This window comes from Corvus moneduloides, chromosome 3 (assembly GCF_009650955.1).
Source record: "Corvus moneduloides isolate bCorMon1 chromosome 3, bCorMon1.pri, whole genome shotgun sequence".
NCBI classification, from domain to species: domain Eukaryota; kingdom Metazoa; phylum Chordata; class Aves; order Passeriformes; family Corvidae; genus Corvus; species Corvus moneduloides.
The window spans coordinates 56,406,764-56,523,338 of NC_045478.1; the positions used below are offsets into that span (position 1 = coordinate 56,406,764).

Below are 116,575 nucleotides of genomic sequence, written 5' to 3' on the forward strand. Positions count from 1 at the left end.
AGGGATTTTGATTATCGAGAGCGGTTCTGGTTCCCCATCTCAAACCAGGCATGGGGGAAAGGGGTAAGGTTCAGAGAAGGGTGGCCAGGGCCTGAAGTGTCTCTGCTTAAGGAATGATGAGGTATGGTAGGAGTCTTCAGACAGGAAACAGGGTGACTGAGGAGAATGTAATGCAAGTCCCTACAGTTGTTAGTAAGGAAGGTAAACAAGTGTAAAAGGTTCACTGTTTCTCACAACCTCTTCCCACTCAAGTAGTGCAGAGATGCAAACATGAAGGAAAGAAACAAGCAGGTGATGGCTTCCAAAAACCCAGAAAACTGTCCTTGTGGTTAAGCTATTCAACTCCCTGACACAGAGTGTTGTAAGTATAAGGGTCTATGTGAGTTTAAGTGATTGAAGAAAGTAATGGGAAAAAAAATTAATTTGAGACAGAGGAAAAATATGCTCAAAACCCACCTCTCCTCTGACTATTTTTTTGATCTGGGAGATGGTCTGGGAGAGGTATTAGTATGTGTTTTTGCATTCTCTTCCATCATCTACTATTGACCACAGTAAGACACCTATCAGTAAGCTAAAATATCTTTGATCTGGCTCTGTATGACAATTCTTATCCTGTTCGTATCACCCTCTAGCTTTGTCTCTCTCTCTTTTCCATCTTCTTTTGTTTTCTTAATTTCTATTTCATTCTTCAGCCTTAGATTTATTTTTGTGCAGAGCATTGGCAACCTGCTGCACCCTGGTAGAGCATACCTATGACTTTTTCATGACTTTTTTGCCTTCAATAGCTAAAAGTGTTTTGACTCAAATTAGAGCTGTGAATACCTTGTTTTCTAGTCCCCATTATTCCTTGCTCATGTGGAGACACTTTTTGTGTTGAGCCTACAACTGCATTAAGTTGTATGAAGTTATGCAAGAGATGAAAGTAGAGGAAGAGAAAGGAGAGGAAGAATTTCTCCTCCAAGCAGAGTTTCAGTTTAAGTCATGTAAGTTTCTTTTCCTAAGTTAAGAAGAGAATCCCTTTACATAGCACTTTAAAAGTGTGACCGAAGCATGACCTCCTAGCTTTCAGCAGAGAATACTTTAATAACAGATTTCAGAAGTGGCTTGGAGAGGATGCTTTTCCAGGAGAATGCCTGGGTGGCTCGCAATTGCTGTACTTTCACCACCTGCTTACTCACCTCCTCTGCCCTCTTGGGAATATGCTGGGTTATGCTGGCGCAGAAAGAGAAGCTTCTGGAGCATGCTGTGCTAATTCATGGTGCTGGCACTGCCCCAGCTGGCAGAGGCTGCAGTTTATCTCCCCGCCCAGGAGGATGTGCTGGACACAACTAATTATATCCCAGTCCAGGGCCCATTTTCTCTGTCCATAAAAAAACCAGGTAAGTTTGAGACTTTCATTTACGAATTTCTAATATGTTGAGTAAGCACCCCATGAGGTAATTTGAGAACAAACAATGAAGACATTACAACAGTTCTCTTTTCTTATTTACTTGGAAATGGAAAAGCTTTCCAGATGTACTGCATAGCAGAATTGTACAGCTCCAAATCATCATATTTCAAAAAGAAGAAACCTTGATGTTAGGTAGGAATAAAACTTGGCTGAAAGAACAAAAATAAACCCCAAATATTTCAAGTTCATACAATTCAATAGAACAGAAATAACAGCACCAAATAATTTGTTAAAAGAGGCATAGTTTGGCATACACGTTTAGCCAGATCATTATATAAAAACTTGGTGGTCTGATTGCCATTTTTTGCCTCCTTTTTCTTCCTCCTTAACAGCTGCTTCTCAGCCAGAGACAGCTATAGCACAGCACATTGAGGCTGCACCTTCTGTTCATCAACAGGCCCTAACTACCAAGGGGACAGGATGCCCCACCAAAGGTACAGCAATGCCATCTGCACCCTCCCTGGCAGTTCATCTCAATGGGAGAAGTAGGTCATGTTGCTTTTGCTCCTATGTAAAGGAAGCAGCTTCAGCTTTCTTATTCAAGGGATCACCTAGATCCCTGTTCAGGAAGCCAGGATCTCATGCACTGTGTCATACCTCTCTTGGTTTAACCCTTAGCTTCTAACACCTCACTGGATTCTCAGACTCACAAGATTGTAAGAAGGCACAAAAAAATTGAATTTGTAATGAAAATTAGAGGGATCTTTGGTTCCTCCAGTGGAAAATAAAACTAGATTAAATTAGGTCTGTTGCTTTTAATAACTAAATTCTTTTAAAATAAAGGCTTAGTTCTAATTTTGCTATCACAAATTTCATTCAGCCTTTACAAAGGCTTCAGGAAGTTTCATAATCCTGGTTTTTATTCCTACAGCAATGAATTGTACTTATTGTTCAGAGATAATGACAGAACTGAACATGCCTTGAAACAGGCCAGTGCTGCTCAACCATTTCTAATGATAAAAAAATTTCTGTCTCTGTGTCTCCTGTAATTGCTATGCCTTATATTGCTAGAAGGAGTAAAAAAAAATTATATCAATTTTGAACTTAAGACACTGAAAAAGGTCTCTGTATTGCCGTGTTTGCTGCCACTCTACTTTCTCATACTCTCTTCAGAGGATACGATTACACCAAACTTGCATAAATCCTATCATGCATGCATATATCTGCATAGTCTATATATTGCATTAGTACCTAAACCTCATTGATTACTTAATGAGGCTAATGGTAGAGGAACAGTAGAGAAAATTTTATTGCTAAGACTGTGTGAATGAAAGCCAAAATATGGAATTCCTCTAGATTAATCAATCTTGTACCCTGTCTCATAGCAGTTTATATAGTATACTCACTGGCTGCTGAAGGTAAACAATATTTCTTTGGACACTATAATACAGTACCAGTACATTCAAACAGCCTTTTCCAGGAAGAGATTCCAAATATAAAATATTTTTATTGCAGGTGATCTCAGAATTGAAATGGATGGTCTTAAAAGAAATTTGTCATGAGCAGGCTGTACTCTGGGGTCTGCCTGCTTCCTCCTGACAGGGAGGTTGTGCCACAACCTGTGCATCACACCAAGAGGTGGCCCACAACCAAGGTGAAGGTCTTATTGTCTATCCTAATCTTTAAAGTCCTCATTGTGACTTTCTTGAGCAGACTTCAGAGCTGCTTACCCCATCGTGCTCCACGACAGCTTAAAGCAAGTGGAAACAGTGGTTCTAGCATCCTAGGGAGCTTGCAGATGCCTTCCTCTGTGCCTAAAGAGAGTCTGGGAGAAGCAGGCTCATCCCAGTCTCATACATCTGGTGACTAACAAAATGCAGTACTTTTTAGGGGTCTCTACAGTAGGTGATGTTTCTTCATTTATCTGTGGCACTAGAATGCCCAATTCCTTTTGAATGCTAGGGGGCTTAGGTCCTTATTGTGGAAAGGCAGGGAGGAAACAGGTGAATAAACAGTCTGCATTTTGTTAGCTGAGAGGCTTGAGAGTGTTTTATGTTTTTATTCATTCCTCATTTAATGTTAATTAAATTTTTATTTCCTCCCTGTTAATTTGGGATGCTTGTTTTGATAACTTATGGATGTGTATAATTGTTTAGGCTGGGACTGTATCTTTCTTCTCTGACTTCTAGGTGGCCTCACATTACCATACACAAAATCTTCCAGATGCAAAATTCAACCTAGATTTTCCAAGATCTGATGTTAGATAACTAGTTGCTTCTCCACATGTGATACCTCCTGAATCACTCTCTGCCTTTTTGTCCTCTTCTTATGGATAATCTCTCTTTTTATTTTGCCTTTAGTTTCTCTGTTAATTTTTCACTCTAACTTGCATTTCAGGATCAGTGGATTTTTGTACATATCATTTGTGAGCTTAATGCAATTTTCAGAGATACTCTTGGACTAGGAACTTTTGAAAATGTTGCCAAATTTATCTTGTTCCTTTTTTCTCTTAAACACCTGTGAGACAACATAAGTAATTCTGAAAATAAGTTTTTTCATTTCTGTGTCTTAATGGATTTTGTGTATGATGACCAGACATTTTATTTGTTGATTTACACTTACAAATCCTACGGAGAAATCACTGTATTTAGGCAAGTCGCAAATTAAAAAATCAACAGTGAATCAGATCCTTTCTTCAACAATTTGCTGGGCTTCTTATCAGGCCTGTTATGCTGTTATCTGCACCCTGGATCATATCCAATCTTCTTACATAATGCCCTGGTACTTTCGGAGAAATTAGAGGACTCTGGCACACATCAAAACAATAAAATTGGGATATCATGTTTTCCAGCTGGTGCATGTGCACAGAAAAAGCTCTGTAGGTGTATTGAGAAGTACACATGACAGGTTTGTTGCAAGGCTTTCGACTCAGGGACCGAATTTTGATTCAGATTTAAAGAGCAAGCAAGAAAATTATTTTCTCCAAATCTCCTCCCCTGTGTATGCTGACATTGCTTTACATGGTTTTAAATGCCAGACAGCGTCGATCAGCTGTGGCTGAACCTGCAGCAGCTTCTGTGCTCTCTCCGGGCTGCGGGAGAGCCGCTCGCTGTGTGAATGAGGCCAGAGTCCCTGTTTCTATGGTGACTTTACCTGCAGTTACCCCATCAAGCAGCCCCTCTTCAATTCCATGGAGCTGGTGCAGGGGAGGGAGAGGGTGTGGAGGCAAGGAAGGAGTATTTCCAAGGAGGAGCCTGGGAAATCGGTATTGGTGTGTTGTAGTGTCAGACTGTTGGGGAATGGACAGAGGAGAGACCTCAATCCTGGAGGGCAAGCTCCAGGGAGATGCTGGGCTCCTCCACCCTTACCCCTTTCTGCACTCCTTGCATCTCACAGAAAGCACGGCAGAGACAAAGTGCTGGTAGCCTGATCTTGTTTGGAGTCCCCACAGAATACTGTTTTTCAGCACAGCACATCTACCCTGGTGTAATTCTATTATGAGAAAAACAACAATCAAGCTTTGTGGAGAAAGGACAGGGCCAGTGACACTGGAGTCCTGCAACAAGGCTTTAGGTCACATTGCCATAGCAATACGTAAACCCTGGACAGCTGATGCTGCCCACAGAGAATCAGGATGTTTCAGGACAGATCTGAGATAATCCTTCATTGATCTGAGGTGCAAGAGACCATAATTGAAGCATAATTGACCCTTAAGCTTAAGGTAATGGCTTTGTGTTGAAAAGGGTGCTGCAGAGTGAGTCTTTCTTCTCCCTCTGTTCTGAGTCTGTATGTGAGGTTAACTTGGTATCTATCCCAGCAAAGTCAGCAATAAATCCAAATGTTTCTGTTTGGCCTAGTTAATCAGTTATTAACGAGACATATATACAGGACAGGAAGCCCCACAGGTTTCATTCATTATTGAGGGAGGAAGTCCAAGGAAGGCACATAAACTTACCCTGTCATATAGCCATACTTGCTCAAAAGAGCTGTGATCCATTCTTTCCGAACTCAGCCTCTTTTCCCACAATCTAAGTTGTCTTCTAGTTGTAGAAGAGGCATGTGTAGGAAGCAACAAATCCTCATTATACAGAGATATTCCTTTAAATCTTCTGGGACTAAATCTTGGCTCCAGTAAGGTCAATAGCTAATTTCACATTGTCATCAAAATGACCATCCCCAAATGTTGGGATTCCTTGGACATTTTGCTCATTGTCTCCTCTAAGCTGGAACAGGATTCTTCACACTGATTTGAGAACTGACAGATTTAATATAGAAGCTTTACTAAACCAACTGCTGTATGTAAACATATATTTTCAAATCACTGATTATTTCTGCCATGACTAGAAAAAACCAGTGTTCTGTTCACTGAAAATACTTCATATAACCTGAGAACTTCTGTGAATCATAATAATGAATTGTAGTAATGGACTATATTAAAACAACAATTGTCTTTGCATTTACAAAATTTTTGTATTACTTAAAAAATATAAGGAAAATAAAAATCATTTAATGCAGCAAAGCAGATGTTCCCAGTTTTACAATGAAGCCTTTCTTTCAAGAGGAAATTTGTAGTTACTGGAAAGGCTTTCTCTGCTGAGGTGGAGCTGCTGATGCTTGGGCACAGAGCCAAGCAGTGCATACCATCTCCTGTTTGATGCTGGCCATGTACCTTATGACTTCCAGTTACAGTCTTCTAAAGTCATGACAATATTTGCTGCCATGTCTTCCTCCCCTACCCTTCAGATCTAGTTCTGGAATGAGATATGAGTAACAGACTGACTCAGGGAGGTTAAGTCCTTTCTCTCAAAGATGACTGGGTTAATTTTTTTAAGGAAAAATCCTAAAACATTTTTACCTACTTTTCATTTCCATTTACTTTCCACTAATCCATCATAATTTTAAAGATGCTTAACTGAGCTGAAGCAAAATTTCAGCTTTCATTTTGTTTACCATACTTTTAATAGCTTGAATACCAAAAACTCCAGTTCCAAAGGCTTCACTACCATTAAAGCCCACAAAAAGACTCATTTGAAAGCTGTTCTTGACCCCTCTTTTAAGAATAAGTGTCTTCTTCAAGGACTGCTGTGGTGACACTCTCATTGCAGGATGTGAGCCATTGGGAATCTGAGTGCATCTTTTAATTACTATCAAAGCTTTGGCAAAGGATCAAACTATTTCTTGAAGCAGGTTTAAAGTGTAACTCAAGCCCATGTGCTCTCATCAGCTACCCTTTCAAACAGTCTGATTCAAGGCACTGAGATAATGGTGACCTGCACCACTGATGTGAAATGACCACAGCACAGTTATTTCCAAGGCTGCCCGGTGAGCATGGGCACTGTGCCCTGATCAAGGAGTTCTGGAACCTGCATAGATCAATACCTTCCTGGGCCAAGAGCAGCTGCTAGTCCACTTCCCAGACAGCAACACTTGAGATTCTTCCCTTCAATATTTCTGCAAATTATGAAAGACTCACCATATCTGAACAGGGACTTGTTTGTATCTGTAACTATATCCACCCTGAGATATGGATTCACCACTTGGTTAGTGTTTGAACGGTGTCGTAAGGACATCATACACACAAGGGTCATCGAGATCAGAGGAGATATTTCTTACAGGAAAACCAGAAGTCAGAACGACTCCAAAGCTTTTTCTCTGAGCCAAAGGCTTTTTTTGTACACTACCACATTAGCTGGTAGCACAAGTTTCATCTGGACCAAAACCAAGCTAACTTAGTCCGAGTACAGCATGTGATGTTTATGCCAGTTTAAGGAATGATCCTGACTGCAGCAAAAGAGGTCCAGAGTAAAAACTGCTGGGCAAAGCTTTTCTTTTGCCATTTTTTTGGCAAAGCATTTGGAAAGAGTCATTACTATTAAACATTTGTTTAAAACCATTCTGTAGCACATTGCCACAATGTCTGGCACAAGGAGCCCTAAAATCAAATGTACCCTCTCTTTGCATCTGTCAGTTGAGATGGAGACAGCTGACTGGGAGAGAAATGTAGATTTATTACTTCAGTGATATGATTTGGCATATGTGCATACTTGCCAGTGTATTGAAAACATGTTCTAGTCCAGTCTTTTGATTTTATTTAATTTCTATTTCAGTTATATGTGAAAGTTAACAGGGAGATTGAAAAGTTATATAGCATCATCTAGTGTTCATCTACAAATCTACAGGAGCCTGCAGTTTCACCACCCTCACTTATTCAGATTAGCCAGCACCAGCGTTGACTCCAGAGGAAAATGTGAGGTAAATTCCTTATTTCCAGCTGTTGGCCTCTGGACTCTAAGGAAGAAAAAAAAGGGAAAGAGCTGTGTTATACCCATGCTGTTAGCATTCGCAGGAGTGGAACAAGAATATTAAGTATTTTCTTGCAAGTATTTTTGCAGATAAGGCTAAGCCAAAGAATTTTGGTGTGTGATTTAAGTATAAGCATGGTAAAAGCCCAGGATCAGAGCCTGCTGTACGCTGATTTGACAAAATAAATTATAGTGCTATAGTACTATAGTATATATAGTACTATAGTACTATAGTACTTTTAAGTACTTGTTCAAAGAAAGAGAATCAGAACAGGAATCCAAATTTTCCGTGTCCAAGGCTAAGCATTTTAAATTAAATTCCATGGAAGGAAATGCAATAGAAATTCAGGAGGACATCACAGAGTTCAGAAACCTGCCTTCTATAAACCGTGTCTGCTTATATTCACTGTTCTAGAGGGGGTTTGTCTTCTCCTTCTTAAAAGCTTAAGATTTCAAGATTTTAAGATTGGTTTTGCTTAACTGTGGACTGTGTTTGTGTGTGTAGAATAGCCGGCAGAGAGGTTTGTGCTACTGCAGAAAAAGAGGAGAAAAAACACAACCCCTGGTCTTTCATTTAAATCTAAGCTACAGTGTAAGACTTCCTGGTATCTATGTTGATGACACTCCTAAGCATCTCCAACAAGTCTCACCACTCTGGAAAGGGCAACCTCTGTTCCTAGGGAGCACAGCAGCTCCCTTCACCACCCAAACAGCAGAAGAAAGGTGGATCACATTTCCCCAGGCTCTTCTGCTGGATGGTTTCCCATGGTATGCCATCCCCCATAAGTAAGGATCATATTGTGGCTCCCTGCAAAGACCACAGAACATGACCCAAGTGACAGTGCAGGCAGGGAGGAGACAAAGACAGATTATACTGGAAAACAGTGTGAGAGCAGGACAGACAACCAGATGGGAGGCTGAGGGAGGCATACCTTTTTATCGATAAAAACTATTCTTGTCCTCTTGATGAGAGTCAAATGAGACAATTACATAAGACTCAAGATGAGTAAGGTCATGTGACACTCATTTGAGGAAACAGCACTTCAGAGCAGGCCAGGAATATTTGGGAAGCTGGACTTTTTTTCTAGTGAAATCAATGAATCCTCAGAGGTTCTTGTTTGATAGGAATACCTAGGAGCTAAATGAATTCCTTTCAAACCTATTTAAAACTAAACATGTATTTCTCTTGCACCCTTTTGATAATCCAAGGCACAATTTTTTGATGACTTGGGACAATGGACTAGAAATCCCTGTCTTGAAATTGCTGCCCAGTTGTGTGCCTCAGGGATTTTTTTATGGTCCCAAATTTGGTGACCTTTACGACACTTTTATTTATAAATCATATATATGTCATATTTATATTTATAAATCATATATAAGTCATATTTATGTTTGCTGTATATCAGCAGGTGGCTGTCAGATACAGGAAATGTATTTCACATGAATCTATGCATTGGACACTTGCATTATGGAATTGATATGTATGAAATCATGTCATGTGCAAAATCTCAGAAGCAGAGTCCTCAGGAGCACCCAGGTATTGGAGTTTGGGGTGTGGTCTGAAAAGAAATAAAAGTTAAGAGAAAGAAAAGCATGAGAAACTGAGCAATGAAATATTTATCATGTTTCCCAGAAAAAATGTTCTGCTAGAAAAAATGTTTGTTTTCTGTCAGGTCTCAACTTGGTGATGTGACAACTCTCCATATACTATCATTACGTCTCATTTCAATGTTAGCTTTGTTGTGCAAACATCTGTGAATACCCAGTCATTTTCATCTTTTAATACCTATCCATGCACATGTTTGCTCCTTACCCACCTTTTCTAGGTTTATAGTACCATAATTATGTTTCAGAAATGACTGATTTGGTTTAGGAATTATATGTTGAATATACATCTTAGTTTAATCAAACAGGTTTGGAATTTGTTTTTCATGAGTTATTCAGACTTCTCTAAATGAGACTGAAATCTGTTTTTCTTGAAAAATCACTCTTATTTTCTCTCTCATTGCAAATGAAACAGCAGAACCAAAATACGGTGTTGTATACCAACACAGAATATCAATTAGGAACAACAAGAGTGTTATTCTTTTCCATGACAGAAGTAAAATTAGGCAAGAAATGTGAGGCTAATACCTCATGTTTTATTTTATAACATTTCTTTCCAGTTGTCTTGTACTAAAATTTATTTTTCCTGCTGAACACTAATTTTTTTCTTTGAGAAATATTTCTGTTAGCTCTCCTTTCCTTTCTTGCAAGAAAGCTTCTCCCCTCCCCCTCCCTTTTATTTTTCAGCCTAAGGAAAATGGCTGCAGCTGGAAGATGGTTCACAGTCTTCTGAAAATTTTCTCTGCAGTCTCTAAATTTCAAGAGCTTATTTTAATTCCTGAATTAATTGTTTACTCCTTCCAAATGGCAAAAAAAAATCTGTTTTGGTCCAAGTTTCTAATTGATGCAGTCATTTTGCATACTTCAGTAAATCTGGGCACTAACATCTAGCTACAGATTTACTGTTTTGGATATTTGTGCCTTTCTTTTAATGACTCTTTTCCATTATGCTGATTTTTTCTAATTAGTTATCCCCACTTATTTTCATCTAATTAAAATGTCATGCTAAAAATATAAGTGAAGATTCAATTTATTTTTCTTATAAATGAATGCATAATTAATGACAGATTGAAAAATAAACCCAACTCACAATGTGATATTACTAATTTTTGCTGCAGCTTACTCTTTCCCTGGTGATGTATAAACAAGCAGCCAAAAGACTTCCTTGGCTTCATAAGCAATCTCTGGCTGTATTTGATTAACAATTTCTGAGAAAAAAAAGAGATATTATATTAAAAATTTACTATCATCTTTCTCCATTTGACAGGTGTTTACAACTTAGATGTTCTCAGGAATATATCTCTCTATTTTGATTATATCAACTTTTCAAATATGTGTTTCAGTGAGTGGAGGATTTTTGTGTTCTGACTCAAGGGAATGAATTCCATCACATTATGAAAATAAGGCTGAAGTCTTTTGTGGTAGATGTTGAAGAGGCGATGCTGAAGACCATAGATCTGTAGGTGCTAAATTCTACAGGTACCTGACTCCGTGATCAGCCTCACCTTCACCTTCAAAGCTTAAGATAACAAAAAGATGTGAAGGTTATGGTATCATCTGAACAAACCTCTAAGGTAAATATATTTCCATAATACCATTATGAAAATAAAAATTAAAGGTTAATTCAAATTTTCCTGGTTTGGGTCTGATAAGTGTTTTTTTTTATTGGCTGGTTGGTTGCTTTCATATGTGTGTGTATATATATATATATATATATGTATATATATATAAGTGCACATCTTAACATTGGTCTTGCATGCAGGCCTGTTCAGGAAATTTGAGTATGGTCTCGACTCCTCTGAAGCACTGTGATCTGGAAAGTACACCTAGGACACCACCACAGGTACTCATTACACATCTTGTGTGTAGCTTGCTCCTCAATCCATATTTTTATCTTGCTGGTAATTAATCTTCTTTTACTATTATGAACTGGAACTCTGGAAATGTTGGATTTACACTTGCCTTTGTGGCCACTTGTCCAGCCAGACTTCCACCCAGCCAGCCTCATGGAAAGAATGCTGCTTCATCTCGGAAACAAAAACTGTATATGGTAAAATCCCACCACATACATGAATCTGGTATTTCCTACCATTCGTTTTTGTTTGCTTCTTTGTTTGGTTGGGGGGTTGGTTCTACTGTGTGTGCCCTGTTCAGTAGGTTGCTTCAACTTAAAAAAAAGAAGAGAGAAGCAAAGTGAATATATTATTATAAGCATCCTTCACCAACAGGATTAATCAGCACAATTTAGTCTGAATTATCAGGATCTGCAGCACAGGTTACTCTTTTTGGTAAGGCAAGATCAGAAGGGAACACAGGAAGGCTTTTGCAGAGGGGAGAAAGGGATTAATAGACAACACGAGAATGATGTCTTCCAAAGAAGGAGAAATGTTAGGTCCAAGGATGTATGAAGGAGCCAGGATAGGATGATGCAGCACCTCCTGCTAGATCCACTACACACACAGTATAATTTCCTCTCAGATGTCTGATGCTCTTACCACAACCTGTCTTGCTGCATTAGTGGTTGGGTCCACTCATGTGACCACAGGGTTTGTCTGATGACCTTTACTCACAGCAACACCAGTAGCAATTTATAAACCTTTTTATAGCCCTGTTAAGGGGTTTTACTGGAGCATACTGAAGCTGGAGAGATCATCTCTGCCAAATATTAAAGGCCTGTGATAAATAAAAAGTCTGTTCAAGACAATACCTGTGGACAGTAACAACAGAGATTAGTAAGAAACCTAAATATATCCACTGCTTTAAGTTTATTCAGTGAAATACATGAAGAATAATTTTAGCTATACTGTAGTCTTTTTTCCCTGAAATAGATCACCATCAAGGGGCACCCACAATTACTGGTGGAAGCGTCAGGGCACGAGAAAAATTCCATGTGATAGGGAGGCTTGTACCAATATCCCATCTAAATGAAAACTCATTGTTCTTCCTCTTAGGACTGCTACCTTAAAATGAAGTGGGCGAACCCTTCCTCTCAGTGCTATTTTATGTGACTGAAAGACAGTGACATCCCCAGTTTACCTAAAGGTTTCTCACCTGCAAAACTCTATGTCAGTTCTGAATTAATTCCATTGGCAGTACTGCTGCTTTTTCCTCACTGGCTTTCCAGTTCCTCCCTCAGTGTATCCCATCAGGACTAATGAACTTCATGTTTTGATAGTTTGGGGGCTTAGGCCTGCCATTTCTTCTTGTAGTCACCTCAGCTAATCTAATTGATGCTTATCAGCTTTCCTGCATTTACCTTGAAGTAAAATCTGTAGCCCACGTGAAAAATACAGCATTCTCCCTTGATACTTGACAACAATTACATATCAGACCTGAAATTACCACCTATGTTATTCTTTTCCAGCACGTGAATTTTAATAGCTATTGCTCAGCAAGGTAAGGGTGTTTCCTTCACTCAGTATTTCTTTTTCAAATTGATATCTCTTTTCCAGCACGTGATTCTGCTGCAATGTCTGTATGAGCACATCCTTACTGAGTACCTGGTAGGGTACTTGCTAACAGAGGGGTGAATAGTAGTGTTGATGTTACTAACAGTTCCTTAATCTTCCCCTTGCTTAAAATGCTGGCATCCATGGAGCAGTGCTATGACTCAACACCCAACATAAACACCACTCAAGTCCAATTGCCATCGCATGTATCCTCCCCTCTCCCCCCCTCAGGACAGCACAACCAACTGGACTGGATTCCAAACTGGAAATACCAGCTCAGATATTTCTCAAAGGAGAACTCGTGTCCATAAAGTCTTACAGAAACTTCAGCAACTTGTTTGCACACACAGATAAGTGCAAAAATGCAGTAAGATCTGTAAATTCTATTATAATATTTTTCAGTATGAATTTTTTATTATTAATAAAAAAAGTATTGTTGACTCTTTAAAGATTAATTGGGTTATTGAAGTCCTTTTATTACCATAATGAGACAAGAGGCTGAAACTTCTAAAACTGAAGGAACTAAGTGGTCTAAGTAGATGTACTCTTGTTTTGTAATTTGCCATTTAGTATATAACACAAATTTCTTTCTATAAAATAGCTCAAAATTTGATATGTCAAGAATTATGTCATTAATTTATCTCAATTCTGTATTGTAAGTCTTTTGAAAAAGTGTGGTTTTGCATTTACACTAGTAATTAATATTTTCACGCCTGCCCAGATCAGTGTTAGTAGGATTTGCCTTTCTAGATGGCAGAGCAGGAGAACAGTTTTTCATGCACAAAAAAGTTCCACACAAACATAGAACCAGTAGTTCACTACCAAATAATCTGCCATGAGGATGTAAATATAAGGTAATTCTTAAAAAAAAAAAAGTTTAAACCTCTCTTTACCTTAGGTACTTTAAGAGAAATCACTCATAATACCAAAAAATTATGTGATCATTGAAAAATTCTGCTATTTACCAGAAAGTCTTATTAATAAATAGAGTAAATGGGAAAATTTTGAATCAAAGTGATACATTTCTTTTGAATTTACTATCAGAAGTTTGCAGCCAGTTTTGACTTGCTCCCATCCACGGTTTAAGGTACTTTAGGCACACAAAGCCCAACCGAAACTCACAGAATTACTTCAAAGAAAAGCAGCATTTGCAATTTTTCTCATGCAAACAAAACACTACAGAGATAACAAACCACGTGTTTGTTTGCTGAGTGTTCTTTTGCAACCATTGGTTATCTGAGAAAAAGCAGCTGAAGATTATAAAGTCCTAGAATTCCTAGAAGTAAGTGAGATGAAGGCAGCTGGACAGTTTCACTTTTGTTGGAGTGTAACTTGGACACCAATTTTATCACTGGAGGCATGGCCTCTGTGTTCCCTTTGGAGTCTACAGGATTGTGGAGGTTTAATAGGAGACCTTAGGACTTTATAATGCTGACCATCTCCATGCAAGACAAACCAGTACTAAAAGTACAGGTATCCAGGTGCTACATGGCCTGAAGACAGGCTGATCTGGCTGCTTCCAACACGCATGACCTGAAGGCTGCAGGCAGTTGTCCCAAGGCCAAAAGACAAAGGTGACAATGGCAGCATCAGCAGTATGTCACTGCTGCTTTTTGGTCAGCACCTGGAGCCCTCCTCAGAATACCTCAGCCAGAGCCTAACCCTGACTGTGCATGTGCTGAGATGAGATCTATAGCGCTGCTGTCCCTTCTTTACCAGAAGGAACTGGGCTGGGAAAGGGAAGCTGACAGCAAGTGAAAAACAGAAAATTTGATAGCGCAACTATACAGTCCGGATTTTAGCACCTCAACTATTTGGAAATGTGTGTATGTGTCATGGGCAGCATGGATTTGGACATTTTCTGATTAGATTGATTCCTCTTAAAGGTCTGCTGGTGCTCTCTAGATCCCACAAAGAGGACAGACCATTGCTCACAGTTGTTAATCTGGCAACTCCACATCAGGGTCACTACTGGGAAGATGGAAGGGAGACAAAGACTTTTCCATCTGAGTCACCCTTTTTGCCCAGCCCTCACCTTTCCCGATAAAAGCCCTGCAGCCACAATCACCTGGGTCACAAACCTTCACAATGTGGTCCTGCTTTGGCATACTCGCTCTTCTTGTAGTGACTGTCACCCTGAGTCCTGTGACTGCCGCGGCACCGAGTGAAAACCACGTCACTGAAGAAGATGCCTATCCCCCTCTGTGGGACCTGGCCCCTGAAAACCTCCTGGATTTCCCAGTAAAAGACAACAAAATTGTCATCAATGCTTGGAACTATCAAGAGCGCCTGGGAGTGTATAAGAGCTTGCTAAATGCTTCAGCCAAATATTTTGGTGCCTTTGGACCCCAAAACAGTGGAAATATTCTCTGGGGATTACCACTGCAGCATGGGTGGCAATTTCGTACAGGTATGGATTATTTCCTTATGGATTAGCGAAGTGTTTACCAGACCTGCTTAGAGGCCTCCTTTCCACAGTTTCTGCCTCACAAGCCCAGTATAGCCTCAGACTCTGTACAGCCTTTTAGCCTGTAAACTTTGACAGAGATATCAATTTGAAAAAGAAATGCTGAGTGAGGGAAACACCCTTACCTTGCTGAGCAATAGCTATTAAAATTCCTAATAGGAAGAGGTCAGAATCAAGATTTGTGGTGTAGATAGGCAATATTTCAGCTAACTGAAAATCTTCGAAAAGGTATTCCCAGTTGCTTCAGTTTATACAGACAGATTTCAGGGCATGCATTCTACAGTGCTGTTCTTAAATTGTTAACTAATAGGCTTTTATTTTTGTTAATGTTACAATCTTCTATAGGTGGTTTGAGTTTAATTTCTAAGACAGATATTTGAAAGTCCACGTTTCCCTCTGAGAACTTATTTCCATTTATTCTTCATGATCAGTTTAGAAGTAGCCTCCTTATTTTCTAAATGTTTTTTACAAAAAGTTTTTTCTGTTTGTTGGGGTTTTTGGGGTTTTTTTGCGCTTGTTTGTGGGTTTTGTTTGGTTACTTGATTTTGTTTTGTTTTAAATTATGTCCAGATTCTAAGAGTTTATCCCCTAAAAGCTGGTTGTTGTCTAGGGTAGTCATTCTCGTTTGCTTGTTGTCCCTGCCAGGGGAGCAGATGCAGAAACACATGTGGAAGGTTCTTTAAGGCTAAAGCTGCAATATCTTACCAGGGGCTTTATCAGAGAACGCATTCACTCACAGACTACTTCACATACAGCAGTCTGTAAAGTTTTCCATTCAAAGCCAGAGTTGACTTGCTTTGTTCTAACAACCAGAAAAGGGGGGAAGAAGGAAATAAGAGACAATGATGTTTTCAGGAACTTGTGCCTGGTCATAACGAGGTGTAAACAAATGCATCTGTCTGCCTGTTATTTTGGATGTAACCTGTAGTTACATGTGGTGGTGGTTTGGGTGACACTGTAGGTTTGAGAGAAGACAGAGGTCCTGCAGCTGGTGATGAAGGAAGGCTGCCAGCATTTAGTCACACCGAATGGAAAACTTATCCCTAAGTCAAAATGAGGAAAACAAGATAGTAAGCAAAATACAAGAAGGAAACTAGCTGGAAAACAGATAACAAAAATAAGAATTTGGCTGGAGTTTAGGCAAGCTTTTTCCTCTTTCCCTTCTTTATGTATACAAAAAGAAGAGAAGATGAAGAGGATGGCTGGTACAGCAGGAGAACTGACCCTATGTGTGGCAGAGGCAAAGATGACTGTATACAGCAGCTACGGTTGGGTGAGGACCTGCTGGAAAGGAGGAGTTATGAGGTATGGCCTCATCCACAAAGTGAGGATGTGCCTTGTTGCAGTGACAATTTCCAAGCAAAGATGAGGAACACAGATTGTGAGGGGAAGATTTCCCCCTGGTTGCATAGACAGGTAAAGATGTAGTGTCACTGCTGAAGAGTCATAGGACTGGCACTTAGACAAAAGAGATATATTTTTGCATTTACATGACCAGAAGGTTAAAAAAATACTAAAAGGAGAAATATCACACAGCTGGAAAGAGTTTTACAGAAAAAAAATATGAGAAGTTGAAGAATAAATGGATAAGGGGCAAAGAACGACATGATTCTGCTACATACACTAGTGAGGTTAGCAAAGGGCTAAACCTAACCCAGATAGGCGGTGGGATGGATTAGTGAGGAATGACTGAAGCACTTGTATATCGACATAAGAAGCTTGGGCAAGCAAAAGCAGGATTTGCGTTCATGGTGCAAGACAACAGAACTTTGAAAATATTACAAAAATTATTGAATTAACAGTTCTGTCTGGTCTTGAAATTGTGTTACTGAGAGAATACTTTTATGGGTATGGTTCTGTATAAACCATAAAGAGCAAGTGAAGCTGTTAATAAGAGTGGTACAAAGATTTGCGATAATCCATTCAAGGACATAAAATGAAATCAGTTATTCGCCTAAATTTACAGCAGAGACAAGGATCTTGAGACAGCATGGCTGTTAGGAAAGAGATTGTGGAGGCAGAAACTGTCCTTTGGAAGGTGAAGCTAAACTGAGAGTTCTACCTACAGAAACTGAGGAAACAGGATAGTCTCTACCCCCACTTCACATACAGAAGTACAAATCCAGGAGCAAGAACTTTAAGAAAGATTCATGTGGTATTGTATATCTGAAAAGTAGGAAAGTTTATGCCTATATTTAAGAAGAAGTAAAAATGAGATGAGAACACAAATACATTTATTTGTCTTATACCCGCAGTAGACAAGATATTAGAATAAGTACAGAGGGAAGAATATTTAATTACATGGAACAAGATAGAAAAGGGATAAAGCACAGCTTATGTGAATCCAAGGTAGATTGTGTCAGGCTAACTTGATATCTTTCTTCATGATGTAACTGTTGTTTTATCAAAGTCCAGAAATGCATTTACTCCCTTTGTAAAAGCAAAGCTTAGAATGAAAATTTTTAATGTTACATTACAAGATAAGGGAACCGCAAATCTGGTGAAGGAACACTTGAAGGAGAATTTAGTGATAACTGTTGCTAAAAGAAGTCTAAAGCTAAGTGGAGAATGTGCTCGGAGTTCTTCATCAACAACATGAGAATAACTACATTTAGCATTCTCAGTAACAACCTTTCCACAAAAAATGGTGGAGAAATCTTGCTGATGAGGTTGCACATAATTGCTGAAAACACAGCTGGGAGGCACTGTCAATACAGATTAGCTTGGGTAGACCTGAAGACTGAAATAAAAATCATGTTAAGCACAGGAAATAGGAGGGAGCAGAACCAACAAAAATGTTGTGGAGACCTGTAAGTGCAGTTAAGGCTTCCAGCTCTAACTTCTACGTATCTTATAATTATCACTGATACTGCCTGGGAACCCTTCATTTTCCCAAAACACCCAGGCTAACAATACTTGATAAACCTCATGTACAATTTTTTGCAACATTTTGTCTTCTTTTACTTCTTAGCCTTTATCCTTCCCATTCATCCCCTTTGCGCACCAGTGATCTATTGCTGACTATTTTTTTGCAGTCTCTTTTGAAGTAAAATCTTGAAAAATGGAATCTTTCTGTAAATATTAAAAAAAGATGCTCATAATTAAAAAAAAAAAAAAAAAAAGGGGTCGAACTGCAATCCTTATCACTGCAAGTTCATGGTCTCAGTGCTTGGCTACTGAAAGATACAGGTTTGAGTATCTAGCATGCCCCAAAGCACAGGCTCTGCCCAGTCAGCTAGGGAGAATAATTAGGATAATTTGTATGCACATTGTTCATGATCGTCTCTTTTTCTTCAGTAAAAGGATCAGAAAATTTGGTTTGGTAATGAGGTTTAGGGCTAATCTGACAGAAATGACACTGTCATTATTCAGCTGACTTGTCGGAGAGCAAATGCACTGCAGGGCAGAGTTTGAGCAATTTTTTTCTCAAGTCATTGCACAAGGCCATGGTAATTGCATGTCATGCACTTAAAGCAGACTTCCTGACACTCTGCATGACAACACTTAATGTACATGCATGGTATTCTCTTAGGACTTAGGCTATTTCTTCGTGCCACGTGCTTAAAGTACAATATTTAAAGTAGAATATTCTGTCACGAATAATTGTGAAATGTCTTGCATGTTTTCTACATACAGCACAGATGCTTGCAAACCTTCTTAATTAGTTACAACAACGTTTGCATGCTTAGCTTCACAGTAAGGCCACATTTGTCTGCATGATTAAACTGGAAGTGATTCTGTATCACACGACCCAATTAGGTGAGACAATTGGTAGCACATTTAGTTTGTGCTGTTCTGCTCATTAGGCAGCTCTCCTGAACCAGCAGCCCTACATCTATTAGAAATGATGCCTCCACCTATGCACGTGCTTATGTCTGTATGTGAATGTATATTTACATTTCTGTAAAAATACGCTGATGTCCCAGTTTCAAACAGTTCCATAAATTCACAGAATGCATTTACTGTGAGGGATAATGCAAACTGTAAAACACAATCAAATTACTATGCACTGAGAAACTCAACTACTCTAGGAACAGTAGTTTATGAAGCAAAACAACAGTAATTGTTTTGCTTCTTTGACCAAAAGTCACGCATGCTTTACTCCTATATATTTTTTAAATCTCATTTGGATTTCTTGTGTGAAAGTTTGAAAAGTATTTGTTTTATTATTTCATTTGATTCATTCAGGTAGGTTAGCAGATCCTTCTGGTGTGACTTCCTGTGGCTATGAAAATGGAGAACACCTGTGTCAATCTGTAAGAAGCTGGTGGTCCTGTAAGTATATGCTATTACACTGTTCTTCTCCAAAATAAATTAGTGTCCTAGAAGGTCATTTCAAAATACTTCTTTCCCTTAGACTTCTCTATTACAATATAATTTCAATAATTCTCCATCACAAACTTGCATCAAGACACCTAAGTGTGAGTAAATGAAAGTTAATTGATTTTGAATACTTATTTGAGGAAGGAGGGAAAAAATTCAAATTTGCAGCCCTAAAAATGTTTACATTATAAAAATTTATGAAAAAATATGTGGTAAAGACCATGACAGGTATCTGTATTTGTAGATATTTGCAGTTTTCGATTACTCCAGAGCAGATTTGTTCAGTTTTGATGCTCACATTAAAACTCAAACTTTGTGAGAGAATGTCAAGCAGGAATCGTTGTGGTTCTTGTAATACCCTTGGTTCTTTTTCCGATAGCATATTTTCCCTCCATCACTTCTGTCCCTTGCTCCCTCAGCTTCCCTGATGTCCTGTTGTAAGTTCCCCTTTCCCCAGACCTGTCGGCAGGTTTCAGCAAGCAGCTCTGTCCCTTCCCTGCCACAGGAATTTTTTCCTGCAGTGGCCCTTTGGATGAAACTTCAGGCTGTGAGTTAGTGGTTAAATGTGTATATCTTCAAGTGAACAAAGACATAAGCATAGATAAAGTTTAAAATGTAAATCTAGGGTAAAATCTGACTGTGATACTCATTCCAGCTTTGGTTTTCCATCTCTGTGTTTGGATAGCACTAGGTGCTCTGTGGGACGCTGTCCCTTGCAGTGACAAGTAACAAGGGTCACTGCACAGCCCTGTGCAAGCAGGGGACTTTCCTGGAATAGAAACCACCACCTTTACTTTCTCAGTGTTTAAATTCCTGCTCTTCATTTACTTCTAAATATTGCATGTTTGCTTGATATCCATTTTGTTGCCTCCAGAAAATGTATAAACTCATCCTTGATTTACCCTATTGCAGCAAAGTTTTTGAGATTTCATGGGAATGTCTTTTAGTGTTCTGAGGGTATGAATGCTTTTAGCTGGCCTTCAGAGCAGCCCTCTCTGGCACAAGTAGTCACATGAAACCAGGAATGAGTTTAAACCAAAACTCACATTTAATATATCCCAGGTGTTTGAAGTACTAACTGCTTAAGAACATCAGTCTTTTTTGACTAGAGTAATATTCAATATAGTCCTCTCCTGCATTGTTTTCTGCCCTCTAAGACACTCAAGCAGGTGCAAATATATAATATAGGCAAGCACACTTAAAAGATTATAAGCACTTTGTGAGATCAAGGTTTCAACACCTCTCATGAAAACTGTGAACAAGAAGAATGACCCAGTTTAGCAATGAGTCTCAGTGACACACTCTCTTCTCATCACTTGAGAGCCTTTCTTTTCTCTTCTGACTGGCCATACATTTCCATCTGAATTCCCAACCAGGTCCACACTCAGGATATGTGTCACATGAGAAGAGGGGTTTCCTTGAACCCTTTATTTGTATTCAGTCAGCACCCCAAGGGAAGTTGAGACTCTTGTGCCTAACCAGCCCATCAGTGCCCCATTACAGGGACCCCGCTGAACAACTCACTCTGTCAGAGTGTGTGTGGGATATGCCCAGCCACTGCCCTGGAGGGATGTCTGCTGAGATAAAAGATTTTGCAATCGCCCAGCAAGACTCCCTGGAAAGGTGACTACTTTTGGGTCATGGCGAGGAAAGGTAGATCCACAATCCTTTGGGAGACCCTATGCAGATCGTTCTGTAACCCATTGGTCTATCCCAGACCCTCTGTAATCCATTGGTCCCCTTGCTGATCCCCTGTATCCCTATAAAGGCAAGCTCCCTCGAGCCCCTTGAGAGAGAGCTCGTCCCTGGCTTCCCTTCGCCGGAGGGGTCCCACAATAAAGCTCCCTTCGTGCGGAACCAGCCACACGGGCCTTCTCGTCTCTCTCTCTGGTCTGGCTTGGCCTGGAGGCTGCCCTGCAGAGCTGAGCTGGAATCGCGAGCTGATATCACTAAAGAGCTGACAGCTTCTGCAAGGGCTCCTCTGCCAGCAGCTGAGAGGAAGACACCGGGCCTCGGGCAGGCGATTCCTTTCAGGACCATCTCCCCGGACCGGTCATCTCTTCCTGGGTCACAGCCTCAGACCCCACCACCAGCTGTAATAAGTGTGGTTTGACCAACCTGTTTAGGGTCACACACCAGCAGTGTTCCCACTTGGAGTTGGTAGATATTTCCAGTTTTGTCAAGTATGTTATCCACTGCTGGCCACTCCTCTCCCAATGCCCTTGAAGGACTCACACTAAACTCTCTGCAGAATAACACACTTTATTAGCAAACATGCTGATAGTCAAACACTGTGAGGGGTTAAATTTCAGAGATTGCTGTTGATAGTAACTGATTGCAAAAATGAATTTGAAGCAATATACTGATTAATTCTAATCAGTATATTGCTTCAAATCTCTAGCTAGGGATAACAATTTAGCTTACATAGAATGAGGTTCTTACCCAATAATCATCCCTCTGGGGGAGAAGACAGGTTCAGCCTGTTGACAGATCCCAGAAGTTATGGCAGAGTCTTCTCTGACCTCCCTCCCCACTTAAGCTATGTTTATATTACTTCCTTTGAGGGAAAAGGTAAAGTTACAGCTGGCGACATATCATGTTGATGTGCTGCTTGAGTCATTAGCATATGTAGAGTGTGAAAAGCAAGATATATTTTCTAGCTAATGAAGCTTTTTGTTACCATCTGGTTTATTCCTTTGGCTTAGTTCCTGCTAGCTGCATGTTTTCAGTGGAGCACAATCACAACACCACTGTGTTGCTCCATCCTTTGCTTCATATCTGCATCGATTTTGACAGAGCATGACCACAGCACCTCCATTCTGCTCCATCCTTTTTTCATCTCACCCTTAGAGCAATACACCGAGCTCCTTCAGTAGTCCTGCTCCTAAGGTATGCAGACACAGTCCCTGCTGAGCTATAGACAACACACACACTCCTTCTAGCTGAACTTTGTTCTTTGGTCTTCTCCCCACGAGATGAAGCAAAGGCTTCCTGTTAGGAGGACAGGGATACATGGTAGATGTTCTGGTTTGGATGATTTTGGTCCTCACTGCTGGGATTTCATACAAAATATCAGTGCAGTCTGTGGCCTGAGACCAAGTAGGAGCAAATGAATTCACAGCATAACAGCTCAGAGGCACCTGCCCAAGAGGGAGAACTGGTCCTCAGGCTTTCTTCACTGAAAGCTATTAAACTTCATATCTACAAAGGAGACACAATGAAGAGGGACAACTTAAAATCCTCCTTTCAAGAGAGGAATATCAAATAGCCTTATGGGCACTCTCACTGGGGACAAGATTTGGCGCAGGTGAGAACTGAGTTTCCTACAGCCTGGATCTGACTGCTCCAACTTACGGATCAGACAAAAGCAAGCCATCATCATAAAATAGATCTGAACAGATAAACTGTAATTTTGGAGCAATTTTCAGTACGTGAAATATTTTTAGAAGCAAAAATATTATTTTCCAATCAAATATCACCTTTTCTTTTCTCATAGGTCTAGGATACATAGAAGAGGGGTTTTTAATGAAAACAACACCTGTGGAATACCCCTCAGTCTTTCTATACTTAGTTTGCAAGTAATATATGAGAGACTTTTAATGTCCTGTCCATGACATTGTAAAGATCCAACTTTTTTCCATTAGTTTTTTCCTTTCCTGCAAAGTAATGCACAGTGTAAGGTTGCAAAGTTCTGAAAGGATGATACATAAATGAACATTACGAATCATATCTAAATCAATACAAGTGTCATCATTACTACATTTCAGTACATATATTCCACTGCTGAATACAGTTGTATTAGTTTGCAATTTGAAACCATTTCATTTGGTGTGGAAGAGAGTTCATTTTCTTATGTGGGAATTTTTCATTCACTTGTGATTAACACCTCCTGCCTTTTAATTATTGTTACAGGTATGAATTACTACCTGGCTATCATACCCTTTCTGGGGGCAGTGGAGGCTAGCCTCTTTGGGCAGCTGCCGTACGAGATAGAAATATTGCCACCAGAGGAGCAAAAAGATGATTTCTGTTACAGTGTTAAAGACTGCTGGTCTCGCATGCCCAAGCTCATGGATGACTGGAAGGCCTTTTTTGAAGTAAATAAGTTTTTTCAATATTTTTAGAAATTATGCCAAAATATTAGCTTTAAAAACTATCACTACTGTAATTTTTAAGATTCAGAGAGCTTAGTTTGCTTTCAATAACAACTTCATATGAAAAAAACGAGAAAAAATGAAAAGCATACTATATAGTGAGTCAGAGATAAGTAGGACAGGATTTTTTACAAGTTAAAGCATTTTTTTTTCTTCCTTTGAGATAGTTCTGTATTTTGGCCTCTGTCCCAAGACATTGCTTTGTATACAATTATATTTGTATTCTTCCAATACTGCTTATGTTCGTAATGAAAAATAAGCCTGTGAGATGGAACACTGCCCTTAAGAAGTGGCCTTGGGTTGGTTTTATAGGGTTCATTTATTCCTTTAAACATCTGAAAACTTGAAAACGCTGAAACATTATTCAGAAGGACACCTATTTATGCAAGTAGATATTCTATTTCCTCTTCACTCAGCTGTTCTCTAATCCCAAAGATGACAATATTTATTACTGCATGGATTTAATAACTATTTTTTATAGCTAGACTATTGCAGTCAACATTTTTTATTAGTAGTCAATTGATAATGATCAGAAAGCTTAAACTGTAAGTCCCTCTTGTGAGCGAAGGTAGATAGTTTAAGAGCAAGACTGGATTTGTCTTCATAAGATCATTTTTCCTCTGCAGCAAGTTTCAGAAATTATTGTAAAATATCTACTCCTCAAATAACCATAATGATAATAATTAAGGATAATTTTCTTATTTTTCTGAAAATCTTCAGAAAGTTGTGGCCAAAAGAATATAGACAAGTTTTCAAGGAATCCAGTATTTCAGTGCTGAATCTTCCATGGCACTCAGATACAAGAGTCCATTGAACAAAATCCCAAAATTATTTAGATAAAACCCTGTTTATGTTGAAGTCAAAAAACAGCAACTACCATTAACTGTTCAAATGCAATTTCCTTTAGCTATCAAACCTATTATTTTGTGAAGTATGTGCATAAATTTAAAAAAAAGAAGAAGGTTTAAACCTCCCCTCTTATTCTCTGCCCTTTTTGCTCCTGTTGCTGCAGTATCTGTTATCTACAGAAGAAAAAGCTATGAGCTCTGCAACCTTCTCCTCCTTCAAACTGGATGATGCCCTTGGTCTCATGTGGAAGGCACACACAACCTCCATTGCTTATGGACTCCCCAAATTCCAGGACAGGTAAGAGGATGAGAGAGGTGGCTAAGGAGGATCTTTCCATCTCCACGCCTCTTTGGAAGGATAGTTGTTGCTGTGGGGGTGGTCACACACAGACAGTGCCTCAGACAAAGGGCCAAAAAGCCATTTATTAAACAAAGCAGCCTCTTTTATACACCTTTTATATGTTATCATACGTGTTACAGACTCACTGGCTGCTAAACTACTACAGGAGACTCATCGGCTGTTATTAACTTCAATATACTACCATTGGCTACCTATAGCACAAGCATTCAAGCACTCAGAAAAATAACAAGTGCAGCTATATTGCTGTTCTCTCCTTCTGTTGTTTAACTTTCATGCTTCTGTTGATACTACATTCCACAGGTAATAACTAATTGCGTTTCTTCTCACGGACTTCTCTCACAGTCGTCCTCTAGCTGAAGTAACGTGCCTGAACCATAATTTTACAAAGGCAACAAGGCCTTCATTTTACAAGGTTTTACTTAAATGCCACAGATAGTAACCCAACAAAGTCTGCATGAGGTTTTGTACTTCAGGTGTCTACTCTTTAGGCTCTGCTCTTCCTTCTTCTCTCTCAGAGTGTGGGATGACCGGGGAGAGATGGCTGCCCAAACTACAATGACCAGTCTGACTGGGCTTAAAATGCGATGCTGGTTCCCCTCTGGGAGCCAGGGCCTGATTCAGGAGTTGTGTTTAGTCTGGGCAGAGGCAGTGTTGCCAGGAGAAATTAGGTGCAAAGTACTGAAGGAGGTTTTAAGCCACTGTGGCACTGAGACCCCTCAGGGTTTTATACTGAACAAAAACTTTTGGATAAATGATTGAGTAGTGTGTTCTACAGCAGAGTTCAATTATCTGCCACATTTTTAATTCTTTTCTCTTTCAGCTTGAAATATCTCTCTGATCCAGAAGCAAAATTTGGCAGAGACTGGGCTAATGCTGTAGATTTCATTGCTGCCACACACTTCTGTACAGATTTACCGACCACAAACAACTTCCAGGCTTTCCTGCCCCAGAGGATGCTTGTTGAAAGCGATGTCCTGCCCTCCATTAGTGACTTCAGTCCACAGCAAAATAAGGTCCTGGTATCACTGAGAGCTCTTTACAAAGCAAATAAATTAACAGGTAAGAGCCCAACCTAACAATGTCTGTAGTCCATAGATATTTTATATCTTGTTCTCTCTACATACCTTTCTCCATACCAATACAGTGAATTTGTGATATAAAGTAGTATAAACACATCTTAGGGACTAACGGTAAATCAGTTAAAAATACAACCATAAGCAAACAACACACCAGACAGCAAATGCTGGTGTGATAACACCGACAATATGAGGAATTTCAGTGAGAAAAAAGCATTTTTGGAGCAGATGATCTTACTCTTTTTTTCCCAGTTTTCACAGGAACTTTAAAAACACAGGCATTTTGTATTTCACCAGTTGAATCTGAAACCATTAAAGCTGTAAATGAAATTATTAGACCAGTTGAACAAAAAAAAAGAGGTAAATTTTCATGAGCAACAATTTCTGTGTCCACAAGTGTTCTGGATTCAGTTTTTCATTTTGTCTCAGTCTTTGTTTTAACAGAGATCTGTCCCAGTAAAACTGCATCCTCCAACAATGCTGCCTTCATTGTACTCACCAAAATTAGTCGTGCATCACCATCCAGTGGTGCAACACAGAATTACATGCTCCTGAGGATTCGGTTCTTTCATAGATACTGCTGGGTTGGCTATTTTTGTTTGACCTTTATGAAGCAAAGTTATTTTGAATCTTTAAATGAAAATAGAATGCAAAAACACACTGAAAAACTAACATGCCTAGCTGTGGCATTTGTGATCCTCTTCTTCCATCTGTACCTTTCACTGAAAATTCTCTCACCAGTTGTATTTAAAGCTGAAAGAGATGTGAAATAAAGTTATTCAGTGCTACAAAAGAGCATCCTCCTATCACAGAGCGCTTCCCTCACATTTTTCACATGGCATTATCCTTTGGAATCTGAATAAGGGTCTTAACAGATCTGTCTCCTGTGCCTGGCAGTCTATGGCACAATTCAGGGTTTCTTGACATACCTCCAGGAAGGGAGAGAGGCACAGCAAGGAAAAGCATAGCCAGAAGGACAGCAAGGAGGGAGGAGAGCACCAGGGTAGCACATCAGGTGAGGACAGCACTGCAGGGAGAGAGGAAAGGATGGATGCTGAACACCATAGATGGAAGGAAAGGGAGAGATTAAATTTCATGCAGGTGCAGCCATAATGAATTCCATAGCTGAAATCCCTTGCTTTGCAGGGGAGAGATTTCTCTGACTTTGCTGTAAGGGATGAGCTTTGAATTCAACTGAGAATTAAATGCCAGTTAATTCAGCCTGGTAACTGATTTGCAGATCAGAAAAAGGAGCTTTAAAATAAATTTGACTGCATCTGGATCCACAGCCTCAGCAGGGATCTGGAAGACCCTACCTCAGTGCTACAAAACACAGGTGACAAAATGTACTGTTTCTGCAGAGTCAGCTTCCTCAAACTTTTAAATACATCCTGTGAGATACAGGGTTCTCTACTGGTACTGCAGACTTCAACAGCAGATGTAGGGTCTTAGTACCTCCCAGTACGGGACCCTGTCCAACCCAGAGTGAGGCTTGATTTCCTGATTCAGTGTTTGATCACTCTTTATTTTTGTGTAGTTGCCCCTGCTATTCCAGCAGGAGCTGTATCGAGAGAGTACTGTGCTGCTTCTAAAGTTTCTCTGCTCATGGACTGTCAGATCCAGTTTTTATGCTCTGCCGCTCACTGATACCCAAAGGCAGGAGGAGAATAAACTCTTCTTGGTTTTCCACTAGACTTTTTTTATCCTCAGATTTCCCCTCTACCCACTATGAAGATGAGCACTGAGTGGAGTGAGGAGCAAGCAATGATTATCCTGCGAACTGGTGCTAATGCTAGGCTGGGTTGGCCAGGCACACTTCCTAGAGAGCCACTGCTTACCGCCTGGACAAAAGTATTAGGGTAATTTGCTTCTTTAGCTTGAGGTCTTAGCTGGCAGAAAGTTCTTTATTTCAGAGTGAAAATGGAGACAGTGCTGATTATAACTCCCAGGCTACTGCTCCATAAACCACGAAGCTATGTGCGAGGGCAGACCAAGACCTTTCCCTAAGTCTTCAATCATTTCGACCTGCAACACTGGTGACAAGGGAACAAGCCCCGTTGTCTGTCAGTACAAAGGACTCTGAGCTGAATGAATGGTCTCTGTCTCCCTACACATTTGTAGGCAATTATCACCCCATCGGCAAGTTCCAGCTTTGTCTCCATTTCACTGTCCCCAGGAGAGTGGCGAGTGCTTGCTGCCAGACGTGCACTTCATCCCTGGTACGCCGCGAGCTGCATGCGCTCCATGCTAATTTGACACTGTCATGTTGTGTTTCTTTCCAAGGAGGATTGTTGCTGAAGCTCTGGCAAAAGGCAATGTCTACCGAAGCAGGAAGAGAAATGGGCCGAAAACTGATTGAAGGCTTGACTTCGAGCCAGAAGCTCGAACTACTTGACCTAGCTGGAATTTAGAATTATTTGGAAGGAGGTGGTTTGAAAGCTCCCAGTTTCTTGAGAAAGAGCAGTTCCAACTTGGATTCATTTAATCTTTTAGCAGACATGTGTCTGGTAATCTGGCTTTGGTAATTTCTTACAGCAGGATTTCCTGAGTAGCCATGTGTGTCTCCATCTCATATGGAATCAATATTTTTATCCTTAATTTTCCTAATTATCTCATTTGTTTAACTCAATTCCTTATAAATAAAAAGACGCACAGAAAAATCTTACTTTACTACTTTTTGTGACTTTATAAATAATGTATCGTTATTTGAGACAAAATTAAATACAGGCAAAATATATTCTGTTTCAGACTGGGTTTTTTCCCCCTGTAGGTGGGGATTCCACTAGATATGTAATTACTCAGGTCCTTGATGTTCTAACAAATGATCATGAGAAACTTTTCTTTGAAGTTCTGATCCAAAAGTAATGCCTCGAGTGTTTCCCACCGAAGCTGTTATTTTGCAGAGCAGCTGCAATCAAATTGGAACCTTTTAGGCTTTTCAGGTGAAATACTTGAGCACAGATAGATTCCCTTGCTATGCTGCTTTGCCACAAGTAAATGCCTCACGTGTAGAGCGGAGCCAGTCCAGAGCAGTCCTGAAGCAAATTAACTTACTCTGTACCAGCTTTTACATGACAACAGAGATTTCTCGTATTTCATTCACTTCACTACCTTCAAAAAAAATTTGATCTATATATCGATTTATGTGATAACATTCCCTGTATTTGATCTATATATCGATTTAAGTGATAATGTTCCAACCACAGGTTGCTTTTCCATTCCCCCTTGTCTAATTTACTTGCTGCACTGTGTCACATGTTGGATTTGATTACTGAGGAAGAGATGTGTTTGCGGTGTTTGTACTCACAGTGCCTGGCACACTCAGACCCAAGTGTTGATCTCAGTCTTTGGGGTGATAACACCTATTTGGAATCAGTTATAACTTGGCAACAGAAGTTGTAGAGAAGTGGGACAGGAGTCCTGCACGCAGACAGGGCTTGAAGTTTCTTGGGAAAGAAGGAAATGAATGAAATATTTCCTTGCCCACAGCAGTAGGCTTGGAACTAGATGACCTTTAAGGTCCATTCCAATCAAAACCCTTCTTCAATTCTATGAAAAGAAAATTATTTCTTTCCATTCTATTTGCCCAGTTCGATTTGTCCTTTCTTCCCAAACTTGCACAATATTTGCACTGTAAATTAATAAATAATTATCATCACATTGAGCAGCCATTTTGTCCTTTAATGTCCCAGGACAAAGGTGTTAATTATTCATTGTCATTTAATGGATAAACTCTTAATGTACCATCATTAGCTAACAATTTTCAAAGGAAATACATTAATGAGGTATGAGAAAATGTGGAAGTTTTTACCTTAATTACCTGGTTCATAGACCAGAGTAATTAGATTCCAGTAGACTTTAGATATAATCCAAAAATAATCTCCACAGCTGCCAGCTGCTAAAATATTAAATTCCTTGTGCTCCAGAAAAGTTTGAAAAAAATTTTTGACCTTTTCTGTGGTTAACTTAGATTTAACTTAAGATTTGCTTTGAGAAAACGAAAAGAGCCGTTAATACAAACTTTTAAACTGAAAAGTGCTGCACTTGAGGGAGTATTTGTAAAATACATTTTTAAAAAGCAAGCAACTCCTTGCCTGAATTTATAACAACATTAGGAAGTACTTCAGAATTTTATAGAAGAGTTATCTTTCTTAATACAGAATCAAGCACGTATGTATTTCATACACTTTGTCCTAATCCAACAGGACAACCAGTCAGGTAAAGACTTTAGAAATTGGCCAGTGATTGTTCTTTCAAAGCTGAAGAATGTATAAAAGTTTAGACAAAATATGGGATGGGAGATTCTTACAAGTAGAGCAGAGCCAGTTATCTTGAAATAGAATAGATGCATTCTTGCAGGAAAACATCTGAGTATCAGAAACTAAACAGAGAGAAAAACATCAAGAGAAAGCTGTAGAGGTGTGGTAGGATGTCTCTGGAGAGGAATGGCAGAGCATTGAAGGAGCCTGCTTGCTGGTAAGAGCTAGCAAAAGGTGACAGCTACCTAAGCAGGGATTTGCCCAGCAAGAAGGACTCCCGAAGCATAAGGGTTCTTCCTATTAGGCATTAGTCTGGTGTTTGCTGCTCTGTTCTCATGACTTTTACACATATGGTCTCTTTACTGAGGAATGCCTGGCATTAAACAGGGCTAGCCTCTGTTTGACAGAGGTGCTATTAAAAAAATCAAACCACAGCTGGCTCCGGAAAGCCAGGGAGTTAAACTTATGTACACACTTGCAAATAGCAAGCCTGAGGGGATTGGAACAAACAACATTTGGGAGTGAAGAAGGGAAGTTTAGAAATGAAATGTAATACATGAAAAAGGGAGAACTTGGGAGAATGAAAACCCACCAGAAAAGAGCCTGTCCATCCTCAAAATTGGACAATAGTTCCGAATACTGTGCAGTCCCCCCTCCACAGCTCATTTTAGGCAGGTCAGTTCCTTGTTTCTGAGAGCTGTGCAGTTTTCAGTGCCTTTGCTATGGGAGTGATCACATTTCTGAGGAATGGTCAGAAGTGAGGTTCTTCTCCTTGTCTACGTATTTGCAACTGGACATACAGCTGCTCTTGCAAAATGGACCTGTGCCTTACCAAATACTGTCCTAAACTTACATCACAGAAATATGTAAGGGCTGACCTCTCCACCTTTTCTTCCGTAAGTGGAATGGCAACCTTGTCCTTCTCTAGGAAAGGTACCTGTGTCTTCACAGAACTGCTAACAGATGTCAGCAGGGACTTCTTTAGCTTTCTTAGACATCAAGACATGGAGATTACGGGGCCAATACCCAAAGAAGTAATTAGCAAAGATGCTAAAAGGCTCTTTTATCTTTCAAGCAGGAATTGGACTTCTACATTTTCCCTTCCCTTTAATCCCTAATCTGTACAGAATTAGGCATTCTTTTCCAACCTATGCTCTCTAATGAATAACAAAGTGCTTTTTTTTCTGGTGGGAAAAAGCACACCTGCCAGGTGTGGAGGGAAGAGCAAAAACCTTCTTGCCCAGGGCAGCCTCTAATGTGGCAGATAGGAGGTTTTGTTGGGAAGCAGAAGATGTAGATTTGGACTCTGACAGATACTGACGTAATGTAAATTCTCTAAGTGTTGTGTACAACATTAAAAACACCCTGCATTTCCCAAACATAAACTGTTCAGTTACTTTTCCTGACCAAGGCATTTTGCCTGACTCTCTCTGCAGGGTGTTGGAAGCTGTGGACCTTCAGTTCCTGCTACCAAATGCAGTGAGATTCAAGATGATTGAGACCTGTTATAACATTTCCCTCACCCTAACCTCAGTGACTCCAGGAGGAGCACGTTGCCTCTCTGGTTTTGATATAATTTAAGAAAATGAATATGCTTGTAGATCTGAGTCTTATGCTCAGTTTATATTTAATTCTCTTTTCTACAATGAGACACAATGGGCCATGAGGTGTTTTAAGAACAACGTGTGTGGCATGAATTGCTGTGCTGCCCCAGGCAGAGGCTGCCAAGGATCCCTAGGAGGGTGTAGGAGAGCCTGGGGCTGCAGACCTGCCTAACTGCACCAGCTAGAAAGGGCTGCTCTGTTGGGAAGCATTGACAGTCACTCAAAATGGGGTTCAGAGGATGAGGAATGGAGGCAGAATCACGTAAAGATTTGTTAAAAGGCATTTATACCCACTTAAAATATGACTAGAAAAACATGATAATTTAAAAATGGTTTTTAACTGATTCATGCCTAACTCTCCAGGACAGAAAGAGCAATAAAATAAAATCCTTAATGTCTCTCACTTCCTTCTGCAAACTGTTTGTAGCTGTGGGAAAATTTGCATGAACTGTTTGTGTGTGTGTTTGCAGGAAATGGCTGCAGCAGGTATGGTGGACAGATAGTGGCAGTATAAATAAGTCTCCTGGATTAGTAAAGTCATTTCAGAAAGAAAGGCTCTTTCTACCTCTTCTTTTGTGTGACATTAGGTCCCAGAATATGAACAGATGTGATCACCGAACCTAGGAGAGCAGGCAACTGAAATAAGAGGGAAAAAGGAAAACAGTCTTTTTGCTGGCAAAGTAGCTGCAGTGCCCCAAGTGGGGCAATCCTGAGCCCCTCTCAGACCCTTCCTCTGCACCATGAGGACCAGAGGAATTACAAAGGAGTGGTGTATTTGCAAGAAAGGAAGATTATAACATCTGAGGCTGCCCTGGGAAGACTTATTGTTTTCTGAGGTTTGCCTGAGCCTCTGGCTGCCAGCACTGTTGCAGACAGTGTCACAGAGGACATGAGGATAAGGCACATGGATGTACAGGCATTTCTTAGATCCTGGTGGCATCAGCCCCTTGAGACACCATGTAACCGTTTCCACATACGCACAAATATTAACAAATATGAGGAATTTAAAGTTACATGAGAAAATTAAAATGGTCAGACTGAGCTATCCATCCTGGTACCACCACTCTGGACAGAGCTGGGAGCAATGGGTTGGGGCAAGTGCAGCAAAAGCAAGGCAAAGGCAGGGTAATCTCTCTTCCTACTCAGCCTGCCAGCAGCTGGCAGTCTGCACTTACATCAAGCCCACACGGTTTATCAGTCCCAGAGAAAGAGTTGTGAAAGGTTGTCTTGGAAAGTACAAAAACAGAAGAAAAAATACAGATTAAGTTTATCAAAGAGATCTATTACTGCAAAGCACAAGAACACTCCCAGCACACTGATACATTAAGAAAACAAGGGAGGAAAATTAATAAAACAAACAGCAAAACCTGTGACTAATATATGAAGTAGAAGCAAGAGAACCTTCTCTTCGTAGACTATCAGTTTTAACATGGTGTCAGGAAGATGAATGTTAACAAGGTAAAGGTGCATCAAAGTGTAAAAATGTAAGGAAAACACTTGGACAGTCTTAGGAGGACTAGGAAAGATATATGTGTTAAGTGAAGAGATAACAAGTGGCTTTTTATTGGGAGCTTTGTGGTAGATAAGAGTTCCTGCGACACCTGTCATTTAAACAAAAGAGCTTTTGGCATTTAAAGGAGAATGCAGGGAGAAGATTCTTTCTATCTTCCCAGGCACAAAGGCTGGCTATATAAAAAAATGTGCATGTTGATCATCCAAACAGAAAATGCTGTCTCACTAAGGGCTTATGCACACATGGAGTGCTGTGGAAGCAGCTGCTTCTGATCAGGCCCTCAGTGAGAACACACTAGAAATACTTCTTAACATTAAAAGAGATAAGCCTTTAAGCTAACAAGCCTGTGCAAAAGCTTATGCCAATCTTTTGCAAAGCAAATATCTTATTATTTAAATACACTTGTATTCTCTTCAGGCATAGCAATTGTGGTCTGTGTTCAGCTAAAAATGGCTTTTCCTTCCTGAATGCAGTCTTCTTGAGCATTAATGTCTGGGGGTGATAATCATGTCCCTCAAGGATTGCCATGACATTATAGCTTTGTCAAACATGTGTTAGCAAACAGTATGAAATCACTGTGGTCATCTGTATGCCATAAGGGAATCAGAATACTTATTAAGTCTTTAATATTGAACACAAACCTTTTATTAGGATCTTACTTCATGCTTCCTCCTTCCCCTCTGCTTTCCCTAGCAAGGCTGGATGTCCTTTCATCACAGCACAAGACAGCACACATCCTCTCTTCCATCCAGAACTGAATGCAAATGGCACTGTCCTGCTGTGTTGTGAAAACTGAACAGACAGGATAGTTCCCATTTCTGTCATAGGACATGATGTTGGCTCATGTGCCAGAGGAAAAGATGTGGGAGACATCTCTGCTACTAATATATTTACAGAGTTCATAAACTGCCACCTTTACTCAGAAGAATGAAACTAACTCAATCAACTCAGTGAGGCTGAATATAGAAGACAGGATTGCAGCACATGACAAGGGTGTCAGAACCAGACTCCTTATGTGACAGGATCTATGCAAAGAAGAGAAATTGCTTCTTTGGAAGTATTTTAAATGGAAGAATTTTCAAAAAGGGCTGATAAACCTTTGGTTTTTTTTCACTAGATCCCAAATGCTGACGTAGAATATCTGAAAGAATCCTAGGTTTGTTGGGAAAATTACTGCATCTCACTTTGTTCACACCCATTCTAGCACTTAGGGAAACTAGAGAGCACCTTGTTTTTTCTAGGCTGTCTCAGCTTCTCCTTGTATGTCAGACATTTCATGTCCTCAGTCATCCTCATGGGCGTTTGTTGGACTCACTGCAGTATGTCCACACCTTTCTTGCACCAGGGAGCCCAGAGCTGACACAGTAGGCCAGATGTGGCCTCACCAATGTTGAGCAGAGAGAGGAGTCACCTCCCTCAACCTGCTGGCACGGTCTGCCACTGCAGCCCAGAAGGCTGTTGGCTTTCCTCTCCTCCTTTCTTCTGTAGAAACCTGGTACTTCAGTGAAGGAAATCATGGTAGTAACATATCATACCTTTCAGAAATCCAGCAGATCACAACATCACATTCAGTAGTAAAAAAAAAAGAAAAAAAAAATCAGTAAAATACACAACAAATTTATTTTATTCAAATGCCAGGCTGCAATTGTGCCAAAACAAATGGGGCTCTTTTGAGCTGCCAAAAGATAAATACAGGGTTGGTTTTTTTAAAAAATGCTCAATATGTATTTAAAATACCCACAAGTGATGTGCCAGCCATTTTTGTACACACCTGCAAGCCATATTAACCAGTGATATGCAAAACATTGTATGCTACATATGCATGGAATCAAAGTACTCTGAGTGATATTCTTAATACTTAAATTGTAACTGATTTTAATGAGGATGAACATTTATCTTGAATAAATTTATGTGAGACAATATTAAGAAATCCTAAATTAATTTGCATTAGTGAAATTAATCATTCAGTAGAATTTTAATAGACAAAACTGAAGACACTACTGTCTGCTTGAAAAGAGTTTTGCTTTGAAGTATACTAACGCATTTTTGGAGTTTTTGCTTATTAACTCCTCAATAGAACTAAAACCAGGGTATGGTCCAGGCTTTCTAAACACATTCCCTTTCTCCACCCTGCTGAATTCTGGATATGCCACTCTGATCAAGCTGCTGTTGAGTCTGGAAACCCTTGGCACATCAACTGTGTGTTTACACATCAGTTCTTGACAGTTTTCCCGGAAAGTCAAATCACTGCCAGAGGGCAGTGTACCTGTCCTAGATCTAACACTTTTGAGTACACAGCACTCACTATGCATGAGCTGCCCAGTTCTTAAATGCCACAAGTTATGGATATCAGACTCACTTTGGCAGAGCACAAGGACTAGGTCCAGTGCCACCCAAAGATGTTAAGCACACCCTAACTGTGCAACTTACATGTTTGCACACATCTGTCCTAGACAGAAATACAGGAGGTCTAATGTCAGCATCAATTACATGCTCATTACCAAGCCAGTGAGATGCTCATCCATGTAAACAGAGGCTCTCCCTGTCCCTGCTCTGTCCTCACATGCCAGGGGCAGGATACAAAAGGAGTTCTCTCCATCTGAGCCAAGAAGGTTTTGGATCCTTTCAGATACCATGTAAACTTTTGGCTCTCATTTTTCATTTTCCAAAGTATAAAGTAAAAGAAAATTATTCAAAACAAGCACTTTTTTAGTTTAAGACAGGAGAAGAGACCGTGCTGCCCTTTCTGTGCCCTCTTTTTGGTGGGGTGGCATTGGCCATCCACTGGTGGTACAGAGAGGCCTCTGCCTCTTCCCCAAATCTTGTGTGAGAACACAAGGTACCACAAGGTGTAGGCGAAGTTCTTCAGCACTGCTTTTCTCAGACCTCTTGAAGAGGGCAGCATGTGCCTTTTTCTCAGTTTGGAGGGCTGTCATGGACACCAATCTTTCAGATCCAACTTCTGTCTACCCTTCCTGGCCGCTTTTTCAGCAAGCTGCTGAATATAATAGCTTTAGAGTGATCCTAGATATTAGCTGTGCAAGGGGTTATGGAGATGGCACTCCTGGGCCTTGTGAGAGGAGTGGCACTGCTTTCCAGGGCAAATTACATGTTGTGCAACCATACTACATACCTTTTTCATCATGTGAAAAAGTGGCAGAATCTGCTCATTTCCAGTTTTGAGCCTTAAACTGAAGCAGGTAAGACTGGCTTAAAGAAATGAATGCTCACCTTAGACAATCCTTTGATTTTGAAAGATTTCTTTGAGAAGGAAATTACCATTTCCTTCTCAAAGAAAACCCCCACAATCAAAACCTAAAGGAAACAACCATGCAGCTGTTTCAGTTAGGGATGTTCCTTTTGTATATGCCCTACAGAGGTTCAGGAAATAACCAGAATTTCAGGCGCAATAAGAATGAAGGACTGGACTTGGCATCGTTCTCTGAATTCATTAATAAATATGTACAGAAGAAATTTGTCCCTTCAAAGGGTCATGAGGCATTAGCTGCTTTGACTTCTTATTTAGGACAAGTAAGCAGTTTAGTTTCACAGGGGATTATTATAGCTAAATTACAGCCTTGTATGCTCTTCACGAGACAAGAAGGACACTTTCATGAGCAGCTTTTTCATACAGTTGCGGTCAATCTTGAAGTGGAAGGACACAGCTTCCTACTTGCATCCAGTTAATCTCAGAATTTTTTTCCTTCAGATGTCTCTGAAAACAAACAAAACAAAATGACAGGGTGAAATGGGAAAATTTACATTTGGATTTAAAAATTGCACAGGGAGTACAGGTGAATGAGCTCCTGAGTCAAATTAATGGCTGCGAGTTAGGGCTTGTCTGTACCGTAAAATGGTTTGTCAGTACAATTACACCAGCAATCCAAAGACTACAACAAAAATAAAGCTAATATATGACTCCAACACAGCTATGCCAGCAACTTTGCTTAAGTATGTGAAACTCATACCAGTAAATTTTTCTTTTACTGGTATAGCTTATGCAGTTTAGGGAAATATTTAACCTACACCAGGCAGAAGAGCACATTTAGTCAGTATAAACTGTGACTCCAGCAAAAAGTTTTCCCAGTGTATCTCCAGTGGGATTACAACCATCATGCCTCCTGCATCATATTCTGGTCTGGCAGACAAGGAGAAGAGATACCTTCCTCTTGGGGAGAGGTTTTCCAAGGGATGTGACCTGTAACTGATGTAACAGAGCTGCTGGCCTGAAGCGAAGTTAATTAATAATTTAATTAATATTTAATGGCAATATGCCAGTGTACCAGACATCACCAGTGGGCTGTGTTCTCAGCTCCGCCAACTATAAAAACGTTTGAATCTGCCCTGTGGGGGAATGGTAGGGCTTGTTTGAGTAAGAACGTCTAGATAATCACGGTAGTCCTCCCTGCCCTTAGGGTCTCTGAACCTACCAGTGCTTTGAGACAGGTTCTTTGAAGCCCTGTCTGAGTCAAAGCCAAGGTTTGCAGCTCTTAGAGCAGCGCACTATTTATTTGCCCCCTCTCGACTCTTTCTTCTTTCTGTAATCACCATTGATTGCAACCTGGAAAAAAGCTTCACTTCTCATATTAGAGAAAAGTGAAAAAAGCAGGCAGCTGAAAAATTATCTAACCATGAAAATTAGCAAGGTAGATGATGCCCCCCAAAGGGGGCATTGGAAGTCAGTTAGGAAGAAGACTTTCAGAACTGCTGAGAACACACAGCTACAGTCATGGATTTGGGTTCCTCACTCCAGTATACCCAAGGTTACAAAGTTTGCCTCAGCCTTTCACCCAGAGGCTTTTCTATGAAAGAAACTGCTCGCTCAGAGGGTCAGTGGCATGACAATGCCAGAGAAATGTCCTAGAAAAACAGTACAAAAGGATTAATGAAGATGTGCTGGGGTCAGAAAGGGTGATTTTCATTTGAAGTACTGTCTCTACATTTCGAATATGAGGGAACCTGCACCTCAGCATAACCAAGGTAAAAATAAAGAAAAAACTTGCGGCTTAATCTGTTTCACACAATTACTCAAAAAAAAAATCGGTACAAATTGAAAATAAAGAAAACTACTTTGTCCAGACAAAACTACCTTAACTGTTGAGTTAATGAGAAGAGGAAAACATAGCTGTGTAGCTTTTTCATTCATTGCTGCATTTCTCTCTCTTTTCTACTTTTCCCTTTTTTTGTGTCCTATTTAATAAGCACAGAAGCTTAGTCAGCTGAGACCATTCCTTTTCAGGCACTTGTGTGCAGTTCAAGTCCAGGAAGCAACCTCCTGGAACAGCCTGACAGCAGTACCCATTTTCAGCTCTCCAGGTGGCTGGACCATGTTGTTTCTGTCCTTTTCCAGCCATGAGTTACACGCAGCTATCAGTACTGGAGACAGAATCTGCCTTCTCTGGTTTTGCTGAAGTTTTGTTTTTGTTGCTGTTCCTGTTCCTGCATGCCTCCGTCTCATTTTTGTTTGCAGGGATGTAGGAGGAAACATTACAGCAGCACCAGAGTTATTCCAATTCAGTGGTTGCAATGGACCTTCTATTTTCCCATTTTCTCACACCAAGAAAAGCCACTGTTGACATTTGTAATACCATCCAAAAGACTGTCAAACTGAGGGCTTTCATCATTGAAAAAGCAGAAACAACTCATGGCAGTAAAAGGAGAGAAACTTGTCTTGCTGAAAAGAAAGCCACACATTTTAAATGCTTCCAGGGTGGTGTGGGGTTTTTTTCTAACTTTCTCTTGAATATTTAATGGAAGGTTAAAATATGTTAATAATGATTGTTGCTACAGCAAGCTCAGGCATCTGTAGTGAAGTCCCTTGCTTAATTGCTTACTGTTCTGGAGTGATGAGGTCATGTTAACATCATTGACCCTCTGGGCACATTTATTCTATCAAAATTAACATAGCAATGACCGGAGACAACCCTCTGTTCTTTCTTTCTGCCTCCTGCTTAGGGTGAGGACTAGCTCTTTACTAGTGTCATCCTGGCATGCTTCAGCCCTGATTGTGGAAAGATTTTGAGGGGGACACTGCTGAAACACTGCAAATAATAAATATTGCTTTTTTTAAGGTAGGCCTGACTGCTGAGGCTTACTTCTGTATTTCATTAAAACTACTTTTCCTCCTAAAAATTATATTTAAAAGTAATTTGGATCAATAGACTTAATTTTGATAAGTCATATATACCAAATAATTAAAAGTAGATATTAATAAATGGCACAAATGTCCTGAGGAAAGGAGAGACTGTGGGTGGGAAATGGTTAACTGAGGAATTCTTCAAGAACAATAATGATCAGATGTTAGGTATTTGACACAGGTGAAAGAGACAACATATTTTGGTGCAATATTATCCTATATATAAGCCTAAACCAGCTAATTTGGTTATTTTATCTGGCTACGTATTTTATAAGACTTTTGCCTGTATTAAAGGTTAATTGCATATGCCCATGTCAAATCCATATTTCTCAAAATGCTCACAAGTGCAACTGTGGAATCTTGATAGAAACTTTACGTGCTAGAAAAAAGTCACAATGGAGATTTCTGATAGCTGGGGGAGACACATGCTCCTTGGCTAGCTAATGATTGCAGAGAGTGGATACATCTGTCAGCCATTAAGGAAAATTGCTTATGTCATTGCTTATAAACCAAAGATTATCCAAAGAGAGTGATCTCCCTCAAGGTAGCAATGGTCCTTTTCTTTCACGTTTTGCTAGAACCCTCCAAGAGGACACTAATAAAGTGAAACGTTGCCTCCATTGACAGGGAATTTAAAGGGCAGGTGGATAAAGACTCAGGGGAACCGATGTTACAACAGTAAGTAGTATAAAGAGATGCTGATCCTCTAAGCTGGTGTTGTTTCTTGAAAGCACACTTTTCCCTTAATGCCTGTGGTCAGAGGGGATATTTTAGTCGGAAGAGAGCTCAGTTCTCTCTTTCCCATCTTCTTGACACGATAGAGCAAGACCCCACCCTCAAAAGCACGTGAACTGAGGAAGCAATCTGTTATGTGAAATGTCCTACTTAGTTTCATTTTTAGTCTTTTCTGTAACTTTGGAGTCTTTGTGTCTGTGAGCAGGAGAAGAGATGGCCTCATCCATCCACACACTGCCCTGGATATCATTTTTCTGAGGGGTTTGAGCATTTCAGAAAAAATAACAGCTTATTTCAGATTCACTATGTTGCTGAACTCAAATACAGTATGAACACTACACATAATTTAAAAATAAACACAAAGTACATTTTAAAATAAAATATTTAATAATAAAATATTTTTTTAAATCTCTGAAACACAACATTTCACTTTTTTTTTGTGTTTTCATGGGTTTCTCTTCACAAAAGAAGCAATTTAACAGCATCAAGTGAAATCCGTAGACGGTTCAGCTATGAGCGAAAAGAACTGGGACCACAGTTTCACTCATATCTAGAAAAATTCTCATCTGTTTTTAGCTGGAAATGAGACCTAGAGATTTTTACAAGCAAAAGCCGTCTTCACTGGCACTTAAAGTCACTGCAGACTGCCAGAGCAGAACCTTGCAGATTTAATGAAAACACAGATAATGCCTGAAAGCTTTTAAAGCAACAAATCTTAGTCATGCACAACAAGGCATCCACTTTCAAAAAGAGGAAAAGGGCTGCATTCAGAGTACTATAGTTTTAGAGCAAACTGCCACAAACTGGGAAAATGCCTGTGCACTTCTATCCCCAGAACAATGATAGGTACTCCTTTAACAAAGGTGACACAGCTAAGAGTGACTGGGGGTCATGGGTGGCAGCTCAGGGGAACCTTTCCTGCCTTACAGGACATTTGCATCAACAGCAGCAGCTCCCAGGGGAAAACCTCTCTTGTTTTGGGAAGTGAAGGTTACCAGCCAGTCTGAAAAATCACTCTGCCTGCACTTGTTTGCATCCACAAGTGATCATAGTTTACACTCACCTTCTTCCTCTGGAGAGGGCGTGCTTATTTCTAATGCTGGTGTCATGAAATACTTCTCTTATGTTTTCAATTATCTTTTCATCAATATAGCTGTAGTCATGCTCTTCTTCATCTTCTGCCTCATAGTTTCTTGCTAGATCTGAAAAATTAGCAAAAATTAACTGTAAGGAAATGGAAGATTCTGCCCTTGTCCTGGAAAAGATAAAATAGTACAATTCAAAAAGACTACCATAAAAACAAAAAAACCCAATGTTCTCCTCACTTTTATGTTTTTCAGAGATCTTAAATGACTTAAGTTCCTGAACAGTATCTGTGATGGAATGAAAATGAGCTGAGCATTTTGCAAGAGAGTCTTCACTCAAGAATTCCTATTTCAGTTTTTGCACAGGCTTGTACCTCTAAGTTGACCACTCCTTGCTGTCTATGCATGGATAACTTCAGAGTTTGTTAAAAGGTTTAAATGGTGCTATCACTAACAGCATAAAAGCAGGCAGATAAAATTATCTGACCATATCAAGAGAAGAGCAATCTACTTGCCATGAGTTGCACGTACCATCCTTATTACAGATGTGCTCCCATGCTTTTGTGTTCCATTGCCTGACAAGAGGAGCCCCTGCAGTTAGGAAACCATGGTGTTACCTTGGGATTTCCTAGACTCAGAACCTCCAGTTGCTTCTACTTTAAAAGGTGATATAACAGAGACACAGACTTGAGAATGACATGAGGTTAAAATGAAAAAGTTTTGAAGTGCATTTCTTTACATCCACCTAGACTAGCCTGAAGCAGCACTGAGGACAAACCTTTCAGAAAGCAGCAGTGTTTTCCCACAAGAGCAGACACCCTCACTGGAGGCCTCTTAGCAGCTCAAGAGCTGGGGCAGGCTCTGCTCTGCATCTGGACACAGTAACATCTTCACTTTAGATCTCACCATGACTCAGGCTGCTGCCAAGAGGCCCCAGGGTCTCCTCCCCTCCTTGGGTGGTTCACCACTTCCCTGAGGTTAGAGGAAGCTCTGCAAGACACATGGGACCATTGGTCTCATGGAACTGAGCCCCATAAGGATTGTTCAGTGAGCGCCCCGTTTCACCGCTTCAGAGCTGCCCCATCCCTTAGCCCAGCCTGTGGTGGGCAAGAGCCAGGTCACAATAGGATCAGCTAGACCTGAGATGATGGTAGTGATATCATCACAAGTTCCCTGCCAAGAGCAAATCACCCTTAGAGTTTATCAGGAAGGCTCATAGGTAATGGAGCTGAGAAGATACTGTGTTTTTAAAGCCAAAACTCTCACCTGAAATTGCAAACCAGTGTGAAACACTGCTGTGGGTACAGCTGTTCCTGGTTGATTAATTTTCTAGGACACAACTTGAAACAACCTACTACAGTGTACTCTCTGACCTCCCAGCAAGCCATGTTTGTCAAAAAGGTTCTTCTTTATGAGGCCAAATTTCTCAAAAAAGAATCCTCCCAGACTTACTATTGCAACCACCACGTGCCCCTTCACCAAGAGAATAATTCTATCATTTCTCTGCAGTCTCCAAATCCCACTTGTGTTCCTCCTAAGGCTCTCCATGACTGAGGTGTCTCTCCCTGAAAACTGGGTAGTAGTAATTTCTTTGTGAGGGTGTGATCCTTTCCTTTATAGGTTTTCTAAGGCTGGAAATAAATATTAAGTTAATCAAGTATCTGTCTGATCACACCAGTGTAGAGTCTATCCTAAACCCACATACCCACAAGTCCCCCACTACTGAATTAGCAAAGTATTTCCAGATCTGAGCATCAAAAGGAAAAAAAAAAGCAAAACCAAAACCCCAAGGATATGATTAGAAATGCATTGAAGGTCTCACTTGCACATGTGGCCACTATCTTGTTAATAAACATTTCCTGGTTTGTAGTTCATTTGCAATTTGGCTGTGCTTGATATCAGTAAAAGTAAACTAATGAATAAAACAGGCACTGCAAGAATAAGCTAATCCCCGTGATTCAGCAAGGGAAATATTGTTTGTGCACTTTAGACTTGCTAATAGGGATATAAGGTACAGATTGCTCATGGATGGCATAGCCAGGTTTTCTTCTTTCCCAAACACATGTAAACAAAATGATATGCTTCTAAGCAAGACAGCTCAAGGAGAAAGAATGTTGATGTCATCAGGCCCGACTAAATCACAGCTGTCCTCAGTCCCAAACCTGTTCAGGGTGCCTTTTGAAATGTATATATATACACTTCAATAAAGCATTAAGTAATGAATGAGACAAGCTGAAAAATCCCAGGGGAATTCTGAACATTGAAATCAATGCAATTTTCTTCCCTATTTGAAAAAAAAATCTATTAGCCTCAACATTGAATTCCCGAATAGGATAGGCCATCTCAGCCTGCCAAGAAAATAATGCTTATGTCATCGTGCTGTCCATCCATCCATCAATCTTTTCAGTACTTTTACAAGTTTATTTCTGCCAATTTCAGTCAGATTTGAAAAGGGGACAGAAGTCTCACCGTGGCTACAAAAGCTGGAGTTGAATTAGTTCCTCTATTGAAAGAGAAGCATGCAGAACACAGCTGTTATCCACTCCATTTGGCAGCAGACAGCAGCATAAATCAGTGTGTGCATATTTGTTGGCCACTCAACACACACATAGCTCCAGACCTGCTCTTTTTCTTTTGACAGGAACATCACAAGGAGAGTTTTGGTTATTATCAGGAAAGGCAGAGAGGAGCAGTAGGGGACAACAGGCCTAAATACTTATTAAACCAAATTTCATTAATTCTGCTCTTCCTGGAACAATTTGTATAATTATATTTGCCTTTATAGTGGAAGGATAGTGCTCTACAGACTAAAAATTTCCATTAATTTCACTAGTATCCTTGAGTGAGTAAGATATGTTGAGACATTTTCTCGGAATATACTTGCTGTTTTTCACAAATTTCAAGGTCAGAAATGTTTGTCATAACTCTTCATTTTGCCCTTCTTCAAAAGGTAGGCAACAGAAGAGACCCAACCCATCAAGACCCTTGCTTGAATGAAACAACTGCTGGAGGGCCCAACTCATGTACATACAAGGCTGTACACCTAAATACCTCTGTCTGTGTGATCATAACACAGGTTTATAGCTTTGGTAAATATTTCAGATCAGTTTTAAAGGTGCATAAATTAACACTCAACCACACAGCATTTATTGTTTATTTATGCCTAACTCAAAAAAAGTAGCTGTGAAATATTCTGCATAACAATATTATGAGCTCAACATGGTAGAGCCACATCCTTATTTCTGCACATCACTTAGTGAAAATGCACAGAACTGAAGGTATATGCATAAACAAAAGCATTTTTATGAACAGCAGCATTTTATTAGCTGTGAGACTGGTTCTGATGTTCCCCAGTGCTAATGAGAGCTAATTCCTTAGGGAGTGCTGCTGAAAGCTGATCAGTGATAGAAGAATTAGAGCCCATAAAACTAATGGACTATTCCTTGAGCTGATATCCATCAACCATTATTTCATGATGTAGCATATCTTCAAAAACTGTTAAGTGCCACGATCAAAATATTTTACGTAAACTGTAGGGTTGCATTTAATGTAAGGGTAATATTTATCTCCTTCTGGAATCTACTAACCTATTGTTTGGAAAAGATTAACTTTAATGTTTTAAAAAAAATCTTAATTTTCTTGAAAGAGACAACTGTTGACCTCTTTCACTGTCCTTTTAAATTTTTTTCTTCATCATATTTTCTTCTAGTCTATCTTGCTGGTTTTATTGAACTTTTTGAGACCTAGTTTCCACTGTTTCACTACTGCCTCATATAAAATAAATCCCCAGTGTAACAGCAGCTCTTGCAGATCAGAAATGGTTTCCACAAGTTTTAAACAATCTCATATTTCTTACCTCATCATAAATTCCTGCAAGAGGATGCAGAGCAGGGCTCAGGGCACCATCAGAAATGTTCAAGCGTTGCTCTGCACAGGACTGGGGGAGCAGAGCCAGGCAGCACTGCTGGAGAGTGGGAGAGGGCACTGACATGAAGTACCCTTTAGTTTAACTACACATAACACTGTCATACCTCCTCCTTGCAGCCACCTAAGCTCCTGCCTGAAACCTCTGAATATTACTGCAATTTAAATCAGTCGTATCTAATAAACCAGTGAAATCAGAAGGATTCAGAGCCTATGCTTTCTTCCCCCTGCTATTAAACAGGTTAGAGTTTGGTTGAGGGCAAAGGTGATTGAAAATATTTCAATATCATTTACTAAGAACGTACTCACATCCTATGAAATAGTATGATCTCCATGTATTTTAAGTAATTTTCTTGCCTTTTTTTAAACTTACCTCAGAAGATGTGTCAGCCAAGGATAAGTTTTGTGTTTATAGCCAAAAACACAAAGAGTTTTTTGTTTTCTATTTTTAAGAAAATTACAAGACCATGGGAGCCAAAGAATCTAATACCAGTTTTGCCCTAGTCAAAGGCTGAACTGAGGGGGGAAGCTGGAGGGAGTTGTCTCACATGCCTACAGGAAAGGATTCCTAATTCATACTGCTTATTCCCATGCACCTAGTTCAGAACACTAATATAAAATCCCTGTGATGTCATCCAAAAAAAAAGCAGTTTTTCTCTTTTTTCAAAATAATTCAGAATTCTAGGTTTTTCTTTAAGTTTTTTGGGTTATTATGTCTAATTCATTTTAATATTTGTTTTAGAGCACAGTGCCATGGTCAAATGTATTGTCTTTACTAACGGGACAGCAAGCTCCAGGGGCAGAAATTTCTTAAACCATCTTTGAAAATTTGGTAGACATATGTACATCCTAAAGTACAAACAGAAGGCCCATCCCTCTTTTTCTTTCTCCAGCCCACTAGCCTCCTAAATCAAGTGCCTAAAGACAGAATATATAAATACCTTCCCTAAAATATCCTGACATCAATAAACAAAATCAGCATAAACACTGTTTTTCTGCGGATTGTAACTATTCCAGAAACCTATGCCATGAACAAGAAGATTACATAATGTTATAGAACCCCCCCTTAGAACAAATTTCAAGGATAAATGAAAACTGATACAGCAGATTTCTGTTGAGAGTTATTATCCTGAAGATATTGCTACCATTTTAATTAATTCAAAGTCAGTCAAATATAAGAAAATAAGATAATATCTTTAGTGGCCTCTTCAGGTTTAATTGCAACAGATGAAAAAGGTTCCATTTCTTAGAAACAAGGATAATAAATCCTATCTTTATTAACACGAGCTCCATAAGGAAAGACAATAGAGGCTCTAAAATGGAGAGAAAAACGTTGCTTTTCTTTCCGGAACTATCTGGCCTTTGGTAAGAAATAGCAATTGTCTCTGTAAGTAGAGGGGTTTTTGAGAGTACAGATTCAACATCCTTATTAGGAATTTGAAACAGGTTGGTGTTTTGGAGGGTGCCTTAACATTCATCAGTAGAAGTTTAAAGATTAGTCAGTGAATGGTGCATTTCCTCCCACTCAAAACCCACAGGAGTGTGTCTGTGTTATTAGTCTTGACATATTTTCTAATCCATTATCTTGTGAATTAGCAGAGCAGAGTACACCCTCTGGAACAGGCAAGCTTGATGCACGCAGCAGTGGACTCATGGAGATTCCTTGGCTGGCCAGGAAGAACTGTTATCCAATCTAATCCAATCTCCTGTAAAATTCTGCAGTTATCTTTTAATCAAGCCAAATAATTTTGGACTATACTAACACAGAACTTTCAGAAAAACCTTTAACATTCATTAGGGTATGTCAGGGTACAATCCATCACTGTTCTTTGGACTAGGTTACATCTGCCTAGCTCAAACTCATACTACACTCCAATTTGGACAGAGTTGGTAAAGGGATATACTCCAAGGCAATTAAACAAGAAGCAATTCCCTAGTCTTGCAAAAGAAGGATCATTATGATACTAGTCTGTGATTTTCTATGTGCATACTAAAGAGAGGTACTAGGAGTTTGTTTGGAATCCTCAGTAACAAAATCTATTCTTTATCTGGTGTTCTGTGAGTAGTCTAAGCCAATACAGTTAATAGGATGAACTTCAAGTTAACTAATTGCAATATTCATGAGAAATGAGGCACGAGACACGTGATTGATGAGCTTTTGAATCAGATACAGGCTAAGAACTGAGCTAGGTGGGAAGAGTTAGTGCTGTGAATCCTTGCAGTACCAGGGTCATGCAAGCCTTCAGCAGTCCTAACACCATTTTCTTTCCTCTAATACTCTTGGTCATATACCCAAAGCTACCTGCAAAGCACAGGTCTCCAGCCATAAACTCATGGAAATAGATAGGAAGAAAATAAGCCTAATTGAGAGCTAAAGTTTAAAAAAAGTATGTCTACTGGAAGCAGGAGGAGTTAAGTCATCAGCCTACACTGACTACTGACATGTGAGTCTCAACTAGGAGAAAAATAAACTCTGCTTTCTCAGAAGGGTTGTTACAGCAAACAGTAGGATCTTGAGGCAATGAGGGCCAAAGGAAATAGAGTAAGAAGAATTAAGAAAAGATATTTTCAAAATTGAATAAGTCCCTAGAAAAAGTGTTTTTCTCAATTAGATTGTTTTGGAATTAAAAACAAATGAAGAATTGGCTAAGAAAAACAAGAGTTGTGCTAGAAACTGAGAAATTGCAATAAAAATCAAGCACTTTTTGAGATTCTGAAAAAGGTTTATCAATGTTTTATAAATAAGGCTTAATGCGGTGGACAAAAGACTCATGCTACTATCTCTGAGTGAATAAAGAGAGAGAAGGCAGACAGACTTCCAGCAGAGCAGATGAGACAGCCAGCAATATTGCATCATTTCACCATGGTGTTGAAACATATTCAGAAGAAGGTCCAAATCAGGAACTGTTGCAAAAAGTCCAAGTCTGTTTTCTGGTGTCCAGAACCACAAACTGCATGAGCTAGCAAGCAGAGTGAAAGAGAAGGAAGAAATTTTGCTGGTACCATGGTAACAGAGTCAGCCCTTTGCCTAGGGACAGCTGAAGAGACCTCTGAGAGTTTTCTGGGTCAGGATTTAACGGAGAGACCAACATGAGTGATGTTTGGGTGTCTGCAACAGACATGGTGATTCATTAACGGAACAGTCGATGGGAACGAGCTTCCCTTAGTAAGTTTGCATTGGGAGAAGCAGCTGAGAAGGTTGTGCTGCCATCAAAGGGACCTGAACAGGCTGGAGAACTGGGCAGAGAGGACATTCATGAAGTTCAGTGAAGGAAAATGCAAGGCCCTGCACCTGGGAAAGAATAACCCCATGCACCAACACAGGCAGAGGCTGAATAACTGGAAAGCAGCTTTTCTGAGAAAGACACTGGGGCCCTGGAAGACAAGCTGACCATGCACCAGCAATGTGTCCTTGTGGCAGGGTAGTCCAACAACATTCTGGGCTCCATTAGGCATAGTGGTGCCAGCAGAGGTCTTTGTGCCCCTGATCAGTACTGGTGAGAGCACACCTGGAGTGCTGGCTCCCTGTACAAGAGAGACATGGATGTTCTGGAGCAAGTTCAGCAGAGGGTCATGAATGTGATCAAGTGCCTGAAACAGCATCTGAAATAGAAGGGGAGGCTGAGAGGGCTGTGACTCTTCAACCTGGTCAAGAGACAGGTCAGGGAGATCTTATCACTGGGTATCAATACCTGATGGGAAGATATGAAGAAGATGGAGACAGACATTTCTCAGTGGTGCCCAGGTACAAAAGAAACACGAGCAGTAACAAATACTCTCACAATAGGAAAATGGAAAGACTAAGTGACCTCGCAGTCCTGTTATTGAGCTGAAGCCTCAGTAACAGTGGCTCCATACTTCTTTTCTCAGCCAACAGATCTCAGTTTGGAAACTACTGTACAGTTCCCGTAAAAGGCACAGGAAGTGACTGTATGGCATCACTTCTTGCTACACAAACTGAGCAGCTGTGTTCAGAAAAATATTTGAAGATTCTTCACCATAAAGGCATTATGAGACTTTAGCCTGGATGACTTTGCCTGTCTATGAATAGTATAGGCCAACAAAGTTAAGCACTTCCTCAAGCATGGACTTCTGTGCTTGTGAATAAGCCAGTGCTCAGCATAAGCTTTAGGTCTGCCTTGTCCATCAAAGAAGCTCTGGTCATGTTTCCTTCAAGTTTGTTCCCCCTGCTTCCCATGTCTGCCTCACGCCACAGAGACTAACCCATGCAAGTGATCTAATTAATCCCTGTAGCATGGACAATGGTTTTTAAAGTCAAGCCTCAGTGATTTACAGGAAGTGCCCTTGACAAAAATTAGTACCCCATTAACCTATGTTGGTACTTCTTTTTTTTTGTGGGGTTTAAACTGATACTGTCCTTTGTAGCTGCCAACATGTAAGCTTCACTATTTACCCCTATAAAATCTAATCAAATCATTAAACAGTGACAAAACAGAGCCTGAAAAGAGATTTTTCAAAGCTACAAAATAACAAATTTAGGATTTTATTTCAAAGCTTCCTAATACCAAAATACCATGCTGGTTTTTGCTGGGGCAGAATTAATTGTATTCACAGTGACTAGTACAGGGCTGGTTTGGATTTGTGCTGAAGACAGGGTTGATATAGAGATATTTTTGTTATTGCTGAGCAGGGCTTGCACAGAGCCAAAGCCTCTTCTGCTTCTCATACTGCCATGGCTGGCAAAGGAAGCTGGAGGTGCACTGGAGGTTGGGAGGAGACACAGCCAGGACAGGTGACCCCAATTGACTAAAAGCATAGAAGGAGGAAAGGGGGGGCATTTGGATTGATGGAATTTGTCTTCCCAAATCACCATTACACGCGATAGGGCCCTGCTGTCCTGGAGATGGCTGAACACCTGCCTGCCCATGGGAAGCAGTGAATTAATTCCTTGTTTTGCTTTGCTTGTAGGAGTGGATTTTGTTTTCCCTGTCTTTATCTCAACCCACAATGTTTCTGGCTTTTGCCCTTCCAATTCTCTCCCTAATCCTGCTGGTGGGGGAGTGAGCAAGCAGCTGTCTGAGGCTTGGTTGCTGACTGGGGTTAAACCACATCACTTTCAATAATTAGTCCCCAAATAATCAATTTCCACAGCAATAAGGATTAATGAGTATTCAACACAACACTGTAATTCTTCTCCACAGAAGTGGTTTATGTTGCTTTTAGAAGTTTCAATACACATAGTTTCAAATAAACAATCCTTTTAAAGTGTCTTACACACTGAATGACAAGATAAAAAAAAAGAAACTTTGTAGGAAGTTCTTCTATTGATATCAATTATCAGTTAACAAATGATGTGAGGATGAATATTTGTGGTTTAGTCTTCCAAATGTTCCAGTGTTGTAATTAATGTGATGTGTTCATATTTCAAATATAACCTGTGACTGAGAGATTAATGAAATAATTTTTTAATATATTAATTGCAAAGTTGAAATATATAGCATAAATGGAGTTTGGATTTGCCCTCTTATCATCTAGCTTTTCAACTTCAGTACTGTTCATTTCTAAAAAAGGAAAAACTTGGAAGATAAGTAGAAAAACTACCCATCTATCAAAATTAAGGGAAACACAAACAAATGGTGACTTTAAAAACAATTATCAGTCAAGTAATCTGCTCAGAACTATTTTTTTCTTCAAAATACAAAAATATGAGTCGAAGACATCTCCATATTTTTAATGTAAATGGCATTCTCATCTTAAAACATTTTGGGATTGGTATTTTTTTAATAAGAGATTATGTGTAAGCATCACTCTAAAGCAAAAGGAAGGCACATGTTTCCCAATTGTCTGTTCCTAAAAACCACTGAATATTCATGCTGCAGTGTCAAACAGAGTTTAATAACCATGCTGCTGCTGAGAGCTTGGATGAATTTGCCTTACGGCATTTATACAGGAAGAACAGAAAGGTTCACTTTTCATTCCTTTTTGACTAAGCCACAGATTCCAAGTGAAATCACATAAGATACTCCTGTATGTCAAGTTTTCATCAGGGCTGGGGTTAAGCTTTGTTATGTTAATAGCTCAAACCATAAAGCTTAACTGACCTTTAATCACAGTGGTTTCCACCAGTGTAGCTTTCCCAGTCATTTCCTTCTGATTCTCACGATGCACCAAATCATTTTGACAACTAACTTGCAATTCCAAAACATCAGCAGCTTGGTCTGAGCACAATTTCTTGGTGGTGTCTATGCAGAAATTCTGAAATTACATAGAACAGCACATTAACTTTCCATGTAAATTCTTATTCCAAACTGATGTGACATGCAAGAGCAACATTCTTTGGCTTATTTCTGTGAGTTTTAACTACAGATCTTTCTGTTTGTCAAAATCAACAATGACATTTACCACAGAGCTTGTCTTTCAGGCATGTACATCACAAAATAACATGACCAGGAGGCACTCTAGGTGAAGAGATTACCTCTAAAACACATTTCCAGTCTTTCTTTTCCTTTTTATTTTTGGCTATATGGAGTCACACAAGCAAAGGAGATTTATGAATCCCTTTTGGTTGATTCAGATTACTTTCTGATTAACTGTTTTTATTGTATCGATTCTTCATTTAATGTGTTCTGTTATATATTACATCACAAATTCATATAAAGTCTGACATTTCAATTACACTTACCCAGTAACATTCATAGCATAGTATAGTTAGATGATGGGAACTGGCAATTATGGAGTTATTAATTATAATTTTATTACATTGGAAAAAGTATGTTATATGGCTGCAATACTTGCATCCCTTGAAATTCAAGCTTCATAAACACCTTTCCATAATTATGTTGCTTTATTTTTAATTCTGAGGTATTTATGTCACAAATACTTTCAGTCAAATATGTATATTTTAGCTGTGTAAGTAACAGTCAATTAAAAGTGTCAAAAATATATCTTTGGTGAAGCTCTACAGTAGCTGCAGTGTAGGTACAGACCAGTTGCAATCATTATACCGGGTTATATATTTTAAGAAATAATCAGTATAGATTTTCCATTCAAAATCAAATGCAGATTTTTTCCTTAGCTATGACAAAGCCCACCCTATTCAAAGAGATAAGGTCATGTTGGTAAATCTGACAGTAGCTACACAGTAATAGAATCTGATCTTTTCAGAATCAACCCACAATTTGCGAAAGCACAACATGAGCCCACATTTTGTGACAATTTGCCCTTTTTGAAAAAATATATCAGCTAGCAACAAAAGAAGTCACTGGTAATAGAAATAGAAAATTTGGAAGAGTATATTAAGGAAAAAGATGAGGATGAAATCTATAAAACGTAGGGATGATTTTCCCCAGTGTGTGGGTCACAGCATTACACAAGTGGAATACCCTTATTTTCCAGTTAGAGGAATCTGTAGTATTTTTCTCCTTTTTCTAAAAAAACCCTGTGCAAGCTCAAGATACAGGGGTCAGTTGAGTTACAGTATTCAAAGCATGTTTGCGGTCTACAGGTCATGCAATGCTGGGTAATTCTTTCCTTGGTTGAAAGAGAGCCTCTGAGCCCCAGCAAAGTTTTAAGCCGTGATGTAATTCACAAAAAACTCAGGGACCTGTAAAAAAGAAATACAGCTAAGAAATATTTTGCAAAGAGGACAGAAAAGTCAGAAGAAATTCTTCACAGCAGGGAGTTAACCCAATGGAAAAGGCACTGTTCAAACTAGGACTAGGCTCAGTGTGTTGTGGAATACGTACACTGAGGCTGCAGGATCTTTAACTTTCTTTCACAAGCACATCATGGCCTTTCTTTCATCTCCTTTTCTTGATCCTCTGGACCTAAACATGCATGTATACCCCACCTCTTTGTTGCCAGACTGCCCCAATTATATGAACACTCACTTTTTAGGCAGTTATTGGGAAATGTCCACTTTTGGCTTGGGGAAAATAAATGGCTAAATAACCATGTTTCAGAGCTGTCACTAAATTAGTCCCATCCTTGGTATCATTCATACCTGTTTATCACAAATTAAAGGTCTTGGGAAGGGTAGGGTAGATTTATTATTCACAGGCAGATTATACCTGTGTTCCAGTTGTTTGGCATACTTAGCACACAGAAAGCTTTCACTTAATGGTCAACTTTCAGGGAAGAGTGGAACTTTAATTTAAATAGTAGACATTAAAAAAAGTTGGGTTTTTTTTAATAAAACATGAAATCTCTTATTTTCTAGTCAGCTCCTTATTTACCCTATTAATACTCACAATCAATATAATGTATGAGTATGTTGAGTTTATTTATTTTGCATTGCCTTAACTAATTAAAAACAGGGCTTGGTATCAAAATAGAAAGATCCCCTCATTAAGAAAAATGTAGTTGGATTTTGTGCTAATCTTATAATTCATCAGCAAAATCACACACTGTGAAAAATAGTTACCTGGGGCACCTTGCAAGCAAATTAAAATATGCAAAATGCAAACATTGAAAAACAAATAGGATTACAGAAAATTAATGTCGCATCACTTTATGCTGAAATCTGATAGTGTTTTAACATCCTTAATAGCACTATAGGTAACAATTATACTGGAGACCAACAAAGATAAGTTGCTTTTTTAAAACTATAACAGTGAAGTCTTACAGTTGTCTTTCAAATACTTGGCAGCACAGAATTACTATCTAGGCAGAGTCATTATTCCACTAATTTAAAGAAGTCAGGATATCAGCCATGATTTTCAATAGTTACTGCCAGAAAAAACACTAATTCAATTAAAACCTCATAATCTGGGCTGCAGTCATTTGTTAGACTACTCAGGGGAAACCCCAAATCTTAGCATCTGGAAAATAAAACCAACAGCTACAGGTGCATGACCTAAAAATTTTACAGCAGTGGCTAAGAATTGCCCATTACGTCTTCAGGTTAGCTTGTGGTCCAGGAACAACTCAGGAGTCAGATCACAAAGCCGTAAAGGTAAATGAGTCCATGTGTGCACAGTGCCTCTCAGGAAATAGGAGGTGTTATGTCAAACAGGATAAATACAAAAAAGTGTGAGAGGTAACGTGGGAACTAAAGGGCTGGAGATGCATCACTTTAGTAAGAACAGAAGTTTCAGAATTCAGCAGAAGCTGTAAATGAGTGCAGTGTTTGCCAAAGGTACAGGTACTGAAAACATTGCAGTAGCAAACTGAGGATCAGAGCAAGCAGTTTGAATTTGTTTCCCTTGAGTATCTGAGGAGTTTAATGCACTGCATCTCTGTGTGTGTATGTGAGCTCTCTTCTGCAAGCAAGGCTTCCCTCTGCTTGTCTGCTTCAGGAACAGTGAAATCTGACAATAGTTCTCATTCTTATGAGTGGCAATGGACAAACAGTAATGCTTTTCCTATCTACAGCCACAGTCGCACAAAACCTCTTCCCAAAATGCCCATTTCCCCTGCAATATAAATGTCTGCTCCTATCCTCTTCTCACAGTTCCAATCTGTGCTCTCCTCTGACTCAAAAAATTTGGGCTATGAACAATTGTATCCATGTGAATATTTTTTTTCATTACTGTGTCTAATTTTTTTAAAAACTCATTTACATTTCTGTTATCCATATCATGTGGCAAGGAGTTCCAGAGTTTATTTCTGCACTGAAATTTACTTTGGGTTGTGAGGTTTCTTTTTACTGCCTTAACTCATAATTTCATGCTGCTGCTCTAATCCCTCCCCATTAATTTTCTTCCATCATTCAGATTTTTACTCCTTTTCTTGAGTCTCCTTTTCTTTAGGTAGAAGAGTTTCTGGTCTTTAATCTTTCCCCTTACAAGCGTCAAATTATAACTCATGATATACTGACTCTGGAAATTCCTACTCCTTTGCAAGATAAAACCCAAAAATACTGAAGGCAATCCCTATTCCACACATGCTTCAGACAGCAGTAGTTGGTCACAACTACTCAAAATGCCCATAAAATAACAGGGAAGTTCTTAAAAAAACCATATAAATTAAAACCCCAAAAACCCCAACCAACCAACCAAAAAACCCACAAAAATCTCCCACAAAACCCACCAACAACAAAACCACAAAACAAACAAACAACATAAACCCCCCATCAACTCTGGAGGTGCCCAGCAAAATTGTTGTAGCCACTGAGATAGAACAGAAGAAAGAGAAGCGAAGCGCAAGTAAGAAGAAAGGCTTTTAAATCTGGTTACAAAAAAAGAAAATAATACGTGTGTTCATAATTCACATTATTGTTTGGTTGCATTTTTTAAAGGAAAGAACGCCTCAACAGCATCTAGAACATTCAGAGTAAAGAAGGAAACAACATTTGTTTAAAGTACAGAAAAATGTGGGAGTAAATATGAAACCAACAGCTGTCATAGTCTCTGAAAATGTGGTGAGAGATGTAGTGGCATAAACCAATCCGACAAAACGATGCTTTTCCAGACTGAAAGTCAAGCTGTTATGTGATTACAAATGACTCTAGTGAAGAGGAGTACTCATTTGCTGGAGCAATCAGTGCCGGACATGGCATGACACCTTTGGAGTACATTATTACAAGTCACCCATGCTAGTAGATACAGATCATAAACCTTTTACTGCAGTTTTTAAAGACAGCTTGGAGTGGCAATCTTTACAACCATCAGGAAACCAAGCCAAAGCTCTGGATACACATTTTTTGCTTTGGCATATACTGCATGGGTATATTTATCTCTAAAATGCTTAATTGCTGCATGCACCTTTCCACCAGAAGAAAAAGGTGTATACATAGATTGAAAGTGTGATGAATGATTTCACTGTCCAAACACAGACAAAAAAGACAATTTATCCCCACAAGCTGCATACGACAGTTCTGCAAGAGCATCACACAGCACTGTATTCACTGGGAAGCCTAAACCAGGCTGGATGAAGTTTAAAATATTTTGCAGAATATTTTAAGGAAATTGTGAGAGAGAGTGGTAGAGAGAGACATATCAGTATTCATAGTTGCTGATTTATAGAGAAGACTTAATGAGCTTCTGTACCTACAGAATTACAACCTACCTACATAATTTTGCTCCCACATTCATTTTGCATGACTTTCTGCAGGAACAGTTTGGAACTACAGTGGATCAGAAAAGAATGTCAGATTTTGTTTCCCATGTAGTATCAGCCAGAGTAAATGCTATCACATTCAGAGCCTTAGACCATCCTGAGACACAGATGTGAATTACTTTCTGAATTGCAAGAGCATACACTGGAGTACATTCTGGAGTAACTACATTGGTCAGATTTGCACCAATGCTCATCATCAGGGGATCCCCCTTCTATTCCCATCTGGCAGAACCCCACCCAGAGTACTGCACCTAGCTCTGGGGCCCCCAACATAAGAAGAACGTGGATCTGCTGGAGCAGGTCCAGAGGAGGGCCGCAAACATGATCTGGATCACCTTTCCTATGAAAACAGACTGAGAGAACTGGGGTTGTTCAGCCCGGAAAAGAGAAGGCTCTGGGGAGACCTTCTGGCAGCCTTCCAGTACTCAAAGGGAGCTTACAGTAAAGATCAGGAGGGGCTCTTTATCAGGTAGTGAAGTGATAGGACAGGGGGAATGGTTTTAAACTGACAGTGAGTAGGTTTAGATTAGATATTAGGAAGAAATTATTTCCTGTGAGGGTGGTGAGGCTCTGGCACAGGTTACCCAGGAAAGTTGTGGGTGCTCCATCCCTGGAAGTGTTCAAGGCCAGGTTGGAATGGGGTTTGAGCAGCATGGTTCAAGGGTAGGTGCCCCTGCCCATGGCAGGGGGTTGGAACTAGATGATCTTTAAAGCTACTTCCAAAGCATTCTGTGATTCTATGAGAATATATTTCACGTACTGTATGACTAGAAATCTGAATGCGTGCTCTTACCTAATAGGTGGGAAACACAAATTTGAATAATGGGAACACACATATGGGAACTGCTGACACGTCTCAAAATCTGTATTATTATGGTAGACAATTAGGATTGATTTATTTCACTTGAAAAGAAACAATTACCTTTGGATTATTATTCACTTGTGTCCCAAGGTAGCCTTCTTGAATGATCTATTGGCAAGCCAACTTACCTTGCACATCAAGGTAATTTTTACAAGGACACAGTGTACCCATAGCAAAGGGTACTGACAAGGGTCTATGATCTTGTAGCTAAGAATTTTAACCGCCTTCCCCATTGCACTGATTCCAGTACATGATATCAAGTCTTCATTTTCCACGGTCCAATGGAGTGTGGAAAAGGAGAAGAGCTTGTTAGAAGATACTTCAGAAAGGCCATGGGCAATAAGGAGGATCCTCATTTAGCCTTATTAATATACAGAACGAGAGTTCTTTGGAGAATTATTATTTGCCTGCAGGACTCATAAGATACTATAAACTGAAGATTAACTATTTTGACAAAGAAGGGGTCAAGGTTATATGGTTTCAAAGACAGAAACAAGTTGTATTCATTTGTGAGTTATTCTCTGCTTAAAAGAGAAAAAACACAAGACCAAATTAAATTTTGTGATCCAGATTCAAGTGCTTAATAATTTTCTTCCTCGCAAGGTACTTTCTATACATACAAAAAATATCACAATTAATTTGATTTTTATTGTCAGTAGTCTGGGTTTTATCATAGAATCATAGAATGGTTTGGGATGGAAAAGACCTTAAAGATCATCTAGTTCCACCCCCACTGTCATGGGCAGGGACACCTTCCACGAGACCAGGTTGCTCCTGCTTCTTTTCCCAGAGGTTAAAAAGGGGGAAATAATAAATAAAATCATTCTCGATTGTAGGCTAATGCTACTGTAAGCACACTCTAAGGGTTCTAACACTGTATTTAAACTCTTACGTTTTCCTAATAGTAGGGACAAGATCAGTTAAGCCCTCTCCAGAGTTTGAATAAGAACATTTGGATTTAAAACCAAAACAAACCAGAGCAGAAAGTCATGTCCCAGCCAGATCCATTTCGACAAAAATAAAAGAAAATAATGTACCAAGACGAATGGTCTTGGAGAAACCACCGGCACCGCATCCTGCCCGACGCGCAGTTTGTGAGCTGGGGCAGTGAGTGACATCCAGGCAAAAAGGAATAAGCGTGGAAGCGGGAGACGGGCACCGCTAGGGGGCTCCGCATCCCTCCTCATCCCTCCTCGTCCCGCCTCATCCCGCCACATTCTTCCTCGTCCCGCCTCATCCCGCCTCATCCCGCCTCATCCTCCCTCGTCCCGCCTCATCCCGCCGCATTCTTCCTCGTCCCGCCTCATCCCGCCTCATCCCGCCCGCATCCCTCCTCGTCCCGCCTCATCCCCCCGCATCCCGCCTCATCCCCCCGCATCCCGGCGCTCCGCCGAGCTCTCCCCCCGGAACGGGCTGCCGGGACCGCTGCTTAGCTGTGAAACCGAAAACCTGCCATCCCAACTCTCCTCCCACAGACTTCTCCTTCTGGTCCACCCCTCTCCGCCCGTTTGAAACTGCGCACAACAAATTTCGTGGTTGCGTCTGGGACTACGGAGAAAGAAAATACGCTTGATCAGATTTGATTAATGTTTGGGATGAAATGTGGTGAAACGTTAAGATCTTGTAATTTAAAGGGCTGAGGCTTAATAATTGCAGGGGGAGTAGCAAACAGTGAAAAAAGGGATCCAGCTGATAGGATGACCTTTAAAAAGGGCTGTGAACAGTACATGCTTTCTTAGGAAATTTTGCGAGGGCTTTAAGGAGGTAATGAAATACTGCCACTCTTCACTGACAGGTCCCACAGTTCAGGTAAATTTTCTGCAGCTGATGGAAACAAAATAAGTTGTCATCAATAAAAAAACCACACAAGAGTGTACTGCTATTGCATTCTACTGAAACTCTTTGCTTAGTTCAGAAATTTAGAGCCCCAAGATTTTAATTCTTAATCCAGTGACTTTCATGTACTCATTCACTGTTCACAGATTTGTTTAATCATTTGTTGAACGAATCTTCTTCTCCCTCAAAAAAGTTCCCAGAATAGTACTGATTATGTCTCAAGAGTCTTTAGAATGAAGTTTTGCTACCAAAGATCTTTTATATCTCTGGGTAACTGAAGCTGTCAGCCTCTTTTCCCCAGATATTCTTTCCCCTGCTCTGTGTGTGTACAAGCAAAAGAGAACAGAAAATGATGTTGGGCACCCTTGAGCAGCCTGGGATGAAACAATGCTGTATTAGCCAGCACAAAATCACCAGGCTTACACCTTCAGCTTTGTGTTAAAAATCAGAAGGGGTATTTAAAAATCTTTTAGCAATAGTTCAAATGCAAAATACAGAGCTGCATAATGCCCTCCCAGCTCCATTTCTTCCCTCTCCTTTCTCTGCTAAATACATAAAGGGGGAAGTGCTTGATCCCCCGTGCCTCAGAGCAGAGAACAGTTTTTTCATCTTTGCTGCAGTGTGATGATAATATTACATTTATTTTTGCAGTGATGTCTTTATGTTAGAGCTTGGCTTTTTTTCTAAGTGCTTAGCTTTAAACATCACTTTCTCTCTTCAACACACCATGCAGTGAAAGAAAAGTATTGTTTCCTGCATTTTACATGCGGGCAAATTGAAATGTGCTCTTTTCGACATTACTTCCAAAAGTGGGCAGGAACTGGTGAGGTGCCACCAGCTGTCACCTTTCTACACACCCTGGCTCTTCACTGGCCTGCCTTCCCTGCCAGCAGACACAGCAATTGCAGCCACACTTGCGAGCTCTCAGCTAAAGAAATTAGGCCCGGGCTGTTTCAGACTGGGCAAAGAAACTCAGTAAAAGTTTCAGATTAGGCAAGGAGACTGTGGAAATCCTGGTTTCCATGGCACTCACAACAGCCGTGAAAGGAAGCAAGAAGAGGACCCCATAGTTTCATAATGAGTCTGATGCCTTAACCCCAAGGCTGGCTTTGCTCTTCTCCTGGGCTCCCCACCCACTAAGCACTGAAGTTCTTGGAAGGAAAAAAGGATACACCTGAAGACCTAAGTTATTGAGGTCTACTTCTGTACTACGAATGCACCTCACCTTGGCAAATGGAACTGCTTGTTTGTTCAAAGGCTATGGAATGTTGTATTTTGTGCTATCACCACTTAAGCAGAAGATGCGAATTCTTTTCATTTGTCTTTAATGGAACATTAACTGGAAATATAATTACAAGGCAGAGCTAATTACCTGCAGGTTTGCCAAACTGCAGATGGAATCTACTCAACAGAGTGAAATCTGAATGCTGGAACTGATGTGAATGCAAGTGCAGTTTAGTGGGTGGAAAATTTGAATTGAAGCTAAATGAAAAGAGGAACGAAATTTCCTGTAACTCTTGACACAGGACTCCAAAGGAGGCAGCTCTCACTGCGCTGTTGTCCCATCTGTCTCTACCTCAGTCCTCAGATCTTCTCTGCCCACAAAAAATTAAATAACATCCACACTGGTTCAGGTCAAAATGCATCTCACAGAGTATTTTTATTTCACCCTTGCCTTAAGCAGACACCAAGGGAGAGTAAGAACAGAGCAAGTCAGGATCTGTTACATCCAAGTACACTCTCAGCCTCTTACTATTTCCAGCTCAGGGAATTTCCTGAGTTTGTCGTGGTTTGTCTATTAGTAACCCTCAAAGGGTCTCTCTTCCACATATTTGTCCAGTCTTCCCTTGAACTCCTGATCTGCTTCCAGCCTTGTTCTGACTCCCCTTAGTCTGGATGTATCCTGCCCTATTTCCTCTAATTGTGGTCCTGCAGAGAGTGGGGAGGGGAGGGAGGGGAGGAGTGAGATTTTTAAAATAAATTGTTTTCAGGCTCTTATTGCTTTGCTGGCCTTCCTAGCATGAGTCTGCAAGTCCAGCTGCAGAGCTCACCCTCTACTTCCTCCTACTGCATGACAGAAAACACTGTGCGCAGCAGACAGCAGCCTTGAGAAAGCAGCAGGACACTGAGTTGGTAGGAATTAAATACTTCAGACTGGATTCAGTCCTCCGATACTGGGTCTAAATCTGCCATCACTCCCTGTAATTTGAAAGCGTTATTCTGGATTTATTCAGTCATGGCTGAATTCAGCATCAGGCTTCTTGTTTTTCAAAATCATCTGGTTTCCAGCCTGTAGCAGGGAATGTAACAGCAGGAGTGACAGGAAAATGGGTTATTTTATTAGCAAAATGCATTCCTATTCTAAAGGTATTTCTGCAACGTTTAAATTCCTTCAAGAATTTTGCCTTCTCATACGCATATACACGTATAAATGTACACAGAGATATGAGTTTATAAATATTTCATCTTGCCCACTAGAAGCCAGCCTGTTTTGTCCAAAAGAAACTATTTTGCCCCATTTTTCACTTCCCTTTTTATTCTTTATTCTCTGACACGATTTCAAAGTTCTGACAATTAATTCCCTTGCAGCTGTGCTGAACTGCACACCGGTGATTAGCAAACCCTGCCAAGTCACAGGGGCCTTTGGTTTGTTGGCAACACTGAACCATGTCCTGTAAAGGATCTGAATTTTTCCTCATCAGAAGGGATGCTCACATCCTGATATTTTTGGCAAATTGGGAAGTGCCCACCCACTAGAAAAAAAATTCACTTCTGATTACACATACTTACCAAAACTATTAAAAGAAAACTTTTTGGTCTGTTTCTGGCTGTTGGAACTTTAGATTTTGAATTTCCTCAATTCATTACAGGGAGAAAAAATGAAGGGAAGGAAAGGCTTTCAAGACCATTTACTTACAGGGTATCAAAATGAAACTTTGTGATACCACTTCTGCCCACTTCTGCCTCCTGCCCCCACCCTGGCCTGAACCACCCTTTCTCCTAGGCACTGACTCTACTGGAGGTTGGAATTCTCTCCCAGAGGGAGGCAGTAGCCTGATCTACCCCAATACCAAGAGGCAAGAATGAGAATTAAATAGCCTCCTTTGCTCATAACTGCTTTCCATTGCTTTTGTTACATCCACTCCCTTTCTAGGTTCTCTCCAGAGAGCTGGGTTGTAGGACAGGCCTGGCACTTCAACAGTGTTCAGAGATATGCCTCAGAGGTGTTTATAAGGCCTTTTAAGCCCATTCAAAAAGAGACAGCTGAGAAGAGAGGATCTGTATAAATCTCAACCCATTATTTCCTGACTTACAGAAAAAAAAACCAACTGAAAAGTCATCCTAATAAGCAGCATGGAAAACACTGATGGTGGTACTTCACTCATACACTAGGAAATGTCAAATAGCAGAAGAAGGTTCATATTCAGTCATTTTACTTCACACCAAAAATACCCTGATAAAATCTTGGTTGTTACTTCCGCCATTCTGTAGATGACTCTAAGGACTGCACAATCTTAAAAGTAGATGTTGCTCATCCCCAGTTCATGTTCATTCATGTTCAATACATGTCCAGCTTCATGAAATAGTGTCTGAACTTGGCAGGTAGTCTAATGTACTGAACCAGTCCTTTTACACCACCTTTAAAGGTGGTTTAAAGGTTTAAAACCTTTATGAAAGACTCTATGTGCAGAAGACATTCTAAATGGTAAGTATCTGCATGTCCTAACCAAAAGAATGAAGTAAATAATTCCCATACGACATTTACACATTTACAGAACACAAGAAGACATCCAGGTTGGTGGGGTTTTAAGCACCATTGCAGCTGACTGGAACATTAAACAGTTATTGACATGGATAGTTCTGCTGTTAAATTCTGACCTGTCAGGGCATCCACAAATAATTTTCAGGGGGCTTTTCCACAATGACCACATATATACACCAGACAGAAGATTCCTTGAGCAAATAAATACTTGCTTGGTGGACAACTCTTTAAGCTATTAACACAGGGCAAAGAGCTGTGTATCTCTCATGAGTTTAATCAATAAGACCGCTTTGGTTTCCTCAGTCCACTGAATTACCTGGAGGATTTAGAAAATATTTTATTTCTGCAGCCTAAAATTTCATCTCAGTCAGTCTTTGAGCCAAGCTTAACTCTCCATTTGCTTTTCAGTTCAGCAGCCAGCCTTTAAAAATATAATGTTTTCTTCTCCTGAGGTTTAGTGCTCAACATTCAGATGGTCAGCTGGGTCTTCTTTTCTGATGTGAATATTTTCTTCTCAGGAGGTGGAAATTGAGATGCCTCTAAATAAGTTCAAAGAAGGTTTTAAAAGAGATTATTGTTACCTCAATCTTATGCCAGTCTTGAGAGGTAATATTTGCAGTTCTATTAATTGCACAAGAAGGACAATTTTCTCACTCTAACTAACAGTAAATAATCCAAACATGCAGGCAAGGCCTCCCCTCAACAACATGTGTTACGTGTCAGATTATCAACAAATAATTATGCCCCTCATTGCAGAAAAGTTTGCAAGCGATCTTGCAGGCTGCTCTCCCTATGAGAACCTCTCTACCGACTTGGTTCTCATGCTCTGGCTCCAGGAGCAAAAAAGCAAACGTGTCAAATCAAACTGGGAGGGTTGGCAACAGCAGGACTTTTTTCCTCAGATGAAATGACTGCTGACCTCCAACCTCCTATCATTTCCTTCATCTGGTTTGTGAAATGGGGGCAAGCAGGAGAGGAAGAATCTGGGTTCTTGGTTGCAGTGACAGGAGTTGGTCATTGTTGCCTCCAGAAACTGCCTGGCACTGCCAACCAGAAACAAAGAGCTTTGGGAAGAAAGACTCACCAAGCCCGATGTGAGAAGATATTTCTCTCTCCAGAGCTGTTATTTTCTGTGATTTTACCAAAATCTCAGCTTGTGGCAGTACAGTGCTGTGTAGGGGCACAGTAAGAGCAGGTGTAAAGTGTTCCAGCTCCGGGAAAACAAGGCTGTGCCTTTAGCCAGCTACCACGAGCACATTAGGACTGCTGTGGATCATGCAAGCAAAGAGGCAAGTGGCAGAAGTGAGGTTGTCCCAGCTGAAATAAAACGTCAAACCTGAAATTAGCCTGGCCAAGTTGCAGAAAGATGAGGTGGCTGGTGCTTGTTTCAAGATGGTTAAAAAATGGCTTGTGGAGAGTTTAGTGAAAGCAACACAAATTCGCAAAATCATTTGGCTGGTTTTGGCTGTTGTTGTCTTCTTGACCCAGTGTGAAACAGATTAAAGAAAAATATCTACCCGGCTGAAGAAATTAGTCTGTTAAAATGAGTGTGCATCCTTGTGTGAGTACAGCTACGCACGTTTCATTGTTTACGGAAGCAGAGCCTCAGAGGCCAACACATTCACACATACGTAAGTTTATTATGGTGAACAATCCCCTTTGGCAAGAGGAAAATCTCACCGTGGTCTTGTACAAGCCTAACAGCTGGCAAAGTCAGGACCTTGGAAACAATGTTTTCTACAGCAGTGTGTGTTTTCTAGCATGAAGGAAACTGAATAATGTATCAGAATAATGTATATAAATCTTGTATGTCTTAGACCAAAAGATATTCAGGGAAGAAACTGTATTTTCTCACAGATGAGGACAGTGTTTAACATATTGTGGGTGCTACCAAAATTCAAATAAAAAACAGAGAAAATAACTTGACATCATTTATTTATTTGCTTCTTTGCAAATATATAAGAAGACTGACAAGAATAAAGGAATGTACAGTTTGTTGTCATTAATTCTCTGGTTTAATAGTCTTTTATTTACTTAGGTGTACAAAACTTCAAACTGAAGAAAGGGCAGTCAATAACTAACTCATGTAAGCACAAGTTAACTATTGGGAGACAGCAAATGTTAGTTCAGACAGAAGATGTTAATTACAAAGCCTGAGAAGCCGAATTCACCCTAATCTTGTCAAGATAGAGGGGACAAGGATCATCTCAGAGACTGCTGAATCATTCCTCAAAGGACGACGCATGCCCAGGGAGAAAGGTGAAAAGTTCACTGAGAGGATGACTACCGGCCTTCATCAGAAAAGACCCCTGAGGAAGAGGAGAGGTCTTCCTCAGTGCGACCACCAGGACACACAGCGCATGCGTGGCCCATATGCTAATGACTTCCGAGAAATAATTTGTATAACCACACCTGTCCCAAGGAATGTGATGAATATTCATAATTTAACCCTTAATACTGTGTTGTAGAGAGCACCAGGTGTGTGTGTTTGGAGGAGCGATCCCCACACACCCAGCGCGCCGAATAAAGCAAATACCCACTTCTCTGACTCTGCCTCTGAAGTGTCTCCTGGCCCGGTTGTGGCGTGATTCAAAACCAACCAATTCATCTATGTTTTCTGGGTGCCTGGTGACATCTGAAAGCTTGTAAAAGTATTGCAGATCTCAGGTTAATCTCACCCTTCTTCACTTACTTCAGCTTCTTAGATAGCTAATAAGATCAACAGCAGGTGACACTGCATGTGACAATGGCTCTAGGGAGAAAATTCTCAAGTCTACCTGGAGCTGGACTGAAATCTCTCATTAATTTCACATGGATTATCAAAGAGCATCTGCGAGGTAGCAACAGTCTGTGGATGGCACAACCCTGCTTGCCAGCAGAAGCCTTCCCTTCAGCACTACTCATTTCCTAAGACATAAACTCCCAAATTATTCAATCCTGACTGTGAATTAAAAACCTGTGTCATAGGCAACCTGAGGGCACCCCCGATGCATCCTTTCAAGACAGAATTTATTGGGTCAGCAAGTTCTGACTCCTCCTAGCCCATTTGGCCACCTCTACAGCCAGCATGTTAGCAACAGGGAAACATACCTCGTGTGACAGTAACTGGCTCCCTTTTGAGGCCCCATTTTGCACTGGCAAACTGAAAAGAAGCTTTAATACAAGTGAGAGTTAGACCCAGGGAGGAGTAGGAAGCTACACTTACAGTGCAGATCTTTTTGAAGTCAGTGAGTTTTACTGTGTTCTGGTTTTAGCAAACCTTTGCAGGAGGTGGTCTGTGTGGTTTTGTGACCCAAAAGTTTCATTTTAGGTTTAGAGGGTGGGGTAAAAAGAAGACATTTGGAAAGAAACTGGGTGAAAGATTTACACATATCTTTGAAAGCTTCAAAAAGTTTTCACTGAACTACATGGTTTCTAGTTCAAAGTAGGATTTCACTGGAATTTTCCAGTAAAATTTCTAAGAGCTTGAATTTTGATCCATCAGAAATAAAGCAGAAATAAAAGATCTTGTATTTTGAACCACCTTATTTCACTATTTTTAGTAGTTTAACTTTTGCAGATTAACGTTTGTTGCATAAATATTTTCTGATGTCATAGAACTTAATATAGGTAAGATTGCAGTTACAAAGTTTCATACATTTTTCTCCCCAAAAAAGGCTTTGCAACATTCAAAAAGTGAAAGGATAAAAGCAGAGACTATTAAATATTCTTCTGATAAAAGCAGTATTACTGATAGAAATTTCCAGGTTAAAATAGTCCTCATCGCATTTCTCTTACAAACTTAAGAATATTCTTTATAGCAATTTCATAATGTAGCTATCTAAAACTTCTATATTAAGCCCTGGATTCAAGCAGGTATTCATTTTTTTTTGTGACTGTACAGGTACAATTGGTACATTGCTCCTGGCAGACTGGCAAGACAGCACACAGGAATTATCACATTTAACTGTAGATCAATGCCATGACTGCAACGATAAAATTGTAGGAAAATTGTACAGTAACTACAAGGTTTTATCAATCACTTTTAGCTCTGCAGTGGCACAGGGGAGAGGACAGATACTGAAGTAGGCTCTCTGTTGAGTACTTTTCATTAGTATACTCTGTTTTCTTACAGTCTTGCACATCCCTTACTCCCAATGGCTACTTTTCTCTTGCTTGTGATAAAAGTAGGGAAGTCAGCCCAGGTTCAAGTGAATACATCAGGGTCAATATTGCCTTTCCCCTTTTGGACCAAAAGGCTTATTTAGTTGTTTGTTATTTGCTAGAAATGCACCACAGGGACACTTAATAAAATCAGGATGTATCTTTCTTTTGTTTGGTAATTATTAGGTCACAGCCCTAAGTGGAAGACAAAGCTAAACTGAAGGTCTGTAGCAGATTTCCAATGTAGGCAGGTGTTCCTCTACTGAGCATGGTAGCTTTACAGAGGCATAAAATCAAGAGCCCAGTCAAATCCCAGTCTTCAACAGCTGATCGGATTTTAACAGTTAACGAATGTGTAGAGGCAGGAGTGGAGCCACACGCTTTTTCACTGCTGTGAACATGGCTTTATCAATGAAAATCAATTTATCAATGGCTGCAAAGTAATGTAAACCTTCAAAGCAGTAGTACAGAAGAGTAGGCTTTACTCTTTGTTAAAATATCTTCTTTTGCCCATCTCAAATTTTTCCTTTCAAAATTACCTGTTTAAAAGCATTTCTTTCATACCTGGCCAAAATTCTTCACTTCAGGCAGTTCCCTGACTTCAGCTCTCTCATGGCCATGGTAGCATTCAATGTTTTGGGCCAGGGAAACAGTAACACATATTGGTACTAAAGAATGCCAAGGATTTTGCTCCAAAGGAGAGCTAAATACAGTAGTTAACTGACATAGCATTTCTTCTTACCTGCATAAATTTCATTTCTCATAAAGGGAGGAAGAGGAGGGACTTCCAGGAGAGTAAGGTGGCAAATTTATTCTGGTTGTCAGTACAAAAGTGGACATCATTCAAGAAAGAGCTGCCTGGTGATGATCTCCAACTACTTCACTATTATTATTTTGCAAAATTCATACCTAATATTATTTCACAAGGCTATTTTAACACAGAACTTCTTCCTAAGGCTTGGTGGAGATGTATAGGGGCACATTACAAATTCATGATGGCTACATCCTTAAAAAATACTGTGGTTGCTGCAAATTTGTTTTGTAGGCTGACAGTTTGACAAACTTTGTATCTGGGATCTCAGTCTATTTTTTTCATCAAAAACTGCAGAGAAAAAGTTCTGCTCAGAGATTTAGTTCAGGACAAAACAGGTCTGTTAGCCAAGAAACCTTGCCACTAACCTGCTGAGTGACTGCAGGCAAGTCATCTGCTGTCTATTCCCTCTGACATGCGTTCGCCATCTATTTAGAACATAAGGATATCTGCTGGGATTGCCACTCACTGCGTGTTTCTGCAGGGCTCAGAGGCCTCAAGACCCTCACTCCACGTGGGCCTGTAGGTGATATGATGGCTATAAATATCTGTGCAATGGATTTTTACCATCATGCCATTTCCTAGTGGAATTTTATCTCATCCAAATATCCTACTCTTATTTTCCAGCGATCAGCCAAGGCAAGTCCCCAGGTGCGAGAAGCTCTCCAGCTGCCTAAAAATTGAAGCTGTCGAGAGCTGCAAGTATTAAATACCTCCCCAGGATCCTTATAGCTAGCAGTAGCCTTTTGTTCCCATCTCTTTTCATATTACCCTTATATAGTTCTCTTGTACTGCTGATAGCAACATGAAAAATTTGGAAAAAAATCAAGCTTGCTTTAGTCTTGACAAAACAGGCACATGCACACATCACAAATATTGATATATTTATAAAATATGTATTTTGAACATAGAATGATGTTCTAAATGAAGCAGAGGTCTGAGGTCAGAAAACTTCCCTTAAATTATGATTAAGGGTGAGAAGTTGAGTTGATTTGCATATAGTCGGCCAATAAAGAAAATCATCTCCAACTACCAACTTGTTTATCTTAAAAAATGTTATCCTTACATAAATGTGCTCATCAGAACCCCAGTATCTTAAACCCACTGAAAGAATGGAAAACCTGATTCCTCAAAACAAAAAGCTGCCTTTTGTGAAGGTTCACCCTGTATTCTGGTCGCCACGACAATAATTACCAACCTGCTCACAGCGTTATATCTGAGGCACCAAGGGGACCTGACTTGCATGAAATAGGAAGCAGAATGCAGTCAAGAGTATTCCACAGGGCCATAAGGCAGAGAGAATCCATGAATATTGAGATTAAATGACAGGCACTGAAACAAATGCTAGTAAGCAATAGGATCAGTTCATAGCTTGCCTCACTGCCCATAATGTCTTTTCAGGCCACATAAGCTTTCTGTTTCAGTTACATCAACTATAACACCAGCCTTAACCTTGATACAGGCTATTTTTGCAGGTTTATTTTTTCCTTCCCAGACGGCAAGCTTGTTCAGCAAGGTTCATCTCTTCTTCACTGTTTGCAAACAAGGCAGCCCTCTCATGTTTAGCAACATTTATGTATGTTCATGGCTGTCTTGCTGACTTCAAATTAATTTTGTCACAAGGAAATGTTAATGTGGCATCAGAGCTGGAGCAGAGTTACATGGAAGCATGTCTCAGATACCACTAAGGCAAAAAGTCCAGCAATTAATGCAGAGAAAACTGACTGCTGAATACAGAACACAGCCTTTATTAAAGTACTAACAGGAGACTTGAAAAGTAGAAGCATATGAGCTGTCTTAATCGCATGGTTCCTCTGAAATTAAGTGCCCCATTAATGGTTACATGTCCAGTGTGCAGGTGAGACTGTTATCAAATCCATCACTATTCAGTCAAAAACCCCAGGGTGAAATTTTGTGCTGCACAACAAAAAAATTACAGCTGAGGAGGAGGGAGCTTTGATGGCTTAAAACAGCCTTCTTATCATCCAAGCTTTAGCTGTCCCAGATGCTATAGCTGGCATCGACCTGTTTTATGCCCTACCACCTCATTTTTTACCAAGGCCCTTCAGAACAGAAGGAACATTGCAATGATGTACAAGACCTACTGTCCAAGGATGTATTCATTTCAGTCAGATGGAGTGAAGAAGGCATGCTCAGTAGAGGAGAGATGGGAGATAGAAGAGAGAACAAGATTAGGGAACTGAAGAGCAGCTGTTCAAATTAACTCATTGCATCTGTCTAAAGTCATACAAAAAGATATAATTTCACCCAAGAGCAAACCTTCCAAATGGCAATTTATTTTCTAGAAATAATTTAATGACACACAACTACTTGAGTGCTGGTACTTTACATACAAATAAAAATGGCAAGTCCTTGCACTTCAGTGTTGTCATCTAAATTAGACTTTTGAGACCAAGTCCTCTGTGGGTATAAATTAGCATAGCTCCACTAATGCTAGAGAAATTATTTATGCACCAGAAGGGGAAATAGTATGGGGAAAAGACATTTTTTGACTATAAAACACTAGCTCAGTCTTGATTGTTTTTATTTAAATTATTAATCCTCTGGGCATCTCCAGTGAATAGATTTTACAACACTTGTAGATCTGGAGAATGCATACATAGATTCATGAATTGATAGGACAAGCCTTTTAACTCTCAAAAAGATGAAGCACAGGGCTGAACCGTGTAGGACAAGGGAATTCTACAACCAAGGTTTCTAGGCTGCTTATGCAAAACTCCTGCAATTTTGGCCTTAAATGCAACAATTGCAAGGGAAAAGGGTCATAAAAAATAGATACCCTCACACTTAGTGAAAAAAAATTCCTTTACTATTAGTTATTGTCAGAGCCAGTGTACTCTCTGAGCTTTCTGTTCCCTTGGTGGAGAACTTAAACCTTTCTAAAGACAAGTGACAAACAGTGGAGCATGTTCCTCACACCACTGGTATGGGCTGGTAGTATCTACAGACAGGATGTAATCTTCTGCCTGAATGCATATCAGTCACAAAACAGTAGCAAAAATTCAACTTCTTCTTGTAATAGGATTTAAATCCTTGTCCAATAAAAACCCAAACCAACAACAGTGCAAGTTGAACGTAGAAGGAATCAAGCCTCTGAACTCTCAGAGAAGAGAACCCAAGACGCTACACATCAAGATCACTGGTCTCAATCACACGGCTGCTTTCAGCATTGCCTTGGAGCCGCAGCATTTGTACCTTATTGCGATTGTCTATGATCCCTTCAAACAGAGGGATTACAACTGGGTTATTCAACTTTCTGTGGTACACTGATGGTGCTTCAAAGGTGGTACAATACTGGTTTGTAGGTTTGGGATTTTTATCTTTTCTTTTTCTTCTCAGTACACATTAGGTAATGGTACTTTTACCTGCTGATGTGTATCAAGACAGTACTCTTGTGAAATGTTCTTGGGAATGTTGGAAGGCCAACAACTGTGCTCCTATTTTCGCACCTCTAATTCCATTTATTTCAAAGTAGTGTTGATGCATTCTCTCTTCTCAAAGACTTTATCCAAATGGACCCCCCAAAAGCAAATAAAACAAACAAGAAGGTGTCATAGGTTAGCATAGCTCCAGAAGTGATTTTCTTGCATAGAGGTGCTTACAGCTTCCTCTATGACCTAACAGAACCTATCAACTGGCTAGTTTGAATATGGACAATTTTTTAAGCCACTTAAAATTTTGACCGCCTGTGTGGTCCACATTTAAGAATGGACAAACCCCGGGAGAGCTCTTTCTTGCTTCCGGCCTCAGGACAGGTAACTGGGGGGAGACCCATGCAGGGCCCACTGGGCCCAGGCCAGGCCCCGCTCAGCCCGGGCCGGGCCACATCCATCCTGGAGCCGTGCGGCCCTGTTCCACCCGCGGGCCCTGTTCCACCCCCAGCCCCTGTTCCACCCGCGGCCGCTGTTCCACCCGCGGCCCCTGTTCCACCCGCGGGCCCTGTTCCACCCGCGGCCCCTGTTCCACCCCCAGGCCCTGTTCCACCCGCAGGCCCTGTTCCACCCCCGGGCCCTGTTCCACCCCCAGGCCCTGTTCCACCCGCGGGCCCTGTTCCACCCGCGGGCCCTGTTCCACCCCCGGGCCCTGTTCCACCCGCGGGCCCTGTTCCACCCCCAGGCCCCTGTTCCACCCCCAGGCCCTGTTCCACCCGCGGGCCCTGTTCCACCCGCGGCCCCTGTTCCACCCCCGGGCCCCTGTTCCACCCCCGGGCCCTGTTCCACCCGCGGGCCCTGTTCCACCCCCGGCCCCTGTTCCACCCGCGGCCCCTGTTCCACCCCCAGGCCCTGTTCCACCCGCGGGCCCTGTTCCACCCGCGGGCCCTGTTCCACCCCCAGGCCCTGTTCCACCCGCGGGCCCTGTTCCACCCGCAGCCCCCCCACAGCCCTGTTACGTGCAGACGGCACAGCCCGGCTCCCCCCCAGGCCCCGTCCAGTGCGGCCGAAGATTCAGCCAAAGCTGCCCCGCTGTCCAGCAAAGATCATATGACCAACAGCGATAAGCGAATTCCAGCTGCGGGGCCCCGGTGAGATTAATCCTATTAGTGCTGTAAGTTTCCTCCAGAACAGATGAAGCCTGCAGACATTAAGTAAAGAAAGAAGAGCTGAAACCCTGAGGGAGGAGAAAGAGGAGATGCTTAAAAGCTGAAATTCTGTTGTAAAGCTATGGTGGTGATGGGCTATGATATATCAGAGTACCTACTGTAATTTCACGAAAGCATGGGGAGTGGAGCGTTCAAACTGTACTTGTGAGGAAAAGCACCTGGGCTGAAATACGCAAATGCTGAAGCAGCTGTAATTTGATGACAAGTTTGAACAGGGAGAGATGGAAGTGATGAGGACTCTTGCTCCAAATTGGAAGGAGAAGACCTTTGTTCCTAGAGATGCTCCCAGAGATAGTCCTAGAGATGAAGATGATGAGGAACTGTTTGCTCCCAGGGAAGGAGGAGGGCCTCTATTCTTAGAGATGAAGATGCTCCCAGAGATGGGTGAAGAAAACCTTTGTTTCTGAACAGCTCAACCTAAAATGGTACCCCAGTAGCTCAAGATTGGACCCTCGAAAGCAGTTGTGGGGAAAGCTGCAAGTCGGGGGAAGGGACTCTCACATGCCAGCAGAGAACCCACCTGGGTGGCTGTCTCGTTGTGATACTGAAGCCATGAGAGAACTTCTTGTGGAGATGTCTCCATAGCATGAGCAAGAGAGACCCCTCTCCCTAAGTGAACTGAACAAGGTTATTATGGAAGTGGTAAATGGACTGGACATCTCAAGGGTTGTCTTTTTACATTGTCAGAAGGGAGAATGGAGAAAGGTGGGGGGAGGAGAAGAGTTCTGAAGGTGTGGTCTGATTTTTTTTTTCCTTTCTTTTAGGTCTGTTAACAAATTTCTTTATATTCTTTCAAGTTTTGTGCCTGCTTTGCTTTCTCCTAATTCTTGTCTCACAGAAGGTAAATAAGTAAGTAATGAGTATTTTGGACCAAACCACTACACTTTAATTGGTGTTTCTGCCCGGTTACAAACTGAACCTGCTACAGAAGGTGATGTTAAAAATACACATTAGATTATTTAAAGAGAAAAAGATTTGTGATAGTAGGAGTCTAGGCTCTGAACAGAGGTATTAGCAAGGACTTTGTCATCTGAACTTCTACTGGATATGCTTTACTAGGAACATTTTACTCATCAGTTACGTTCTGCAAGTAGGAGAGTCATGTTTATCCAGAATGATCAATTTATTAAATGGGGATTTTACATCATCCCTTTCATTATAAAGAGTAGAACACAACCTAAGGAGCCAAAAAAAATGTTACCAATGAATAAGGCATTTATTATTAGACTAGGTGTAGTAAATAAAATTCTAATGTGAAAAACTGTGCCTTTTATGGTTTTGGTTTCTTTCTTTGAAAGCATGGAAATGGTTTCTTTCCTTAACTGAACAAGCTTCTAAATGTAATGAACATAGCTGCACAAAAATGCTCTTAGTGGTTGTATATCAGTTGATAGTTTTCTTAGATTTCAAAAAAAAAATTTCTCGTCCAAGATTATCTGTCTTTAAGCTATGACTACATCAGGTATATTAATAGAAAAACCATTTACTATGTTTTAGACAAGGGCTCCCAATATTGGTATGGTGTATCTTAAAACATAATTGTCTATAAACTCAATCTATTCACATATATCTGCCAGATGAAAGAGAAACGTTAGTGAACTAAAAATCAAAAGGTAACATGAAAGAGAAATAAATTTACTTTATTGCACCTATTAATGAAAATATAAACCCTGTGAGATAAGTGGGTGGGGACACATTTATTAAATACCGATGAAATAAAAAGAATTTCAGTACAAAATTGTTCTGTGGATGATTTCATTTATCTGCCATTGAAAATTGTCTAGAACAGAAGTTTAATATAGTGAGATGCTTGTGTAATAAGTGTGAGTGAAATGGATTCATAAAATTCAAAAAGAGGAGGAAATCTAAAAAATTATGTCGTTCTGTCATGCTACATTAGCAACATACAGTAAGGAGGGAAAGGGAGAGGCAGAGGGAGAGGGAGAGCGCATATTTGATTAAACAACTTTGTGTAGGGGGGGTAGGATTTTAGCACATTTTTACAGTTTATGTATCACTAAGGAAAAGAAAACCACAACACATGCATATGTTTTTTACCTGAAATGGAAGCTGAACAGACACATTAATGTTTGCAGTGTCTCAGTATATAGGAATCGAAATTTATGGCAGGACTACGAATCATACACTTTTCTGAAAATGTGTATGGATTTTCCACATGCAAATGTAATTAAACTTTTCTTTGTCACAACAAAGGTATTAAAACCTTACTGAAATTGTTTATTTTTCTAAAACTCAAGCTGGTACTTCACATCTTCATCAACAGTAAAGATGAAGTCTTCAGAAATCCCCTTTATTCATCTTTTTGTAAGAAAGGCATGGGGCATGCTGTGGGATTAGACTGTCAAAATAAGCAGTTTTTGTCTTTGTGACTTATTGTGTGTATGTGTGTTTGCAGAGGGCAAAAGACTGTCTTCCACAATTTCAAGACATCAAACAAAGAATCGACCACAAAACAACCACAACCTGTTTTAAATAAGGGTTAAAAGACAAAAAGCTGCAAGTGTTGCCTTTGGGGGTCAGTGTTTCTTATGTCTTTGAACCATGTATGGATCTTCTCACCCGTGCCTCTAGTTTCTGTTACAAAAAAATGCTACAAAAGCAAAGCGGTGGATGAAAACAGGGCTCTGTTACAGATCCCAGAATCGAGTGCGCCCTTCAATACTGGCATTGCAAGAGCTGTGGAAACAGGAGGACTAGCTTACATTTGAATTCTTACTTTGTCTCTTTGTCCAGAAGGAATTTGCATGACAATATTTAGTTTTACAAAGAAAAGCACGTTGGAGAAAAACAAAATTTTCCCTGCCACACTAAGAAATTCCATTACCTGTTTACTTACACATTTTTTCCTGAACATATTTCTGCTTCAGTAGGAATGAAATGTGCACAACAGAAAAGCATGGATTCCCAGACCTCCGTCTTGGGGATTGACTCATATATTAAATTATGTTTATGCCTGTTCCTATGAAGGAATGAACTTCATCCTTGATATGCATATAGCCAAACTTCCAGACCCTATGAGATTCCTGAACAAGGCTGAGAGACTGGCACATGCTACATACCTGGGAGATCCCAAAAAAGCCAACATTAGAGCAGCTTGTAGGCTGGGGCTGAAACAATTGTCTGAGAATATTGGTTTTCCTCTAGGCTGTAGGTTTCTGGATGACACCTAAGCCTCAGCCTTCCTTGCCAAAGCACTTCCTTCTGGACCAGGAGTGCACCTCATCCCTCAGACCTTGTACCTGCACAATTTGCAGAGACCAAGTCAACACATCCATGGCCCCAGGGTTTCACTGGAGCTGTTGATGGGCACTGTGTGTAAGAGCAGCCATAATGTGGTGAACCTTTCCTTACACAATGCACTAATCACAGGGTTTTTGTGAAAAACATGTCTATCATTCACTTTGGGTTAATTGCTATGCCACCAGTGGAGTTCAGCTCCAGATCAAGGCACAAAAATGTACATTACTACGTGTACCTATCTACATGCTCCACATGTACTTGCTCTGATTACAGTCAGGAAACCTCCACAATGCAGTTAAAGTGGTTCAGCTAACCACAAAGTGTCTACTTGGCTCTCTAGGCACCACTGAGAATAGAGAACAGAGTGGAAACTTATACACAAAGGCGTAGCTCACATTTCTAAAGCGTGGCTACCTAAGCAAAGGCACCTCTCTCGGTAGCTGTGCTGTGCCAGGCCATCCATCACTGCAGCATGCTGGCCCAGCTCCAGAGAGACACGCATGCCGTTTTGCTCTTCCCAAACAAATATTCCAAGTTCATGCTTCTTGGAAGACATTTCAATTCCATTAAAGCAAATGGAGCTCTATTTCCTGAACCACACCCGCACATGTCCCATGAGGTCCATCTATCCCAGTCCAGACATTTTAAGGCAGGACACAGGCATCAAAATATAGATGCAGCAGAGGATCTGGGCAAACAGAAGAGCAGTCAAAAGTGTGCTCATAGGATGGGTTTCGGAAAGTGTTTAGCACTGCCTAATGACTGACATCAGCTAGAAAATCCAAATGCTCTGTCAGGAGTCTTCATACCAGAGAGGAGGTTTTGTGGTTATATCTGAGTGACACAATGCATTGAGAGAAACCCAGGCACGACATTTTGGTTAGGGGTGCATACAATGTATAAGCACATAAAACATTCGTAAAGTATTTTTTAAGTCAACAAATTAGTGTCTCAGACTGTCATGTTATTACAATTGTGCTGTACCTGCAAACAGGGTGAGAAGTTGCAGTTGCATCTGAAAATTGCAAATACAAATTACATTCGTGCATCTGAAAATGTACTTACATTTGATAAAGTTATGAAAAATACGACGGCAGCACTTGGCAATGTGTCTTTTGAAATAAGCTGGAAGGTCCCATTAATTTGAAGTTGTTAGCATAATGGTTTATGCCATTAGGTATCAAATCTCTTTTTGTAATTACGGAAGAGATCACAACCAACAAATAAAGAAATTGTGTTTAGGTGCTCAGGAAAAACAAATTAGTTTAATCTACAGTCCACAGACATTTGAGAGCCATATGTTACTGTTGCCTTTGTTATTTTTGAAAGCTGCTATGATTTATTACTCTAAACATATAGCAACAAATTGAAAACATGGATTAAAATGTCTCCTACTTGACCTTTTCAGAACTATCCCATGAATATAAATATTTATTTTATGGATTCAACAGCTGCTGATCAAGTTATATATTTTGAAAAGTATTCTTTGAATTATTATTCCGCCATTCAAATTACGTAGTGCCAGGATAAATTTTATGGGCTTTTTATGTTAATAGGCACTTTACATACCTTTGCATAACCTCCACAAACTCACAATACATGAGTTGTTGTAGAGATATATGCTTGTTTGTAACTGGGTGATCTTTGCTTTATAACAATACAAGAAATCTTCTCTGACATCAACTCTTCACCTGAAACAAATCTTGACTCCTATTTATTCATTCAGTGAAGAGAAATCAGTCAGTTATTGTGAATAGAAAAGGAATGCACAACAGCAAAACCAAAACAAGCAGTTTCAACTTTTCCTTGGATTTTTATTCCTGTTTACATTTGTAACACTTTCATGTCTTGCCCTTATTTCTCTCAGGAACCGCAATCTCAGTGAAGACTTGAGTTGTCTCCACTTGGCACAAAGCAAAATAAAAGATAGTGCTAAGTTGCAATGATCAAAGACAAATAGTAGAAGAAAACATATAGTCCCAATACAGCTACTAAATTCTGGTGTGGGTTACAACATATTCTCCCATCTGTGCCTTATCTGGTTGAGCCATGTAGGGCTAAAATATTACTTAGTTGTTTTTCAGTGTGCATGTCTGCTGTAGGATCAAGCACACAACCAGCAAGCCCTTACAGTCATGCAAGGAATTCCTGATGTTACCAGATTTTTTACTCCTTGCCCTGCAAAGCAGTGAAAAGAGTCTGGTGTCTCTATGCTGGTTAACATCATATTCATCATTAGAAAGCTACTCTAAGTCCCCATTTATTGTAACCATACCACTTTACCAGTGAACAAGAACACCTTCTGGGAGTTAATGTTTCAGCTGCCCTAGAAAAGGGATTTCTATAAAGCCTTTATTTTTTAAATTTGTGTCTAAGTTTTACTTACCCTGTGGCTTCTGTGTCCTCAACGAGTTGTGACCTGCTCAGAATGCAGCACCTCTCTCTGTTGCACCCACAAAATTGGGACCTCCAATATGCAATTTACAGATTTTTAGAAGACGGAGTGTCTTCCAAATGACATTTATCTGAAATGCTTTTCCAAGTGCTTTCAGTCTCAGCCTGAATATTCATCTGCTTTGATAGCCATCTCATCTGCTTTTGCGTGTTCTGTCTCTGGCTTTGTTTGTAAAGATATTGTGCAGTAAGTTAGGGAATGAATTTACAGCTCCTTGCCACTAACTCTCTCAGTAAACACCCCTACAGCACACTAAATTGCCTTGGTTTGAAGCAACTTAATCTCCTCTCAATTCCACATGAAATATCTAATACTTTCTGCAAACTGTGTAACCAATAAAGAGGGCATGCAGGAAACCAAATTAGCTGTAAATTCACAGCTGAACACACTACTTTATGTAGAAAAGCCATCTATTTCAGTTAATTCTTTGCAACTAGGTCGTGGTGATGATACACCAGCATCCCCGAGAAGTTTCATTTGCTCTTCCTGCTTTCACTTTCACTGTCATGACTGTAGAGCTGGTGTCTAGTCAGTGAGAGAATCTTATTATAGTAACATCCAAATGTGACACACAGCAAGGATTAAAGTGTTATCCAACTTGTAAATGCATAAGCAGGCTCCCTGGAAACAGAATTCAGGCTGATATTTTCATTTTCAAATCTGTATTTTTCTCCATCTGAGCAGTCAATGGAGCATCTTCCTTTCTAAGTAAGATCCAATTATAATGAGAGCTTGGATTGACAGGGAACATTATTATAACTGAATGAGCTGTCAAATCCATGATTAATAAGGTTTTTCATTTAGGTTCAACAATAGCAGCATTAGACTACTGCCATATTATTATTCAATAACTCATAACATTCATAAGAAGGTTTATTTTCCGTTTCAGAGGGTAGACCAAGATGTTTCACATTCAGCTATTCATATGGGCAGAAGTGGTTTCAATATTTCATGAGATGATTTTATCTCTGTCTTTTCTGAAGATGCAAACTAATGAAAAGCCTTATGCAAAATCTAAGCCTGCTGTCTGAGGATTTGGTTTCTGTTTTTCTTCTAGCTCCCATGTTTTTGCATCCGTATTCCTATTGCTGGAACCATGAGAACAGAGAGGGAGTAGTGTAGGAGGTTGATAGCCTGGGTGTTCACACTACAAAATGTTGATGATATGGAATTAAAGTAGGAGGCAAGCCAAGACCTCTCTGGTCTGTGTATTCAGCGATGTGCAAAGAACAGATAAAGAGCAGATATTTTGTGTTAACCTCCATGTATGTATGTGTGTGGCTGGCTCAAACAGAGCAGAATTTTTTTCCATTACACTGCTTTTCATTTTTATATGAGAGACAACGAGGGCAGGACAGTTACGAATTAAGATATTCACAAGGGGGAAAGAACATATTTAGAAAGAAAAGTCCTCACCCTCAAAAAAGCCTTTTGTAACAAAAATGCAGTTCCCTCCATCCTACATAAATTCTACTTTCCTATCCCATTTCACAGGCTGATAGAATGTAGCTGGATATTCTGTTTTTCTGTTTCACTAGCTCTCAATTTCACCTTCCTAGCTTAGCTCCTTAATCCGCTCTTCCACCCAAACAGAGGTGCTGCTCCATCATTGCAAGTAGTATAAATGATGTGTCAGGTTGACTTCAAAAAATTACTTTTTAGTCCAGCATTTATTTGTACATCATCAGTTATGTCCCACTACTTTTTATACAAGTATGATGTATCAATATAAGATATAGATATAGATATAGGTATAGATATAGATATAGATATATTAACCTGTATTGTAGTGGTCTCTTTCCTAATTTTCTTCCCTTGCTGACACCATTTGTACTTGCACAAACTAACCTTTAATATGCAGCTCTTAGTTTAATGTTATCATCTGTCAAAGTCCCACAAGCTGGGGAAATTTATGCAGGCATTATAAGAAATGTCTGACTTTCCATCCATAGTGCTTTATGTCTTAAAACTAACCGCTGCCTTCTGTAAGCCAACAGGTGAAGACAAGGGTAAAGACACCAGATATACCACAGCAGATGCAGAAGACAAGCACTAAGACCAATGTCTACTATTAGAATAAACTGTGAAGTGGCTAACAAAATACTGATCTCTCAAAGGTGTTAGTGAGCCTGAGGGTTAACACCTTCCTATGGTATAAGTTCTTAAGTTATTCTTCCTTGTTTCTTCCTCTTTCAAATACACACACTTCAGAATCCATCTATCCTAGACAACTGTCACTTGCTTTTTTCACCTCTTTTGTAGATTAACTTCTAGCTAAAAACTTTAAACAAGGCTAAAGTGTGCTAATGTCCAGTAATCACATTGCTGATACTATTTTTATGTTGTTACTGTTGTTCCTATTGCAGTAGCCAATGCACAAAATGCTGCATACACAGAAAAATCATGCTTGTGTGTACAAATATCCAAGATGGGAAAATGAAGCATCGTGTCCCATTTCACAGACAGAGGAGACAGCTACGTGAACAAGTTGCCACCTAGTAAATGAGCATGGATTTACAGCTCATTTAACACTCCATGGCAACTGTCTGTGTGGTTATTGCTCCAGAGTAAATGTGAGCTAGCTCTGACCCTTATTGAAAGTGAGGCAATGTATCTTGCATTTACCTGAGCTTTAAGCATCCATATAAAGTAACTAATGAGCTGTAAATCCACACTCCCTCTTCACACCTTGCAGTTTCTTCATGTATTTGGAAGCAATGATATTTATGTGATTTGCCTGTAGTCACTGAAGTAGCATTTGACAGAAGTGGCAGTGTAAACCAAACCTCCTGAGCTCCTGTGAACCCCACTCCTCATGGCCAGAATTTTCTTGTAGAGCTACTGTTCAATTGCTTGGCACATTTCCCTTCAAATGACGGTAATTCACAAGCAAACTCAACCACTTTTTCCTAATTAATACTCCAGAACATGCATTCACCACTTATGCAAAACAGATGGATGGGTCCCTAAAAGTAGCTTCCAGATACAGTTTCTTCATTCCACACATAAAATATTATTTACTTTTTCAAAGACTCTTAAATTTAAAGTTTAAAAGTGATGCTTTGGGAATAGCTTTATCCTGGTTTATTAACCAGATTTCAATTCTAGGTAATTGAGAATCCAAACTAGAGCGGAGTCTAAGCAGAGTTCGTCACCAATGTTGTCCATCAGGGTGGTCTATGGCATGCCACAAACTAGCAAAGAGCGTTTTTTTCCTTTTTTTTTGTTAGTGACTCTTATTAAGTGACCCTCTACTTAGACTCCATCACACTAGTTCAGGTGGATCACTGGTACAAGCCACTGCCTACAGTCATTGCAAGCCTGGGATCACTGCTCTGGTTTTTCAGTGGCACTACAGGAATAACAACAGGCTTGGATACCCTGTGGCTCTTCAATCCCCTTGTTATTCTGTATTAAAAAGAGATAAAAGAAAAGAAAAACTGAACCACTGCATCAAAACGTACTGCCATGACAATCATTTACTAGTAAAATTCTTTCATGTTCTGAGGCAAAACAAGACCATAATGTTTTAAATACCTTGAAAAACTCATAAATTATACACCTCTATGCATAAAGAAGAAAAATTAATTTTTTGTGGTAGAAACAATAAGTACATTGGTTTTTAGCCCTTAAAAGCTCCCTCATAATGGTTTTTTATGCCATGTCTATGGACTGTCATATTCAAAAAGTAAAGGGGGAAAGCCCAGGGCTTGGATGGTCATCACAAGTTTTAATAGATTTGATGAGTCTCTCCACAGCTCTCTGTTTCTTGATAATCACTCAATTCCTCACTGCAAGGACTCTCTGGAAACCATGAACCATGGCTACAGTCTTTAAGGATGTGACCTGGCTGTCACACTGACAGCAACTTTCTCATTTCTTTTCGTGGGGCATATATTTCAAAGCATAATCCCAACCTTCTGGGATGTTTTCACTTGCATAATGCTCAGCTGACAGGACTGCCAAAGCTTGAACTATATGAAAGAATGCATAATGTGAATGGGCAATGTCAGTGCTGTCTCTTACACTGACCACATATAACACTTAAGTGATTTTGGCAAAGCTCCTTATTTTTCTTTTTTTTTCCCATCTTTTTTTAGCAGTGGCTATATCAACACTAGTTGATTACACAGTGCCTGGAAAACATCCCTGGACTTTGATTTCAACCTGTGCCAATTAGCTCTTTCCCACACAGTTCCCCAGCATGATCTAGGGGTCAGAGCACACCAAGGTCCACTCCCACAAATGAGGAGACTGGAAGGGTTACTAGCAGGGACACCAGCCACCCCATTCCAGGTGGCCTTCAGAGCCCAGAAAAGTTCCTGAAGGTGTTTGGGCAGGGATGGAGTCAGAGAGCCTGGGAGCTGCCCTGAGTTCTGGCAGCTGGTTCTGTGGGATCCTTGGGAGCTGCCTGGCGGGTCACTGCCACTGCTGCAGACGGGCATTGCAGGAGTATGAGGACTGTGCTTCCTGCTGGAAATTTGCTGTGGTAGAGATTATCTCTGGCCATTTTAAACTGGAAAACTCTTTAGTGACTTCCAAACAGATCAAAATACAGTCCATAACAGGTAGTGCTTCAACAGCTACCTATCCACAAACTTAATTTTCCAATTTTCTTGCTGTGAGGAGAAGGGCAAATAGTAAAATTCAGCCTGCAGAACAGCTTTGTGGGAAGACAGGCTTCTTGGAACGGCAGTTGAGAAAAAAAGACATTTCTGTGTCCCCACTCCCCAAATTCTATTTTTGGAGAGTTATTCTGCTGCAGTTGTTCCTTGAATTTTAGATTTATTCTACTTTGTTTGTCCTGCTTCATAATTATACATAATTATATGATTTTGTTATGCTACGTGTTTTATCATGTTATGTACTTTTTGTGAGACAGGAAAAAAATGTGCCAGCCAATTCTTGCCTTACTGACATCAATGGCTTTTGGTCACACACTCTGTTCAGGATTTTCCTTCTTATCAAGGGTTCTATATTTTCATGTGGTTCAGTTTTTTATTTCTTCTGGGCATCCTCTTTATTTTTATATTTCTTTTCCCTTTGTTCTCCAAGTAATTCATTTATAGCTCTAAATTAAGCAATTTGCTTTTAACAAGTTGGCATTTTCATCAGTCAGCATATCCAAATGTTCACCTGTACCTTCCTTAATTCCACGTGCTATATCAGCATTTCCTGTAGCACTAATGCCTTTCTGCAATGAGACTCAGACCTCAGATTGCCCTGCTGTTTCTGCAGGCAATTATGTACTGCCTGTCCTTCTGGCAGGCACACTGCTATCTTCCCTACTGTATTTCGGTTTTGAGACGAACATCAAACCACAATAAGTGCCTACTGCCGACTTGATGATTCTCTGTGGAAATTTTAAGCTTTTAGTATTGTTTAAAAGAAAAAGAGGATATGGAGAATATCAGGAAAACTCCAGCCATTTATTAGCTGGGACTTTAGGGTTTCCATTTCCTCTAACTCCTTCCTATTGGCTCATGCAGAGCCCATAGGGTACTGAGCAGTCCTGGTCTCCAGCCAGCATTGCTTGGTTTCTTCTGCGGAGAAACCCAGGGTGTGAAGTGGGGTGGCACATGTGTAGACTTCACCCCAGCATGGTATCAGGATGAGGATAGGCTTTCCAGAAAATGGTCACAGGCCCTCAGATCTGAACACAGCTATAAGGATCTCTGCAACAGAGCATCAATACAAAATCCTTCAGCTTGGACTGTCCAGACAACAAGAAAATTAAACTCCTTGACTCTTGTCAGCACCTACACCCTGCTCCAGCCTTCCCCTAAGATCCCAGCTGGAGACTGATGCTGTGCTGAGGTTTGGAATACGTGCTGCTGGGAAAGGCAACAAAAGCCTGTGTGTAGCTTTAGATGTCCCTGGAGCTCCCACTCCTTAATGCCTGTGACCTTGGCTTCAGCTCACTGCATGAGAGAAGAGCAAGCAGTGGAGACATGTTGGGAAGAAACAAGGAATAGGAAAAGGCAAGCTTGTTGGAAGCAGTACAGGGGACTGGGGAACAAATGTCATATAGGCTGGGGGGGTGAAGGGCACAAGAAAAATGTGGCTTGGGGGGACCCAAACACATGGGTCTGGGGGAAATCAGGCATGTGTGTCACAGGATGGGTTTTAGGACGAAAAGGAACCCATGGCACAGTGCATAAAAGATGCTCAGAGAAGCAAGAAGCTGCAGCACAAGGACTTGGAGGGAATTGGGGCCTGATTCACCAGGTGAGGCTGTGGTGGGGATGGGATTTTGAGACACTTTATAAAATTGGCGACAATGACAGTGTGGGGTGGTCCTCAGTTTGTAGAGCTGTACTTTCAGCCTTCACATGTTATTTATTGGGGACTTACAGAGCTACTGGAAAATGACAGGGAGAAACAATAGATAAAATGTGGGGAAAGAAGGGGAAATAGATGACAAAAAATGAGATTCCAGGGAGTGGGAAACATCCTCTTCAGTAGGGACAGAGAAAAAAGAGAGGAAGAGGAAGCACAGGTGCAGCATCAGCAGCCACAATGCCACACCTGTCAGAGAGAAACCCTCCTCCTTACATTTGCATATGCACATTTCTGCATCTGCTAATGAACCTCTTTTTTCTTCCTCATTTCCAGAGCCAAAAGATTGTTAATTCCTGAAGTCTGTTCTTACCTATTCCTTCCTGGCTGCCTAGTGTGTATTTTCTAATATGCTTTTGTTTAGGAAGGTTAGTTTCTTGCTACACAGCAGAAATATTTGTGTTAAATCTACTCTATAATGGACCCAAAAATGTGAAAAATGCTCTGGAAGCAGAAAAGAAATAGTTATGAAGAAGGAAAGGAGACAATACAGGAAAACTCATTTGCTGAGAAATGCAGCTTATGTCTTATCAACTTAATTCCAGATAAGTCTTCATTTTGCTGTGAAGACAGATGCGATAAATATGTTAATGGCAGATTTCTATAGCTCAGTTTGTAGAACTGCAAAGCTAGATGGAAGTGATAATTTTTCTCTCATTTTAATTTTGAAATAAAAAGCAAGAAAGCCAGAAAGTTCCTGATATCTTAACACTGTAATGACTTCTGAAAGGATAATGGACCTTAGCACAAAATGACGTTAAACTATCATGCCCCGATGCTCCCACTTTATTAAATTCCAGTTTCCCTGGCTGGAATTCTCTCAGCTTTCTTGCCAGAGATGAGCAGATGTGAGATGAGCCTGTGACTACTTTTCCAGTTCCACAGTCATAATGGTATTTAGCATCAATCCAGCTTGTGAGTATTTTGCTGATTCTACTGTTCAGGTTAGATACACTACTAAACAGACCACTGAAAATAGCATTGGATGGAGCTAACCTCTCTTACTACTTATCAGGAATGAAACACTGCCTTTTTTGTCCCTTAAGCTGTGCCTCTAGTGCCCTTATGGTGTTAGGAGTACGAGGAAAAAATTGTGGCTTTCCATCCATTGATTAAGATTGCATTTAGCAATATTTGGTGTGGACTCTTTGTTTGTTTCAATTGAATGCAATTGAAAATTGAGGGACATAGATTAGCACATTCTTAAATGTGTAGGATATTTACTCCTTGAACGGATAGGCAAAAAGAAAGCTGGAAAACTTTTGCTTCCTGAATCCTCTTGAAGGGGAGGAAACAGAAGGTTTCCTAGCAGGTAAAAAAGGAAATTTTAGAAAACTATTTTTAAGGGAGTTACTAAGTTAAAATTTGGTTTGTTATATTTGCAGTGGTATTTCTAAGGCATGGAAAGAACAGACACATCTGGGTTGTTCCCTTTAAATGAAATTTCATTTCAAGAAGGTGAGGTCCTGACTGAGTACTCCCACAGGAACTTCTCTCCAGGAACAACTAAGCAAGAGGGTGAGATGCTCCATTCTCAAATCAGTAGCATTAACTTCTAGGGTTTTATTAGGTCATTATCACTTTCTAGATAAGCTCACAAATCAGAAACTGCGTGACCATTTAATTCTATATACCAGTTAGAACCCCTTCTGAAATTCATTCCAATTATTCTAGCAAAGAAAATCTAGATTTCTGGTGAATTTTATAATACATTTTACCATGAGACAAACAGTACAAGTTGTTATGTCATTCCTGTCTTCAGCTGGGGTGCTTGTGGGTAGAGGTATTGGCTATTGAATAAATATCTGCTATCTGCTATTAATATTAGATAGATATCTGCTGTATGAAGTATCAGATTAATTTCATTATTCAATACAAGCTATTTTTTTTCATTTGTTTAGTTCACACTTATCGTCTTGGGGTTTGTCTTTTTAAATTGAATTAGCAAGTAATACAAAATTGCAAACATATGTGGTCTGCATGTTTCTTACCCAAACAAAATGTTCATATGAGAGGGAAAGGGAAAGTCTAGGCTGTACTGTGGAGGGGAAAGGAGCGATCCCCAGTTTCTGGAAGTGAAAGCTGTATCAGCAGGAGTCAAGCCAACTTAATTAGCCCCGTGAAGAGACTGGGCAGAGTGCTTGGTTAATGCAGCTGTACCATGTTTGAGAATTCATCTGCTGTCTCTGGACTTTGCTGAACTGTGCAAACATCCATGTCTCTGCAACATTACACCTTGCACACAAGCAGAGGCAGTTCTCACACTCATCTGAGGTTCCAGTTCATGCTGGATGCCAATCTCATACAATCCAGTGACTCACATGACCAAAAGCACGCAGTGAAGCATGCAGTCCTGCTCCTGGGCCCAGTGTTCCCTTACCAAGGTCAGAGAACAGCAGGAAGAGACAGCTGGAGCCTCTCTGCCATCACAGCCTTGCTGCGAGCTGAGGCGATCAAAGCACAAGTTGTAGCTAAAGGTGACCCACCCTTGCAGAGAATCCTCAGGTACTGGCAAAAGCCAGACAGATCTTATGCATCAGCAGCATTTTATCCTGGGGCTCCAAACCGAGAAGAGTTTCCCAACTGCTGTGCATGGAAGCCATTCACCACCCTCCAGCAAGCAGCCAGAGCTCTCTAAGCACCAGGCAGGGAGCTGCATGCAGGAGGAGCGTGGCAACTCATGCAGCACTAAAGCTTATCCCAGGCTGCCACCTTGTCAGGCTTAAGTTCAGCTCATTAGGATGCTCATCTGTTATTTATGCAAATAAGCCTATGCATAGTCAGAAAATATGCAAAGATGGCTATTTATCAGTTTGGCACAGTTTCCAATTTTCTGAACCCTTAGACACTCCTGATACATGTCAAAGGAAACACAATCTCCCCTAGCACTGCAGAGGGGCCAAGGCACTGCTAGCATCCACGTCTGCTCAGAGGACTCGTGGTGCTCAGGATAGAAAAGATAATGCATTCTGTGTGACTTTAAACACAATATGTTTCACCTCAGGATGTTTAATCTAGTGAATAAGGGATCTCTACTTTTTTCACCTTCCCAGGGGAGGAGATTAACAAATATGCATAACTCCAAGCATTCTGACTGCAGTTTATTACTTATTTATAACAAGCACCTACCCCCCGCCACCCCAAAATTTAAAAGGATCTTCTGGAACAGTGTTTAAATGATCTCCTTTGTCTGAACAGCTGCAGTCTAACGTAGTTCTCACTCATGAATGTGCAAAAGAACCTCAGCTCATCCCACTTGTGCCTTTACTGCTCTCACCTCACTTTAGGAAAACATTAACTTCTGCCTGAACCTGATCTGGCATCCATCTGCTTTTCTTCATACACAGCCATCAGTAACTGCAGGAGGTCTGAGTCCTCCTGACAAGGGTACAGGTTGACCAGAAACACAGCTTTAGGGAATTTTCCCCTAGGTCTGTAGCCCTGGCCAGTACCAGGGTGATTGCTTGCCTGGTAGCTCCATGGACAAGTTTCTCATGTATCCTGCCTTGCACAACAGGATGTCTTGTTTAAGCTGCAACAACGTTCATCATAAAAATTAGAAAAAAAGACATTTCTGTAGTAAGGACCGAAGAAAATGTCACATATTTTGTTGTAGTACCTTTATCTGAGTGAACAACCTCATCTATTCACTTCTCCTATAGTCTGTTGTAACCATCTCCCAGGATCTATATGGAGCTTTGGACCTGCATGTGGTCTTGGAATTGGAGAATGAGAGGAGGAACACCTCCAGCAGGCAAAGAGAGGTACTCACAAATGCTGCCCTTTCAGAGTGACTACAATTCAACTTTAGTCTCATACCAATGCACAAAAGAAGGACTTCCTCTGAATCCCCCAAGATACAATTATATGAGTTATGTTGCATTTAAAGCATAGCACATAGCATAGCAACCACAACACAGAGATCTGGAAGTATTTCTGATATTTTCCCTCTTCACCTGCAGAGAATTTGTATTTGCACGTGAGGACAACTGCAACCTAAGCTAAAAATCTCCTAAACTGTCTCTCTCATTAAAGTCCATCAATGGACCTTCAATTCTTTCAATATGTGCAAGAAGATAGTGGTGGGTTGACCCCAGCCAGAAGCTGAGCACCCATCCAGGTACTTGCTCACTCCATCCTGACATCAGGATGATGATCTCATCAGGAGAGAGACTAGTAAGAGCAAAAGCCAGAAAACTCATGGGTTCAGATAAAGATGGTTTAAAAAATTAAGGAAAGAGGGAAAAAAACCCAAAACAGTGATGCAAAGGTGCCCACTCACCATTTCCCACAAGCAGACTGATATCTGCCCAGTCTCTGAGTTATGGCTGCCTTCCTAGGAAAATCACCCCCTCAGTTTTTATTGCTGAACATGGTATTGTGTCATGGAATATCCCTTTGGTCAGCTGGGGTCAGCTCCCCCATCTGTGCCCCTTCCCAATCTCTTACCCAACCCCAGCCAACTTCCTTGGGGAAGCCTGGGAAATCAAGATGGCCTTGACACTGTGAGTGCCTGGTTGTGAAATAGCCAAAAGACAGGTTGGTTATGAACCCTGATTAAGTGAAAAATCAAAAAAATACCTTACTGGCTGGTGTGAAGAAAATCAACTCCACTTTAACCAGACCCAACACAAACATTAATGAACAAATGCATTGTCTTAGGTTAAATATGAAGAAAATCAGCCTAGAAGGGACACTTCTTTCTTAACATCAAGTGCTATTCTAAAAGAAATGCCTTTTAAAAAAATTTCATTGCAAACCTATTTCCCACTTGGGTAAGTGCAAAACAATTCAAAATTCAAAAATTTCTATACAACTTGTTTCTCTGTGAACTTAATTCTGCCATTTCCAGCTGAGCAAAATTATCTTTACTTCATGAAAACATATGCTTCCCCTTAATAAAGACTTAAATAGAGGCACTTCAAGTCTTTCCCTTCACTTTTAGAATGGTGCAGTAAAGGATTATCCATGCAAAATTATACAGCCAAGATTTCTGCTGTGAGTCAGCATGGTTCCGTTGTTTTTCATGGATCAATTAACACACACTGGAGATTCTAGCCATTCTTGTCTGTAATGGCTAATTTGCCTATTACAGGGAGGTGAGAGCCATCTGTGTACATACCATAAGGATACAACAGTGAAATGAAGACTTTAAACCCACAGAACATGACCTGTGATTATAAGACAAAGACAAGACATGATGCCTTACCTTTGGAGCCTGTAGTACATCAGACACATCTTGCTTAAGCACTGCAGAAGTGGGTGGTGCTGCTGTTGTTGGCTTTTTGGGAGGCCTGGGTGGTGGATGAAGGGTTAGGTTTTCATATCTTCGTAACATATAGTATTCCTCTTTGCTGACTTCTTCCACCATTGTCCTAGTCACAGGTGGTACAACTGTCTGGACATCTTTGCTCAGCAAATGGACCAACATGTTTAAGCGATACACTGGAATCTCCCAGCTCTCCATCGGACTGCTGACGCTACTGATCAGCAAGTAAGAGTCTGTGATTTCTTCTTCAAACTGCAGACCAGGTGCGGCAGCCAAGACATCTTTCTCAATGGAAAGGTCCCTCACGGACACTTTGACATTAAAAGGCAAATGGAATTCTTTGCAAATCTCAGAAAGGTGGTACTGTTTCTTGTCATGAATCACTTCCACAAAGCCACCTTCCATGTACATGGGAAGAAGCACTTTTTTATATGAATCACTTAGTATTTGCTCACAAGCTAAAACATCTATGAGTTTCTTTCTTCCCTCATACAGAACTTCGCTAGTCTGGCACTGCTGAACTAGAAATTGATCTCCAACTGAAACAGAAAAAAGTTCTTTATGAAGGGAAACAAAAGATTTGGTTGCTACCACATGAAGCTGTTCTTTTTCACTTCTTGCTATCTCTAAGTCATAGGCAGTTGGAAACTCCCGAGGTCTTCTCTTGAACTTTCCTTTGTAGCTCATAGGGATTAAAAAATGTCTTTTGGAGGAATCACTTCTCATCTCAGAGGCTAGCACTCTTGCTGCCTGGTACTTTTTATAGATGACAATCTCTTTCCCTGTAGACAATAAGTTATAAGGTTTTTGGCTTGCTGAAGGCCCTTCCATTATCTCAGCAACCATAGGAAATTCTTTGCTTGTTCTCTCAAATATATCTTCCAAAGAAAGTGGCTGAAGGAAAGAGCCAATATCATAACAGTCTGTTATATCCTTGACCTCAACATCCAGATCTGAGAGGATATGAACTATGTCCTTTCGAACTGAAAAGAAAAAGAAATATATTGGGTTTTGTTTTCACTGACATTGAAATAAAATACACGTCCTGTTGGCAAGATACTAAAGGTACCTTCCCTGAGGTGTACACATCCATGTGCAAATGTGCACCATTAATAGGGCCAGCCAAAGCCTAACTGTTGTAATTTGACAGATATGGTTAGCAGATATGCAGGAGACCACACGAAGGGAGAGAATAAGGTGTGCAAGTGAACAAAAAGTTTAAGAAAATGTAGTTCACTATTTTCCCCACAGCACCTCTAAGTTTAATCAGTTGTTTATCTTCTCAAACTCTTGGGTGTGAGCCATATTTTTATTCTTTTATTTCATAGGGACTTAGGGCTTCTCTAAAGAAATGAGTGGGAAAACATTTTTAACAAATAAATAGCATTAACAACATGTTGCTGCTATGGGCAGACTGGGAGAAAGAAGGTATTTTGATATTTATAATAATTAAAACGTCTGTACTTATTAGGAAATAGTATCACTTAACAAAATGGCAAAGCCTTTATATAACTAAGGTTATTGTTTGTGAATTAAGACATTTTACTGTAATGTCCCTCTCTGGAACTGTTGCATCTTTTTCTGCATCACCTGGTTTTATTCCCTATCAGAATTGAGCCATTGAATTTAACAACCTGAGAGGGAACAACAGTCCTTTTACCACAACTGAACTTGCAAAATTTTGAATGCAAAACTTCCAAGAACAAAGCTGACTGTGTAATTAAGGCTTGTTTAAGAATTTGGCTCCAAGTCAGTGACAACACAGATCGCTGACCAAGGCAGTAAAATTTAACAAGCAAATAATATTTAATGACTCTCTTCAATAAGACTTATTCTGCATAGACCTGCACAAAGGGATAGTATATTCCGGATTCACACTTCCTTGTAGCAGGACATACCAATATTTTATACTGCAAAGTTGGTATCAGATTTATTTTATATGACACAGTTCTATGACAGTGATTCAGGATCTGCTTGTTTCAACTCTGCTTTTGTCACATGGACGCCTTGAGGTGATAAACATCCAAGCACCACAAGGGAAAGACAACAAAGGAAAATTACTAATGAAAATGAAACTTTCTATGAGCATTTGGGAGAGTACCACACACATAACTTGTTCATTATTAATAATGAGAAGTATAGAGGATTCCTGCTCACAGCCTGTAAAAATGTAATCAGTTATCACAGTTATCAGGAATATTTTTTTTATAGTGGATAGTATTTCTCATCCTTTATCTTGTCTCTATTTATAGTTCTCCTAAAAATGGTGAAAATCTATTTTTCACGGTCCACAAAAAAGTAGTTAAACATGTACCATGAAGCCTACTTTTCAAGTTTGTATTAAATAGTTATTTAGGACATATGTAATGCTCCTTAAATGTTGAGAACACCATGAAACTTAAAATAAAAACAATAAATTCAATCCTCACTGGAATAACTGATTGGAAGACAAGTGAATACAAAATATTTCTGAATCTTCTGAATGTTTTTAGGGAGATCAAATTCCTATTGATTCTGCACATATATCTAAGTGGATATAGCAATACACCTGAGTCAATCCAGCTTCAGGACATGAGCTGCATTCCTGAATCTAGATAGAGTTATAGCAGACAGAGTGAAGTTATCTTGTGAAGTTGTATTTTCCAAACTCACACATTAAATCACATAGCAAGCACAGCTGAATGTCTTATGATAAGCATATATATATTGTGTTAACAGTCTCTGCCCACTTTTATTTCTGTCTCTTTTATCCATTTGTTTACATCATTCAACAGAGAAATGCTCAATTGTGAAAAGATTTCCCGCTTAATATCCTCATGAATGGCATATTTCTGTTAGGATTAAATTTCTATGGAGCTCATTGGTTTGCTTCTAGTAAATGCAATAAGCAGCAAAACCTTCCCAAAAGCTAAGCTACTATCCTGCAATCAGAACCCAGCTGTTTCAATGTTTGGATGGAACAACTAGAACAACTAGTGCCATAAATATTTTGGGGTTCATTAAATAAAAACTCAGAGCACAAACTTTTAAAGATACTGGTTTTCTAATCTTTCTGCTTCGTCAACCTACTGGTTTCAGAAACCATCCATGAGTTTTTTGTGTTTATGTTCAGTTGATATTTGTTTCTGCAATAGAATAAAATAATATGATTTTTCTTTCTGTGACACACTCATTCTGAAAAATAAATAAGTAAGTGTATTGCAACATGTATGTCCCTATTCTTTTTCTACCTCCTAGCCACAGCCATAATTGATCAAGTGGCTTCTCCATGGCCAAAGTCTAAGACACAAAGAAAGAGAATCTGGAAACTGAACAGAATTCCTAAGCTCAACCTTTTCACTAAGCAATAAATTTTCAGTGAGGATTTAATTGTAGTGATCAACAAAATGGCAACAGAAAGAAATGCAAGCTAATAATCTGAATTAAAGGATGATAAAGAAATACAAAGCAAATATTATTTTTATCTGTTTTCCTCTTGAAACTAACATTAGTGGAAAATGTGGATAAGGAATTTTTGACAAACTGACTCTTTCATGGCTGTTTTAAGCAAATGCTGTGTATTTAAGGGTGCTTTTTTACTTTGCTACACCAAGTTTAACAGAACATTGATTTTAATTCTTACTTACATTTCATTACTGCCTGAACTTCATAGACAGGCATGAGAATCAAACGGCCATCAAAATTCTTGGGAAATGGACTAGAGGAGTCCCACATATGTAAAGTATTGGAAAGTTTAACAATCCGGTTCCTGCACTTAGGGATTTTCCATTCTGCAATCTCTTTTAGGGTGTATATCTGGTCATCTTCACACTCGTAGAATTCTCCTTCGTGCGAAAGGGGCAAAGTAAAGGAATGAGTCTGGTTATTTCTGACCACCACACAGTTCACAGCCATCGTTCCATTGACCTCTTCTACTGAGTTGAAGGTGATCTGCTCACCATGTTTGATAGTGAAGTTTGCCAATTTTATATCCTCGGCGCTGTAGAAACAAGGATGGCCAAACCTTGTTGGCCCTATAGAGACTTTTCTTGCAATTTCTTCAATGCTGACGTATGGAGTCTTATCTGCCACAACCTTATAAAGACCTAAGAAAAGAAAACTTACATTATGAAAGGGGAAATATACAAAGCAAGTCATGCCAAATTTTAGATTGTGAATGTTATAAAATTGGGGAGTAAAGCACATCAAATAATTCATAGATGGTAGTTTGATTGCTAGAAATAAGACTCTACAGAGATAATACCAGCTGCAAGTACAATGTATGGGCAGCTGCAATTAACCCTTTCTACTGTGTATCTGATTTCTGACATCCAGCATTCTTAGTCCAGAATAAAATTTTTCTTTGCCACAGAAAAAAGAAAAATCATCCTAAATTCCTATCTGTCTTCTCAGCTGTCTTGGGGTGACTTCATGATGTGTATCCCCTATCGCTGCCCTATGCCCAGAAACTAATTTTTTTGCCTTTCTATGCCTTTAAACTGAGCTAGAGGGGGGAGGAAAAACTGAGCAAAACTTTTTCAAAGCAGTTTGCAGCTTGTTCAAGGTCACACAGAGATAGAGAGGTTTTTTTCAGCTGTGGCAGGAGAGCGAGAGGGAAGGGAAGCACCCGGCTTTTCTTTCCAGTCGGCTTTCGGCAGTTTTTTTTCTCAGCTCCTTTTCCTTTGGAGATTTGAATTTTTGTTTTCCTGGGACTTCATTTTTTTTCCATTTCCCTCTGCTGGACTGTTTCAACATCAGAATACATTGGGAGGACTTTCCACCAAAGCCTTGGCCCTGGAGGTGGGCCCACCACCCCGTCCCAGCTCCAAGGAGGGAGAGAGAGATCTACAAAAGGACTCTGATTTTTCCCCCAAGTTTCTCTAAGCAGAGCAGGAGGTTTTATTATTTAGCATTATCATCCTTTTCCTATTTGTTTAATAAATAGTTTTTATCTCTTCCACTTTCCTTCAAAGGAAATTTATTTTTTCCTGAACCTGGTGGGGGAGGGATGGTTGTAGCCTGCCTTCTCTCAGAGGATGTATTTCTAAATTTGGCCAAACTGGAACATCAGCAAACCAACCTTTAAGAGCTAAATGCAGATGTGGTATGAGGAAACACAACATTAATGTGATCAGTTCATGCAGGATAAGTTTCTGTCTCAACATCAACACTATGTAACCTTCCAAACAAAGACTGGGAATTCCTAGACCAGGTATGTTTAAAGATTCATCACAAATGAAAGAATAGCACCTGCAGATAAGAAAGAGCAAATAGATTTTAGCGTATCTGATAGCCCAGTCCACCAGCTGGATTAATTCAAAGTCTGGGTGTTGTAGCACTCCAGCCATCACGAGGCAATTAAAATGCTGAAGTTCTGCAAGGCAGAAGCTGTATCTGAGCTTTCCTAACCCCTAGGGACATTATTACTTCATGTTAATCATGCCCTTTGAATCTGTCTCATTAGGAGTTTGCGTTGCAAGAAAAATGTGTACATTTCTATATTTGTGTGGGGGTTTTCGTAAAGGAAGATGAACTGGAGGGTTGAGAGGACTAAAAAGCAGGGCTTAGCTGAACAGTGTGATTCAGCTGTCTTCTTCACAAGGTGTGGCAGCATTGTGAATGCTGTCTTATGGAATTGCAGTGCAGCTTCCTGAGACAGGCATTGACAAAGACTTGCTTTCAAGTGAATATAACTGAGAATAGAGGTTATTTCTAGGCCAAGTTTGCTAGCCACAAATTAACCAATAGCTACAGCTACAGTGACAAAGAAGCCAAGCTCCCTGGGAAATACTGTGCCTTTTCTCCCTTTATCTGCCAAGCCAATCAGCAAAAATCCTATGATCTCGCTCCTCCACACTTTTGACTCCTCTGGACCACAGAGAGGGCACTTTGTGGTAAAGGTATACTCTCATTTTGGCTGTTAAGGAGGAAGCATGGGATGGGGAACCAAGGAGCCTGGTTGGTAGCACTAAGGACATTTTCATGGCAGCTTCAAGGCCCGTGAGTAGTTTAAGCCATGTCTGCAAGGTTTTAAATGTCCTATCCAGCTGTCCCCAGCCATTTAGTGTGGGAACTGCATCCACACTGATCATCACTCCCTTCTTGTGGGAACCAGAATGTGAGAAAAGTGCAGGATATCCCAGCAGATACCTTGACTTCAGCAAGGTGGGATGATGCCAGAACACACAGTTGCTGTTGGATCTTGGGAAGACACCCATTTCCTTCTCTAGACCTCCCCTCATTGTGGGATAATTTAACAAATTAGATCAGGGGGTATTGCTTCTGTTAAAAATAAGCAATGTGTTTATTTTCTTCCACACTTTTCCCTTACTGACTTTCACTGCTGACCATAATAAACACAACTGAAGGCCCTTCATGGTAGCAGGGTGTCCCTGAGACTGTATTTCTTTAAAAGGATGTATCAAACAATTACTTCCATCACAACAGCCTTTTAAAAATTTTTTTGGGTTTTTTTTGTGGCTACATGATGGTTGTGATTCTGGCTTTACTGTAACAAAGTGCCATACTTTCACTTTGTAACTTTAGCACCACTCTTGTTAAAGGAGACATAATTAAGATTCTGTCTGTTGAGTATCTTTTAACTGAATTCATCACCAGATTGGCCGTGTTTGGCTATGGGTGTCTGATGTGGCCACTAGTAACTCTGAGAACTAACATCTCTGAGGGCCTGTCAGCAGCCTAAGCAGTAATAGCCTATTTGATGTGCTGCAGAAAAAGTCATCAGTTGTGCCAATGTCACTTCTTTCTGCAGTTCTGTGCCTTCACAGTTGTCTGTATGACAGCCAGCTTTTCCTGTGTGAAATCAGTACTCTTGTGTCAATACATCCTCTACATATATGTCCTCACTGCAGGAAAACCTGCAGGCTTTTTCCTGGGCTGGAAGGAAACCACATGCATGAACGTACAAAGTACAGCTTCAACACACTTTTCTTTCCCACTGATATCTGTAATGTTTCTCAAAGCCATTTTTAACACAATTATTAACAAGGAAGTTATCTATCGCAGTCCTGATCACTACTGGAGCTGTCAGTGCAGATCAACACAAACAGGTTCATCAGCATTTAGAAAGTATCACTGTGTCAGGTCACCAGTGACAAATTGAAACTGTGGAAAAGAAAAACAGTGTTCTAGTATCAAGCTTCACAAGCACAAGATGGGTATTATTGCCTGGCAGTGCTGGGAGAAAGCAAATAGAAATAGTTTTCATTAAAAAGTATATTCAAAATACTTACAATGTGTCCCAAAGGCAGTAAATATGCTTACCCATCTGTGATACAGGAGTAAGTGTATGCCCCCCACAAACCCCCCAGAACTGCATTGAAAAGCCTCCATAAACTGTGCCAAAAAGCACTTCCACTTGAAAACATTTAGCAACATAGAGGTATGAGAAACATTCTGCTCTTCTATGAATTTGACAATAGTTTTGCTGGGACTACAAAGTTATTTGGAAGGCAACTATTTCAGTAACAAACTGATGAACATCCTAGGTTGGAAAGCGGGCTTCATATGGAAGGATAATTACCAGATTTCATAGAAAAGTGACACCTGATTATCCCCTTGCAGACTGGCTTTGCCAAGGATGGGAGCAGAGAAATGTTTGCCTTCTGTTCTGCTGGTTTTCTTAATTTTGGTGAGAGAATGCTTGCTTAGGCAAGTGAGGGGAAGAGCCACATGGCCTTGAATACTTAGTTCCTGTAGTGATGAGAATCCTGAAGTGAAGGCACCTAACAGCCGCTTCTGAGTGGCTATGAACAGGCAAAGTTCCGTATGTTTCTCTCTATATAGAAAATAAGTAAATATATAAAAGGCTCTTTTGATATGTTGGGTGGAAGTCACTGTAGTTCCTATCTAACTGCCATAATCTGCCATGGTGTCCTCTCGTAAGTGCTCTCCTTGATACTATACATATGCAAAAAACAAAACCACAAAAACACAGAAACAATATTAGCTGGAACCATTCAGAACCTTATTGAAATCACTTTGAATCAAATTGCAAAAACAAATCTTCTCCAAATCTAAGATAACAAGGAAATCTCTAGGAGGAGGAGACATATGGCAAGTTTCAGATGCTAAAATTTGGACATTTTGAGGTCAAGCAAAAATATTTTTGTACTTTTCCATAAACCATAAAACGACTGAATCAAATTCACTTAGAGCTTCCCAAGAGATCTGGGTGGACCGTTAGGGGGAAAGACAGATGGAAATAACAAATTTGGAAAAAAGTCCATCTGGTTCATCAAGATCTGGCATTATTGCTCCTATAGATATACTTTCTAAATGCAATCTGGTCTACAACCAAAGTGCACTGATGCCCAATGGTTTGGGGGAAAATAAAACATTCAGACAAGAAAACTACACATACATAATAACACTACAGGAAAATATAACCATTCCACTCCATGGAGCTTCTGTACCTAGTGACATTTCACTAGCTAAAGTGCCTACCTAGACATAATATGATGATTAGTATGCCCCAAATATCATCGGCCCATCTTTTCATGAAATTTTACTAATTGGTGCCCAAGTTGATAGAGAGAGAATTTGAGAATCTGAGAAAATTATTTTCACTGGTATGAGAGAGAAAACATAGCCAGAGGATCACAAGAATGAATGTGCTATGGGAAAGCATGTTTTGATAGATGGATATTTTTACTACCTTTTTACAGAACAGTATATGCAGCTCTCTTTTACTGGCTGTAGTGTAAAATGTACCACCCTGGAGCTTTATAGACTTCCTATTTTCAGTCTTAATTAGAGTCCTGAAGGAAAGGAGTATCCTTTTCACTCTCTTTCCCCCACGGAAAGCTGAGAAAACCAGTAGTTAGGCTTGCCTAGTAGAGTAGCAGGCAGCCTCCAAGAAAAAAGAAGAGCAGAAAAATAATCTCTCCCAGACTAGCAATTTCTGTTCCCCAAGTAAGGCAAAAGATTGGGAAGAGCACAGTTTCTAACCTCTCTTGAGCTGACTTAATTGCTATTCCTCTTTTCCCCCACGTCCAACACCTACTCTCTACCTCTTCTGCTTCAGCATCCTCCTCTCCCCATCCTATTCCAAAGGCCACCTCTCCCTCACCTCCTATTGAGATGAGCCTTCTAATGGCTAATGCCTGTTCTTCCATGGGTGTGTTGTGTGGTCACTGACAAGTCTACTGTCTTTTAATTTGCAGAAGATGACCACTTAAAGGGGCAGTCGTGCTCAGCTATGTGTCTGTCAGACCATGTAGGAATGAGCAGCAGCAACAGCTAGGGACCTCATGAGAACGGGGGCAGTCCGGTAATATTTTTTGCAGAAGAAGGAATACAACAGAATGAAACGTAATCATTTGTGCTGGCACACAGTTCGGCTGTTGTGCAAATTACCTATCTGCTAATTTGCTAGAAGTGAAAATTGTAGTCCAAAATGTGGTTAGATGTAGCCATTGAAGTGTCTAGAGTAACAGCAGACTTCTATTTTTTACCCAATATATGAGCACAGAAAGAATAGCCTGGCTCTCTGAGGCATGAAAAAGAACAAATTAGAATGAGGATAAAACGAAATAACACAGATAGTGAACTTGTGGTTGCAGCGGTTTCTCTAATGCAAAGGGCAGATTAGGCCTTTATCAAGGATCTGATTTGCCAGAGCAGAAAAAAAGGAATTCTGAAGACTGCAAATACGCTCAGTAAGACAAAGAGTAAGGCTCGTTTAAAGCCAATGAGCCCAGTTCTTCACTCTCAGAGCCACTATCCCCAGAGTAACCTAAATAGGAGCATTGCTCATTTGTGCCAGCATGCAGACAGTGAAAGGATACGTGAGACCCTGCCACGCAAAAGAACTCATGGCAAAGGAAATGGAAAAGAGCATCAAAGCAAAAGATTTCTTTGCATCAACACTGGCAAGAGAGCACCATACGTACAATGTAAATACAGGGTCAGCCTCCTGGAGACCTGCGGATATTTTTACTGAATTAAGTCAAAGGCAGCGTGAAAAAGAACATCTGCAATTCAGTTCTGTGCTTCTTTCAGGAGGTGGGGGCAAGCCACGTTTCATGTACAATGTTTCAGCTAGTGCTTAGCACGTGTATGTAATAAAGTGAAAAGGAAAAAGGTCAAGAAAGAGCAAGAGACTGGGAAATCTTGACTCTGCAGAGCAGAATCATTCTTCAGCTAAGAACTAAATTAGAGAAATGACAAATTTACATCTTACCAAATGGCTCTTGAATGCATAAGAGTACATACACAGAGAAAAACAGGAAAGAGGCTCCCTGTTGGGCTAATAAGAAGTGTCATTATGCCCCTCTTCAGTGCTGCTGTTCAGTAATACCTGTCATGTGAAGGATAATAATGATAAATTTCAGCAAAATGAACTCTGAATTTATTTTTCAAGTGAAATAACCCAGTTTTCTAGAACACTGGTTGGGAGAGTTCATAACCATGCATGAAAATTGTAGTGATTAGATCGAATTTGAAAATGTGCTCAGTAGGGCAACAGCATCCAAATGCCAAGATGTAAAACTGATCACTTGAATGCAAATAAATCCCGATTCATCAGGGTCAAGCATTTGAAATTACAAGTCATTCTGCTCTAAAAATCAGGACTTTTGACATTAATAAATTTAGGATTACTTTTATCACTCTGTTGTGTTGGATATTTCAGGATTCAAATGTTCAACCTCATATGCCAATCAAGATTTAGAATGTGACTTTCTATTGGTATATGTATTTTAGAGATAGAAGAAATTTTAATAATATCAGAGAAACTTGGATTAAAAGAAAAATACCAAGTATCTTGAGAGTTCATAGGAGAGTCATATTTCAGTATCTCTAGATAGCCACAGATGATTAAAAGGTCTTTGATCACTATATCTGGGCCCTACTAGTGCTTGAAAATGACATTCCAAAAGGAGTCTTTTGATAAGTGGTCATACAAATCCTTCTGATTCATGGGGTTAAAAAAAGTGAAATTAAATTGAGGATCTACTGGGGGGGAAGGGGGAGTTATATATGCACAACTATTTCAGAGAGAAATCTGTATTTTAGAGATGGCAAATAAAGGCATGGTGGAAGATATTTCTCATAGAATTCAGATGAAACACTGTGTTCCCACAGACTTTTACAATTTATTTGCTTCAAGAAGTGTGTCTTGTCTCCCTCTGTAAAAAAAAGCACATCCCAGTCTAGACACTGGCATAACCTAAACCCTATACATGCACGTGCACACACTCTGTCATACTCAACAAGACTTCAGAAGAGCATCAATAAGGTTATTAAGTCAAGCACTCAAACACTCGAAAACACTCATATTCTGTTTCCCATGAAGCATCAATTTAATTTCCCATGTGCTTGCAGTACAATACAACACTAATTAAATATTTGCTATTTTTTCCTACAAAACTGTAGTGTCATTCAGTGCATTAGCTAAACTGAGAGCCAGAGCGAGTCCTGGGCATGATCTCAGACTCTTCAGTTCTGCTGTGTCCTATGTGTCCTCTGTACCAGTGCTTCTATCTGCAGGTGTCCCATAACTTCTCCTCCCTCCCACTCCCACTGCCCTCCTCATGCAGTTTTCCAGCTTGCTCATCTCCTCTCCCCAAGGGGCTCCCATTACCCCTGCTGCCTGCAAGACTCGAGCATAGGAAATGCCCTACTTAAAAACTTTGGGGTGGGGTCTTCCTCTGCTGCTGAAACCACCTGCACCTGTCTCCAGTCTTTGATCTTTGCATGGAAAGTCTTCATTCTTCTGTCCTGCTCTGAGGTCCAAAATTTTCTATTTTTCTCCTAATATAGTTTGCCTCCTCCACCTCCCATGTGGGATACTCACATGGGATACACACTTCTCCCTCTGTGCTCCATTCACTTCCCTGTTCAACACTGCTGGACGCTAACAGTACAGGAACTGAGATGAGAGCAGAACTCAAAAATTAATAAATATGACATGTGATGAACTAGTACTGGGTTCAGTACTTGGCCAGCTCTCCTTAACACGACAATGTGAAGAGAGGAAGATATGGTTCAAATAACAAGTCACCACATGCCAAATTTCAGGTCCATCCTCCAAAATATGGATATATTTGGATTTCTCTGTAGAACAGTTAAAGTGTTTTCTTAAGCAGAAAAATACATCCATTACCCTCTACCCCTGTTTCCAGGCATGGAGCAGCCACTCTGGCCACCACAGATAAACTAAATCATTAAAATAGAAACAGACTATAACAAAGTATTGAAAATATTTTGTGCCCAAAATAATAAAATACAGATGTAGTAATGGTAAATAAATTATCGTTTAATAACACAACAAGGAAGATTTCAGCTCAGACAGGTTTTGGCACAATCATAAGTAAATGAAGAATACTTTTTTGTACTTCTTTCACCAAGGGATCCCAAGTGTAGAAAGCATTACTACAAAACTTTATAATATTAATAATTTCTATCCAGGTTTGAGAAAGGACTGTAAGAGTTGAAATTTAAAAATTAGTTGACTGTGTCTTGTATCATCTGATAAAACTGTATTCTTGACAGCTGAGTTGTAACCTCAAATATCAATCAAGACAGCAAATCAATAAAATGAATAAAGGTGATTACTCAGGTTATAATTCCTCAAAAACATGTATGCATGAAATACTTTACCAGGAAAATTTAGTGGTAATTCCACTTTGGCTGAAAACTGGCTGCCTTCATTGTTCTCACAGGTACTTGCTATGAGCTTATTAATTTTGAAGCCAATAACTTTAATGACTTCTCCTGTTGAGAGGGAGCATTCATTACCAAACATCTCATAGATGGAGCCTGAAAAGAAACACAAAAGGAAAGAAAAGCATTATTTAGCTTTTTCTCACTTTGTCAAGTGTCCTTACATCTTTGAGTGAAAAAAAAATAATACTTAAACTATGTGAAATAATACTTATCTTGTAATAGTTAACCTAATTTTTATTTACTTTCTCAGGTTCATGATAAAAACCATCTTGTGGCTTCAGTGACCTCTCTATCAGCTCTATGTGTACACTGTTCTTAAATGCATGCAAAGAGAACAAGGTCTGAAGAACCTACATTTCCAAATTATTAGACCAAAATGGAGCAAGGTAGGGCATAGGATCACCTGGGTTGTCAGGAGGTGTCTCCTGAAACCAGCAGGCAGTGGAGCTCAGGCACTAAAGGTGCCTCTGCATAGCACAGGGCCTAGCATATCCCATAGGAAGCAACAGACTACAGCAGGAGACAAAAACCCACAGACCCTGGAAGGTGCCCAGGGAGAGGACAGGAGACGTCAAAGTGCAACCACCGTTTGAGCTTCTTGTAGTAACACAAGACCTGAAGAAAGTACAAGAAATTGGGAAACTGGCAAATTAACAACAGCAATCCCTGTCTCATGTTGAAATGAGCATACTGATTCTGACCTGGCAGCAGAAAATTCCTTTTTTATCTGTGATGTTCAGAACATTGAGAACAGGAACAAGGCAATCCAGCCAAGCATTTCAGCACTTCCTCAACAAAACCTGGAACTGTATCTTGTCCTGCCAAAATCATCTCCCCCTTCTCCATTCTAGTTGTGGTCAGCCTTTACTGTTTCAGAAGCAGGTGCACAGGGAGAAGAGTAAAACCAAAAAACTGAAAAGCCAAGCTTTGCAGAAGAAGGAAAATTCCTCTTGGTCTCTGCAGGGGATTAGCAGAAGCTTTGGGTCATGGGATCAATTAACTATATATAAAGATGATGCAGTGAAGAGACAGTGTTCCATTTGTAGATAGAATTGCATTGAACACAGAACATCAGAAATGTCAACTCTAATACTAGCTTCCATTCTTCTGTGCATTTCCTCCCAAGAACTCACCAAGATCTGTCCTGAAGTGATGTGGATGAGCCCCTTCTGAAGTCTCATCTCAAAGTTTCATTTCCCTTGTGGTGAGAAACATTGTTCTAATTTCAACTCCCAATGCATTGGTGAGTGTATTAATTTGCTCTCCTACTAATACCGTTCAGCTACTTAAAATACTGTTTTTCTCATTTCCATTTTTCCCTTCCCCAAAGGGTTCTCAGGGTTAATTTTGCCCTTTGCTTTACCTCCTCTGAGAAGACAGAGTTTCCTGCACACAATTGCTCTAAGCCCTTACTTGCATCCTGTTCAATTTAAAGTCTCGTCTTTTTTTTATTTTAAGCTGGGTGAGCAGAATGGTATCAGGCAATGAGAGATATTTAAAACCTGACCTTTGGCTCCATAGTTGCAATCAATAATTGTAACGCCTGTACTGAAATAACATCATTGCCAGCAGAACTCCCTTCCCTAGGAGAGCAACACTCTTTACTCCACAGTTCTCCTTGCAGTTGGGGGGGATGGTGGGGAGAAAAGAAAAGAAAAAAAAATGCTTAGTGCTTTTTTTTTTCCACCCAGGTGTCGCACCAAAAAACCCCAGTTATTAGCTGACTGATCTTCCTAGTGATCATTCAAGAACAATTCAGTCCTGAACATAGCCTGGGCTGATAAGCATCTCTTACTGAGTCTGGGATCTATTTATTAACTCTGCTGAAGCACTTGCAAATGACAAGCACTTGACTATCACCCTGACCTCAGCCGAAGTCACTGGGAGCTCAGTCTGAGCATAAGTTACTCTTGTTTTAGCCTAAAGCTACCCAAAGCCTCAACAGAGCACCAAAAACAACAGGAGAATGACTGGGAGTAATGCTGAGCAACTGGTTAAGTGTGCTCTGTCGTGGATACTTGTCCAGACAAACCTGTGCAATGTTTTCAACAGTTGAGATGGACACCAGAAAATCTTCCGCTTCCCTGAAGAAGATACAGTGTTTTAACCCTCTGGAGAAGGAATTTTGATTTAAAAAAAAGAAAGTAAAAAACCATCTGGAAGATGCTTTTTGCAGGCTGGATGGGGCAACATTCCCTGGTTTCTCTTGCTGAGGGCCATATACAGCCTTAAGGGTTCTGCTGTACTTAGGTTCCAAAGTAACACAGCAGGCTTTCTGCTGCACACCAGCATGATGACTAACTCAGAGACATTCTGGATTATAGTGCCACACATATATCAGACAGTGCCAGGTGAAGAAACATGCTGTTTAAGCACAATTTCAACAATTCTGGTACTGAGCAGAAGACCAAGAGAGCTGCTGCCCTTTAACAAAAAAAGAACAATCCGGTTTTCTTATTGTAAAAATAGTACATAGTTGTTTGCTCTCTTCAGTCCCTGAGCAATCCAACACAGACTAACGCAGTTGTCTCTGGATATTGCTACAGCTCCCATCAGGAGGCTGGCTGCTGCTAATACAGATCATGAAGTGCCATGTCTACTCACTTTTTTAATGCCTCTAGGGATAGTGACTCCACCACTTCCCTGGGCAGCCTGTTCCAATGCTTAACCACTCTTTTGGTGAAGAATTTTTGTTCCCAATATTCAAGATGAGCCTACCCTGGCACAACTTGAGGCCATTTTCCCTTGTTATGTCAGTTGGTTGCCTGGAGGAGGAGAAAAACCCTCACCTCACCACAACCTTCTTTCAGGTAGTTTTAGAGAGTGATGAGGTCTTCCCTTAGCCTTCTTTTCCAGGCTAAATTTCTCCAGCTCCCTCAGCTGCTCCTCAGAGGATTTATGTTCAATCCCCTTCACCAGCCCCGTTTTACTTCGCTGGGCACACTCCAGCACCTCAATGTCTTTCTTGTCGTTCTTTCACCGCCTCTCTCAGGGCTCGGCCATGCAACCAGTACACCTGTCCAAGCTGTGGGCTGCCAACTTTTCCAAGAGAATGCTGTGGGAGATAGTGCCAAAGGCTTAATGAAATCTGAGTAGACAACATCCACAGCCTTTCCCTCATCCACTAAATGGAGCAGTTAAGGGGCTAAAGTTCTTAAAAAAATGGTTATTGAAGAATATTTAACCCCTATTTCAATCTATATCTGCAACAGAGTGATACCACAAAAGCCCCCAAGAAAATTAAAATCAAGGTAGCTCATTGTCTTACCATCAAAGAAATAAACATGGGTACATAATCCACTGGCAAACAAAATGCTTTGTAATACTACCAGTGAAAACCATAGGATGGTACTTTTCATTTGTAGAAGTTGGATAGATAGATCATATAACCATGAAGTTATGGAGGTATGCCACCACATTTTCCATCCAGTTAGAGACATCAGAGACCAACCTTCAACAGCTTATCAGTAGTAAAATGTATATTATCAGATGTATTTGAAATAGGCCAAGAGGTTGAAAGATTATGAGGGTGAGTAGTTGGGTGGATGATGGCTCACAGACTGAGACCATGATTGCAGAAACCTCATTTTTATTGGTACTAGTATTAAAAAAAATAAATAAAAAAAATTTAAAAATTAAAATCTGCCAGCCACATTTTTGGGGGTGCAATTGTACAGAAAGTATTGATTTTAATTACATATTTGTCTGCAACTAGATTGCTTTGGTCCTGATTTTAGCCCTTGCTTGGCAGTTTGCCTGGAATAATACAACGAAGATTACATTCAGACAAGAAAAATGTTACCTAGGCATTTGCTGCAAATATTTGTGCTGATAAAAGGGAGCTGAAGAAACTGCATAGCTTTCAAAAAGGAAAATAAAAGTTCTTTCTCCTTTAAAAGCCATGATAATTAATCTTAAAACATTTTGAATGTTCCCACTTTTTGACAATGTGACCCTGAGAGATTTTACTTCAGCTGTGTAATGTGGACCCCCTCACACAATATATTGGAAAATAAAATTAAAATTAAAATGCACTTTTTTAACATTTATTTGTTGTTGCACAACAATAACTTTGGTTTTCCCACTCAAGTCACAAAGAAAATGCAACTCTTTGAAAATGTAAATCAAGTAACCTTGAGAACAGAATCTTTTGATTTGAGAAAGATGTATGCAATATAATGCAAAAAACCCCAAACATTTTAGCAGAGCCCAGAATAAAGCAGCTTATTTACAGTGATCAAACAATGCTCCTGAAGGCTGTAATTAAAGAGCTTGTGTCTTTGAAACCACCTTTTCTGGAATGCTACTTTGTTCAATAAAAGTCACATTTATATCCTTTCATAAGCTCATCTCTAGTTTGCCAATCTGTGTTAGTAACTGCCATGATCAGATCAAAGCAAGCACCACAACTGGTTCAATATCTTTTCCCTCCACCTTTCCTAAAATGTTAAGCAGCCACACCACCATCCTCCCTAACATAAGCCCTTTATTTGATTTATTTCTCATTATAGGTACAATAAGAGCATTTTCGTATTAAAAACAGCAATATGAACTATAAATACAGTGAATGCCTGAGATGGAGGATGTCATTCTTCATGTCAGGGCACGTGACAGTACCACCGAGATAAATATTTTATAACACAAGGTGGAACAATAAAATATCTCAGTAATACATTCCTTTTTCTTCCCAGCAGCTTGGAGCTGCATTTGGTGACTACTCTCAGAGTGAACGCTTCACTGCTGCTGACAGAAAGTACGGCTCACCATCAGGCCCGTGAGTAAACAGCAGCAGTACATCACTGGGGTGGAGCTCCCTTTTGCCTAATGCCTCCAAGACTTGACTATGGTGGCACAGAGGATTATTCAGCAGGGGTGAAGCTCAGGCCCAGGCTGGCTGACTCCCAGTCTCACAGCCTGTCTGCTACAGGGTGCTGCTAAGCACTTCCAAGCATCCCCCATTCTTTTTCTCCTTTTTCTTTCTTTTTTTACTTTTTTTGACAAAGACCAAGCTTTTTTGCTAACAAAACCAAATTACTTTGGAGGCCAAACACTAGGCATTGACTCCCTAGTCCCATGAGTTTGAATCCTTGAAGGAAAATATTCTCCCTTTCATGTCCCAGTAACACTCACTGAATTCATTGCAGCTGGCAGACTGAGCAGTCTTTGAAAGGAGATCCAAAGAACCGTGAACCTGGCTGCTTAGCAGGGAGATGAAAGATCTCCCTACATCTCCTGAAAGAGTAGAACTTTGTCCCCATGTCCTTTTCCCAGTGCTCCTTTCTCCACTATTAAGTTGTCATCGGTTGCCCATATGGGTGCTGTCTTCACTATCAGAGGTGACTCTTGTTTCAGGGGTGGGTGAAATGGTTCTGCTTTCACGTAAAGGCTCACAATAGCCCATTTTCCCCTACAACATAGCTCAGCTGAAATCACAGTTTTTTTAAGGCTTCTGCAGGCTCTCAAAGTAATATGAAGGGCATAATTGATCTATAATTAGTGCCAATAAAAAAGATATCATTCTTTATGGGCATTATTTGGGGGTTAGCCAATTGTTCAGTTTATGCTCTTTGGCAAGAAGAGAGAGCTATTTTAAAGTTTTAGGGAGGAGAGTTTTGCTTAGTCATTTTAATAATTGTATACTCTGATTAAGCAGAAGGAAAAGCCAACAATTTCTGATGTGGAGACGTTAGGCGGCTTTTCTTCCCAGTCACATACCTCCTGAGAACCAAAGATGCTCAGCAGCCTGATGGATTTCCCCCACTAAACTCAAATAATCTAACATCTTGTAGGGAAGAGGCTGGAAATCATGCACAATGACAGGCAAAGGAAGAAGCATGCCCCAGCTTCTCTCTCTAACCCCAGGCTGTGAGAGAGGCTGCAAACAGGATAAAACACCTGTACGGCTTTAATCCACCCCTCTCTTCCAACAGAAGAAGGTGCCCCCATTGAGAATGGCAGAGCCCAGCTTCCCAGTGCCCAGATGGTGCTCCAGATGCCTGAGGATAGCAGTGGTCATGAAGGCAGTGTGAATTTGAGTGGAAGATCCTTTGTCCAGTGGCAGAGAAACTTACTGGGCTTTCTAAAAACTCTTCTCTCTTTAACAGGTCCCAAGCAACAAAAATCTTTAACTTTGATCAGTTTGGGACACAAATCTTCCAAAAGACTTTATGCAAAGATGCATCTTATCTAGATCATACCTACTTAGGCTGCAAAGGATCTGATTTTTGCCAGCACAAAACCATCAAAAAACAAAAGCCATTAAGATTTATCTTTTGCCATATAAAGTCAAACTTTAAATGTCAAGTGCTTTAAGCCATTTCAATCACAATGGACTTTAAAAAAAAATTACTTCTGCAGTTTCTGATTTATTCCTTTCCTGATAGGTTTATGGCCCTTTTTTCTTTATAAATGCATTCTTCTGATTCTCATCTATCCAGAGTCTCACGCACTGCATGTGGCAGCAGAGCTTTATGCGTGCAGCACCCACTAAAACGGAAAGAGCAAGTGAAACCACAGCTCCCAATGAAACACCTTTGGCCTTTTATTTGGGTTTACACAAATGAGTCAGAATTTCTACAGCAGTGAAGACAATGCCCAAACCTGATTTTGAACAGCATTAGTCACTGTTATAGCTGTTCATGATTTATTTAGTCTTATTAATTTTCTTTACAGTGTTAATTACTTTGAATTAAAGTATGTTTTTTCACATATATGTTCAACAGAAAAACTACATTTTGTTGGACTAGGCTTAGGAAGGCTGCTCAAATTGAGTTGCAGGATCAGGTCAGAGTGCAGAGCACTTCACAGGTGCAGTCCAGAACCGGAAACATGTTTAAGCATCTTCCCCTGCTGAGATCAGAGCATGATGCTCCTTGTGCCACTAATGTGTGTCCAAGGGAGCTAACCAGAAACAGTGGACCTGGACAAATGTCATGTTCCTTCATGAACAGATTACCAGGTTCTTGAAGAAAAAGTTTTGTCACGAAAGTCCTGTAACTCAAAACCAGTGTGTGGTATGGACTTGTGTGTCCTGGGATGTTTATCCCAGGATCTTCCCTCCTATGCAATTTAACATAGTTGTCCCTTCATCTTTCCAGAGCCTGAGTTTGTGAAAATTGTCTGGGTTCTTTTATAGGCTTTTTATAGGTTCATGGGAAAGAAAACAGGGCCTCTCCTGCTGCAGACCTCCTCCTCACATCCCTGGAGCCCAAGTGCAATGACAGCAGGGGAGCTGTCTGCTAGAGGAAACCATCACATCAAGGAGCTTCAGCAAGCCAAGATAAGCAGTTGACCCCTGCATTGAGACAAACCAGGCAATTTGGGCATTCTGCCTACCTCCTGAGCCATCCATAGGGAGGCCCAAAACTGAATGTCACAGAAAGAAAATCCCCTCAAAGGAGATCCTCAAATCAGCTTCATCCTGAGTGCCAGCTACCCAGGGTCAGATTTTTCTCACTGTGTCTGGATGACTCATTCCATTGAGGGCAGCAGTATGAATAAAATGAGCAATACTTGACCCATAAAAGTCAGGGTTTGTTCTCACATTGCATTCACTGAAGAACACTTTCTTTCTTGTTTAGAATAAAACAGGCTTTTGAAGCATCTTGAACAAGTGCAGGAGAGTTTCAGTGGTTTGTATTAATAGAGAAAACTTACCAACATGATCCAGCTACTGACCACAAAAGACAATCCAAACTATCTGTTACTCCGGCTGTACTTAAGGCTCTTGCTCCTACTTGCTCAATCAAGAGGAACAGAAACAACTGTATTCAAAGGAAAACATCCTTCCATTTTTTGATAGGTTTGGCTTCTCTATCTTTAAAAAAAGGACACAAATTAGTAAGTGAAACAACTGTATCACAGGTTTTACCAATTTTGTGTGCAGTTCTCCCTTGGCATGCACTCCATGGAAAGTCCACCCAGTAAATGTAGAGACCATTTTTAATGATATTTCACCTCTGAGAAATACAGCCCTAGCTATCTTCATCAAAGCTGTCTATGCTTGGCCTCTGTTTAAATTACTTGTTACTTTTTGTAAGAAAAAGTAGCTTTATTAATCCTGAAGAGGCAGTTTGCTTGTTCTGTTTGTACATATTACAGACTGCATATCCTAGCCTTCATCAACTCATTGACTTATCACACTTGATAAGGGAGCAGGATTTGTTCTCTCTAGGCTTAGAAACAGTAAAAAAATCTACCCTATGTGATCATTTTCTAACCCTTAGTGTTGAGAGATATTTCTTGTCTAAATTAGGACTTGGGGCAGCTGAGATTGGGTAGATAAGAATTCCTTTTGTGTTCAGTTTGCCTAGCTACAGTAACAGGGTTAACAAGACTTTTTGAACTCTGTTGATGGCCAGCAGAACCCATCACTTCCCTGAAATGCTTGTAGAAATGCACGCTGGAAAGATGCCGTTTCCCAGTCACAGAAGCAGAGAGAGTGAAACTGAAACTGCAGAGACAGCAAGTGACGGTGGATAAACAGCCAGCAAGAGGAACTATGAGTCATGTTGGTTTTAGTTCACCAAAGTGAGTTTTGAAATGGAACTATTCACCCAAAGGGTTTTGTTTGGCATTGCCTCTCATGCAACTGTCAGAGAGCACTAAACATCTGCCCAGAGGAGGAATCCCCACTTGTCAATTCTAAGAATCTTTAGATCCCTTAGGTCTGGAAGTACATTAACCAAGGATGTACATGTGACCCCATAGTTGCCTCTTCCCAACATTTTTTCCCTGCACAGACCTGGCACTTTTCCTGCACTCCAGAGACAGGAGTACCACAGCTACAGAACGCTGCTTCACTGCACACCCAGCCTGAAGATGTGGAGGCTGCTGGCTTAGCGTTCCCTTCTCCTCAGGGGAGTGCAGAATTTCCTAATATGTTTCACAGGTCTGCTGTAAAAGAGGGGATGTCCTGGAATTGCAATTTACACAACACACATGCTGTTTGCAAGCAACTGAACTGCACAGCAGAGCTACAAACTCTCCCTGCACTCTGGCAAGTCCTAACCCCTGAAGAAATGGGGAATACCACTACTGATGTATGTGTGTTTAGGTGGAGCAAGAATGGGAAGACTGTGGGTAGCCTAATGACAAGAAACAGCAACAGAATAGGTGCCTTGAGCGGTTCTTCATTTTTCACAATTAAAGTTGGCACTTTTTACTGTTCTGCCACTGGTTAAATTAAGCCTGCAAAATATTAATTCAAATACCCATAAAGTAATTATATCAGTATTAAAAAAGACATAATTTTTGCAAGAAATAAAGAATAAAGATGAAAGCCCACACTTGCATGCTATCTGTAAAAATCAGTGGTCAGACAGTACTTACCTTACTAAGTATCAATATTTACTAAAATGTTCAAAGAAAGATATTTGATCAATCAAATTGGTCCCCAATAGAGATTCAGCAATTTAATTTTTTAATAACTTATTCTAATGAGCTATTAAATTGTCATGTACTTCAGTCTGCACTGTAGTTCCTTTCTAATCAGTGCTGATTACCAAGTTATTTGTATCTGGCAGACTTGCTTTCATTTTATAATCATCCTTCCTATTCCCTTCAGAGATTCAACAGTACAGTCTAGCTTCTGTAGCAAGGACATTATGTCTGCAGAGTCCAAAGCAGCTGCCCTGAGAGGTATCCCTGGCATTTGGAGAACTACCATCTCCTTTCTTCTGTGTTTCTATTTTCAAATCAGGGATGACAATAATTTCTCTACTTCTGTATGGTCTTTCGAATATGATGATGAGAAGCATTTCAGAAGAACTCAGGGCTGTTACTAACACCCCACGTTTCTGACTCTGCAAAGCATCAGGCAGTGGTAGGTGATGGCTGCAGGTTGGGTCTCTGACAATGAACCCACACCGCTGGAGGAACAAAGGGAATAGGAGCATGGGAGTGTGAATAAGCTCCTCAAATCTTGACTATCCTGCCTAGAGGCAAACTGGTGAGGCTTCAACCAACCCTGAAGTCCAGGTGTAGCATGAAAATCACTGATATCATTCAAGGATATGCTTTCCTCTTCTTCATGCCGAGAACAGAGATATAAACTTCCTCAGAAAGGTGCCTAGATCATAGTATTCACTACCAACAGCAAAAATGCAACTGTCCATAGCTTTTCTAGCTGAAAGTACTCCACATGGAAGCATGGTCTATAAAGTTGTGTCTATTTGCAGTTTGGGGAACTACAGTTAAATACATCACATCCATTAATATCAGCAGGAACACAATTTTTTATAGGCCAGTAGAGAGACTAATGGTAGAATGAGTGCACGCAGCATATGTTTTCTACTTGCTCTCCACTGGGAACAGTAGCAGGCAGGCTTGGGTCTGCAAAGAGAGACCCAGATTGTGTTTGGTGTAACATGGATATAGAATGGATTCTTTCAGAGATGTTACCTTGCCAAAGGCAAGTAAATTCCTACTCTCTCCCTGGAGCTTGACTTTGCAGCTTCTAATAAAAATACCTCACCACATGGAAAACATCCATCCTCACAAAGCATTACACTTTCCTTATGCTTCCAGAGGTACTGAAAATCTGTCAAGAACTGTAAGGCTAGTTTGCAAGTCCTATATTTGCAAAATCATTAGACCTAAGTGCAGTGTGTGAAAAATGTTACTTCCAGATAGAGTAAATGGAGAGTTTCATCCCCACAGAGCACCGGAGAAGAACAGTGAATCAATTACACTGTGCCGTCGTCTTATCACGGGGCTTGCTGTAATCTTTGGTTGGCTGCTACAGCTTTGATGTGGCAGCTCTAATGGGTGCAGTAGACCATAACTTACTCTGTTAGCCATTCTATGTACCTGGCTAAGCTGATATTAAGAAACTTTGCCCTTTTTGGGGGAGGTTGTGGAAAGGGGAATATACATTAACATTTACATATATAAAAATTCTTCCTATTTTAAATCCTTACAGAGGAAAATTAATTATCCCTGGTGATGGATCAGTTACAAACAATCACATGTAACACTTTACCAATCGATCTTCTCCCTCACTATCTGCATGTTGTGCTGAGAATGGTTACAGATTCCTATGAAATCCCATTCCACAAAACCACTTAGCTGACCACTTAGCTGCAGCCATTTGAGAGCTATTACAATCAGTGCACAAATGCTCAGATTTGGTCCCCGCAGCCACAGCAATAAACCCATGTTCCCTGCCGATACACTTGTCATTACCCACACCGTGATTGCTGGTGTGCTGCATGGGGTAAGAGAGATCAAAAAGGTTGTTGCATGAGCAGAGGGATCTGCCTGAGGAAGGACTAAAGAGTGGTTGTCCTAATGGAAACTTGAAGTACTCAAAGTGGCCCAATCTCCTGTTTAGCAATATAACAGGAGTTACTTCAGACTCTCTTTGAAGCACTAGTCTTGCAACAGAAGATGTAATATAAATCATAATGCAATCACAGAAAAATGTGTTCACCCCAGCTGCCAGGTACAGAAGGGAGCAAAATATTCAGGAGAGATCTGACACAGACAGAGAGCTCAGGGAAGGAGGGAGAGAAAGGAAGGGAGGGCCTGGCCTGAGAAGACCTTTTGTAGCCCTAGACCCTGCAAGCCTATCAGGAACCGAATGTCTCGAGAATCTCAAGCTTCCTCTGAAGCAAGGAAGAAGAGGAACCCACAGAAACCTACTACAGGACATTGGTTTCTCTAGGTACTTGCAAGTATTCTTGGGATATGCTAGCTGTGAGGGGCAAGGAGCCGAGTAGAATGTATCAGTCTTGCTTGTTGTATAAACCAGAGACTCATACACAGCTGTCAGTTCTACACGGATGAGAACAGCTGAGAAGACACCAGGAGCAAAGGACAGGAAGAGGTGGTGCTGCTGAAGACCAAAAAAGCATGAGAGCAGCACAAGGGCTGTCACTTTTTAATGCTAGTATTCTCAGGTCTCTAGAGCACATACCATCCCCTCCCAAGGGTAGCCATCAGTTAATAGCCTTTTCCTTTCACATGTGAGGAATTGCTGCAGAATGGTCTGTGGACTCACCACTGTTTTCCTCCTCATGTGGAAGGGTTTAGACAGTAAACAGAAGCACAAACTGAAATACTCTGGCTACAAAAATGTACTGGTATGAGTTTTACCATCCATGAGCAACAGGATGCAGACTGTAGGTACTCAGAAACCTGCAGACAGCTGGGTCACTTTATCATAGAATTTTGTGTATATATATATATACATCTCACAGTATTTTGTGTACACATATACTTGCATATATACGTATACATATGTATACGTATGCATGCCTACATGTATGTATGCATACAACTTGTTGTCATATCTCTTCTGCTTCCTAGCTGTGTGAAAAGAGACATATACAGAGACTACTCCAGCTTAAGGAGGTGATCTTCCATTTTTTAGTTTTAATTCTACTCTTCATCACTTAGGTGGTAGCTTTCTTACCAAGAACCTATTTCAGCCACAGCTGTTGGACCAGTTTAGAAGATAAAACTTAAACAGGCCAATAGCAAAGTTCAGAAAAAGAGTATTTTCAAAGGTTTCTGGTAATTTTAGCTAATTTTATTTCCCAGAACGCTTTTCTGTGTATCAGTATTATTCATAGGTAGTTTCCAGAACAGCCAGGATGGGCAAACTGGAGTACATGGACAGTACACTGTCATCACAGATTCAGTGTGCCCTTTCCCATGTCCTCTCTGCCCAAAGAGACTGTTGTCATGGAGGGAAAAATCACCCACTCTGGCCACAGCTACTGATTGCCAGTCAGAATTTCCATGGGTACCTCCTCTCTCCTTCTAATATGGAGCAGCATGGAAATATTTAGATTGATGTAAAGATAGATGTTGTGGATCCTGAAGAGGGTGTTTGGCTGAAGCTGAAGCAGACTTCAGCTCATTTCATGAAGCCCTCTCTGTTTTATCAGTTGGACCCCAATTTTTCCCTTTCGGTGGCATGGAGGTAACTTTCTTTTTCTAGGCTGATACATGGGCTTGACATGATATCTTCACTATCATTGAACAAAGTCCATACCCAAACCAAGAGCAGATTTTCCCCTCCAATGCAAGCCTCTTTACCACCTTTTGAGTGTATTTTGTGCACAAGCAGAGCACTAAAAGCATCATAAAAATAGATCTGCAGCAGGAAAACCCAGTGAAATATTACCCCTGTGTTGCTCCTGTCCAGCTCATACTGACCCCTTTGCATTGTTGCACGCCTGAAGTGTCCCCAAGTACAGGACAGAATTTCAGGAAAACCTTATGGACCCTCATGGTCACTTTCCAGACTCCCTGGTTCTTTATTTCTGAGACAGAAGGTAACTCCCCATGGCAGCCCCAGAAGTGCAAGCTGGATTTAATCAATTAACCTCTGTGAAGTGATTTGCAGTTGCTGGATTGATGGCTCTGTGCAAGTGCAAAGCAAATTCATGTCTTATTCCAGTACTCTTTCCAGGATATGGTGAGTACTAACTGCATTTTCATTTTCACTGCCAGTGAGAAGACCGAATGCACACTGCAGCAAAGACAGTTCCAAAGCCATTGAAAAAACATTGTTCAGCTGGGAGGAAACTGCTAGGAGACAACTCCATGAGCATCCTCCCCTCTGCCTTCCCTACAATCCAGTCCAAAGGGGGACCTGATGTCAAACACAGGCTCGCAAACCCTGCCAGAAAGCACTTGATGCTCACCTTGACAATAGATGCCTGACTGGATTTGGAGGACCCTGGGAAGGGCTCTGAGGTCCAGAGAATGAATGAACTTCTCCAGGGAAATGGCCATGGTCCGCAGCACTGTAGCATGTGGGTTTGGCACGTAAAGACCAGTGAAAAGCTCTGGAGGCAGCAACACTCTCAACCTGGTGCATGCTGTGCTTGGGAGCACCGCAGCAGAGGGGAGGAGTGGTATGGGGAGGTGCTTCTGCTTCCTTCCCTCTCTGGCTGCTTCCTCCCCTGGGTGCAGCTGGAGTGGGGTGAGGCAACTGGTGACCCTGTTGGCTGGCTCTGGTACCCACACCCAGCAAGGGTCTGTGCCAGGCTGGGAGACGTGGGAGGTTGCTGTGGGTACTGAGCTCCAGAGGGGGAAGGGGGAATCTGCTACAAAACTCCATTTTGTCAGTGATGGTTATTGACCCTGTGAAAAGAAGATAATGAATATCAGCCCTGCCTAGAGTGGGGGAAAAACCCACCATGTCTGGGTAGGGTTTTGTCAGTTTGTTGGTTTATTTTTCCTCTTGGAACACAGCAAAATAGTTTGGTGTTTTTTTGCTTCAAAACCATAAATACCCTTTAAAGAAAAGAAATTAACCACTTTGCTGTCTTAAATATTTCAT

At 40.3% G+C, this 116,575-nt stretch overlaps 2 protein-coding genes across 3 annotated transcripts; one reads left to right on the forward strand and one right to left on the reverse strand.

Annotated features, from left to right (window-relative positions):
* Positions 1–14,337: 14,337 nt before the first annotated feature.
* Positions 14,338–28,621, forward strand: C3H6orf58 (chromosome 3 C6orf58 homolog). Its single transcript, XM_032101637.1, has 6 exons — positions 14,338–15,156; positions 19,402–19,488; positions 23,449–23,633; positions 24,703–24,836; positions 25,720–25,958; positions 28,259–28,621. The coding sequence occupies exons 1-6, from the start codon at positions 14,835–14,837 to the stop codon at positions 28,384–28,386; spliced, it is 1,095 nt and encodes a 364-aa protein (XP_031957528.1). The 5' UTR covers positions 14,338–14,834; the 3' UTR covers positions 28,387–28,621.
* Positions 28,622–34,948: 6,327 nt separating this feature from the next.
* On the reverse strand, positions 34,949–116,279 carry THEMIS (thymocyte selection associated). Of its 2 annotated transcripts, XM_032101636.1 has the most exons (8): positions 115,935–116,279; positions 102,214–102,372; positions 93,549–93,695; positions 93,237–93,434; positions 89,551–90,593; positions 51,294–51,447; positions 41,286–41,424; positions 34,949–37,066 (listed from the first exon to the last, which is right to left on the reverse strand). In XM_032101636.1, the coding sequence occupies exons 1-8, from the start codon at positions 116,023–116,025 to the stop codon at positions 37,057–37,059; spliced, it is 1,941 nt and encodes a 646-aa protein (XP_031957527.1). In that variant the 5' UTR covers positions 116,026–116,279; the 3' UTR covers positions 34,949–37,056. The 2 variants fall into 2 exon arrangements, with proteins under 2 accessions (XP_031957527.1, XP_031957526.1); XM_032101635.1 differs by having other exon boundaries at positions 93,237–93,695; positions 115,935–116,276.
* Between the last annotated feature and the right edge of the window lie 296 nt (positions 116,280–116,575).

Bases quoted from the DNA above. Each gene is read 5' to 3' on its own strand.
- THEMIS (XM_032101635.1), bottom strand. From the start codon at position 116,025: ATGGCCATTTCCCTGGAGAAGTTCATTCATTCTCTGGACCTCAGAGCC. The intron at 102,373-115,934 runs GTGAGCATCAAG...GTTTCTTTTCAG, and splicing joins GTCAGGCATCTATTGTCAAG to GCTCCATCTATGAGATGTTT. The intron at 90,594-93,236 runs GTAAGTAAGAAT...TTTTCTTTTCAG, and splicing joins AGTTCAGGCAGTAATGAAAT to TTCGAAAGGACATAGTTCAT.
- C3H6orf58 (XM_032101637.1), top strand. From the start codon at position 14,835: ATGTGGTCCTGCTTTGGCATACTCGCTCTTCTTGTAGTGACTGTCACC. The intron at 23,634-24,702 runs GTAAATAAGTTT...CTGTTGCTGCAG, and splicing joins ACTGGAAGGCCTTTTTTGAA to TATCTGTTATCTACAGAAGA. The intron at 24,837-25,719 runs GTAAGAGGATGA...TTTCTCTTTCAG, and splicing joins CTCCCCAAATTCCAGGACAG to CTTGAAATATCTCTCTGATC.